The sequence below is a fragment of the Vipera ursinii genome (assembly GCF_947247035.1).
Source record: "Vipera ursinii genome assembly, chromosome: 3".
Taxonomy (NCBI): Eukaryota; Metazoa; Chordata; class Lepidosauria; order Squamata; family Viperidae; genus Vipera; species Vipera ursinii.
Genome location: NC_139516.1, coordinates 44,244,477 through 44,388,655, shown reverse-complemented (window position 1 = coordinate 44,388,655; position 144,179 = coordinate 44,244,477). Strand labels below are relative to the sequence as shown.

Genomic DNA, 144,179 nt, shown 5'->3' with positions numbered 1-144,179 from the left:
GACAAGGCAGCAATATGGAATGGACAGCATCTGTCTCTTTTTCACAGTTTAAACTGACCTTTAATGAAACATAGAATTACACTCTGCTAAAAGACTTCTAATCCTGTCAACACAGATCTAATTCTTTTTCAAAAGAGCACTGAATCTGTACGCAATAACGAGGTCAAGTGAAAGTGTCTCTCAGACATTACATGGAAGGTCCCTCTGAGGAATCTGTTATCTTCTCCAACTCATGCTAAAATTACCTCAAAGGGCAATGCTCAGCATCTAGAGGAGTAGGGGGTAGGCCTCTAGCAGTGCAAAGTGGCCAATAGGAATTGAACTGATCCCCTGCCCATACCACATTATTAACCATATGGTTGAATAAGTGTCTTAAAAAGTATCTCCTGCAAAAAAAATGTGTTGAAAAGAGGGAGACCATGTTTTAAAACTTGAATAGCTGAAGATAACATCAAACTACTAGAAATGAGACAGAGGGAAACTAATGAAGATGTGGCATGGACAAAATGGAATATCTAGGTATGTTAGTGCTGAGGTTAGGGGGCTTGCCCTGAGGTACAGGGCTCTCAGATGGGTCAGTAATTACTGTACACACTTTCGCAAAAGTGGCGTAACTGTACATTGATGATTTTACTTGGTGTTTATATTTGCCCAAGATGTGGGATGGTACATTTTTGTGTTGTCTGTGGAACTTTATTATATCTTGAAAGACAATTGTCCTTATTTCCTGCGGGATAGCAGTGCCATTTTGACCATTCTACAGGTTATTTCAATTAGCAGACATTTTATAATAATCCTGTTCTCCAGCTGTTCTGGGTTTTATTGGTTGAACACTAGGGATAGAAATAATAAAATAATTTAAAATGTATAAACTATACTTTTTCTACTGTCTAAGATGAATAGAACACCAAATATAGCCTCTCTTATCACTGTTCTATAATTCTTTGGCTCTCATCCCATTTAAGATCTATTCATCCCCACTTCCATTTAAATGCTCTCCCTAGGAAATTATTTATTAAATTATCTCAGATTTTTAGGCTCACACCAATACATACTTTATCTTTTTAAACATTTCTGTTCGGTTTGTATGGCCCTGGGTTATGTTTTTTTATAAAAACATTGGTGAGAACATAGCAAAATGTTTTTCAGTGGTGTCTCATGGTCAGCGTCTCTAGGTTTCTGATGTAATTGTCAACCATATTGTTTTTTTAAAAAATGTTAATTCTACTCAAGTTTTTCAGAACAGTTGCAGTCTTTTTACAGTTGTATTTACAGCCAACAAAAAATATGGATTTTTTTAAAAAAATATAACACATTTGAACAAGATGCACCCAGTATATAACTTGTTGAAATGTAGCAATTGGTGAGAAGATCAGCCAGAGGTGTTAATCTCTTCTGATAGAATTAAATATGTGTGAGTTCAAAAAAGTGTCTTGTCTAAGGAAGCATTATAATCCCAGAACAAGTATCTGCATCATTTTTAACTTTAACACTATGAGATTTATATACTGCTCTTCATCCTGTGATTACAGGATGGGTTTACAATAAAGAAAAGAAATCTGAGTAAAAAAATTAGAAGAGTCCAATAAAACAGCAGACACAAGGCATCAGAAGGAACCAAGGCCACAATAAATTTATCAGAGAGTGTCAAATTGTACAGGATGCTATTTAGTGAATTTCAGTGCCATGTTTTATATTTCCTAGGAATTGGAAAGTTACAAGTGTAGCATTGTTAGCATTCAGAAAAACTCAAGGATATTTTGGTTGTCATGTGCTGAAAATATGTTAATCACAGTATATAAAATACTGGTGGTTTAAAATGAAAATAGAATACCTTTCTTTTTTTTTAAATTCCATTTATATCCCGCCCTTCTCCGAAGACTCAGGGCGGCTTACAAGCTTAGCAGTAGCCTTCATTCTATGTATATGCCTGCTTATTAGGGCTTTCACACACACCCCAAGCGGCATTATTACAAAGTCAGCTTAATTGCCCCCAACAATCTGGGTCCTCATTTTACCTACCTCGGAAGGATGGAAGGCTGAGTCAACCTTGAGCCTGGTGGGAGGTGAACCTGCACTAATTGCAGGCCGCTGGTGTTACTTAAGGAGGCATTAGCCCACTGCTCCACCAAGGCTCTCTCATGCAGATATATATGCAAAAAGATGAAAAATGGAATGCTATTGTCCCTGGAAAGAACAAAAACTGTTTTAAAATCTCTTTTGAGCTAGGATCCTCAAAGTTTGCAGCATTATGATGTCCCAAAATGACAGGTGAATTTGTAGAACCCCCTTCATAAAAAATTCAAAGTAAAAATAAATAAATGCTATAACTGACAAAGGACTAGACCAGGGATAGGCAACCTTGGCTCTTTTATGACTCATGGACTCCAACTCCCAGAATTCCTGAGCCAGCTGGCTCAGGAATTCTGGGGGTTGGAGTCCATGAGTCATAAAAGAGCCAAGGTTGCCTATCCCTGGACTAGACCAATGGGTTTCAGTACTATATCTGTCAACAATCAACCAGGCTTTGCTTCCTGCTTTATGTCAGTTTCTGCTTCTCTCAAAATCTACAGAACTGCTTTAAAAATATGCTTCAATTCTTTTGACCTCATGGGAAACAATTTTTAAAATGCTGTCCTTCAACAGCAATATTATTTAGCAGATCCCTTAGAGCAAGAATGCATTCCAAGTGATGGTCAGAAAGATAATTTAATACACTTATTTTTATACATTCATTCATAGTAGAAATAATCAGGATAAGACACGGTCAAAGAATGTTTCAGAGATAAGATATACAAAATCCAAGTAATAAGCAACCCACCATAACTAAGCAATAGTAAAGGTCAGTTTTCCAGAAAAATCAGTTACATAATCCACTGCTAAGAATATATAAGGCAAGCTTGTTGCTGATACTGTTCTAGAACTTGACTCATCATGGCTACAGTAGATGTTTTTATACAGGAAGTCTTTTAGTATTCACCTACATACAGGTGATGCTAATTGCCCTCAAATAGAATCTAGAACTACTCAGGAGGAATTCCCAACTTCCATGCAGCTCTTCCTTGAAGTCTAGTGATCCTCTGTCTCCCTTGTCTCTTTGAATCTCAGTCTGTACAACTAGCTCTTTTGTGGACTTGGGTATATGAAATTTCATCAGAGTTGTAATTAATCCAAGGCCAAGAGCTAAGAGATGGTAGGACTCAGTTCTGCCATGATTGCTATACTGGGCCCTGACTTTAAAATGAATAACCCACTTTTCTTCCTCTTGTTACTCTTTTCAGATAATGATTGTGATTGGACAAGGAAGTCATGATATAACAAGGAACTCAGAATTGAGTTCCCAATTAAAAACAAATTATTTGGATTGTTAGTTTTTATTTTAACTCAGCTAGCTTGTGTCTTGTGAATCTGAAATGGAGTTTAAATTGAAATGTACTCCCTTTCCAGCTATGAATAGGGAGACAAGAGGCAAGAGCATTAATTCACTTCCATTGTGTGTGTTTTTTTCTTTTTATCCCTATAGGTGGCAAAATGGAGGCAGAAGCAGGCAAACCTGCTAACACTCTCCATATGCAATGGTTTGACCCCAGTTGGGCCATCATTTTGATTTTCCCCCCAACCTGGAAACACAGAGTGATTAGATGGAAGAGAAAATAAGACGTAAACCTAAATGTTGTTTTGTAGTTGATAAAGGAAATACAACTTTCCCCATTGTCTAATATGAATTACCAGGTACATAGCAACCCTGTATAATATCAATATCAGCAGACAGGTTAAATATATCATGAGAACATCAACAGTCTAAGCCAAGGCTCCTTCTCCCAATAATACAATTATTATAGCTATTGTAAAGTAAGGCCAACAAAGGCCACCTACTCAACTAAAATAAAAGACATTCTGCTTTTTACTTTAGTTCAGGGGTCTTCAAAGTTGGCCCTTTTATGACGTGTGGACTTCAACTCCCAGAATTCTTCAGCCAACTATAGCTGGCTGAGGAATTTTGGGAGTTGAAATCCACAAGTTATAAAAGGGCCAAGCTTGAAGACCCCTGCTTTGGTTGTACTGTGATTGGTTCCCTTAATTGATGGAATGCAACTGTTATTGTCTTGCTGGGATATTCCTGAAAGTCTAGATCACGTTACTTGCTCAATTCTTCCTTGAAAACCAGAGAACCTGTGATATGTATTTTAAGGAGCCCCTGGAAAAGAAAGGAGGCCTGAAGTTAATAATCTGAGGGTAAATTAGAGAGAATCAACACTATGTTGTTTTGTGACTTTAAAAATTTCTGCCACCTTTTGGTTTTGAAGACAAATGAAAAGCTATTGGCATTAGTTTCATTTTACATCCATTTACTACGTATTCTTCCTTTATTTTCCCATAATTGTTTTTCTTTTTTCCCCACTTTATGTTTCTTTTCCTTGTTTTTAAAATGCTCTTTAGATTCTGTTTGTTTTCTTCTCTCAGCCACAATTGCTACAGAGAAGGTCCAAAGAATAACTGGATTAGGGTTAGAAAGGGTTGGTATACCAGGATGTATATCTTTGTGAGGCATAAAAAAACATAGAGAAAGCTTGTATAGGTGCCTATTTCAATGGACCTTATCCTCTACAAATATATTTGTAAATTTGCTAGAATTGTAACCTTAATAATAAAAAAGGAAAAGTGGTAAATGGGAGAGAAAGCAGAAAGTGTGGGTGGATATAAAAGATATTATATTCCCAATAATTGTGTAAACGTGGGGATTCTAAATTACTATACTATTTTATATCTGGTCTTATAATAACATAACCATCAAAACACGTAATTGGCTATTTTATTAGAATGCCAAACTGTTGCATTTTTGAGGATATTTGAAAAACCTGGGAGTAGAATTTAATTACATTTGGTAAATACTTTTTATTGCAGCTCAAATGAAGATACTTTGAAGTTTTGTATGTGGACATTAGTTCCACTTCATTCTGCTTTATATACACACAATCTGCTTTTTAGTCTACATTCACATTTCTGTGAAATGGGATTCTTTTGGAGATATGTTTTCTGTCATGGTATGCAGCTTTCACCTTTGAAGATTACTCTGGCTCCACCTAGTGTACATGCTTGCAATTATGTCTGACTCACTCTTATTTGGCTTAACTGTAGCATTGTAGAGCATTTCCACATAGCATTGCTTCTATCCCTAAATTCCTCCAACTGCTCACTCCAGAACAGTAGAATACAATGAGCTAATCTATGCTGTCCCTCTAGGTCAGGGGTGTCAAACTGCCAGCTCACTGGCCAGATGTATCATGCTGAAACAGCGCCCACCCCAGCTCCGGCAACTGGGAAAAAGTCATGATACGCTGCAACATGTCACGTGACATTGCGAGTTTGACACCTCTGCTCTAGGTGTCCAGTAAGAACTTGAAAAAAATGTCAACCAGTTGGTGCTCCACTCAAGCCACTGCCTGACTTGAAGTAGCAAAAAACCTCTCCCTTTCCCTCAACCAATACATATTTTCAGTACACATTGTATGCATTTGGCTGGCCATTTACAAAAACAAAAATAAAGGCACAGTGGTCTTAGCAGTTAAGATGGCTGGGCTGTTGACCAGAAAGTTGGCAGTTTGAGACCCAAGTATCCTGTCATGGGGTGAGCTCTTGTTTTTACCCCTGCCAACCTAGCAGTTTGAAAGCAAGCAAATGCAAGTAGATAAATAGATACCACTTTGGTGGGAAGGTAACAGCACTCCATGCACCTTGGCATATAGTTATGCCAACCATATGACCATGGAAGCTTCTTTGGACATTGCTGGCTAGGAAATAGAGAAGAGTACCGCCCCCTAGAGTCAGACATGACATGACAGGGGAAATCTTTACCTTTATCTTACAAAAGCAAAACAGAAAGTTTGTGAAAGGATGATCTGCCTGGTTTCCCACCATCACTATTACTAATTTATGGGGAGGTCTGTTATCAATTTTGTCACAATGGATTTTTTAGGGTCTGTAACCAGTGACTAAGTGAGGAAAGAGATTATTAATTAGAAACATAAGCAGCCTGAAAAGATTAGTTAGTGATTGTGAAGATATTTCTATACCACCATCCTCATTGGGGCTGTATTGAAATAATCAAAATGCCTTCTAAGCAGACTTCTGGTTTGACGTCGTGGTGTAATGGATGCAGGAAGATGGGGGTCCATCTTCCATATTCGATTTTGCCCTGCTGGGGACCCTGAAAAGGGTTGAAAGTTGCCCTGGAGAGGCAACAAAGAAGGAGGGGACCCTCGTTAATCACAGAGAGGTGGCGGCCCTTTCATTTGATCTGAGGAAACCCTCCAAACCAGTGGAGGAAAGACTGGCTACATTTGTATACCCAGTCAGAAACTGCTGACAACCGAAGGAAATAAGGACTAATGAGCAACGTGGATGAAACTGAGTGAGACTCTATCCTCTCTTTATAACTTTAAGACTTTTCCTAGAAAAAAACACCCAAAGCAAAGAATCCTCCCCAATGAGAGAGGGAATGGGAATTTTTCCCTCAGGAAAAAAAAGCAGTGAACTAACGGCTTGGGGAAAAACGGAGAAAACTATAAGGTTAATTTGGAATCAATATTTATTTATTTTATTTATTTATTTGATTTATATACTGCCCTTCTCCCGAAGGACTCAGGGCGGTGTACAGGGCAATCAAAATAAGAATACAGGATACAAGATTTAAAATTAAATGATTGTGCCTGATGCAGTAAGTTAGTTAAAAACAATGTTAAAACCCCAAACCCATCAGACCAGGCCAGCTTGTTCGAATAGATAAGTTTTTAGATCACGCCAGAAGGAGCAAAGGTCGGGGGCCATCCGGAGTTTAGCCGGTAAGCGGTTCCAAAGGACTGGCGCGCCCACCGAGAATGCCCTCCCGCTGGGGGTCACCAGTTGACATTCTCTGACCGGTGGTACCCTGAGGAGGCCCTCTCTGTGGGAGCGCACTGGACGGAGGGAAGTTGATGCTGGTAGCAAGTTCTCCCTTAGGTAATACGGACCCATGCCATGTATAAATATATAAATATATATAAATATAAATATAGATATATAGCCTTGAAATTTCGGGACTAAAAGTGCTTTTGAGACTTTTTAGAAAAGAGACTTGAAAAGCTTGCAATATAAGTTTGAAGCTGTTAGGAGGCATTAACGACATCTAGTGGTGAACCACAGCACTACAATTTATTATGCTTAAAGGAAATTTGGCCTGAAGCCCAGACTCAGATAACATCTTGGGTGTCCTTGGAAACTTTCACTTTTGAAGGCTGCAGCTGGAGAAAGGAAAAAAAGACACCTCTTGTGCTGCTTATCTGTATGGCAGAGACGATAAACTATTTTGGAATTGGCCTGCTTGGATTATGAATATAAATACTAACTGACCTCTAGAGCTGTGTCATGGAACTATTCCCCTCTAGAAGAAAACATGCATGACTGATTGAGATGATTAAACACTTTGGATTATAAACTTTTGATTTATGAATAACTTTTAATTGTCTCTTTTCTCACTGGATAGAAAGAATATGTTTTTCATTGTACAGAAAAACCTGGACTTTGCTTATATTTGTTTAGGGGAGGCCTAAGGATGGACTGACAGGCTGGCTGGATAATTTGGAGTTCATATGACAACTGACTGAAACTTTTTAAATCTCAAAATAAATTGGACTATAAAGACCACATACAAAAACAAAATGGATGTTCTGCACATAGTCTTAAATGGTAAAAAAACATCTCTAACATTTGTCTCCAAAACCCCCAGCTTCACATACCAACAAGAAAATGTTGATGAATCTCAGAAAGAAATTCTTTTTATGTTGAATTCAATAGAAGAGACAATTGTCCTAGCTCATGATGAGACTAAAAATAATGCAAAGGAGATAAAAGGAACAACTTTTTAATCTAAACTTACAAATTCAGAAAATGACTACAAAGAAGGAACCAATAACCCAGAAAATAGAAGGAATATTAGAGGAATCAGATCCAAAGATGGAGGTCCTAATGGAAGAAATTAACATAGACAAAGGAAGAATTAGAAAATGCAGCGATAATACCAGGAATGCAAAAGATGTCTTACTTGTCAAGATCTCAGAACACATTTGAGGATAAGGAAGAAGAGCTGATTGAATGGAAGTTAAAGCTGTCAGGAGAACTGTGGAAAATTGGAGAAGGAGGGAAGATGTTCAATGAATATAAATGGGCTGGGGGTTCTTCCAAAAATACTTTAATCAAATTGCCTTTCTTACTTCAAACAATATACACAAAAATAGGGGAAGAACTACTTGAGGACTCAAATGCATTGACTTAGAAAGTTAGTTGGGAAAGAAAGAAAGCCAGAGTAAAACTGAAGAAAATAGAGGTTTTGACCCATTAGATGGGACTTTATATTATTAAATAGATATTTGAATATGGCTAAGAGAATAGATAATTGTTAGAAATAAAACTATTACTATAACTACTGTAGAAAGATAGGATATGCAACTAGAATACTATATTTTGGGTTTTTTGTTTTTTAAAAAAATATGTTTTATTAATTTTTTAACATAATCACCTTAATATTTGGTAAACAGTGTGTTGTCTGGGTTTACATTTAAGAAACATTCACTAACAGTTGATTTCTATAATCTGTAATCCACATAATAACTTTACTTGATTTTCTCTTTTTGTCATAATGTTCTCTTTTACCAACCTTAAGTTAATACAATTCTTGTTATTTTAGTGAATGACAATTAAGTATAAAAGTTTTCTAATATTTCTACAGATAATCACATCAATATAATATTTCTTTTCTATCTAGTCATTCTGGTTGTCTCATCATAGATCCTGTTTACAGTTCTTGTTTACATTTGTTTTTCCAACAATGTTCAAAACATTCTTACTGGTTAAGATTTTCTCAAAGTTAATTACATTTAAATATTTAAGTCTATTTTTTCTCATTTAAGCCAACCAAATACTTTTACCTTTCTTAAGGAATAAATAAGACTAAAAAAAGAAAAAAGAATAAAAATAAAAAGATAGCATTCTACTTAAAATTCCTATTTCCTATAAGCTAATACATATTTATTTCCCAAAATTTTTCATTCTTTTTACCATAATTAAAAATATATTTAATCTTTAAATATTCCATTTAATAAATCTAGTCCTCTAGTCTTTTAACTCTTATTCAAAACATATTTTAATCCATTGTAATTTTCTTAAAGACAATCACCTTTAAATATTTAAAACATTTCCTTCATATAAGCCAGGGGTGTCAAACTCAATTTCATTGAGGGCCGCATCAGCATTACGGTTGCCCTCAGGGGGCCGGGTGGGTGTGGCCTGGGTGGGTGTGACCTACTGGGTGGGCATGGCTAAAGTGCGTATGGCCTACTGGGTGGGCGTGGCCAGCTCTACATCGTTTGCATCAAGGGTGTCTATGGGGGCCTGGGCAGGAGTGGGAGAGATCTGAGGGTCTCTGGCAGAAGGATGGTCTCTGGGCCAGGGCCAAGGCAGTGGGGGCCGTTCCCTCACTGTTTCCAGGATGGCTTCACGGGCCGCATGAAACCACTTCGCGGGCCAGATCTGGCCCCCGGGCCTTGTGTTTGACATGTCTGATATAAGCCATTCCAACTCTTTTATATTACTCATATCAAGAAATAAAATAAAAAGAAAGAAGAAAAAATACTATGTTACTTGAGGGGCTCTTCCCTCTTAAAGTCAAATTCACATCCAAAATTTTTCTATTTCTTTAACCATATTCGATCAGGTGTTTCTTTTTTAAATATTCTCTCTGATAGGCTCCATTGTTTATTTTTTTTACTTTTCACTTTAGCCTTTTTCTTTTGCCCAGTATCTTTCTTAATATGTTCTGCTGAATCAAAGAATCTTTCCATATACTTGTAGGTGTTAGTGTAGATATAAAAGGTAAATCAAGTACAATATCTTTGTGAGAGGCATTTGCATTCATTTTTGTTGAAAATCTTTTTCTTTCTTTTTCTCTCTGCTTCGCTTATCATTTTTTCTCTATCCAGTTCTGTTTTTCCTGGCATCTTTGCAGTCCATTTTGTCCAATCTTTTTTCTTATCCTCAAATTTGTTTTGTGGTGTAAAAGTATAAGTTGTCTGTTCCAAATCCATTATTTCTTGTAAATTTTTTCCCACTTGGAGTAAATAATACTTCTTTGTTTTGTTAGGTTCCATCTTTAAGTCTCTATCCTCAAAGTTATATTCAGTTGTCTGTTTTATCTGTTCTTTCTCTGTTGTTGTTTCCTGGATTTGTTTTTTTTTTGTTGTTGTTGTAAAGTCAAATTGGAGATCAATTGGTTTATATTTTCAAAGTTATTTTGGATTTCTTTGTGGTTTGAAATCATTGTTATTTGAATTAGTTGCAACATATCATATGTCTCTTCTTGAAAAGTATTTATTTTTTCTTGATAGGTTCTTTCTATAAATCTCTGATTTTCCATGATGACCAAGAATCCAAATTTTCTTTTCTCTGCAAATAGCTTTGGGGTCAGAGTTAAACAGATACTTGTAATCCAGAAAGTTCAAAAAGGTTTTGTTTTTTGTTTTGTTCCCTGAAGTTTGTAAGTCTCACTTTGTCTGCAGCCCAGATTGTTTTCTTTTTTGTCAAAGCTGTTCTCTATTGTTAGAGCTTTGAAGGTCACAAGTAGAGTTTAGTTTTTTCCAGATTTTGCAAAGTCCTGCATGAAAGCCATAGCTGTCATAGTCTTCATCCACCACTAGATATCAGCACTGGTTTATTTTTCAAATTTTCAAAATGAACAAATTGCCTTTAAAATGAGAATCTTAACCATTCAGTAATTTCAAACTTATCCAAATTTAGGTTTTATTGTCATTTCATTTTAGTACGTTTTAGTCCTCCATAAAAGGTTTAATTTGCCACTTCCGTTAGTAAAAGGGTGGGGCAAAAATCCTCCTCCTTTACTTTCGGAGATTTTTTGTTTCTTGGGTGTTTTTTTTTCCTTCAGGAAAGTTGATAAGTAGGATAGAGAAAATTGATGTTCTTACTCAGATTCAAACGCACTGTTTACAATCAGATTAAAATAGTGCTTTTGACTTCAGCTGCTTGCAGCTTGGGCTAGACTCTGAAGTTAGGCTAACCTTTCTCCTGTTGGTTTCTGGAAGGCTTCTTCTGGACTGATCAAGTTGTCTGCCATCTCTCCGAGGTCCCCGGGCTTCCTTCCTTCTTTGCCGCCTCTTCAGGGCAGCTTCTGGCCCATTTAGGGTCCCCTAACAGGAAGAAACTCAGCCGAAGGGCATGGAGTCCTGAATCCCTCGACTGCTGCGCTACTGCGCAGGATCAGAAGTCTAGAATACTATATTTTGGTACCAGAAGGAAAATATGAAAATGCCAAGAGGGTCTGAAAAAGGGAAACTTTTGGTTACCCAAATATAATTTACTATGAGAAAACTATAAGCGATAAAGGTAAAGATAAAGGTTCCCCTGCACATGCGTGCTAGTCATTTCCGACTCTAGGGGCCGGTGCTCATATCCGTTTCAAAGCCAAAGAGCCAGCGCTTGTCCGAGGACGTCTCCGTGGTCATGTGGCCGGCATGACTAGACGCCAAAGGCGCACGGAACGCTGTTACCTTCCCACTGTAGTGGTCCCTATTTTTCTACTTGCATTTTTACGTGCTTTCAAACTGCTAGGTTGGCAGAAGCTGGGACTAGTAACAGGCGCTCACTCTGTTACGCGGCACTCGGGATTTGACCCGCCAAACTGCCGACCTTCTGATCGACAAGCTCAGCGTCCTAACCCACTGAGCCACCACGTCCCTTATAAGCGATAGAGATGGAATATTATATTATTAAATAGATGTTTGAATGTGGTTGAGAAAATAGATAAATGTTAGAAATAAAAGTATTATTATAACTAGAAGGATAGGATTTCTAACTAGAATATTATATTTTGTTATGAGATGGGAAATATTAAAATTCTAAAAGGGTTTGAATAAGGGAAGCTTTTAGTTACCCAAATATAATATATTATGAGAAAATTATAAGCGATAGAGATATTTTGAGCATTTATGGGAAATTATTTTTTTTTTAAAAAAAGCAGGAAAAACAGGATACTGATTGAACAAATGGATTTTAAGTGCAAATGCAATTGAGATATGTTTTGGCTAGAAAAGATACTGTTCTGTACCAGCCTGCTACCGGCCCTGCAGAAAAGGCAGGGACAACCCCTTTACAAGAAGGCAAGAGGCTGGAACTAAGCCTGCCAAATTTATTAACATAAAACAGAGCAAACAGAGCAAAGAGAGCAAACACGAACCATGAAACAGGAGCTATTCAAACGGTTATCTTCAGCAAACCAGCCCTCCCAGGGCGTGGCTTCTCTCTGCCTCCTTCCGAGGTGCCCCATTGCCTTCCTCTGTTTACTCCTGATTGACTGCCTCCTCCATTGGGCGTCCTTGAAGAGGGCCAGCTGTGGGTCATCTTCATCCACGCTGTCAGGCTCACACAGCTGGGTCTGCGTAGTGACCAGATGGGAGGGGCCTGGCTGAGGGCTCTGTGAAGCCTCTGGGCTGTTCTCTGGAGGCTGTCCAACACCCTCCTCCTCCTCCTCTGAATCATCCGACCCAACTGCTGAACCCACAGGCTGACCCTGAATCACAACAGATACTATAAACTGACATTATTGATATTATGTGTAATACTAGAAAAATGTGATGAAGATGTTTATATTTAATTGTATATGTATTAGCAGTAACAAGAATTGTATTTGCCCAGTGTGAAAAAATGCATACCATCGGAAGAAGAGAGGATCAAGGAAGCACTGGATGGTGTAGTATTGGAAATAGACTGAGAAAGTGAATATGTACCACTGAATTATCAATGGATAGACAACATGTTGTTTATTAAGTATTTATTATTGGAAAATTAATAAATTGTTTACAAAAAAAATCTAAGCAGTATGGTGCTTAATGTGTTGAGCACTTCCCTGCTAAAGAAAAGTTCGAAACTGTAGTTCTCCTCAGGCTCATCCCTGTTAAGTCAAGACAACATTCACCTTGACAGGGTAGTTGATCCTGGGGAAAATACTTCAAATATGGAATTCAAGAGCTTCATGGAGCTTCTCAGTTGCAAAATGAAAAAAAAAATGTTTTTAGTGATTTGGGTTATGCTGCAGCTCAACTGGAAATATATCCACAGCTGCCAAATCCAATCAACATTAAGGGGTCATAGAGAGCTGGATAGGCATTTGAATTATTACAGCTTCTTCACATGGAAGTGTCAAATATATGTCTTTTTACTTGGCAGCAATAGAGGTTGAAATGGGCACTTATACTTAGCTGCATATTATTTCTATTCCAGCATCCTGTGAACAGTTCCACTCTCGCCTCTACATCCCAGGTATTTTTTTTCCCCCTATTACAAAAAGGGTTACTGTAAAGAATCTGCATAGTAGAGTTTAGTCCCTCTTGTTGCATAGTTTTCAGGCTTTAAAGTTCTGCTGAAGCATTAGGAATAGTGAAGAATCTATTATATAGCATTTTCATGGATGGAAAAATAAGAGTTCAGTGTTGCATGTTTAGTTTTTTTAAGTAGAGAAATGGGTCATCTAGTTATAAGCAGGGATGGAGACTTGGAAAAAGGGATGTAGAGAAACGGGTCATCTAGTTATAAGCAGGGATGGAGACTTGGAAAAAGGGATGGAGACTTGGGAAAAGTCCTGGTAAGAGGCAATAGCAGATAGATGACTGGATTCTGTCATGGAGGAGTTGCAAGTATGGTGATTATGATGTAAGCATAATTATTTGAGAAGAGTAGTAAGAAAATTTGGAATACACAGTCAACCATTTATTGTGATAGGATTTAAAAATTCTGTGGAAAATTATTTCCTAACTATTGCAACTCTGCCAGGTTCTTACTGATCAAAATAAGTTTTGAAAATGTTTTTCTTGCAGGTGTAGTGATATATTCTTGTTTTTCAAATGGCATTGCATCTGCCAGGAATATTTTTCTACTGTACTCTTGCTATCTTAAAAAGAGGGAATTGCAATATTATGATTGCTACATGGATTCTGTTTAGTCCTTGTGAGTTTGATCTAGCTCCCGAAGTGGAGGATTTTTCCCCCCCCTAGCTATGCATCTTGGTGCCATGGAGCCAACTATAGAATTTATTTTACTTTACTCTATTTTCCCCATTTGAATTTCCCAGAGAAATGATACAGGTTGCAAAAGCCCCTTTTGTTTCACATGCTTTAGTTAGATCCCATATAAGCTATTCCCTGAATTTGGGCAGTGGCAGCAAGAACTTACAAGCCACTGCACCAAGACAGGAGGCAAAACTAAAATGAATAGACAGACCTTGAAGGCATCTGGAAGAGGAAGTTTGAGACTTCCACTTTCTTACCCCACAGGCTTAGTCACGCTGATATATATATATATCTGATAAGTCCATACAATTTCAAAATTCAGTACAAACAGCTTTGTTGTCCTTGCTTAAAGTCAGCTTTGCAAAGGTCCTATTCTTCATGAGGTATACAATTATAATTATTCTTTGCAAGCTGAGCTTTTAAAGAAAAAAAACCCCAGTCCTGCAGTTATAATGGGCTGCAACATTTCTGTAAAGGTAAAAAAGAGTGACTATTAATTGCTTTTCCCATCATTATTGAAATGAGCATTGGAAGCTAAAATAAACAAGATAGTAAATGTCATTAGGAAGTTGTCAATTCCTTGCTTTAAAAAAAAGCCCACATTTTTGGAGGACAATGCTTTATTATGTTCAGTGGGAATGAATTTTCTTTCTGCTGATAATAGCATTAGAGAGGGTACTATTTTCACTGGGAACACAGTAGAAATTTTCCGTCCGTTGTTTAAGATTGTAGAATCTTCATGATTGCTATTACAAAAACTAGGGGATTTCTCCATGCTGCATTTAATATCAAATATAACATGGCCATAAGGAAGCCAAACCCCAGAAAATTCCATTCTTCAGTCTTCCATTCCTTTTTTCAATTCCAGAACCCAATTTTTTATATGGAAATTGCTATTTCAGAATTGTAGGGTATAAAAAATATTTGGTGCTTATAGAATCTACACTTGTCAGTGAGATTCCACCCCCCTTCTCCCAGGATTCCTGATATATCTTCTACTAAATTAATTTGCATAGAGGAGAACTAGTGGCACACGTGAGGTGGTTTCATACAAAAGAACAAACCATTTAGTCTAAAACCTGTTTCTAGAATGAAATAGCAGCAGGAAGCTCACAAGCATGCTGTAAAAGTAAGAGCAGTTTTCCAATAATGTTCCATTGCCATTAGTATTTAGAGGTATAGGTCCTATTATTCTGGAGGGTAGATGCAGGCTTCATTATTAGTTGTCATTAATGCCTTTATTAATTGGTCTTGTTTTCTTTTAAAAGGCATTTAAGTTGGTGGGACCATCACTGTATCTTAGGTTAGAGAATTCCAAAGTTCAGTTATATACTAGTAGTGTGCAGTTCAAGTGCAGTTCTGGGATCTATCCAAAGCAATTTTGATTGACTGGATTCAAATATCTCATTAAGCTATGATTTACTTAATATTTCCTGACTAAAGCACAATTGGAATTCTACTAATATGAACCAAAGCTAAACAAATTATATTATGCCTTAGGCTGAACAGTGAATCCAGCCATGGTTTTCCCTGTAGAAGTTACATTTTGAAGTGAGTGGGACCTGATGCCTTCCCAGAATAGTTAGGATTATGTTACCTGGATTTCCCACTCAGTTGGATGTTGTCATCCCAACTTAGTTAGAGGGCATCAGATTGAGAAAGGCTGAGATAGAGTTATCAGCAAAAGCATATATGCTTCTGATTATCATATGGTGCATTTACTGAGGCCTAGGAACGAATTTAATTACAAGCATCCAATAACTTTTGAATAAGTTAAATTGTTTACTTGCCTCATTAATAATAAGGTGGGATGAGTCAAGAAGTGCACTGTTGAAACTGTTTGGGATTATCTGTATCCATCAAAACTGTATACATTTTAAAAGTATATACTGTACATTTTATTTTATTCTCAGTAGGTATTTTCTTGAGTGCCAAGAAACTCAGTTTAAGTTGGGAATAAAAGAAGCAGCTTATCTAGTCCTCAGGTACCAATAATGAACAATGCAGATCGAGTAGATGATACTGTATGCGAGAGAGCATGAATGGATAAAAGAGGTCAGACTTATTACAGCTTCTATAACTTATCTATGCAATAAAAGATTCTGTAGCAGCTGACTCATGTCTTCCACATCTGAATGATAGGATTTCGAATTAGGAGTCTGCAGAAGGGGAATATTTCCACCATCTGCATCCTGGCACCTGCTATTTTCATTTAAATAACATGCAAGCTATGTTATTTGGAGATAGTTCCCAAATTTTTATACATGTTCTCAGGACCACAAATAACTCATTTTTCACCTTTACCTTTTGAAGAAGATGAGCTTCTTTTCTATTACTGAAGCTTGGCAAAAAAAAAAGAAATCCTAACTTTAAATTAAAATGCATCATTATATATTTACATTTAAACATACGTCCTTATTTTAAAGCCACTGAATCTATATCCATTCTGACAAAAAATTTTATTTTTATTTTATTTTTATTTTAATTCCATTTATATCCCGCCCTTCTCCGAAGACTCTGGGCAGTAGTAGTAGTAGTAGTAGTAGTAGTAGTAGTAGTAGTAGTAGTAATTTGAACATTTTTCTTTGCTAAAAATTAATACTCTTCATCAAGAGCCACTAACTTTCTGCTGCATGGGACAGCTGAATTAAGTTGATTTGATGCTGCCTTTTTTTAATCCATGAAGAGTAAAACATACAGTGTCAGAGCTATTGCTAACATCTCTAATATGCAGGCAGTAAGAATAATCTATTGTGTTTCAGCCTCCCCAGTTACATTTGTTGGAAAACAGTTTGGAGCAGGACCATCTTAGCCTCTCAAATGTCATGATTAGTAACTATCTTGTTAATGCCACCTTTCAGCTTCTGGAATTTGTTTTTGCATCACGTTTCTTGTACCTTTTTACGCATTTGGAAGGAGTCTGCACTATTCCTTTAATCTCTGAGACACCATTATGATAACAAGATGTTTGGGGACAAGACCTTCCACAGTATAGTTATTCGCAGTTGATAGACCTCAATACAGGTAGTCCTCAACTTACGATCACAATTGAGCCCAATATTTCTGTTGATAAGTGAAATATTTGTTAAGTGAATTTGATCCATTTTACGACTTTTCTTGCCACAGTTGTTAAGTGAATCATTGCACTTATTAAGTTAGTGTCATGATTGTTAAGTGAATCTGGCTTCCCCATTGACTTTGCTTGTAAGAAAGCCGCAAAAGGTGATCACATGACCCTGGAACACTACAGTTGTCATAACTATGAGTCAGTTGTGCCAAGCAACTGCATTTTGATCACATGGCCATGGGGATGCTGCAATGGTTGTAAGTGTGAAAAATGGTCATTTTTTCAGTGCCATTGTAACTTTAAACAGTCACTAAATGAACTGTTGTAAGTCGAGGATTACCTATTCAAGAGAGCTAAACCAACTTGCCTTTTGCACTTTATTTCTTTTATTAGATTTTATATACTACTGACTTCTGAAATACCCCAGTGTGTTGCAACTTAAAGATAAAATCTTAAAGTGATGTTAAAAGTAAGGATATTAAAAATGAATGAAAATATGTTTGAAGGCGCACGTTTCAAGTCTTTAAAAAGAGAACAAAGTGGTGAGTTCCTCCACTGAGAAAGGAGTGATGGAGAGAAGATTCAGTCCCACAATAGGATTCTCCTCAGATTACCTCACAATGGGCAGGGTTGGATACAAAAGTGGGAAATGGCACTGCAACAGCTTCTTTGTTATACCAGTTGAGGTTGAATAAGAGAAGTGAAGTGTAAATACTTTAATTTGGTACACTAAATAATGTTGCATTCCTTGGTTGTTTTGAAATCCAAAGGTGGCCTTTATTTTGTCTCTAAACCGGCCTATCAGTTATATAGAATAGTTTTTTTTTAAAAAAATCATAATTGTTTAAAGTTTGCAACTTGGAATGTAAGAATAAAATGGGAAAGACACATCTGAAAGACTGAAAAGAAAGTAAAAACAGGTGTGTTGTGTGTTGGTGAAACTAGGAGAAAGAAAAAAGATGAATTAAGGTGGTCTGAACTTGAGTGGTGAATACATGTATGGGAATGGCTTAATTCTGAATAAAAAGGCTAAATTGTTATCATTTAGATTGTTTTGTGTGTGGGTAGAAGAATATGAATTAATAAATGGGTGACAGTCGCACGATATGCTCCAGGATATAGTAATAACAGTCTTGTAGATTCAGTCATCTACAAGATTTTCATTAAGATAATAGCAAAAAAGAATATTGAGAACATTAAATGATGCACAGCTAAAGGAGCAAGGAGGGTTCAGAAGTGGTTACAGCTCAATGGATCACATCCAGGTTGTTCAGCAAGTCATTGTGTCACTGCGTGTTTTTTTTAGTTTTGCCAGCTTTGCTCATTTCTAATTGTACATCTCTTTCTGCTCTGCACCTGTGTTATTATCTTATCATGTAACCATAGTGACTCCAGCTATGTCCAGCTATGTTTTGGTTTTAAACAGTTTTGTGCGCATGCCTAGAAAAAGTTTCTCACAGTTACTACCTTACTTTGTTCTTCTGCCTGATGAGAGAATGTAGTCAGTTTAGGTCTTTTGTTTTCTCATTAAAAGTTTTACTATAGAATATGCCTTGGATTTCTTTTCTTTGATATTGACCATGCAAATGACCCACGGTCCATCCTCCTCTGGTCGGACTGTTAATTGTTCTGCGACACATTGAAAAGCACAACAAGTACACCATGCGTCTTTGCATGGCTTTCATGACTATGAAAAGGCGTTTGACTTAGTATTCCAGCAAGCAATAATTAATGCATTGCTCAGCCAAGGTGTAGACACTGCTTATATAAACTTACTACAATCAATATATAAAAAATCAATGGCAAAAATTTGCCTTAATGATCTTAAAGTGGAAATCAACATAGAATGGAGGTGTATGACAAGACGATATAATATCATCTATCCTTTTCTCAGCCTGTCTTGAAGAAGTATTTTGCAAACTAGACTGGGCAAAAGATGCAATAAAAATCAATGTTGCCTATTTAAATCACTTAAGATTTGCAGATGATGTTGTTCTCTTCTGACAAGACCCAGAAGAGCTACAAAGATACATACAAGAGCTGCATAAAACAGGAGGAGAACCATTTGGCTTAAAAATAAAACTGAAAAAGAGCCAGGTTACGTTTAATAAATTCACCAAAGAAAGGAAAACATTTGTATCCAGAGAAGAACTCGTTGGAGTAGAACACTACATATACCTTGGCCATGGATCTCAATGGAAGGTGATAATTGATGACGTGTTAAATGTGGTTGGCAGGCATTCGGCAAGCTAAGCATAATTTTCAAGAACAACCTCCCTCTTTGCCTTAAGAGAAAAGTCTTTGATCAGTGGGTGCTACCTGCTCTAATGTATGCCGATGAAACGACACTAACCCCACAATAGATACAAAAGCTATGAGTGGCACAAAGAGCCATGGAAAGATACATGCTTGACATTACAAGACAAGATAGAAAGCCCTGCACATGGATTAGAAAACAAATGAAGGTATATGATATCATCAAGAGAGTAAAAGAATTGAAATGGAAATGGGCTGGTCACAGAGCAAGAAGAACTGAGAGCAGGTGGACCAAGGCAGTCATAGAATGGATTCCACTTGACAAATAGTGTCCACGAAAAAGACCTAAAGCAAGATGGATTGACAACATCAGCAAGTATTGCAGGCCCAATTGGCAAAAGAAAGCTCAGGACCATGTTGGTTGGAAACATGCGGAAGAGGCCTTCACCCTGCAGTGGATAGACAATGGCTAAAATGATGATAGTAACAACAAAGTAATCACAGATGCATTTTAGGAAAAATTGTACACTATTCTGAATGAAAGTAATTCCAGGACAAGATTATTCTATCATATGGCATGAATAGATGGCTGAGAGAATAAGGAAAAAGTGACTGGGCCATTCAAAGACTCAAGAATTTATGAGAATAGTGTTTATTTGGTGAGTATATTTTAGAAAAAGTTCCAATTCCAATCTATGGTTTAAAGATAAATGTAATTCATACATACATGTGGTAGCCCTCTCCCCAAATCCTTCTCTACTGCCTCATTGTTGTGGGAACTATTTCTGGGAGGTATGAGTGAAGAATGCAAGGAAATGTGCCAAGACTACTGCACCACCACCACCCACCCACAGAAATGCAATTCTTGAAATGCCCAGGACCAGCTATGGAAATGCTTTAAAACATATTTAGAATTCCTTCAGTCCCTGGGAGAAACATGACCTTTTATAGCCTCTTCTAGAACTGAAATAGTGTTTTAACAGAAAATCCAGCCAAAATCCAAATATGAATGCATACCTAGAAAGTATTACTCAATTGAACTTCTTTTCAACAAAACTGTAATAGTATCAAGCTATTACTACCATATTTATTATATTTATTTGAATCAATTGTGTATGTGAAATCTTTGGGGTAGGTTCACGTGGTATATTTTTTCATTCCAAAGCAGTTGGAAGTTTTTGCTCCTGGTGAATTGAAGTTCTATGAAAATTCTGAGAACTGCAGATAGCATCCAGAGTTAATCAGTGCTTCCTCTAGCCCAGCGGTCAGAACCTGAAACAGTGAAAGAGCCACTCGGAACTGGTTCCATCACAAAAGGAAAAACTGGGAGCGGCAAAAAATGTGTGCGCATGCACGTACATGCGCGCATGTGCAGAACAGGGTTTGACTGAAGAGTGGAGACAAGGTGAGATATGCACCTACCCTGCATATTCGAATTGATTGGTTGAACCTTTCTAGTCCCACTTTTTTTTTGGGGGGGACTGCACATGGCAGAGGACTGGGAGCCGCAGGAGACGGTTGAAAGAGCCGCATGCGGCTCCAGAGCCACGGGTTGCAGACCTGTGCTCTAGCCAATAAAAAGGAATGTACAAAAACCATCATTTAGTGTTCTTCTCCTGAACTTCAGCAGATAATGGGGTAACAAAAATCCTCTTTTCCTTCTGCCCACACAGAAAGGGGGGGAGTGTTAGTACCCCAGTATTTTCAAGACTTGGTATAAATATTTGCTTAGTCGTTTTGCAAAAAGTGTGAAGTGTCAGTATGGGGGAAAAACTGCTTAGCCTTCAACATAAATATGTGTTGATATAAATTTCAGTGAAAGCTGTGGTAATTATATGCAACCATGTAGCATCTGTATTTGTGGCAGGGGTCAGAGAATAACAGCTTGCTTGATTCCAGAGATGGGGAGGCTTGGTAAAGTAAGATTGATGTGTATAAGCAGGGAAATCAAGCTTGGCAGGTATCATAAACTGAATAGAGGGATAAAAATTAGATATACTAAGTAGGACTGCTTGTGAAATCTACCCAGAGAGATCTGAATTCAGGCTATGTGGATATGTGGTTCCTGTTACTGAGGAAATAGCTTGCCCCAAAACCTTTGGAACTCAAACCTTAAAAATTATAACACTGAATTCTGCAGTTTGACCAGCAGGGTTCTGAAATGGAATAATGGTTATCTTAGTTGTTCAAGAAGGACAGTGTTTTGGGAACACAGAAATGTAATGCTGAGGTTAGGGTGGCATAAATACTGCAGATGGAAGAGTCCTAATCAATCCCAAAATGAGGAAAAATAATAGAAGTCTGTCTCTATTCACAAGGGACGCGATGGCTCAGTGGGTTAGGATGCTGAGCTTGTCGATCAGAAGGTCGGCAGTTTGGCAGGTCGAATCCCGAGTGCCATGTAGCAGAGTGAGTGCCTGTTACTCGTCCCAGCTTCTGCCAACCTAGCAGTTCGAAAGCACGTAAAAAAATGCAAGTAGAAAAATAGGGACCACTACGGTGGGAAGGTAACAGCGTTCCGTGTGCCTTTGGCATCTAGTCATGCCGGCCACATGACCACGGAGACGTCCTTGGACAAGCACTGGCTCTTCGGCTTTGAAACGGAGATGAGCACCGGCCCCTAGAGTTGGAAACGACTAGCACACATGTGCGGGGGAAACTTTACCTTTACCTTTACTCTATTCACAGCATATATTGTTTTTTCTTCATTTTTCCTTTGCATTTTAAAGAAAATGAATCAGGTTTCTTTGCTTTCTTCTTTCAGGTTGAAAGCCAGTTGTTGAGTTGCTCAGCTCAGATTAGCAGGTCAGTGCAGCCGCTGTTGAATAAGATTTTTGCCATTAATTTTTCAGAAGAGAAACATTTCCACAGCTGCAGAGCTATCGTAAAATTCAAGATTTGAGGATCATAGAATCATAAGAATGTAAGGCTTGGAAGGAACTTGGAGATCAAGTACAGGTAGTCCTCGTTTAGTGACTGGGGATGAAAAAGTGTCTTTATAACTAATCCTCACTTTTACAGCCTTTGCAGGTCTATAAAACAAAGGAAAGCTGAAGGAAGATTATAAGCACAGTCATGGTTTATTTAGCAACCATTTCATTTAATAACGCAGTTGTTGGTCCCACTTGTGGTTGCTAAATGAAGTTCAACATCCGGTGCAGGAATTCATCACTACTTCATCTGTAATAAGTGGTCATCCAGTCTGTTTCAGTAACTCCTGTGAAGTACGTAGCAATGGGTATTTTTTTTTTAAATTTGCTTTTAAAATAATGACAAAAAAAGAAAAAGAACAAAACACCAAAAATTAATATGATAGAAATACATACATTGTTCAAGGGAAAAAACACATAGAATTTTTTAAAAGAAGTGAAAAAGTACACAGAGGAAAAAAAACAACTAGAATATAACATTTTGACAGTAAAGAAAACAGTTACAATTCTATATATACTTATCTGTTGCAAATATTGTTCACATATGTATATATTTGTAATACACTTCTAAATATCACATTATTTTAACCTATTGCATTTTATATAAATGAATCCCATATTTTATTCTACTTGTCCATACAAGGTCTACATTTATAGGCAATCCACTTGTAGGTGACAAGTACAATCAGATCTTTAATCTATTAAGTGAAATATTTCCTTACCATACATTTATCTTTTCAATGCTGCATTATCAGTCTTTGGGCCATAACAAGAGCATAGAAAATTCATTTACCTTGTTAAATTCCATGCACTAGGTATGTAGTTCAAGAGAATATTATCTTCTGTAAATTTTAAGTTTTGTCACACAATTATGTTTATATAATCCACTACTTTCTCCAAAAAGTTAGGGTAGAATAGAACATTGTAACTATATATGTTTTAAATAAGCATTATCCTTTTAACTACATAGCAATTTTGAATAGTTACCTTTGTGGGGTATCCTACTATCCAGTTGAAATCTATTTCCTTTAAATTATAACCCATTCTTTCTTGTCCAATGCTTATTTATTTTAGCAGAATTACATACAGTAGCTGCTCATCTCATAAAATGTGACTCTGGGCGGCATACAGACATAGTGACAATAAAAACTAAAACACTCAAATGTAAATAAAAAAGACATAAAAACCCAAGATTGGAGAAAACAGCAGGCTCATCATGGGATCCCAAGATTGATGGTAAAACCATGTTTTAAGGCTTTCTAAGAGGGAAGCAAGGATGGGAGCAACCTCACTTCAAGTGGAATGATGTTCTAGAGAGGGCAGGAGCCACAGCAGAAAAGTCACGCCATCTGGGTGCAGCCAGATGGAACTCCTTAATATTTGAGGTGATCTGTAAATCGTATTTTCTAACTGTTCATTTGTATCATTTAGACATATATTGGACAAGCATGGAGCCCTATTGTAAGTCAAACTATACTTTCCTCCAGTTTGATGTAGGAATATTAATATATACTCTTTGGCATAGGTATTCAGCCAGCTTTGTATTTTTCTAATAGTTGCATAGTCCAGGCCACATTTTGCTATTGTCTGTACTTAGAATTGCAGTGAAAGTTTGTCAAATGTTTGTTGAAATCAAGGTACACTACATATGCTACATTTCCCATGGCTGACTAATGTGGTCATTCTATCAAAAAAGATCAGGTCAGTTCGGTTTCCAATTAACCATTTAATAAGTAATATTCTGCTTAATAGTGGTACCAATTCAGCAAGAAACATTACCAATAAACTTCAGTATGTGTGTTGTGAATGAATCCCTGATGTCTGTAGTCACTTTCTCTGGGATGTGAATTATCCAGAAGCAATGTATTTTTGAGAAACAATTGCTTCTTTATCATACATACAACCTTAAAGAGTAAGCCTGTAAAACCCGACCACTGCATGAAATAGGATACCGCTTCTGTTTGCTGGTATCTTCCAGATGTGTTGGGACTACAACACCCCAGCAGAGTCCTGCACTGTGGGAAGTTATGGGGTTGTAGTTCCAACACATCTGAGATCACCAGTATGAGGAAGGCTGAGTTACTTGATGTAATTGAACAAACCACTTGTTCTCTTTAAGGTTGTATGTGTCTTCCTGAATAATGTGGAAAGAAAAATTTCAGCTGTCATTATTTGTTTTGCTATGTTGGTTGTCATCTGTCACCCTCAATCCACCCCCACTTCCACCCCCACCCTGTTTTAATGGAAAAAATGAGATTAAGTTAGTCTTTGTACATTACTGTCAAAATAACTTGTTTTTCCTTCTCTGTCACCAACTTTCTCTTTTTAATGTTTCACTTAGTTATTTTTAAAATGTGGGAACTGTTCATTTTGGTTCCCATGAGTCTTTTTAAAGGCAGATGAAGAATCTAAATCCATCTTGTATTGTGATGGGAGAAATCTGTAGGTTTTGTAGTTCTTTTTTAATCTTACGTACACTGTTTCCATAGAAACACCATAAATAGAATAAACTTTAAATTGTAATGTCCAAAGCAACAATTCAATGGAAAAATCTCCCCGTCTTTCAGAAATAATTTTCTAAGATAACAATCCCTAGGATATGGATGAGGAATTATATCTTGTTCAAAACAACATGGGATTTTGTTTTTCACATATCTTAGCCTCAGATATTTTGTCAAAGGCCAATTAATATTAAATTCTGGAATTCTAAAACCTATATTCTGAATCTAATGGAAAAAGGGCTGTGCTCAGTGAATCTTTCACTGCTAACTTAGGAGATAATGTTTAGAGATTGAAATATCAGTTTGTTTGCAATGACATGAGGCTGGTTCACAAAATAAATTATTATTCAGTAATACTTGTAGTCATGATAGGGTTGAGCATACTATAACAGAGAATCATCCTTAATCCATATTGGACATGTGGTGTTGTTGCCACATATTACTAATTTGATGCAGGAAGGGCTATTTATCCCACTTATGTTTCACTTTGTAGGGTAGGATAGAATTGGAAGCAGTCTGACCTATTTGTCATCTCAAGCTTTGTGGATTACTGTTCCAATCCAGAAATGTATGCACATAGGCTATATGTTCACAACCCTATGTCAAGATCTCTCCACTTCATTGCAGAATAGGTTATTAACTTGAAAAACTCAAAAAGTAGAATAACTTTAGAAAGACGCAAGGAGGTTTGAAAAGTTTCAGAACTTTAATAAGAAACCAATAGCTAGGCTTTTAATGCAATTTTATAGCGTTCCATTAACCTCTGTTGATTAATGTCTTATGCCGTAATAATAATAATAATAATAAAGTTGGAAGGGACCTTGGAGGTCATCTAGTCCAACCCGCTGCTCAGGCAGGAAACCCTATACTATTTCAGACAAATGGCTGTCCAGTCTCTTCTTAAAAACTTCCAATGTTGGAGCATTCACAGCTTCTGGAGGTAGGTTGTTCCACTGGTTAATTGTTCTAGCTGTCAGGAAGTTTCTCCTTAGTTCTAGGTTGTTTCTCTCCTTGACTAGTTTCCATCCGTTGCTTCTTGTCCTGCCTTCAGGTGCTTTGGAGAATAGCTTGACTCCCTCTTCTTTGTGGCAGCCCCTGAGATATTGGAACCCCTCGTCCTTCTCTTCATTAAACTAGACATACCCAATTCCATCAACCGTTCCTGATATGTTTTAGCCTCCAGTCCCCTAATCATCTTTGTTGTTCTTCTCTGTACTCTTTCTACATGATCACTGTTTTTGTATATGACTCTTGACCCATCATTAGCTTTTTCTTGCTTCCTATTCCATCAGTGAAGGTTCTGTACAAGTAGAAAACATTGATAGAAGAAATAAGTAGTGATTTGTCTTTCACAATTTGCATCTTTCAAGCTATTTTGAGAATGCTTATTGCTTATTTTTATCATAAAATAATAACATCACCATCATTGGTATTAATAAAATCACCCTCAGTCAATGGCAAAAGGCAGCCTTGCTTGGAACAGCTTATATCTATAATTTCGTCCTTCGTTTATGAATACTGTAGGAACTTTTTTTCCCTTTTGGTCTTTTTATTTATACGATGTATCTCTATTAGGCTTACCTTCAAATATCTGTAACATTAGCTGGCCTTGTGGTTTGGCAAAAGCAACAGAACCTGCAGAGTACGTTGCTCTTCCTTGGAGTAACTTCTCCCTTAGGCTTTTCAAACAGTGGCTTTGGCAATAGCTGGTGCCAATGGAGAGCAGTAAAGAAACAGAAGTAGAGTTAATATATGTAACAGACTGATCAAGCTTTTGGGACCACTTTCTAATTAAATCATATTAAGAATGGCAAAAAGAAATATTTCATTTGGAAATATTGTTAAGATTTAAAATGCAAAACAAAAGTGATCACAATACTGTTGCCATACAAGTTACACTTTAGCTTGTGGATTCTGTGAGCTGCTTTGATATTCAAAATATCCAACCATGGATATTCCTTACAGTGCCATGTTTCAAGTGACACATAACCATGATGAATGACTTTCATGATTTAGTAAGTTTGCCATCACATAAGAGTAACTCATATCTTTAGAAGGAATAATATACAAATCTGAAAGAACAAATGACAATATCAATATGTAAATCTAGTGGAAGCAGGATTTGGAGAACAGTAGTGAATGGTGAAGGTATAAACTAGATTCCACTATATTTTCTTTTCTTCTTCTTACATCTAACTCCTTTGGTTCATTATTTCTTTTCTATGCTTTACATAACTTTGCTTATTCCAAAGCAAAATAGCATGGTGAATAGGTAGTAAGTTATATTATGACAGTTTGTCTCTATGTTGCTAAAGGTTACTCAATTAATTGCAGTTCTTCTTATCACATGATTTTTATGTTTTCTTGCACTTTACCCTTAAGCATTCATCTTTGTCTTCCTCAGAGTTTTGCTACTATCAGCCTTATAAGAAAGTGTGTGGTCCTAACATGACAATTATTAGAATAGCTATAGTACAGTCCAAGTCTTACAAGTCCAAAAGTGGTTCCTTTCTTTTTCCTTCTCTCTAATATGATGTGTGTGTGTGGGGGGGAATTCTCTGAGAATTTTTGTAAAACACTTTCTTGATATGGGCTCAAGCCACTTTATTTGACTGTTGCCTTGGTAATGGATCTTTCCTATCTCCATCAAGGCCTGCTTTTTTATTCTCTACTCCTTCAGGATAAGTCTTTGACTATTGCTGATGTCATCCCTTCAAGATGAACCAGACAGACTACACAGAAAAATACAACTGAACTTTATTCAGATAACTTATTCTTGCAAGATATCTGAGGGAGTCAGATGAGGAGCTAATCTTTTAGAATGCTGTTGCACCTCTGTAGATTTAATGCATATTTTTTCATTCACTTGATGTTTTCCTACTGGCCTCTGGATTCTTCTCCATGGTTATTTCCCTAGCGCTCCATAGCAACTGACATTGGCTACCTTTTGGACGGGGAACAGTGTATCATATATTGTAGATAAGGCAACACAGGAATTTACTAATGTGGTGAGGAAGCATAGTGTCCAGGCTTCTTGATTATAATGTGCACTTCATATGGATGAAATCTGGACTTCAAAAGACTGACACCAGTCAGTGACAATAGACAATTACAAAATTGTGATTCGCTGTGGCATGGGCAAGATGGGATTTTTTTCATACTTATTATATTTCATCTGTTTTTTTACAACAAATTTTGTTTAGCTCCTTCTGCAACTATCTTTCCAATATTTTGTCTTCTTTCCTTGAACAGAAGATACAACAGCTGTCTGAAGGTTCTATGTTTGGTCATGGACTTAAACATCTTTTCCATAGTCGTAGACGATCCCGAGAACGGGAGCATCATAATTCCCAGGAGTCATCCCAGCAACACCATGGCATGTCTGATCATGATTCCCCTGATGAAAAAGAACGCTCTCCTGAGATGCATCGTGTCTCTTATGCTGTGTCACTCAATGATCTCCCAGCTCGACCCACCGCTTTCAACAGGGTGCTACAGCAGATTCGCTCTCGTCCTTCCATCAAGAGAGGAACCAGTTTGCACAGTGGCAGTCGCCGAACCAAGAGTGGCTCTGTAGAACCACAAAAAAGCAGTCCACATCTTGTGCGGAGGGCCCCCCAGGATAGCAACCTGACAGCAATCCTGCATCAACATCAAGGCCGGCCAAGATCTTCATCTACTACAGACACTGCTACCCTTATGGCTGAAAGTGGGAATGTTTACCTTCTGACCGAGGAGTCAGAATGCCTCAGTGACAAGGTAAGATGAAAGGGTCATGGCTTTGGTAAAGCTTAGAAAAAATGGGAGACACCATTTTTACATTGCTCAGTTCTACAACTGGATTTGTCATTGGTAAGAAAATTGGGTCCTAGAATCCAATTTTACAGGACAAGTAACTGATGTTAAGAGTGTGTATAGCATAGATATGTGTATACAGATATTTGGTACTAAAATTTGGCAGTTCACTTTAAAAAAAGAAAAGAAAAGAAATACATCATTTAGCAAAAATCATATATTCCTTCAATGGTTGAGAAAACATTGAAAATGTTTCTTGTTTCAGCTGAATTATGCAGGCCATGCTACAGGAGGTAGAGATTTTTTTCCCATCCTCATTGTGCAAATCAAAATTTAGGGTATGCTTAAACATTTTCCATCTAAAAATACTTTAAAGATTACCCTATTTACATGTTCAGGAAATATAGTCCTCTTTCTAAATTATATTAAGTTACCTTTACAGCCAACTTGTGTTATATTCATCATATCTTTCCCGATTGGGAAGGGTTACTTTGATGGCTATACCCAGGGAAAATGAGTGGAGCAAAAACAGTTGAAGTTAAAACCAAGGAAAACACAACAGAGTCTTGGTACACCTTAAGGACTAAATTATTCTATAAACTTTCAGGGATTATTGTTTATTTTGTCAAACGTTTGGAGAATTTTACTGGGAAAATAGTGTTAGACTCAGTCACTGATAGAGGAAAATTTGCTTTTTTATTTTCTGACTCTTCAAAAACATTATTTTCAGTCAATTATCAATTATGAGTGACCATGTTACACAGTGCTTTTTTAAATGGCATAATTCTTATAGCAGTATCTTTAGCACTGAATACTGAATAAATTCAATTCAATACTTGTAGATTAGCTAGTAATTCCAACTTCTGAGAGAGATTTCCCTCATGTTCTCTATACATGTAACTCAGCACAAGAGGCAATCATTACCTGTCACCTTACTCAGCAAATGAAATTCTCTAATAAGATAACCTAGCTTGCTCTAACTGTTCTCCTTGCAGATGAGTGCAGGTAAATCATTATTGTTGAGAACCATTTGGGAATATTCCATAAAGCAAAAGTCAGCAGTCACTGCAAGCTGTTATTAAGGCAGACTTTGGTAAGAAACTATAATTCTACTAAACTTCTAGGAAAGTAAGCTACTGATTCAAGAAATAACATTTAGGTGAAATAAGCATATCTGTCCTTAATTCATTATTAGGTTCTTAGGTATTTCAACCTTGTCAAACAAGGACTGCTTGGGAGTTCAGAAAGGATTTAGAAAAGGCTAGAGTGTGATTTGCAATCAAGTTGCTTTGTCTGGTTCACAGTGAATTACCCAGAAAAAGATAAGTCAGTATCACAGGGAAAATGTATTTAGATTGCTCACTGCAAACATTTCTGCTTGCCCAGGCCAGCTAGGGCAAAATATTTTGCTGTTTTTCAGCACAGGGAATCTTACAAGGGCATGTCCCTCCAGTGAAGATAATGTTAGGGGCAAACAAACAGATCCACATGCAAAGAGTTTAATTAGCTGTTTGATAGTTTGCACCTAGGTCAGACTAGATAAGCTTCAATGGCACTCAAGGGGTATCACACTTTGCCTCTTATGCCCATGTAGGAATTCCAGACTAATTCCCTATTTGATTCCCTTCACTCAGCTCAGCCAGTTTCTCTTTGACAGGAAAATATCTATTTTCATTCATCCATCCATTTTGCCTTCTACTTATGATTTTACAAAATCCAGTCATATTTTTTCATTTTTTAAAAAAGGCTTCTTGGTTTGCTACTGGTGAAAGACAGGCAATAAATAATGTGGCTAAGGACAAAATCTAGGCAACCTATTATCTCCAGTGAGTCTTTTTCAGTGTAGTACTATAGTTATTTTTTTCTTTTTTGGTTGAAATTTATCTCTTTTCATACTTACAAAATTCTGGATCTCAAATAAGGTAGAAGTTATTCTGTCTTAAACTTGCCAGAGAATATGTCAGAAATGAAACTAGGAAGTCCTGATGCCCAATTTGGGGATGTGTTGATTCTCTGTGGAAAGGGAGATGATGGTGATAGAACTGCAAAACTACAGAACTCCTAGAGTGAATTTGATATTGGAAAGCCCTACATGGCTTAGGCCCGGGGTACTTGCGAGACCACCTGCTGCCAATGTCAACCTCCCATCGCCCAGTTCGCTCCCACAGAGAGGGCCTCCTCAGGGTTCCGTCCGCCAGGCAGTGCCAGCTGGCGACCCCCAGGGGGAGAGCCTTCTCTGTGGGTGCGCCGACCCTCTGGAATGAACTGCCTCCGGAGCTGCGGATGGCCCCTGACCTTCGATCCTTCCGCCGTGACCTGAAGACATGGTTGTTCCAACAAGTGGGCCTGGACTGACTATGGTTTTTAATTTGGTTTTTATTGTGTTAAATTGTCCCGTATTTCTTATATTCATTATTTAATTCTTTTTTAATTTTTGTATTTTATGTCTCTTAATTTTTATTGTTGTGAGCCTCCCTGAGTCCTTAGGGAGAAGGGCGGTATATAAATTTAATCAATCAATCAATAAATCAATCAAATCAAAGACAAAAAGGACGTCATCTCATTTATTTCCTAAGGAGTGGGGATGTTGATAAACAAGCCGTGCAAATTTAGTTGATTATTTCAAAGATGGATAACCAAGTGCCTGGCAAGGAGGGAAAAGCACAATATATATTTTTAAGCAATTGAGCATTCTTGTGCCCAATGGTATTCCAGCAATCCCTTGTCGTAATTCATCAGCCAAACTCTATGCTGAAATCATAAGAAGAAAAGAACCAGTATGGCTTCTTTGGCATCTCCTTCTTGCTTAATCCAGCCTAATAATTGCTAAGTGAGGTGTGGAACAGAAATCAAGGAACCCATGAGGACATTTTTTTCAGTAAACCATTCAAAACCATCTTCCTTCCCCATGTTCTTTGTAGGGCTATATTTCCACTCATTCATAGAGGAGTTAGTACTCAGCACGTTACTTTTTCTGTCCTTTGCTTTAGTATGCAGGGGCTGTTCATTATGGAAGGTTTCCATGGAAGTCCACTTCCAAATCTGTTATTATGTCCAGTGAAGGAAAAAAAACCCACATAATTATAGGGACATACTATAAAGGTAAAGGTAAAGGTTCCCCCGCACATGCGTGCTAGTCGTTTCCAACTCTAGGGGCCGGTGCTCATCTCTGTTTCAAAGCCGAAGAGCCAGCGCTTGTCCGAGGACGTCTCCGTGGTCATGTGGCCAGCATGACTAGACGCCAAAGGCGCACGGAACGCTGTTACCTTCCCACCGTAGTGGTCCCTATTTTTCTACTTGCATTTTTACGTGCTTTCGAACTGCTAGGTTGGCAGAAGCTGGGACGAGTAACAGGCGCTCACTCTGTTACGCGGCACTCGGGATTCGACCCGCCAAACTGCCAACCTTCTGATTGACAAGCTCAGCGTGCTAACCCACTGAGCCACCGCGTCCCTTACGGACATACTATACTAGTTCAATAATAGATTAAAATTGATTTTTTTAAAAAAAGAGTAATAGTCATAGTGTACAATTTTTGTATAAATTATATCCATAACAGTGATGGCTTAATTATTAAGGTCTGAAAATTAAGCATAAACTAGCATTTCAGTTTGGTTGCCAGTTCTAGTGCATTGGAGAAGGCATTCGGTCTCTGTGTTCCGCACAGTAGATGCCACAACAGAGCTTTTCTCTCCTGAAAAGCAAGAAAGATTCTCAGGTGACATGCTCCTGTTCCATACTGATACCATTCAGCAGGACAGTAACCTCCAGGCGACCTGATTTATACATTCAGAAGAAAAGGAATCAGAGAAGAGACACAGATGGCTGACGACTGGCTCCAATTGTTCCTTAAGTAACTGAAATGAATTTATTTCTGCATGTCATGAAAGAATGAAATGTGATCGTTTGATCCTTCTGTTGACTGATGCAGTATTTGCATTCTCTTCTCTTATTTCACTCATCATTTGGTGTACGGGTAGTCCTTGTTTAATGACCAAAGTTACAAAGGCACTGAAAATTAGTGCAGGTTCGCATCCCACCAGGCTCAAGGTTGACTCAGCCTTCCATCCTTCCGAGGTAGGTAAAATGAGGACCCAGATTGTTGGGGGCAATTAAGCTGACTTTGTAATAATGCCGCTTGGGGTGTGTATGAAAGCCCTAATAAGCAGGCATATACATAGAATGAAGGCTACTGCTAAGCTTGTAAGCCACCCTGAGTCTTCGGAGAAGGGCGGGATATAAATGGAATTAAAATAAAATAAAATAAATAAATAAAATAAAATAGTGACCAGTTCTCACCGTTATGATCGTCGCAGCATCCACATAACCATGCAATCAAACTTCGGGTGCTTGGCAACTGGCATATATTTACAATGGTTGCAGCATTCCAGGTCTTGGGATTGTCATTTGCAACCTTCCTAGAGATCTTCTGACAAGAAAAGTTAATTGAGGAGGCCAAATTCATTTAAAGACTGCATGATTCCTTTAACAACTGCAGTGATTCACTTAACCATGGCAAAAAGGACATAAAATGGGGTATAACTCATTTAACAACTGCCTTGCTTAGCAATGAAAATTTTGTGGTTGTAAAGTGAAGGACTATCTATATCGCAGTAGACACTCAGCATATTTAAGATGCATGGGCCAACTCCCAGAATTCCCCAGGATGATAGCTGGGGTGGTATGCTAGTAGAAGAATTCTGAGAATTGTAGTCCACACATCTTAAAGTTCCTGAAATTGTAGGAACACTGCAATACAAACATCTAGTGATGTTTCTAATGATGGGTTGTTATCAACCAAGTTGGCAGGAGGTTTCAGTTCATAGTCATGTGACATTGTGCTTAACAACCCTCACTGATTCACTTAACAATTGTAGCCAGTACTGATGAATTGATGTCATAAGTCCACCACTATCACTTGACTTTTCAATTTTAAAATGAATTTAAAACCACTTGGTGATGGAGTCACTAGTCTGAATTGTGATTGGTAAATAAGGATTACATGTATAAACTTTTGATTGAAAATGATGTACTGTATCTGAATAAACCTAAACTCCCCCATGTGACAAGTCTAAGAAGCATTATTTTTCTAATCAATTGAAATTAACATTCTTACTTCTCCCAATTCATTTTGGTGCCTTGAGCAAGTCTTGTGAAACCACAGCTCACCACTTTAGGATTCAACTCAATATCCAACTCTCCTCCTCCAATGATCTGGAAATTTGGGCATAAACAAAGAAACAAAAAATCCTGAATCAATATTCCAAAACCTAGTTTAAACATTATTTGATTTCTGTTTAGTGTTGGGGCTTGTATTGTGAGCTTATGTTGGGTTCCATTATTTCTGCTAAGCTGATAATGATTTGCATGAAAGCATCTTCAAGAAGCCTTCACAGATATTAGAAAGTTGACAATCTTCATCTTGGTTTTTCTTTTTCATCTGATTTCCTTTAGGCAATGGAAATGCTGAATAAATAATGCAGAATCTGTATTGGACCAGATAAACTATATAAAGTGTGGAGATGATTTTCAACCTGTTTTGGTGGAGGTTTGCATTTGGTGGAGAGAGAGAGAGAGAGATGGCAATATTCGAGTACCACCTAGCAAGGTGTCAAAAACTTAATGACAAAAAAAAACTGTTCAAAGTTGCAATTGCACTGAAATGACTTATGACCATTTTTCACACATTACCATTGCAGCATGCCCAGGGTCATGTGATTTATATTGGAATGCTTGGCAACTAATTCATATTTATGATGGTCACAGTGTCCCAGGGTCATGTGATCCCCTTTTGCAACCTTTTGTCAAGCAAAGTCAATGGCAGGGCTGCTGATGGCCAAGTGCTAAGGTGGGACTTCCTTCCCTGCCTCCCTCTTTCTCATTCCCATCTCCTTTCTCATTCCCATCTCTCTCACACACACCATATTTTCCCTCTTCCATATATTCATCAAACAAGGAAAAGCCTCCAGAGACAAAAAAGACAAGGGAAGTAGCTTAAAAAGGTGCATTCTCCTTTAAGAATTAGCTACTGGCTAGAAAGGAAAGTTAAGGAAGAAAAAAAATATAGTAAGTATTGGCAGCCTCCTTAAATGGCTCTATTCATAAATAAAGGAATGCTACAGGCAAAATCCATTCAGGAGAAAAATACTTCAAAATCCCTTGCAGCAAAATTTACAGCTAACAATAGCAGAGCAATAGATGCTAACACATCAGCCATCAGCCAAATAGACATCAGCCATCAGCCAAATAGAAATTGCCAAACACTCCTTAAGAACACAAAGCCCACATTGCACAAATCCCAGAACTTCAAAGTCACAAAAGCACATAAGAATCCTTCCACTCTCCATCTCCCTCCCTCCCTGCCTCACCTCCAGCCAATGCTGCCTTTCTTCGTGGAGGGCGACCCCTCCCCCACTGCATTTCTTGTCTGTTGTTGCCAGCACAAGTAGATTGGTTCATGGCCAGCCTGCTTGATCTCCTCTCCTCCCACCCTCCTCCTTCCTTCCCTTCGGTGCAGCTAGAGCTGACTCCACCTCCTCCCAAAGCTGACTCTTTTTTTCTCCCTCTCCTGCCCAAACTGCCTCCTTTTATAGCCTCTCCTGTCTCTGCCCCTCTCCTCCTCCTTTCTTATCCGGGTGAGCCGGAAGTGAACCTGGGGCTTTTACCTTGCCCCAGCCACTCTGCGGCTCCGGAGGACTCTCTCACAGTAAGTCCTGCGCTGCGTTGGCTCGTTCCCTCCCCCACTATACTTGGCTGGGCAGGGCCATGTACCTACCACCTGCCATGTACCACATGCTAATGTACCACAGGTGGTACGCGTACCACCAATTGAAAAGCCCTGCCCTAGACAACTGAGAAGAGGCTGGAGTAGTCAAGATATATGATTCCAGTTTTTCTCTTCCCTTGAGAAGAATTCTGTACATCTGCTTCAGAGAACTGGCTTTGTCTTCCTGCTGGCACTTAGCCTTCAGGACCATTGGCCTGTTAGAGGCATTGTTTCCAGAACAGCTCATCTTTAGCTGTGCTGGAAAGGATACCAAAGCTTTTACACAAGAACAGTGAACTTGGTATGATGTACACTTTTGCTATAGTAATAGTGATTAAACAATAACAAGCTTAGTATGCTTGTTCATTTAAAAGCTCTATGACAGAGATGCAAGGTTATTACAATCCAGGAAGTGATCTGTTTATTATTTAATTCTGCTTTATCTTTATGAATACAATTATTAATGGTTATACTCTAATTGAACTGTGAAGATTAACCATTTTCATTCTGTCGGCTCCACTCATTGAACCCAGTCGTTGGATATTTTGTGATAGTACTGAGCTGCCTTGTTGGCAACAGTTAGAACCCTCCTAAAACCCTGCTAAATGTTTGTAAAGATGGAAATTAAACAAGTTTGAGATCCTTAGTCTCTGCTTTTAGTTAACTAGAATGTATAGTTTTTGTGTGCAGGGACCCAGTCTACCATCCCCTTTGTATGCAGGGAACTCATTAATAAACTTATTTGTTCGCTTTGTAACAGGTACAGGACATGGGGGAGCCAGGGGAACAAATATGCTAAAAGCTGGAGTGGGGCGAGTGCAGAGAAATTATCCTGCCATATATGATGGGCAACTCAAAATAGAGACACATCCACAAAACATGAGGAATCATTGTGCTTTGTTGGACCATGTTTTGATCTCCTGGAATTTATCTGTTTGGCAATTTCAGGAAGTTTGGAAAGATCCCTAGTACAATATGGCATATACCCGTTGTGGCGAACCTATGGCACGCGTGCCACAGGTGGCACGCAGAGCCCTCTCTGTGGGCACGCGTGCCGTCACCCCAGTCCTAGGCTTTCAGGTGCGTTTTATAAAATCTTTTCGCTTTAGGCCTCCGCCTCCATGTGCAAAAAAAAAAAGGTTCAATCAATTAATCAATTTCAACTTCTCGTGGGAAAAAAAGACCTCGCAAAGTTGGAATTGATCAAACTTTTTAGTCCCACCCAGTCAGCCGTTACCACTGCAGCCACGCCCACCCAGTGGGCCACGCCCACCCTATGGGCCATGCCCACCCGGCACCCGACGATACATAAGTGGGTTTTGGGTTGCAGTTTGGGCACTTGGTCTCTAAAAGGTTCGCCATCACATACCATATATTTCTGAAAGCGTTTTTCAGGTATAAATGCTGTTGTGATTGAGGCTTTGATCTGGTAAAAATATATCATGTTATTAAATAAATGCAAATAGGCTTAATGTGCAAGTAATACATGAACTGATTAATGTTTCTGTGGGCACATGGAATGTTATTGGAAAGTTTCTAGAATGATATACCACACATTTCCATGCAATTAGCTTGTGAGGTTTTGCCATTAGGGACTTTTGGAAAATTGGGTACTTGATTGTCTGGTTCCATGCTGTTCATCTTATTTATAAAACAACCATATCAAGCAGCAGGTTGGACTTGGTGGCCTGGTTGTTCCTTCCTACTCTATGGTTTTATGTTTGTTGGATAATTGGAAAAAGTTAGAAATGTTTATTGATGTGTATACATTTTAACAACACTGCTATGGAAGTCTCTCCTCCCGCACAAATATACATTGGTTTAAATTTTGCCTTGTAAACAACTAATCAATGTAAGTTATATATATGACAATCTGAAGCCTTTATTTTTTTCCTGAGGAACCCATTTATTCATATATATTGATAAGTGGCCAGTATTTCTTTCTAATGACCTTCAGGGAAGGAGACATGATTCAACTGAAGGATACCTGGAGATTCTAAGCACATAGTATAGGAACCATACTTTAGCGATGCATGACAAAAGACTCTACATGTACATGTGTAGATCCATCTCCAAGCAGAAATGGCTCCTGATGGACTCAGGATTTGGAAAATGTCTCCTTCTCACTATAGAAAGTAGTCTCTTTCTCCCATATTTGAAGTACAACATTTTAATACTTTTTAATGTGCAAGAAGCTGCTTAAAGCCCTACTGAACACTACAGAAGTCTACTTGGATTGTTATATCAGGTCTCTTGACCTTCTGCTTGTACATGCCTATGCAATTAGAGTTGTTATTCTGTAGTGCTGACTGTCCTGACACCAGGTGCCTGCCATTTCTTGCTGTATGTGGGTACTTCTACATTCAGCTCATCTGGATATTATACATTTAATGATAGGAAGAGTGAAAAGCATGTGGTGTTTATTTTTGAATGAACCTTTTATTGTATACATTGAGATTGGCTGAGCCTCTCTCCGTGTCCCCCCCAACTCACAGTGACCCACCATCTTGTTACACCATGTGAGCTAATTGCACAAAACACCGGCCTCGCAAGTCAATCATACCTAAAATTATAAAATTATTTCCCGCTCAAGAGCCTGACAGCCCATGGATAAAAGCTGTTCTTCAGCCTGTTGGTACAGCTGGCTGTACTCCTGAATCTCCTACCTGATGGTAGGAGAGTAAAGAGATATTGACCAGGGTGTGAGTCATCCGTCAGAATTTTCCTCACTCTTCCAAGGCAGCGAGCCCTGGCGATGTCATCCAGTGGTGTCAGGGGACAGCCCACAATGTCTTGTGCTGTGCTCACCACCCTCTGTAATACTTTCCTATCTATGGCTGTCAGGCCAGCATACCAAAACACTCCCGGTATTGTATAATGCCTTCAGTAGAAGAACTAAATTAATTTATTATATGACAGCTCTTCCTCAGCATGCACTTGAAATAGCTGTTAATATTCATAATTAAGTACTTACCACCTGTCTTATCAAACATAATTTGGATGCTGCATGCTGGAAAACTTTTTTTTAATCTCAATCCACACCAGAGTTCACTGCCAGTTGTATTAATATAGATCTCCCTCTACTGGTAGCAAAAATTAGTGTCTACTGGTAGCAAATATTAATACTAAATCATTTATGTACGGTACTTCAATTTCTGAAATATAGAATTGCCCCATCAGGGAACTGGGTAGCGGAAGGAAGGAAGGAAGGAAGGAAGGAAGGAAGGAAGGAAGGAAGGAAGGAAGGAAGGAAGGAAGGAAGACACGCAGATGATTGGTGTAAAATATTCAAATTCAATATTTAAATATTAGCTAAATTATATGACAAGTTTAAGATTTAAAAGCACCATTCACAGTTTAAGTAATTAAAAAAATATTATAGTATTTGCCCAGCTAGGTTAGGTGGCAGCATCTAGTTGGTCTTGGCTGATATTGAAAAAGCTAAGTTGAGTCAAAGTTAGCTATAGTTTGGATGAAAATTCCTAAAAGTTGTAAACTAGTCTGAAATTTTTTTTAAAAAATAGCCTGGTAAAGCAGCAGTGGTAAACTGCTTCCATATTGTTGCCAAGAAAGCAAAATGGATATGTTAGTAATTGAAGTTTATCTTGAGGGAAACTGTACTTAAAAATAATCTTTTCATCTAGACACAGTAAACATTTGACTTAATGGTCCTCAGCTGCAATGGAAAAAAATCTGTCCATTCGTTGTACATGTTTAGAAACCAATTAATCATGCATAAAATTCCATTTGCCATTTAATATGTTCAAAGATATGTAAAATATGAAAAATATCTGGGTATAAAATCCCATTTATTAGATATGCTTTTGTATCATCCCAGTTCCATAACTGAATACACACAGTGTATAAAAACCTAATATAAAGTAACAGGAGCCTGAAACAAACCTCCCTCCAACCATGCCCCTTAAAAAGCCTGTCTAAATAACATTATTTTGACAGTTATGCACAAGATCAGGTTCAAAATATGATAGGCAAAACATCAGTGCTACCACACTTGCCTTTGGATGCCTCGTGGAGATTTGAACCATAAGAAACTCCTGTTTCTATGAACTCACTAGGCAGGAAGAATCATTTTAAAGGAGATAGTTCCTCAAATGTCTTGGCAATGCACCCCATGGATTGGTTGTACATAATATCAGCCTTCTGAATTGGGCTCAAAAGCTTATAGCAGTGGTGGCGAACCTATGGCACGCATACCAGAGGGGGCACTTGGAGCCCTCTCTGTGGGCACGCGTGCCTCACTCTTTGGCTATGTTTTCACAGGGAAAAGCCATTTCTCAAGCCCCTTCTTAGCCAAAACAAGCCTCCCGAGTGAGCGCGCTGTTTTCAGCTTTGAATTATATCAAATCTGACACCAGAAACAGACTAACAGATGACCTGAGTGCTGCATGTGTTGCTCTCAAACTTACAAAGTATAAGCCAGAGTTAGACAAATTATCAGCATGCATACAACACATTAATTGTTCAAAAGCATGCCAAATGCAAACTTTTACCTTTCAGTAAAAAGTTGTTTGTATCATTGAAAAGCTTTGTTATTGTGTTTTTCTTTTAAGACAAAAGATGTTAATGTATGAGTTGTTTTTTCTAAACTAAAACCTCAGTATTCAGATTAAATTGCCGTGTTGGCACTTTGTGATAAATAAGTGGATTTTGGGTTGCAGTTTGGGCACTCGGTCTCTAAAAGGTTCGCCATCACGGGTTATAGGAACTAGTACAAGAAATAGTTGAAAAAGCAACACAGCTCTATCAGCACCTAGCTGCTGTTTTTGTGAATTGCAGCTTTCAAGTAATCTTCAAAAACAGCCCCATGTTCAGTGTGATGCCATAAATAAAATGTGAGATGACAACATGAGTCACTACAGTATTGCCAGTGCTTCATGGTCTAAAAAGAGCCCAAACTGACATAGGTTTATTTGGCCACAGCTTCTGCCTGCTGATCTAGCAGCAGTTGGAGATACAGAAGGGCTGCCAATTACAGAAGTGCTCTTTTAGGAGCAACTTGATCTGCCTAAAGCTATCATTGGAACTGAATTCTAGCCACAGTGTTTCCAAATAAACAGAAACTCTTATTTGCTAGGGTTTTATTTGAGCTTTTTGTAGCACATCTACTCCACACATCAGTTAAAAACTACAGCATTTCCAGTCCATTGTGAGGTGTTGCATCATTATTGTTAGCATGTTTATAATACCTTCTCCAGACCAATAGATGACCACTCCCAGTGGAGTTTTTTTTTAAAAAAAATAGATATTAAACAATGCAAGAGCATCGAGTCCTGTAGAAAAGCCAAGAATTTTACTGTTGCACCATCATAGCTACCAACTGGAATTAAGGATTTGGGTAGGAACAGAACCACTGTAAAGAGTACTTCCATTCCTGATCTTCAGAGGTGGTCAAGAAGGATATTACAAACAGTGGTACTGAATGCTGCTGAAAGTTTCTAAAGTAAATTCCCTTTACCAGCTAGCAACAGAGCATTTCCACCAGATCAGTGAGTTCTCTCTCAATTGCAGGTCCTGAATCCTGATTGGAAAGGATCTAAATAATCCTCTTCATCTATGATCCTCCATAGCTACCATCTTTTTTTCAAAATTTTCAATTGGAGATTGGGAGAAAGTTGTCTAACACAATTGTATCTAGAGATGGCCTCTTCAAGACAAGACATACTAGTGCTTTGTTCAAAACTAATAGCACCTCATCTTCTCTCAAAGATACATTTGTTACTTCTTAAATCTAGCCACACATAATAATAATAATAATAATAATAATAATAATAATAATAATAATAATAATAATAATGAGGAGGAGGAGGAGGAGGAGGAGGAGGAGGAAGGGACCTTGGAGGTCATCTAGTCCAACCCCCTGCTCAGGCAGGAAACCCTATACCATTTCAGGCAAATGGCTGTCCAGTCTCTTCTTAAAAACCTCCAGTGTTGGAGCATTCACCACCTCTGGAGGCAGGTTGTTCCACTGGTTAATTGTTCTAACTGTCAGGAAGTTTCTCCTTAGTTCTAAGTTGCTTCTCTCCTTGACTAGTTTCCATCCATTGCTTCTTGTCCTGCTTTCAGGTGCTTTGGAGAATAGCTTGACTCCCTCTTCCTTGTGGAAGCCCCTGAGATATTGGAACACTGCTATCATGTCACTGCTCTGAAAGGAGCCCGTTTGATCATGAAATCAGTTCAGACATGGCAGAACTCTGCAGAGAACATTACCTCAGACTCCATAGGGTTCAGAAGAATTCCAGATGACATGAAATTGAGCTCCCACCATTACTCTTGGCTCTGTCCAACTGTCATCAAGGTCTAAATGACTTTTATCTGGCAAATCTTTGGACTAGACTAGAGAGAACCCTACCAGGGCAATCTCATTCACTATTCTAATCTCTTTTTGTCAGAATAAACCAGATATGTGAGAAAATACCTTCTACATTGCTGGAAAACTCCCAAACACTTTAAAAAGTTTTAAAACTCAATTCTACTAATCAGGCACCTGAGTAGAACATCCTAGCATGTTCTTCATTCTTACAGAAATCCAGGAAGCCAGTCAAGTGCAATGTAACCCAAAAATGATCCAACCATAACAATTCAGCATTTTACATATCCTGTTTTAAAGACCTATGGCCAAAGGACTGATGACTGTTCATATCGTATGCCATATGCCCCCAAATAAGCACCAAGTCTAGCAGGAACCCACCCATCCACCCTGCTATCCATGAGCTATCACTGAGTTATTTCTTGCATTAAGAAGTCAAACAGCAAACAGCAGTCATCAGGAAAAAAGAAACATATGCAAGCTTCCAGTCTCCTTCATCATAACAGGATTAAGAAAGCAGAGAAAGGTTTTGCTGCCATAAATGCTCTTATACATATGAATCTCATTTCAAAGTAAAATACTAGCTGGAATTTTTATACTGTATTGTAATTTTGACGTTCCTTTGTGCTCTGATTCTTCTTCATTCCTTTATGGTAGACTTCTAGCTTTACCTTTGGAGTGGAATTTATAGACTTCTTTGGCACTGACTCTGTCTTAGGTAACTCAGCCTCTTTGTCTTCATCTGTTTTCAGTCAAAAGCTTGATCAGGATCCGACTAATGTGTTGTAGGCAATACCACTGTATTTTGCTGAATGCAAGCTTGTGCCTATTTATAACTTTCATTCAGAGACTTATCTAATTTACTGCTATTGCGGTTGACTGATTTATGACAATTATTTAAACTTATAACTGCTGCTTTTTGTCTGGTTCTAATCAAAAGCCTGAAGGAGGATAATCACACTGCGTGCTTTTTATTTTTCTGTCCAACTTTCTCCTCTCTACTTTCACCTCTCTGTAGTTTCAGCTGCCGCCAATCTAACTTCTGCCAACTTCTTTACCAGCAACTGGACTTTGACATTATGATGCTTTAATGCTTCTGTCATTATCTCAGAATCAGTTGGTCATTACTTTCACTCAACACCAGGTCTGGATCATTCTTCCTTCTTGTTTTCTCTTCTTTTCCTCCTGCACTGACCATCCTCTTGTATATCCCTTCTTCTCCCTAACTCTAAATAATCTCATTCCATTGAGCTCTTCTGCATATTCTTCTCCTCTCTTCCAGTCACAATCTTCCAGGATGAAAGCAAGTGAACTAACAGAGGTAGGAAAAGCACTGGGTTGTCATGTCATGCAAACTGGACCAGTGTTTATAAAGGTAGGACTGATTCATAAGGAATAGGAATTAATTGGAACTGATTGATTGTGGGTGGGGATTTCTGGGTTTTTATTTTGTTGTTGTATGCCACCCAGAGTCACCATGTGTTAGTCAGACAGCCATATATATCTACTTAATAATAAACAGGGAACATATAATGATGTAAAAAGAGTATTCTAGAGTTGGAAAAACATAAATAAAATTATTTGAATGTTTACATAATATTACATAATATTCCTGGCAAATAGATGGGGAAGAAATGGAGGTAGTGACAGATTTTATTTTCCTGGGTTCCAAGATCACTGCAGATGGGGACTGTAGCCAAGAAATTAAAAGACGCTTGCTCCTCAGGAGGAAAGCCATGGAAAAACTAGACAGCACACCAAAAAGCAGAGACGTCACCCTGTCAACAAAAGTGTGTATAGTCAAGGCTATGGTCTTCCCAGTTGCAATGTATGGCAGTGAAAGTTGGACCATAAGAAAGGCTGAATGCCAAAGAATTGAGGCCTTTGAACTATGGTGCTGGAGAAGACTCCTGCTAGTCCCTTGGACTGCAAGGCGATCAAACCGGTCAGTCCTAGAGGAGATCAACCCTGACTGCTCTTTAGAAGGCCAGATCCTAAAGCTAAAACTCAAATACTTTGGCCACCTAATGAGAAGGAAGGACTCACTGGAGAAGAGCCTAATGCTGGGAAAGATTGAGGGCAATAGAAGAAGGGGACGACAGAGAATGAGGTGGCTGGATGGAGTCACTGAAGCAGTAGGTGTGAGCTTAAATGGACTCCAGAAGATGGTAGAGGACAGGAAGGCCTGGAGGAACATTGTCCATAGGGTCGCGATGGGTCGGACACGACTTCACAACTAACAACAACAACAAGAAGATGTTGTTAAAGTATCCAAATGTTTTTTCTACCTAGGTCACTATTTATTATAGTTTATCTACTGTATCACATACATTACATCATGGGCCTTTCTTGGAAAATTTAACATAGCTTACATGCATTGTTTTGATTTGGGAGAAGCAAGATTTCTAAATCAAGATCTTCCTAATTTTTTATTGGCATCACTATAACATATGTGTGTGTGTGTGTGTGTGTGTGTGTGTGTGTGTGTGTAAAGGTAAAGGTTCCCCCACACATGTGTGCTAGTCGTTTCCAACTCTAGGGGCTGGAACACTGTTTCCTTCCCACCGTAGTGGTCCCTGTTTTTCTACTTGCATTTTTACATGTTTTCAAACTGCTAGGTTGGCAGAAGCTGGGATGAGTAACAGGCACTCACATTCTTTGGCATTAAATGGCAATGTGACTCTGAATAATACTTCCTTGCAAACCTGAATAGGAGGGTGAATTCATGTTCTACTTTTTGTTGTACAATGATATCTGCTTGGCTATTCTACCACTAGAATGCTGCATTCTTAGAACTTTCAACAGCTATTCTTATCCTTCACTTGTTACGTGGACATGCTTTTTTTCATAAAGAATCAGGTACACTGATGACATTATACAAATTATACTGTATACTGATGGCATTATACAAATACTTGTATGACCAATTACAGGAGGCTCTGTACACAGTTACTCATGCTTTGGTAACCTCCTACAGTATATGGATTACTGCTATGCACTCTGCATGGAGCTGCCTTTGAAAAACATCTGAAAGTTGCAATTAGTCCAGAATGCAGCAGCATGAGCAACTATGGGCATCTTTTGATTTGCTGATGTGATACCTTTGCTTCACATACTGCACTGGCTTTCAGTAGGTTTCTGGGTGCTTGTCACTTATTAAGTCCTGCAGACTTGAATGGAATGAGCCAGGCTATTTGAGAGACTGCCTCTTTCCATTTGCCTCTATCCACCCCATCAAGAAAGGCATATTGTCAAATCCTGTCAAATAAAAGAATGCCATTTCACAGGACTCAGGAAGCATGCCTTTTCTATCATGAAATCTGCCCTTTAGATCCTCTTGCCTCCTGAGGTCAAATTGGCCTGAACTCTGCTAGCTCAGTTCAGAAAGCACTTAAGACCTGGCTGTTGTTCCATAGGGTCAAATGGGGGTCAGGAGAGTGATGGAGCCTCATGGTTTGTTTTGTCCTGGAGGTATTACTCTTCTATTACTTTGTCATTCTTTTGTTTTGATTTTGGGTTTTTTTTTGGGGGGGGGGTATTGTTATTTACACTGTTGTTTCTAAACTTTGTTCTCCACCCGGAGTTGCTTCAATGAGGTTGGCACCCATATAAATTGAATAACTTAAATAATAAATTATGTTTTTATGTCTGGGCTTTTAAATTAGAAAATGTTTGTTACATCTTTTTACTAGAACAGCTGTTAAAGCAGCCTTTCTACAGTAATAATATTAAGAATCTATTCATACACAGGTCACATATTATGAGATTAAGACCCACAGCTTATTGACTGACGCTTTTCAGTATTTTTGCCTCATATATGGTTGCAGTTATATGTGTGTGTTGAAAATATATGAAGATTTTAACATCAATAGATTTTCAGTGAGAGAAGTTGTGCAGCATTTCTGTCTGATGCCAGCAGATGATGCTGCAGCCTGTAAGAAGAATTTGTACAGTTGTGAGGAATAAAGATTTCTCCATACTGAGATCAAACCAATACCAGATAATTGAACCATCTGTCTCATCCAGGGAGGATTTCAGTGCTCAAATCTCAGCGATGGAATTAGGAATGCTCCAAAGAGGGCCATTTCCATTATTTCACTAATCTCTTCTTTGATGACCTGCCAGACTTTCTTGGAAAAGAGTGACAGAGGGAATTACCAAGACAGAATCATCCATTTCACTGGACAGTCATAGGGGGAGGAGGAAGGGATGGAAATAATTGGAATTCACTCTCGGGCCTTAACCTTCACTGCCTGTCAGTCAGGCGACAGTATCTGGATTAATGCTGAATGAAGGCACTCTCCATGTGCATTTGGAAGAGCCTGCATGGCTGAAGCAGCATTTTTCCTTTCCACCCTTCACCTACACAAGACGGGACTGCGGCATGCTGTGGCCCCAGGCTGCACTGATCTGTAATGCTACAGGAGAGAGGGGCAGAAGGTCATCCACTGGGATTGAGCAGTCTACATGATTCCACGAGATGGTTCATGCCCAGGTGAGCATTCTTTCTGGATGTCCATTCGGTACTCCAGGATAAATTCCTGGAAATAGCTTGTTCTGGCTTTAAAATGTGGATGCTTGGAGGAGGAGCAGCAGGAAAGAGAAAGCAGTAGAGCAGAGGATTAAAAAGTGGAACAAAGAAATAACTGGTGTTTACTGATTCAAAATTTAATTGAAAATGCAGGATAAGAGGCTTGTAGAATCAAGAGGGGTAGACGTTTGCTATTTGTGTTGTTAATATCATTTTCATCATCATTATTATCATGTGTATTAGATTCCTCTACGAGCAGTGTTTGTTCTATAACGTACAGATATGGAGACAGAAGAAGAGCAGACAAGGCAGCAGATTAACTATGCTGTGATTTTCAGCCCACCGAGAGAGTGGGAAGAGGGATGTTTGGGTATACTGAGAATGTAGGATGATTTGCACCTGTGATGAAGCATGCTGGCTGTCCTTTCGTGTGGTGGAGGAGGCAGAGCAGCTGTCCTGATCTATTAACAGTATTTGCCTCATTGCAGCAGGAGAGCTATGGCTTCGTGTTCTAGATTGCTTCCTTTTTTTTTTTTTTGACTTTCCTTTGTTTCTATTCAAAGACAGCTCAAAAGATTCTCATCAGGCAAAGGTGGTCCAAAGTTTTAATACAATGTTTCTGGTTTTTTATAATCAATTGTGTTGCCCCAGAAAGCTCTTGAATTCATTGACCAGAGTTTTAAGGACTAAAAGTGCAAATGGTAACCATGACCAATGAAAGTCATATGGTGTTAAATTTAATTTAATAATTTAATTTAATAATTTAATTTAATAATTTAATTTGTATACCGCCCTTCTCCTGAAGGACTCAGGGCGGTGAACAGGGCAATAGATAAAATTATACAAAAATAATTAATAATTATACAAAAATTAAAAATTAATTAAACTACAATGCCCGTAATAAATTAATACATATTAAAAGTTAAAACTGATTATAAAACCCAGCCCCAACCCATCAGACCAGGCCAGCTTGTTCAAAAAGAAAGGTTTTGAGATCGCGCCGAAAGGAGCGAAGATCGGGGGCCGTCCGGAGCTCAACCGGCAAGCGGTTCCAAAGGTCTGGCGCGCCCACAGAGAACGCTCTCCCCCTGGGGGCCACCAATCGACATGCATAACCCAGCATTCTGTCTAAGACAGGAGCTACCTATAGAACCGAAGGTACAGAAGTTTACAATGATCATCCTGGTTGATTTTCTATAGCATTTTAAAAATCAACAGTTTATTATGTGGTTCAATTCCAGCAGCCATGTGTGTAATTCACTGATGTTGGTGGTTGACCTTTATAATCTTTGTAGCCAGTGCTGTTATAGTATTTCACAACTAAATTACAAAAATGTTTATCAAGGTACTATGTCTATTTTTCCTCTCTGAATTTGGATTTAAATCAGAGACATTTTGAGTTCCTCGGTAACCTCATTCACAGTCTTTGATCATCTGATATTATTCTCAGTAGTTCTTTTAATTCCTGTTTGATGGGTGTCTGTTAAAGTAGAAGTACTAGGACTACTTTCAGTTGGCATTCAACCAAAATATCACTTCAAAGAAAGAAAGAAGTTTTAATTAGCTTCCATCCACCCTCATCTCAGTTCTAGCCAATATTGACTTTCTATTTCTGTCAAGAAAATAAAAACTACCTTAGACTTCCTAAATGCTGTGTTGCACAGATGCATTGGATGCTTTGAATTCCATCCAGCATTGTTCATAGATGATGACAAATGGAAGCTACCGAGTTTGGAATATGAGACTACTGATCTGTCTAGGTCAGAATTGTGTATCACAGTTGATCTTGGTGGTCACAAATTTCAGACAAAAATCTCTCCCAGCTCTATTTGGAGATGTAAGGACTGAACTGGGAACTTTTGTTAGTTAACCATAATTCTGTCGCCCTCCCCCAAGTATTGGGAATAGTTATGTTATCTGTAGAGCCTGTCATAAGGAGGTGAACTTTGCCTAGCTCTGTGTCCACATCTTCCACAAAACCATCAATGAAACCATGAAGCTACTTAAATCTATTTCAGTGTACCTTTAAATGCAAGGTTAAGGACAATGAATTTTAGGGCAGAAGACTCTAAGGAACTTTATACTTAAAAAAAAGATAAGCCTAGTTTATATTTCATGCATCAGGATATGAAAAATGAAAAGTGTATTGCATATTTGTTTGTGCACTGATACTATATGTGAGGATAAAAGCTTGAACATTGAGGCTTTCAATAACTTTCATTAGTTTGTTAACTATTTTGCTATATCTCCTAAGAATACTACTTTACTGTAGTCTTTCTATTCTGTTCATAAATTCTAAAATTAGCTGAAATATATTGAGGTATTATGTTTCAATATATTTCACTCAATTATACTGGCAAAGTTTCTTTTTCTCCAAAATTGCTATTTTCAGATCATAATGGAACATCCTTGGAGGTTAAAATGGTCTATTATTACTTTGTCCTCACTTTGAGCTATGGTTACAAATGTGTCGTTCTTTTGCACAAAGTCTGGCCTGTTTATCTTATGTAGTATCTCACTTGTAAATGAGGGTATATATATTTTATTTATTTTAATCCCATTTATATCCCGCCCTTCTCCGAAGACTCAGGGCGGCTTACAATTTAAGCACAAACCAATGTGCTTAGCAATAGCCTTCATTCTATGTATATGCCTGCTTATTAGGGCTTTCGCTCCCCCCCCAAGCAGCATTATTACAAAGTCATCTTATTGCCCCCAACAATCTGGGTCCTCATTTTACCTACCTCGGAAGGATGGAAGGCTGAGTCAACCTTGAGCCTGGTGGGATGCGAACCTGCACTAATTGCAGGCAGCTGGTGTTACTTAAGGAGGCATTAGCCCACTGCTCCACCAAGTATCTACTTACCACACTAGAGGCAGAGATCTGCCAGTGTGGTAAGTAGATACTTATAAAAGCTTGGATAAATAATTTGATTTCTTTTTCTAAAAGGAGGTGAGTTCTATAGTGTAGATTAGTTATCTTAGCAAAGTTCTGATGAAATTGGGGTTTAAGAGTATAGATGCCATTGGTGGTTATTTTTTGCTTGTTGTAAGGGATGCTGATTCAATAGCTGAGTAATTCACTTAAGAGCCTATAATATGATATTTGGATTTGTGCAATATATAGACTGTAAGGTACACTTTACATCCAATCCTTTAGGAATGACATCATGTCATAGCAATCACCCCATAATTTCCTGTCAGCACAATAAACAGATCTGGGATAAGTTGTTACTTATCAAATGAGGACAATCCAAGCTCAACAACAAATGAGGTTTTTTTTCCCCCTAGAATGATTGTCCCAAAATAATAGTAATGAGGACAGGCTTCATGTTGCTTCAGTGATGATTGGGTAATGTTATGAGAAATTTATAAGAAATTTATAAGTCACTACTGAGGAATTGAATAGGTGGAACAGCTGGCATAGATGAAGTCATTGAGAAATAATATATTAGATTATTGGTCTACTCAGGGTAAGGATGTTAAACCTGAGGAAACAGCTAACTTTATTTCATTATGTGGTCAAGAAGCAAAAGTATAGAGAAATTGAAGCTTGTTACTTTGATAATTCTAACCAATCCTTCATATTCTATATGTGTCTGTTTCAGATTTCTTTAGAACTTTGGACTCTAAAACAGTCTTTTTATTATAATCTACCTCTTTTTGGTTGTCTCTAGTAACCAGCCTTCAAGGTCTCCTCTTACGTTTTTCTCTAATCCACAACACTTCCCCAAGGAATGATTTCTTATCCTTAAATTAAAAATCATATATTTTGAATACATTTTAAAATAAACGTATAATTATTTCAAAATCTTACTGTATTTCCAGTCAACCTGGCCCCATAGTAGTTTAGAACTTTCAAAAATCAGTGTTCTAATCAACTTTGCTGTTTATTTCCAAATCTAAAAAGTTTTCTTTAGCTTCTTAAATTTACTCTTCTTTTGCTGAGAGTTGAAGAAAAAATCTCTTGTTCTTCTAAAAGTTCTTGGTATCTAAAAAGCAATTTGCAAGCCATTTTTTCCAGTAAAAGTGATGAAGAGAGGGGAAGTGGGTGTGTGCCTTTGAAGGTTCCAAAGTGTGACTTGGACAAAGCTGATCATCCTAGCACCCAGACCCTTAAAATCTGCCAGAAACCCCTGTTTTATGGTCTCATTGTGGAGAGGGTCTTTAAAGAGCACTTTAAAGAGGATCAGGATCCCAAGTTGTCTCCTTAACCCTGACAGGAATTTGGGGAGCCAGTTCATTCACTGAAGTGTCTTCAGTCTTCCATTGTTTCCCTAGGTGTTCTATCTATCCATCTGTCTGTCTATCTGTCCATCCATCCATCCATCCATCCATCCAGTACACCCGAATAAGTGTATAACAAAACAATGAATTGTGATTTAACATTGAAAAATATTACTAGATCTAATCTAATGCATTTGTCATAAAAAAAACTCTCCTGAAAGCTCACTAGTAACATCATGCCTATATTCTTGATTAGTTCTTTATTTAGAAAACTCATTAAGATGAAACTTGCCTCTACCACAATTGGTGTATCTGTTTTTAAGATGGATTAGGATCATGATGCCTGTGAAGCAGCATTCTTCCCAGAGATGGGAAGATATTTCATCCATTGGTAGGATTCAGCCATTTCTCACCACTTCCGCAGAACCAGTGGCTAATTTTTAGTTGCCCCGGCCCAGACTGGACTTCTGGCATCCACAGAGAGAACCAGTTGTTCACATATTTGAATCCCACCGCTGATTTCATCCCTATTTAATGTAGGGATTGAGTCCTCCTAGGCTGCTATTTCAATTTTATAAATAGCAATGTAAATATATAAAACATTTAGTTGCATTTATCTAATTTAGACCTAAAATAGGTTTAGTTTATTTTTCTCTGCAGCTGGGTTTAACCTTGGTTCTCTTCCTGGTAAAATGTGATTCTAACAAAAATTGCGACAGCACCTGTGCTTTACTCTCTTCCTTTTTTCAATTTTCTTTAAAAGTTCTTTAGAAGGGCGGTATACAAATTTAATAAAAGTAAAGTAAAGTAAAGTAGATACTAAAGTCATAATCGATCCAGTTTCAAAGATCCAATCAACTTCAGAATAGTTTGAAGACTGTATTACCTGATGGCAATGGACCACATTTAAAACAGCACTTCAGTATGAACACCTTCAAAATTACCTTACGGCGTGGAAAAAGTAGATTGATTTTTCATCTCCAGCTTCTCTAAAGAATGTTCCATCAATTATAAAGTGATGGCTATCCATCCAGCTATGAAATGCAATCACATTGCCTCTAGGGTGAAAACATGGCATTTTGTTTTAGACAGCAGGGGGAAGCATGAGCAGGTTTAAGCCAACCAAGTCTATTTATGAAATCCTGTTTACCAAGTCTATTTATGAAGCCCTTTTTACCATTTATGCAGTCTATTTACCAAATCATTTTATGAAGAAAAATAGAAATAGAAATCCATTTTTGCTTCTTTCCCCCCTTTTTTGTATTTGCTTTCTTTTCCTTTTCCTTTGTAAAATTTAATGATAAAAATGATGTATTTGTTTATTGGGTAACCTAATCTTAAAGATAACCATCTTGAGTTCATAAGTGTTTTTGGACTTCCATTACAAACAGTTCTGAAAATAGAAGTCTGAGAGTTATGATCATTTTATACAGTGTTCTACAAGTGCCTCATCTGACTGACCTTGACTGGTCTTAAAAAATAAGCAGGGTTGAGTCTGGTTAATACCAGGATGAGAGTCCTCAGGGAATATAAAGAACACAAGGTAGAAGTTGAGGCATGTCCAGCAAGAAGGCAGAGGAAAATCACATCCATACATACAGGAAAGTGCATGGATATCTCTATAGAGTTGCAACAGGTTGAACTAGAATTGATAGAGACTTGACCTTTTTATAGCTGAAAAAGACTCCTAATGGATTTTTTTTAAAAGATCAGCAATGTCATCTAGGCTTGCAGTCCAAAAGACATAAGAAAAAGGAAACAGATTGGAAAAAAGGAAGAAGAACAAAAAGCAAGGATATAGTAGTTATTTGTTATAATTTTATTATCATAACCAGCTAGAAAAGAGGAGCCAAAAATCTGTGCTTCCAGTAAGGTTTTTATTCTATCTGTTCTCTTATCTGGCCTTTCTAAAGTACTTGAAAATTAAAATCTTCTGTGGAATTCTGTGGGCTTCTTTATGACTTACATTACCAAATTGCCTTCTGTAATGTATTATCATGTTCCTTTGCTAGACTAGATCTCAGTTCTTTCCTCTTGATTGCACTATAAAGAATACTGACTTGAAATAGAGGTCATTTTAATAGTACTTACTTGATACTGAAAAATGTTAAGAAACAAAAGTAGTATTTTCGTTCCGTGACTTTGTTCCATATCCATCTGGAAGATTTCATAGAACTGGGTTTCTGAAAAACTGACAGAGTCCTGGTTCTATAACCTTTGCCCTACTAAATTGAAAAGAAATAGAACCATAGCCTGTGTCCTAATTTCTTGAAGATATAATATGATAGCCCACAATATGCTCATGTGCTGAAATAGAAACTCGTCCCATAGGTTTTCAGTGACTGGGTAGTTCTCATCCTTGAAAATCCTGGGATGCCTCAAATGAACCGTCAGCTGCAGACAAGAAGTGGTTGCTTGAGAACCACTGACAATGCTTGTCATTTCTGACAAGGCATTTTCTCATTGGTAGGGATTTGGGTGCAACTGTGGCTCGTTCCTTCATGCCAGCTGACTTCTAGCTGTATTAGGTTTCAAGGTTCTGCCTCTTCATACCCTTTTAAAGATTGGGTTACTAAGAACTTGTCAGAGTTGACAACTGTCCAGGAATGAAAAATGGCTCAGAGAGCTGAAACATTTGGACTCTTTTGAGAGGCACTATTCACAAACCATGCAGGAATCAGAGCAAGCGAATTAAATTAGGAGAGTATTTTCAGACAAGAAGAAGAATGGTGGAGGCAAAAGACATTCCTTGGGAGACATTTTGAAGAGCAAAAATACCCTGGCCTAGCACTCCATGATATTGGACTAAGGACAGTGGAGAATTTCACAGCATTTCCAAGTGTATCCTTTATATTATACAGCACTATAGCTTGAAAATAGAAACCTTCTGTTCTTTTCCAAAACAACGGAATTTAAGGAGTTCTAGATTGGAATTGTGCTAGATTGTGGTTTTGTGTGCAGATCTTATCTATATATGATTTTTATTAGTACATTTGCTGTTTGTTTCTGGTTTTCAAATATCTATACATTAAGGACACATATATGAAAATCACAAAAATATTTTTGTATATCTTCAACAGTTCTCATTGAATTTTTCTATGCCTCAAACTTCTCAACCATTAAATAGAATAAACTTTGTATTTTAAAAAAAGCTAAGTTTAAGGACGCCTTTGCTTCTACCTACCAGATTAGAACAGGTTAGTTAATTTCATACAGTGTAAACTTACTTCTGAGTGGTGACTCAAGAATAGCAATGTTGTCTAGGGATTAAAATAAAACACTGTATTTCTAGCCAATTGTATGCTGTATTATTTCAGGTCTATTGTTTTTGACGATGGCTGTAGTTCCCCAGAATGAAACCTTTGTTTGCAGAGTTCACAGAGTTCAGAATTCAGGGGATGAAATCATGGTAATATGAGCTCTCTTGCTACTTTTCTTAGTGCTAAAATGAGACAAGATCTTTGATCCCATAAGCAAACGAGAAACCGGCAGTGTTTCATGATACTAGTTTCTTTCTCTGTAAAAGGAAGTAGTTCATTTTAAACTTATGGACAATGCAAACCGTGTATTTGTGTTTTATAATAATATTAATTATAGCAATATTTTTTCTATATATAACTTTACTGCAATCATTGCACGATCAGTAAAAAGATATACAGTATCTTTCTTGTCTACGAATAAGCCTTTAAATGAATGTCACAGTTTTCCTCCCCAGATTATCGGTTCCAAGTCATTTTGGAATAATCAAGAAAAGAATGTTTATATTTTATAATAAAAATAGCAAAGGTTTTCAGAGAATACAGTAGCTCAGTTGCTAGCAGTAGCATAAGGCTGAAATCACTGCAGATGACAGCCCCTGAAAAAAATTCTGGGAAACAAAGAGATAGCTTTTGTTCAGGTATGCTAGTGGCTACCTTGGGTGTGAGAATCAGAGATCAAGGTTATTTTAAAATATAAATACAGAATTTGCCACATCAAATATAGCCAAAATTATCTAAATAGTTTCTTCATAATTTGATAACAGCTATAATCAAGGATATTTTTCCCTATCATAATCCTCATTAGGAGAAAATAACCTGGCTGTGATTAAAAAATCATCATCATCATTATTATTACATTAATAATCATTTACAAAGTAGAATGAAAAATGCAATATATTCAGGGGAAAATACGGAACTAGAATATCCTTAAATTTTATAAGCAAAATAATCTTTTTCCATCTACTCCTTAGAGGAATCAAATGTAAGTGAGGGGAGAACCAGGGATAAATAATAAATTAAAAACTGGATACTTAATTCTTAGTGATTAATTGTGCTGTACACAAGAAAATAACCACAATGACATGTTTATGATTCATTTCTCCAGTTTAGGAGTTTGCTTAAATTAGTATATGGCAAAAACCTGAGATTTTAGTTGTAAATGTCCTTCATCTGTCTTTAGCAGGTGTACTTGTGATCATATTTATCTAATGGCTTCTTAATAAATATCAAAAAGTGCTTTACCAAAAAGTGAAAGAAATACAACAGGGAGAAATTAATTAATAAAAATATTTATCCGCTAACCTTCCTTTTATTATCTTACGATTAAGATGAATAGAAGCAGATTTAGTTAAACCCCTTTTGCATGTAAGTTGATAAAATTCTCTTTATTTTTTCTTCCAGAGTCTGGAAGTACCACAAATGATTTATAATAGTATTCATGGAGAGGTGAGCAAATAACAGTGTGAACTAGTAAAAGGATGGCAAAGCTTGTTAAAATAAAACAGCTGAATTTCTGTTTGGGGGCTGTTGTTGCTATTGTTATTATTATTATTAGTCTCTAAGTCAGTTTTAGACTTTTGATGATTGCCTGGACTACCGTATTTTCCGGTGTATAAGACGACTTTTTAACCCATGAAAATCTTCTCAAAAGTTGGGGGGTCGTCTTATACGCCCAGTCGTCTTATACACTGGAAAATAGTACATAAATCAATCGAGCGCCCCTGTTCTTGCAAAGCAACTTCAAGCCTCCTTAGTCCAGTCCCCCCTCCAACGTGACTCTCCCTTCCCACCCCCAAGAGCCTCTAAGCCCCTTCCCCTTCCCCTCCCCCTTGCAAACGCCAGACTCCGGGAGCTCTTGCGTTTATTCCAAAGGGTGGATGGAAGGAAAAGCCCCTTTCGGCTCTGGTGTGGCTGCAAGTCGACGAGCCCAGGAAGGCACGCCCTCCCCTCTCACTGTGGAGGAAGCAGGGCAGGCTGGCATCGGGCGGGAGCCGGCAGGGCAGTCCTGTGCACGCACGTGCTCCCCAGCTGCTAAGGAGTCCTCGAGGAGCCGTGGCAGGCGCTTCATGCCCTTCCCTCTCGAGGCGGCACCGGTGGAGCTGTCCAGTGTCCGGCGGGAGCCGACAGGGCAGTCCTGCGCATGCGCGCGCTCCCCGGCTGCTAAGGAGTGCTTGGGGAGCCATGGCAGGCGCCTCATGCCCTTCCCTCTCGAGGCGGCACCGGCGGAGCCATCCAGTGTTGGGCGGGAACCGGCATGGCTTTGCACCATCTCCATCAGACGGGTCTGAATTGGGCTTGTGTCGGACACTTGGCAACTGGCATGTAAGTATTTTCCGGCGTATAAGACGAAAAATCTTGAAAATCTTCTCAAAAGTTGGGGGTCGTCTTATACACCCAGTCGTCTTATACGCCGGAAAATACGGTAGTCCCTGCAGTTTCTTGGCAAGATTTTTCAGAAGTGATTTGCCATTGCCTGCTTCCAAAGGCTGAGAGAGAATGACTGGCACAAAGTTACCCACCTGACTTTGTACTCACTGCAGGACTAAAATTCTCAATCTCCCAGTTCCTAGCTTGATTCTTAACTGCTACACCAAACTGGTTCTCTATATCTCCTGTATGGGATATAAGAAACAAGATAATCTTGTAAAGAATAGTTATAATAAGGTGACATAAACTGGAATAACTTTGCTTTAATCCATATCAAATATGGTAAAGAAGGTGGCAGAGAGATCCAAATTTGAAGGGATGTATGGGGACATACAAAACACCTGTCCTCAAATCAAGGGCATTTTTTTGAGTGCAGAAAGTACAGTAAAGGTACAACTTTTCTTAGAATTTCCAACATGTGCTACATCTGTGTCCACATATACTCCAACTCATATCACCTTCAGATTTTGATCTTTGCACAATCCTACTGTGTTTTTAAATTCCAGTTATCTGAGAGGGGACAGGTGAAAATGTTTGGACTAATTTATTAGGATATTTTAAATATGAAAATTATAAGATAAACTTTCCCTGGAACTGAACTGAACTTTAAATGGAGAGTCCCGTATTGTTTTCTTAACAACAATTACAGATATAAATCGCCATTTCTTTTTTCCAGGACTTTGGAAGGGGGAGGGGTAGCAGGGGGATAATTTCCCCTATTCTACAGTTTAGTCTCTCATTTAAGGACTGGCCACACCTAACTTGGTTTAAGTTTTTGAAATTCAGTCCAAGTGGTGAACTGCTTGTCCTTTGTGTGTTATTCAATTTCAACTAAATGTGATGACATCTGTTTCTTTTATGCCCTTCCTACATTAAGTGCCATTAATTTTAGCCTTAAGATAATGTATTTTCTTTTTTCTGACATAACAGGAGAAACCCAAGGAAAATACAGGAAGTCCTCAACTTAACAGCCATTCATTTAATGATCATTTGAATTTACAACGGCACTGAAAAAAGTGAATTATGACCATTTTTCACACTTACACCCATTGCAGCATCCCCATCATTTGAATTAAAATTTGAACACATGGCAACTGTCATGTTTTTATGATGGTTGCTGTGTCCCAGGGTCATGTGATCACCTTTTGCAACCTTCTCACGAACAAGGTCAACGGGGAAGCCAGATTTGGTAACAACTGTGTTATTCATTTAAAAGCTGCAGTGATTCACTTAAGAACTACAGCAAGAATGGTCATAAAATGGGGCAAAACTCATTTAACAACTGTCTTGCTTAGCAACAGGAATTTTGGGCTCAATTGTGGTCGTAAGTCGAGGACTACCTATAATAAAAGTCAAGGCTGAAGCAAACAATTAGATTTTGTTGACATGTTGAACAATTACCTTTGTCGAATGAAGGGGAATATACATGTCTCAGGATAATGTGGCAGGTCCCGGTGACCAACCGAGATTGGATCCTTCAGTTAACTTTGTGGTTATTTGAAGAATTCTGTTTTGGAATTTAATAAGATTCAAAGAAAAATCAGAAGCCAATAGTGTATTGCTTTGGAATTTTTGCTCTTATTATAGAGGCATCTCTTTACTGTGATGAATAGTGGGTTTTTTTTTAAGTTCTTTACCCTGAAAGCGTATTTGAAATGACTACACTAGGGCTATTATTCTAAACACATCTTTATTTTCAGTAGTAATATTTCATCTTAGAATTGCAGCAGGGTGACATGGTTGCAGTGTTGAAAACAGTTGTAAATAGGAGTAAATAAAGATAATTTCTCCATGTATTCTATTGCTCTATGGTTCCATAAAAATTGACAATCTCTGTTTAGTCTGATTGGTCACAGCAAGGCAAGGTTGAAGTAGTCTAAGCTTCTCTGATCCCACAATTCAAATATGTGACAGTTCCATTGCTGATAATGGGAACTGGAAAGGCTCCGCTGTGCAGAGTGAAACTTGGTTTCTGATATGAAATAATAATTTCATGAACTCCCAGTTGTGTGTTGTGGCGCCAAACCACAGGAAGCTGTCTAGCATTGCCTTCAATTAACTGAGATGATAAGAAGTGGAGGCAGATAAAAAGGAATGTAGACAGATAAACATTTCAAGCTATTGCATTTATCGTGTAATCTAACTTTCTTCAAAGTGAGCGGTGGTGATTTGCCAGCAGGTCCAAGCATGCATTATCATCTATATGGGACTGGACTATACACAAACAGTGATGGTGAAGCTTCTGGAATTTCCTATCATGAAGAACAAAATAGCTTCCCCTAAACCCCAACAAAAGAGCAATACATCCTGATGATTGTTGAGTGATCTGAGTTTAAAAACTAGCAGGAACCAGTGATTAGTAGTTTAAACAAAAAAGTCTATGGTGATGAATGACACGCTAAAATTTGCTTATCCACTTGGCCTTGCCCAGCAAATCAATGTTTTTAATACTAAATTTCTATTATATTTGCACATATAAAACAAACTAACACAAAACCAAGTGTGAATTGATTGTAGTTTAAAATTAGAATGATGGTGGCTTTCTTCCACCTACCCTTATCAATAATATTTTGCACTATAATAATTTTGACATGTTCAGTTAGGAGGAAGTGTATTGCATAACAGCATGAAAAGGAAGTTTCTATTTCAGTAAGAGAAATGAAGAACTAAGAAAGTAATTAAAATACTGTTTACAAGCTTTCTTTTTTCTTTTTCTTGGAAAACTTTTGAGTTGAACGTCTGCTTTCTGTATTGGAACCTTACATTTTGAGGATACATCATCAAGAGAATCATTCTCAAAATAAGCATGAATTAGAGAAGATTAAAAGGAAATATTTATTAATCCATATATATTGAAAGGCATGCCTGCTCCCTTTTTTGGAGGTACTGCTTATTGATCGAAAGGTTGGTTCTTAATAAAAAGTGTATTTGGGTGTCAGGATGCGCACATCTCCCTACCTGAATAGCCTCCAAGACATTGATCTATATTCTAGATATTGCTCAAAATTATAATTTTGCATCTCATTGGGGGAAGCTAGCATTTTCATAATGATAATAGGTAGCAATTTGAATGCTGAGAATGTACTTCTCTGAGGCTATTGACAATGGAATTTATTTTTTAAAAAAATTAATGTATTCTCAGAATATATTGTATGGTCATACAATGTACCGGTATGTTAACCAAAAACAGTTATTACACATATGATAGTCAGAGTTTGTTTCTTCAACTTGATTGTAGCGTGCAAAAAGCATTTCAGTTTGTATATGATCATGTCTCTTTGGTTATCCCTGGTATACAAAGAAACTTTGAAAGCTAATTCTAGGAGCCTATGTTCATATAAATCTTTGACTGAGACTATTATTACCTGCATGGATTCTTAGTAAGTTATTTGAAAAGTTCTTCAGACTATACTTTTATTAGGATGATTGTTGAGTTCAATGTTACTTCAGATAAACAATTTGATTATCAGTAATGCAAGAACCAGATCATCCACTACAGACAAAAGTTTAAATATTTTAAAGCCAGAATATTTTGTTCAAATAATTGCATTTAACAGAGATCCCCATGCTACTGTATCTTTGTAGTGATTACCATAAATAAATAAATGGATTAATTTATTTTATGAATTCTTCTCTTGAAAGACGATCCAAATTCAGACCTAAGTTGTGATGATGTTTGTCCTCTGAATGCACTTGAGAGAAAAGAGACAGGGCGTAGACTAAATAGAAGGAACAAGGGGCCCCTGTGCCTCCTGAGATTGTATGTTCTTTTTGGCTTTGAGTTCATGCTGCTCTCCTCCGTATTAGCCAGAGCTTATTGTATTGGCTGCTGATTCAGAGCCTGAGCTTCTAGAGAGAGGCTCACCTCACATGCCTTCCTTTTATTTATGAAATGCTTTGCATACTCCCAGCAAAATGTAGCTTTTTAGTCCTTAACTCAGTTTATGTCAGGAGGCTGGTCTCATACCCCATGCAGTTTGTTGACAGAAAATTTGGTACTTGATGAGGAGTTTCCCTCTGCAACAATTACGCCACCAGTTTATAAGTAAAGCTTCTCCTCATGCCACATTCCTCTGATTCCTGTGCTGAGAAAAAGATACTGCTGCTCCACTCTTTCCTTGGAGTCTTTGTAAGTACAACCTTCTTCCTTCTGCCTAGGTAAGGCAAAGTATTTCTTGGGCATGAACTCTTCCAAAGGAGAAGCATAATTTGAGTCATCTCTAAATAGAAGGGGGAAGCAGGTGAGAAAATAAGACTTGGTAAGGTTATGTGGTCCCATGATGAGTGAGGAGCCATGTTTGGGAAACAGCACCATGAGGGACCATAATAAAATTCATCAAAGTTATGGTCTTGGATGCAAGGATGTCATTTTCTATGTTTTGGCAAAGAAGCAAACTTGTTGTGCCCCTGCATGACCTTATTTTCCTTATCTTATTAAAAAATGTGGACTTCTTTCCCAAAGTTTATTAACGCATACTTTGCCAGCCTTATTCAATGCATGGAAGTTCCTGTCTTTTGTGTGATTATACATTCTGTAACATTTGGTTACTGACTTATTAAATGGCCCCAAAGGCTATCTGCTTAATTTCCTCCCTCTCTTCCTTCCTTCCTTCCTTCCTTCCTTCCTTCCTTCCTTCCTTCCTTCCTTCCTTCCTTCCTCCCTCCCTCCCTCCCTCCCTCCCTCTCTCCCTCCCTCCCTCTCTCCCTCTCCCTCCCTCGTCATATTGTAGATTGAGGCATAGTATAACAAGTATATATTCTGTATATTAATGTAGTGACAATGAGTATATGCTTTGAAAGATCCAAGAATGACTGTTAACATGTACTGTACATAGTGTATATTCTTGCGGCTGTTATGAACTGGTAGTGTTCTTAATATTCATTATTCTTCTGAATTGGATCATAGACAACAATACAGCAAAACAGGAGGCATAAGCCCCCAGCCCTACCTCTCAAGAAAACCCCTTCCACAACTTGTTTCTGATTTAGGGTGAAAAATAATTTTTGGTTATATGTTGAATAGTTGGTGTTTGGAAACCCTAGTTGATTTAGGCAGATCTGCATTTGTCCCAGCATGAAGATGCTCTAGCTGCTATTTGGAGATGGTAGAAATGGATTATAACAACACCAGTCCATCTTTGATCTGCACTCTCTATTCAGGTTTCTGATTTTGCTTCAAAAGTCTTATTTTCTATTCTTGAATCACTGTGGTCCATGTTTTATGCATCATTCTCTCTTTTGCAAATACCTCTGTTCTGGGTTCTTGTGCTTCTCATTCCCTTGCCAGTCTCTACTGTTTACCTTCAACCAACCACTTTGTGGTTGCTGGTTCAAAGCTGTCATGAAAGGCTGGACTTTAGTTTTGTGATTGTTTACAGGCTCAGTAGAGGAAAGGGGAATGGCTGGCATTCCCTCTCCCTCTCTTTTAATTGCTGAAATTTGAGAAGAATCCTATTTAGTTTGTCCTTTGGCCCAAGTGACAAGAGGCCTAAAAGAGTTGAATTTTTAATCACAGAAGGGAAAGCGGTTGAGGCTTTCTTTCTTGGGATGGATGGGAAGAGAAAACACACAGGGGAGTCCACCAAATAAGACCCATGGTGTAATCGGGGTCCAGCAGAACACAACCAGTCGGTCCGAGTCTGACCGAACACAGTTAAGATCCTTTTCTAGATCTTATCTTGTGGCAATGGATGTGGCAAAGCGTGCTTACTTCACCACCCTCATTGCGTCCGCAGATAACCGCCCGGCCGCCCTGTTTAGGGTGGCCCGCTCCCTTTTAAATCAAGGGATGGGAGAGGACCCCTTACGAGAATGGGCCGAGGAATTTAGTAAATATCTGGTGGACAAAATTGCTCAGATTCAGGCTGGTCTGGAGTCTGACTGGGCAGTATCTGACGAGAGGAAAACGATGAGTTTGGCCGAGAACATTTGGGAAGAGTTTGATCCTGTGACTCCGGATGAAGTGGACAGGATCATGGGGAAATTAAGTGCCGCCACATGTTTGTTGGACCCGTGTCCCTCCTGGCTGGTCTATGCCTCTCGGGAGGTTACATGAGGCTGGATCCTAGCAGTTATCAATGCCTCACTGAGTGAAGGGTACTTCCCTGCTGCCTTGAAAGAGGCGGTGGTAAAGCCCCTTCTTAAGAAACCTGCATTGGATCCAGCTATTTTAAATAACTTTCATCCTGTCTCCAGCCTTCGCTTTCTTGCGAAGGTTGTTGAGAGCATGGTGGCACGGCAGCTCCCTTTGGTCCTGGAGGAAACTGAATATCTGGATCCGTACCAATCGAGTTTCAGGCTCGGGTATAGCACGGAGACGGCATTGGTCGCGCTGGTGAATGATCTCTGGCAGGCCCGAGATAGGGGTTATTCCTCTGTCCTGGTCCTATTAGATCTCTCAGCAGCTTTTGATACCATCGACCACGGTATCTTGCTGCGACGCCTTGAGGGGTTGGGAGTGGGAGGCACCGTTTTGCGGTGGTTCTTCTCCTACCTCTCGGGCCATTCGCAGACGGTGTTGGCAGGGGGGCAGAGGTCAACCCCTAGGCCCCTTAGTTGTGGGGTGCCTCAGGGATCGGTACTCTCACCTCTCCTGTTCAACATCTATATGAAGCCGCTGGGAGAGATCATCCGTGGCTTCAGGGTGAGGTATCATCAATATGCTGATGATACCCAGCTTTTCATCTCCACCCCGAACCAACCCAGTGATGTCCTCGATGTGATGTCCTGTTGCCTGGAAGCGGTACAGATTTGGATGGGAAAGAACAGGCTTCGGCTCAACCCGGCCAAGACTGAGTGGCTTTACGTACCAGCATCTCGTTTAGTCCAAGAGGTTCCATCTTTGGTTATAGGAGGAGAGATGTTACCTCCCGTTCATAGAGCACGCAATCTAGGCGTCCTCCTGGATTCACAACTCAGTTTTGAAGATCATATTGGAGTCGTGGCTAGGGGGGCATTTGCCCAGATTCGCCTGGTACGCCAGTTGCGCCCCTTTCTGGACCGAGATGCCCTACGCACAGTCACCCACGCACTCGTTACCTCCCGTATAGATTACTGCAATGCTCTCTACATGGGGCTGCCCTTGAAGACCACCCAGAGGCTTCAGCTGGTGCAGAGTGCAGCTGCACGGGTAGTGATGGGAGCACCCCGATAGTCCCATATTACACCCCTCCTGCGTGAGCTGCATTGGTTACCGGTTGCCCTCCGGGTGAGATTTAAGGTGCTGGTACTTACCTTTAAAGCCCTACATAGCTTAGGCCCGGGATACTTGCAGGACCATGTGCTGCCGCGAATGATTTCCCATCGCCCAGTACGTTCACACAGAGAAGGCCTCCTCAGGATACCGTCGGCTAGATAATGTCGGCTGGCGATCCCCAGGGGAAGGGCCTTCTCTGTGGGAGCGCCAGCCCTATGGAACCAACTTCCCCCTGAGCTTCGGATGGCCCCAGATCTCCAGTCCTTTCGCCGCGGCCTCAAAACACTCCTTTTCCACCTGGCTGACCTGGACTGACAGGGATTTTAATTATGTTTTTAATTTTTAACTCTAATTTTTAATTTATTTTACCATATTTTCCGGCGTATAAGATGACCCGGCGTATAAGACGACCCCCTACTTTTCGTGTTAAATTATAGGGTTTGGGCTAATAACTCAATATTTCACTTCCTGGCACACAATCTGCATATTAACAACTCGTTTAGCGTTAGTACCCTTTTTTTATAAGTGCCACGATGTTGCTAAAATAAAAGAGGTAAACTTTGTGACCCTCCCAGCCCGTGCATAAAACAGAAATGAAAAGGCTTAAGCCTTTCCATTCCCAAATACCAAGGTTTCCCCCGTGTTTTGCGCGATTAAACAAACGGCATTTGCGTATTAATGTTTCTCCACAGAGCACAAAATTCGCCTGAATTAAGGAAAGTGGGGAGCTAAAGAATCTGGGGCTACAGGGAATACCTCTGGCACAACAGGCAACCCTGGGAAACACAAGGACTGTAGCGGCACCCTCAGTACGCACAATCCGATCCAGAAAGCGCCCGGAGCCTCCTCCATTACTTCTAACAGAACATCTCCACGTCCTGCCCGCCTTGCCTTTTAAACCCCGCCCCCTTTTCCCCTGTAACGTTTCCCTGCTCTGCCTGCTCTGTGATTTGCCCAGCTTTGCTCCTTCCCCGCCAAATGGGCGCCTCGCCTTCTTTCCTCTGAGCTCTCTCGCTTGGTGCGCTGCTGCTCTCAGTTCAGCACTCCGTGACTGGGCAAGCGATTCTTCTGGTTGGCGCGGGTCAGGTGGTGCTTCGGCGGGAGCAAAGGTGCTCCCTTCCTACTGTTGAGCGGCACACCTCTGGGGACCGCCTGCCCATCCTCTCGTCGGGGACCTGACAGCCAGCATTGGAAGCACCATTGGCCAGTCCTAGAGAGAGCAATGGCGGCGGCTGCAACAGCCGCCCCATGATCTGACGAGAGTTTGCCCTCCATCACCCGTTCGCTGTTGGCCGCTTAACCACGGGTCACCATCGCCTACCTCCATTCACCCAGCGATCCCACTATCCAGCAGAAAAGATCAGAGAGGTGAATAGTATTTTCCGGCATATAAGACGACTCGGCGTATAAGATGACGCGCCCAACTTTTGAGAAGATTTTCATGGGTTAAAAAGTCGTCTTATACGCTGGAAAATACGGTAATTTTAATTTTAATTTATTGTACAGGTGCCTTTAATTTTAATTTTTATTTTAACTTCTGTATTTATTGTATGTTATTGTTGTTAGCCGCCCTGAGTCCTTCGGGAGATAGGGCGGCATATAAGTCCCAATAATAAATAAATAAATAAATAAATAAATAAATAAATAAATAAATAAATAAATAAATAAATAAATAAATAATGACCAAAGTGAAGGAAGAAATTAAAATCCAGAAAGAGATTTCTTAATGAAGCTTTACTTGCAGCTGATTTACATATAGGAGTCAAGTATCTGAGAGCTTCCATTAGTATCTGGTATTTTTCCTTCGAGGGGAAAAAAGATGTTAGGGAAAATATTAAACTATCCTTTATAGTTTATTTTAAGAAAAAGTATACATAATCTTGATTTGCTTAGAGTCATGCCTTGCATATTAAATGTTAAAGTGTGATTTATTCATACATTTAAATGTGTTCTGATTTGGCCATCCATTTTCAATTAAAAGAATCTAATTATAATAAGCAGAGTTCTTAGAATTCAATGGAATTCAATACAACTGGGAGGGGGACTTCATTCCTTTGTATGTTCCTTGAGCACTAAGAGAGATAACATTCTTGTTTGTAGCCAATAGAAATAAACAGACTGCTGTCCAGTTGTCTGGCAAATTAGCAGAAGGACATGTCTGTTTCTGCAAAAGTGAACAAGACAGCACCCATGCAAGGAAACCACTGGCTGCTTCCTTCTGTTGTGAAAAAGTGCCGCTAAGGTGTCAGAGTTCATAGGAAGTTCAATAATCTTGTATATAAATGCCTGCCTTGTGATCAGAGATCATTTGGGGAGGAGCAAAAGTTTCAATATCTGAATATCATTCTTGGCTATTTTACACATGGTGCTATAAGAAAACATTTTATCTTCTATTTTCCCCCCCTCTTCTTTGAAGAAAAGACAGGACTTGGAATGGAAATAGGGAATAGTGGTTCTTTTTTAAAAATTTTTTTCCTTTTCCTTCTCCAGGGATTTCAAAACTTTGTCTCTCTGTACCTCTAAATACATATCATGAGCAAAGCATTCAGAAGGGGCACTTTGCAAAGTACATTGGCATGAGTGCAGAAACATTCTTCAGAAAGTTCACTTTAGACGATTTGAAGGCTTTCCCCAGTTGTCCCTGTTTGTCTCAATGAATCTCTATATATATGTGCATAAAATGTTTCTGATGGAACTAGTGAAGGAGGTATGGATGCAGACAGCACGGGAAAATCTTTGAAGTCTTGTGGAGGGCTGAGGGTTGAAATAATAGTTATATTTTATACCACCTTAGGAATGTTTTTAAATTGCAGTAACAGTTTAATTTATAGCCCTTTTTTCATTGCCTCTTGTTTTCCTTCTATTTACAAAAAAAAAATACTAACAGGAGAAAGGAGGTAGAATAATTGCATAATGACTTGTGGTTTGATGGTGATACTATATACTTCATTTGGGAGTGCTCTGAGCCTGACTTTGATTGGGGGAAATCAGAAAAGAAACTAAGAAACCAAAGAGAAAGGTTATGCAGATGATGCGTATTTATCTTTCCTAAGTTGAAAAATGCATATATTTAAAGAGTAGAACTGATTTGAAGCCCTCGGTAGCATTAAGCATTAGCAACAGCATTAGCGGCTGATGCAGTTACAGCTATGGACTAAATGCAGAAGCCTACAGAGAGTGAGCATCCTTAATCCCAAGCAGCCATTTTTCTGTTGCCTTAAAGTCATTCTGTCCTGTACTTTTTGTTCTCTGATTATAGATATCTTATTTCTTTGTTTGATTTATATATTGCCAAAATCATACATTTCATGCATAGTCTGATATCAGTTTGATTTATCATTGAACTCTGATAATACAATCCATTAATTTGGATGCATGGAATTTCAACTCTGAATTTCTTTTGAAGTTGAAAAGTTAGGGCTGTCTCTTCAGACAGAGTACTAAAGTACTCTCTAAAAATGATTATTATGTAGTAAAATTGTTTTATACACACAGGGTTCTCATTTCTTTTCTCCCCTGCAGTTTCAGGCAGGAAATAGATGCTGCCTGAAGGAATACTGCTCTGAAGGAATATGTCAGTATGACATTAAATATAACTAGGTTTCCAAAAGATCAATAAGAATTCTCTCTGAAATTGTCAAGGGCAACACTGTCCTGATCTAGGTAAGAAATAAGCTGCCTTGCAGAGCAGATGCTGCTTTGAGGCATTTATTTATATCCCAGCTTTAAACATGTTTATAAATAACTCGAGACAAAGAACATACCGTACTTAATAACAGAATAACAGAGCAAAATGACAGAGTTGGAAGGGACTTTGGAGGTCTTCTAGTCCAACCCCCTGCTCAAACAGGAATACTATTTCAGAATGGTTGCCCAATCTCTTCTGAAAAACCTCCATTGTTGGAGCACCCACAGCATCTGGGAGGCAGGTTGTTCCACTGATTAATTGTTCTCATTGTCAGGAAATTTGTCCTTCTAGGTTGGTTCTCTCTTTGATTAGCTTCTATCCACTGCTTCTTGTCCTGCCTTCAGGTGCTTCAGAGAACAGAATGATATTCCTTCCTCCTATTTTACCTATAGCAACAACCCTATGAAGGTTCCCCCTTCCAAACCTGCTGTCTCCCGTGTGATAGATGCTGTCATGGAAAGGGAGGAGCTGAAATGCAAGAGGGTACCAGATTGCTTAGAGACAGAATCATCTGAAGATTCAGCCATGTGTTTCTGCAAGTTGGCATCTTTTACTTCTGAGCTTCCTGCCTTGTGGCAATGGAACTCTGTGGCTCTATCATTTTTATTGGGCGGGGGGTTGCAATTTCATAAAAACACTTCCATTTTTGAGTTTAATGCTGCAATTGTCCTAATGTCAGTATTACTCATTCCATTTTATTTTAATCACACTATTTTGGTGTGAGTCTGCATTGCAGTGGCAATGGTTGCAGTAGAAGTTTTACATTTGTGTTTCATTCTTTCAGACTATGAGTGGTTCATCTTTTTCTTCCCACATGATCAAAGGAGCCCAGTGGCTTTCTATTAAAAATAATAGAGAATTTCCTTGAACAATTATCCAGCCTTCTTCTCATGCACAATAATGAAAATTTTGCTAATCTTCTCACAAGTTTATTATATAGGCATTTCAAGTTTATTAGAGCTATGGCATGACTTCATTGCTTTTGACACCAACACAGATCTTTTATTGCAGAGCACAGTTCTTGGGGGGGGGGCGGGAGAGTTTGCTGCAAATTTGACTCAAAATCAAGAACTGGGTTTGCAAGAAATACATTCAATGTAAATGAGTTTAGGAAATGATCCTAAAGCAGAGGTCCCCAACCTTTTGGGCACCAGGGACTGGTTCCATGGAAAAAGGTTTTTCCATGGACCGGAGAGTGCTTGGTTTTGTGTGCTGCCTGCATCCCATGGATAGGGCTTTGCTTGTTTGTGTGGACTGGTTGCTGGCATGCTGCAGCCCAGTACCGGTCCATGGACTGGGGGCTAGGGACCCCTGTCCTAAAGGGTTGAAGGCTCAGCATGATCTACAGCTACCAGAGATTATCACTTTCCATTCTGCTGGAAATTACCATCTGTTGAAAAATGATAAGTTTGTTTTTACTTCTTTCTAACCCATCACAGGGTCTCTCGACCTATAATGGGCTGTTGAGAGGGCTTCATCTTATTACACAATTTCAACTGCACACATTACTTGGAATGTGCTGATCCTCTAACTGATACAGTCAGTGTAACAGATAGGACAAGACTGATGGGGGGGGGGAGGATCATGTTTTAAGAGTCAAAATATATCAGTCATCCCTGAAAGGAATGCATTTGGATTCCTGGTTTCAGATGGGCTTGATTTCATAAAATGTTTGTTTTAATGAACTGTTTAACAAAACACTTAAAGTTTTGTATTAATGAGCTACAAGCTGAGTATTATATTCCAGAATTCATTTGAATTTGTATGGTTATCTGCTAGTCTCTGGCTGGTCTGCTTTCTATTTCTATTTTGAATTTTAATAATACATTATCCTTTTAATTTCTCCCTAGTAGCTGCCTTGGAAGTGTGTAGATGATGCATAAAAACTGGACCAACAATTTTAATAAACAAATAAAATAGTCAGATGGTTGTCACCATTTTTTTCCATGGAATTAGTATAAACTTTTAGTGACTATCTAGACAAATCCCTGCAGTTTTCTTGGCAAGATTTTTCAGAAGTGGTTTGCCATCGTTTCCTTCCTAGGGCTGTAAGACAGTGTTTGGCTCAAGTCATCCAAATGATTTTGTGCTGAATGTGGGATTAGAATTCATGATTTTCCAGTTTCTAGGCTGATGCTAGACACCAAACTGGCTCTCATAATCTTTAATTATCATCTGTCGACATGTTTTTTTTTTATTTAGAAGTAAATAGGACTAATATTCCTTAGGTAAAAATGTTAACCATTGCAAGGTTACGTAGCTATGGAAACCTATGCTACTGGAATTAATTTTAGCTATATGTGTATAATGAAACAATACTATTTCGGCACTGAGAAATCATGCTGCAGTACAAACACAACTCATTACAAAGTTGCTCTTTTATCTCACTATCCCTGTGCTGATTTGCGGGTCACATTTTTACAAGTATGTGCATGGTCCTTATCTTTATAGGATCTCTATGAAGCTAATTTATAAATGTTCTATGGAGAAAAAGTCAAGGTGGACCAGACAATTTCCCAGCATACATTGTTCCCTGTTTTTACCCATACATTCCCACCTTTTTAGAATGCATTTACGCAAATATTTTGTTTTTGATTGAACATGGAAAATCAAATAAGCTACATGTTTAGACTGGATTTGCCATTTTTATCCACCTATTGAATCCTTTCCAATGACCTGGAATAGGGAGATTTTTTTTTGACAACAATAATAAAGTATCTGTTAGGTATCATGGGAAAACTGTTAATTGATTGTATGGACAAGTTTGTGCAGAGGCATTTCTAAAAGCCCCTAGAATTGTTAATAATATTTCTTTCCCACTGTCAGTTAGGAGTAATGAGGATTCTTATCACCTTATAGGATCAAGGTAGTTAAACCTTGCAATTTTTATCACTTTTGGATTAAATTAATATTTGCAATATAACAAAATTAATCTCTCATCCAAACTGAAGTGTTCTGCAGCTTCAAAACTTGTGATGTTTAAAAATAGAGGCACTACCCTAATTCATATGTGCATACAACATAGATGCAATTGCTGATCCACTCATCCTTCTCTAAAAAATTGCCATCGGTCGCGATACTGAATGGGGATGACAAGAGTTGTAGTCCAATATAGCTGGAAGACTCAGATTGGGGAAAATGGAATTACCCATTCTTCTCTTGTGCAGGTTTTTCCCCCCAATTTTGCTCTTCAAAAGTTTAAGTTTAAGTTTAAGTTTATTATATTTGTATACTGCCCTTCTCCCGAAGGACTCAGGGCGGTGAACAGGGCACATATAAAATACATGGTACAAAAGTTAAAAGAGAATTAAATAGAAGCCCGAGCTAAAACAATAAATAATAGTATAAAAAAAACCCGCAAGAAAAACCCCAACACATCCCCCATCAGGCCAGGCCGGCTTGTTCAAATAAATAGGTCTTCAGATCGCGTCGGAAGGAGCGAAGGTCAGGCACCGTCCGGAGCTCAACCGGCAGCTGATTCCATAAGTCCGGGGCACCCACAGAGAAGGCCCTCCCCCTGGGCGCCACCAGACGACATTCTCTGATCGGTGGCACCCTGAGGAGGTCCTCTCTGTGGGAACGCACAGGGCGGAGGGAAGTTGACGCCGGCAGCAGGTGATCCCCGAGGTACTCCGGGGCCTTGAAAACCATTACCAAAACCTTGAATCTCACTCGGAAGACAACTGGTAGCCAATGCAGCTCGCGGAGCAGAGGTGTAACATTATATTATAGTTATATTATATTATATAACTATATATATTATAACTATAATATATAAGTTATATTATAATGTGATTCTTCCTTTGAACAGCTTTTTCTCTCCAAAGTCTCCTCATAAAATGTACTTTTCCATGTTCCCCATGCCCTCCTGGGAAAGAAAAAAAATTCAAAAGAAACCTTGAATGCTTTGTCTCCCTGCTTTATCAGAGAATGAAGGCATGCTGGGGATCTCTCAGTTGTTACCTAGCAACCCTATCCATGATACACCAATATCCTTTCCTTGTGCTTCCCTCCCCCTTAAAATTGCTGTAAGCTTCTCCCTTTCAGTTTCACTGTTTTCATTTTTCAGATCCTGTCAGAACTGACAGAACTATAGTTGTCCATAATTCTTTCCCTTCCCTCCAAGTATTGCTGCCATCTGTTATTCTGCCCACTATTACCTGTCCGGCAGAACCTATATTTGCTCCAAAATTGATACGATGTAGATGAATTATTTGGATTTACTCAGTGAAAAAAAATTACCTCAGTTAATGTTTTTTTTTTTTTCAACCAAATGACTTACCAATTAATTGCAAATCTTTTTGTTTCAGGTAACTCCGCATCAAGCAAGATGATTAAAAGTATAGACTGGGGGGGGGGGGGAAACCTGGGAAGGAAATATGACAGATAGTTGAGCCATGCCTGTATCGGGTCTCATTTCTGACAGAGTGCCATGGTCCATGGAAATAAATAGAAAAGCCTTTGCTGCCATCTTCCCTTGTGCTCTTTCCAATCAGCACTGAAGGCTGTGACTTCTCAGAGTTTCAGTGTTAGGATTCTAAGACACAATCTCTGTACAGAGTGAAGTTGATGAACAGGAAGCCACAGTTCCTAGGGTGGAGAGGACTATTATGCCAACATGGATTGGGTGCCTTCAAAGCCTATTGAAAGAATGGGTATTGACTCAGAAAGGAAGGAGGAAAAATCCTAGAATTTAAATCCTGAAGTAAACCACACAGTCTATGTATCTGTATAAAGCTTTGATGTGTATATAGCTATACAGTATATTGCAGGGAACAAATACAGAATATGGTGTTTATATGGCTTAATTCTTAACTACAATAAAGTAGTTAATTTAACCAGTAGTGTCTGGAACCTGCTGCTGAGTAAGCCAATTCCTGATTAATAGGCGCTTGGATGATCAAGACTGACTCTGAGAAAAGCTTGAGGATCTTTGCTAGTTTTGCTTTGCTTTGCTTGTGCAATTAAATGTCTCTTCTCCCCTCCAATCCTTAAACATTTTTCTCAGTTCAAGGCATTGACCTTTCTTAGTTGGGGTTTCTCAGGCAGTTTAACATATTTCTTCTATCAGCATGCTTGTTGTTCCCATCTTTAAGTATACTTTCCTTCCTTCAGACATGATTTGTAAGCAAGAAAGCTAGTGAAAGAAAAATTCATTCATCAATAGTTTCCATCTTCTAAAATTTCACTTCTACTTTTATTTCCACTTTTAGAAAACACAAGACTCTAGAGAAAGTAGTAGGGGACTAGAGAGAAGATTCTGGTCTTGAATAGGCCAAGAATAATTTTACGTACTTAACTGGCAGAAGAAGCAAACTTTTGAAGATTTGTTGTAATGGCTGGGGTGGTTAATGCTAAAAAAAGAATTATTTTGAATACTTAGCTGACCAGTTTTATACGCCATGACTGATTTTTAGAAATGTGCTATGAGAATACAGTAGCCAGTGGAGTTATTCTTAGCCTGGTATAAAACCTTGTGCCCAGTCCCACTTAGTAATCATCCATATAGTGTGCTGTTGTGTGAAATTTTCTTTGTGCAAGGTTGTTGGAGACTAACTAGTGCCTTTATCTCTCTTTGAGGGCAGAATCAGATGTAGCATGGGGAATGTATGGTTAACGTCTTTAAGCTTTCTTGAGTTATGTAAATGGTTTACCTGTACATTGTAGAGGATTGGACTAGAAGATACTTGTGGTCCCCTCCAACTCCACAGCTGCATGCTTTTCTTCACACACATGCTTTACAAAAGTTAAAGCAAATTCTGATATTGTTTAGAATAGTAACATTAGGAAAGAGAATGATAAATCATTGCTTCTATATGCAGACTCTTTTCTCCCCTTTGTACGTAAGAAACCGTATGAAGCCTCACAGCAGGAAGAAGGTAAGTATCTTCATCAGATCTTCAAGGCCAATATCAGCTTTAGGGTGAGCCAGATAATAAAATGACCAGTGAGACACATTAATTCATCTTTTTAGATTCAGCCTCTGATTAAAATTGGAGTCCTACAAACCTATGATTGTTATAAAGTGATAATTGACAGGGGAAATAAAACATTCTAATGATGGAAATAGAAGAAAATAATAGAATAGGGAGGACCAGAGATCTTTTCAAGAAAATTGGAGAGATGAAAGGAATGTTTCATGCAAAAATGGGCATGATAAAGGACCAAAATGGCAGGGACCTAACAGAGGCAGAAGAGATTAAGAAGAGGTGGCAAAATTACACAGAAGAACTATACAAGAATGAGCTTAACGTCCCTGATAATCACAATGAGGTGATCACTGACCTCGAGCCAGACATCCTAGAATGTGAAGTGAAGTGGGCCTTAGAAAAGCTGAGCAACAACAAAGCTAGTGGAGGTGACAGTATTCCAGCTGAGCTATTCAAAATCTTAAAAGACGATGCAGTAAAAGTGCTACACTCAATTTGCCAGCACATTTGGAAAACTCAACAGTGGCCACAGGATTGGAAAAGATCAGTTTACATTCCAATTCCAAAGAAAGGCAGTGCCAAAGAATGTTCAAACTATCGCACCATTGCACTCATTTCTCATGCTAGTAAAGTTATGCTTAAAATTCTACATACTAGACTCCAGCAGTATGTGGATCGAGAACTACCAGAAGTACAGGCAGGATTTCGAAGAGGCAGATGAACTAGAGATCAAATTGCTGACATACGCTGGATCATGGAGAAAGCTAGAGAGTTCCAGAAAAACATCTACTTCTGCTTCATTGACTATGCTGAAGCCTTTGATTGTGTGGATCATAACAAACTCTGGCAAGTCCTTAAAGAGATGGGCATACCAGACCATCTTATTTGTCTCTTGAGAAATCTATATGTGGGCCAAGAAGCAACAGTGAGAACTGGACACGGAACCACTGATTGGTTCAAAATTGGGAAAGGAGTCTGGCAAGGCTGTATACTGTCGCCTTGCCTATTTAACTTATATGCAGAGCACATCATGAGAAAGGCAGGGCTAGATGAATCAAAAGTTGGAATTAAGATTGCCGGAAGAAACATCAACAACCTAAGATATGCAGATGATACCACTCTAATGGCAGAAAGTGAAGAAGAACTAAAGAGCCTCTTGTTGCGGGTGAAGAAGGAGAGTGCAAAACTTGGGTTGAAACTAAACATTAAGAAAACCAAGATCATGGCATCTGGCCCTCTCAATTCCTGGCAAATAGATGGGGAAGAAATGGAGGTAGTGACAGATTTTATTTTCCTGGGCTCCAAGATCACTGCAGATGGGGACTGTAGCCAAGAAATTAAAAGACGCTTGCTCCTTGGGAGGAAAGCCATGGCAAATCTAGACAGCACACTAAAAAGCAGAGACATCACCCTGTCAACAAAAGTGCATATAGTCAAGGCTATGGTCTTCCCAGTTGCAATGTATGGCAGTGAAAGCTGGACCATAAGAAAGGCTGAGCGCCAAAGAATTGAAGCCTTTGAACTATGGTGCTGGAGAAGACTCCTGCGAGTTCCTTGGACTGCAAGGCGATCAAACCAGTCAGTCCTAGAGGAGATCAACCCTGACTGCTCTTTAGAAGGCCAGATCCTGAAGCTAAAACTCAAATACGTTGGCCACCTAATGAGAAGGAAGGACTCACTGGAGAAGAGCCTAATGCTGGGAAAGATTGAGGGCAAGAGAAGAAAGGGATGACAGAGAATGAGGTGGCTGGATGGAGTCACTGAAGCAGTAGGCGTGAGCCTAGATGGACTCCAGAAGATGGTAGAGGACAGGAAGGCCTGGAGGAACATTGTCCATAGGGTCGCGATGGGTCGGACACGACTTCGCAACTAACAACAACAACAATGATGGATTTCCTATTTTGATGATTATTTTAATTCTGGGACAAGGCTAAGTTGGTTTATAAATCTCTGGACGGTTGTTCAAATCTTGACAGCTCAACCCTTTCAAAATTGTTTAACCAATACATTTGTATCTTCATCCCATGCTTTCATTAAGGATTACTTCTCTGAATTTATCAGAAAGCAGTAGATTGAATCTTATTTCTTTCACAGTTCCCATGTGGTCTGCAGGCTATCTTGTTAAAAAAGGAGAACCAAATGATCTTGTCTCTGCATATTCTGCAAACTCTATTTACACAGTTATTAAAACCAAGTTGGACAGTCTCTGTAATGAATTGATTTCATTCACATTTGTAACTTTTATCTTTACCAAACCAAAACAGTCAGTTTCAAAAAGCTCATTTCCTTGCAAGTTCAATGCCCGTAAATTGATAAGAGCACAGGAGAAACTTTTCGCTCTGTTCTTCATCCTGGAAAACCTCAGAGCGACACAGGGAAGCTAAGAATAGGCCAGCAGCAAAGTTTGTAAAGTCTGCATTTTTTTGTTTTGTTTTTTGAAAGTGCTGATATAAGATTGAGGCAAGTTTGTGGTTGTTCTGTATGCTGATGTACTGTATGTGGGTGGTGTTTTTCCCCCTGCATGCCTCTGTAACCCAGCAAATCCTATCAGTAGACGTGTGAAGCACAGATGAGAAAAACCTGGACAAGTATATAGTAGCTTTTGGAGCTGTTGTTTCCTGGTAGTTTCTCATTATCAGGGATTTTCTCTTGCTCATCAGTGAGGCTTTGCTATGAGAAAGAAGAGAGTGCTGGAACCAGATAAGCTCTGTAAGGTATGGCGTAAAGGTTGTATGGCTTGTGCATTCCAACCAGTTGTTCCTAGAGAAGAGTTATCATAAATAGGCATTTCTGGACTATCAACAAAATTTGGTTTTCCTATTATCCAAAATCTAGTATTTTTGATATTAAATGGAACCTCGCCACTTAACAAGTGCTAAAGATACAGCATAAGTTCAAGTTTACCTTGCGTGAATATTGAAAGAAAAAAAGCCTGTTATAACTATAAAGTAGTGGTGACTACGCAGTAGCAGACAAAAATATATATAGGAAGTATACGTATAAGTATTATTTTTATTAACTGAAACAGTAATTTGAAGGTTACGGTAAAAGCCAGGAAAGACAGTGGGGCTGGGGTCACCAATAGGCCCTTGGAGCTGTATCTTAGACCAACTAAGCCAGCTAATTGCTTTCTGAGAACCAATATCAAAGGAGCAAAAAATTTTCCAAACTGCAGTGGTTTGTGTAATGTGAACTTAGACCAGGATCTTAAGATAAAGTGTTTCGGTATATAAAAAACAGCAGCACATGCTTAATGGGTACTGATGTTCAAAACTGGAGCGGAGGGGTTATCTCTCACCAAAAAAACCACCTTTTTTTGGAAATGTTTGATACTTCTGTTCTAGACATATTGAAATACGAACAATATTTTGCTCTTGGATGATGTTTTTTTAATCTGTCATAATTTGTGCCCTGAGATCTGACAGCACCTGTATGCTTGTTTAAACAGATAGATGTATAATTGCATGGTTAAGAAAAACAAGGTCAGTCTCCTTCATTGTAATCTTTAGGAAGTGTCCTTCAGCTCCTTACTGTTGAGGCTTGTTTTGATTTGATTTTAACAAACATCTCAGTTGCCATGTTTGTAGAAGGTGAAGTGATAATGCTCTTTCATTTCTTATGCTGACAACCTATATACTATTAAAACTCTTGTTCTCATGACTTTAACTGGGTGAAATGGTGTATCCTAGGAAAACCATTTTTGAACCAAGGTACCTCAAATGAGCTAACTTATGGAATGCACCCAAAATCCGGGACCCATGACTCTTGAGGGAATGAAATTTGGTGAATTGTGGTTGTTTCAGTGTTACTGGCTGCTGCTGCACTGCTGCTGCGATCACGTGATCTTCATTTTCAAATTTTGGTGACAGTTTCCCAGGCAGTCTTGCAATCCCTTGATCCTTCCCCCACCCAAGGGAAGGGAAGGAGAGATTTCTGTTGCTATGATGAATTTCACAAGGAAATTCAATGAGGAAGCTGGCAGGAAATCACTTCTGCGCCCCTTACTTTTTTTTGCCCTTGGCCATTCTGTTTCTCTGTTTAGATAAGGAAATACTTCTGAAACAATGACCAATGGGGAACAGATTATATAGTTATTTATAACAGTTACAGATCTGTCATATGCGCATATGGATGTATGAAATTTATTACATAACTTGTGACATAGAAATTAAGTAGTTATTGAAGTTACATTTCCACTGGGCCAATTTTCTAATCAAGCGCAAGTAGTATTCATCAGTTACAGATTCCTTGAACCTCAGGTTCAAAAAACTTTGTAAAGTGAGGATCAAAAGCTAGTCTGTGCACAAAAGTCCAGTTCTACTAATAATGAATTAGAAGTATTTTGCGTCAACAAGAGTGGCTAATGCAGATCTTTATATGCTCCCTACAACTTATACTTTCATTATTTTTAAAAGGTTTTATTGATGGATTCTTAAGGAAGGGTCAGACCACAGCTTCCTTGAAGGATGTCAGGAACACCCCCTCCTCAGTTCCAGCAGGAAAAAAACTGCTCTAGGATAACAGGCTGAGTCCATGCTCTGGGCATACCCAGCATGCATAGTTTGTCTGTACATAGTTTGGTACAATGTTTGACCTTATTTGTAGGTTTATGATGTTCCTTAGCTGTGAGCAGTACAAACAATTTCAATTTTAGAGGGCCATAAGTCCAGAGTCCTGAGTTCTAATCTATTGGTCTATAAACAAAAATAGGTCAAGATCTTGGGGCAAACGTCATTAATATTTCCAGTGAAATTGTTGATCCTAATGAGAATCATTAGGGCATTCAGGTTTTGGAGTCAGAGGCCATGGGCACATTTGCCTTTTGCGGGAAATTTGCTATAGCTTTTTGTCTAGCAGTAAAAACTAAAGAGAATGGAAGGTGATAATCTGAAACTAAAAACACAGCATGTCTTTTAAACCTGAATCTTCCACAAAGTAACTTGCTAGGATTTGCTATGCTAATTGACTCTGTCAGATTACCATAATAGGAAATATTCTATGTTTCCTAGTTCCAAGTTTAAAAGAAAAAACAAATGAAATCTAGCATTTAAAATTGCTCTTATCTGATGGGACTTGTAGTTATTTCAATTTTAAGAATTCAAAATAGATCAAGAACTTTGATCTAAAACTTTAGCAAGAACTTTTGATAGCAAGAACTTTTATATACATTTATTAATTGGGTGATTAAAAAGCCATTTTTAAGATTAGATTATTTGATCGTATATACTTTAACAGATATTGTTCCTTTTTAAACTAATTGAACTTTCTCCCAGCTGGTTCCCTCAAGAAGTGTTTAAGTTTATCATTCTCTGCATTTCCAGGTGACTAGGAAATTCTGGATATTGCAGTTTTAATACATTGGGAGGGCACTATTGGGGGAAAGTATTGCCATTATTTTCTGTGGCTCCTTACTATTTCTTGCACTATTCTATCCAATCATTTTGATGTTTGTTCCAGAGAAAGAGAAATATTTCTCAAAACTTTTCTCACGTTTTTCTTGTTCTTTCCTCTCTTCCTGCCTCCTACAACAGTTGGACAAGGGAGATGTGAGCCAACTCAGCCTGCCTTCCAATACAAGCCACAGTGATGCAGAAAGCAATATCTGTCTTGATGTTCCAGATGGCAACCCTGACCCACAGAGGACAAAAGCTGCCATTGACCATCTGCACCAGAAGATTCTTAAGATCACTGAGCAAATAAAGATTGAGCAGGAAGCTCGAGATGACAATGTGGCTGAATATCTGAAGCTTGCTAATAACGCTGATAAACAGCAAGCCTCTCGTATCAAGCAGGTCTTTGAGAAGAAGAACCAGAAGTCAGCCCAGACCATTGCCCAGCTGCATAAGAAGCTTGAGCATTACCACAAAAAATTAAAGGAGATTGAACAAAATGGGCCAACGCGTCAGCCCAAAGATGTCTTCCGGGACATGCATCAGGGCCTCAAGGATGTAGGAGCCAATGTTCGATCCAGTATTAGTGGTTTTGGTGGCGGTGTGGTAGTGGGGGTCAAGGGTGGGTTATCAGGCCTTACTCAAGCAACACACACAGCTGTGGTTTCCAAGCCCCGTGAGTTTGCAAGTTTAATACGCAACAAGTTTGGCAGTGCAGATAACATTGCCCACTTAAAGGACACTCTGGATGATGGACACCCAGAAGAGGCCTCACGGACTCTGAGTGGCAGTGCAACCCTCGTATCCAGTCCCAAATATGGAAGTGATGATGAGTGCTCCAGTGCCACATCTGGCTCAGCCGCTGGTAGCAATTCTGGGGCTGGTCCTGGGGCCTTGGGCAGTCCTAAATCTAACACCTTGGACAGTCATCATTATAACTTTGACACCATTGTAGAAGAACTGAGAGATATTAAGGACATTCAATCCCATCTCGAGGACTCCATGGAAGAACTCAAGGCTCAGCTGCAACGAGACTATACATACATGACTCAGTGCTTGCAGGAAGAACGATACAGGTAAGGTTTGTTAAATGTCTTCCTGTTCCTCACCAAGGGACAAATACTCCTCACTAATTTAAAAAATGCCCTTTTGTTCATTTATGGTGACAGAATCACAGCAATGGAGAATAATAAGATGTTGGTTCCTGAACGTGGTACAGCAATTTAGCTGTAGATCTCACTTTACAGACAGTATAGATTATGTATGCATTTAATAAGTAAAATAAGTAAAATAAGCAACAATCTACATGTCAAAGAAATTAGGGTAAATTTTACAGCAGGAATTATAACTTGCGGCCAGTAATAGCTTAGGGTTTTATCTTCCACCTTATAGAAGAGAATTGGGGAGCTTTTTTAGCCAAGAACTGAACTTGCCTTTGGCCGATATATTCAGACCAAAATATGGAGGAGTCAGAACAAAGAACTATCAAGGGACAGGGACTAAACCTAAATTTATTTCACTTAAAACTCATTTAAGATGCAAATAATGCAGCCATTCCCCACATGTTCTGCCTCATTTTCCCTCTTGTTGTATTAAAATTATAATTTGTATCAACTTTTAGAAACTTTCTAAGTCTGTGAACAAAACTTGGCTTGGGATGGGAGGTAGAGTTTTGACCTGTTGGGCAAACCTGTTATAGAGAGACGTATTTTTAAAATTCCTCTTAATTGCCAGTCTGTACTTTTCTAGTATTAAGGACACTTAGATCAGATTACTAGGCTTGGAAGTGAGTCAACAGAACTCGTATATTTATATTAAAGTAGTTTACAGAGTAAGTTTTACAAACATTTCAGCCACAAATGTCCACAGCAGATCACAGAAAACTTTTCATTGCCTAACATAGATGATACAGTAGCCTACTCATTTAAATAAATATATACCTTAGGCAGAAAATCCCAGAAACTCTATTCCACCTCTAGCCTCATAACGAGGATAAGCAGTCATAAATAATTGTTTATTATGTTGTTGGATCATTCTGTCTAATAGTAGGGCCAGCCTTGGAACAGAACCAGGAATAATATAAAAGTATTATTTGAACAAACTTGAAAAGTGAGGCTTACTTCTAACTCAACATGCATATGTTTGCACCATTAGCCTAAAAAAAAATCTTTTGGTTGAGAAACCCAAACAGGTACATAATATACCAAATTTGACTTCTTCTATCCTGGCAAGAGAGAATGTTGTTATGTACATATATGCAGGACTGATAAAGATGAATTTACATCCTATGTATTGCAAACCATTATATGTTAATTGCTAAAGTAAGTCTTTGAGAAATTATTTCCTATTTGCTCAGAAAATAGATTAGTTGCAAATGAGAAAACTGGTTTAAATCAGTGATTTAAATAAATCCATCCTGCCTAGCTTCTGGTAGCTTTGAAGAGTCTTTTGGAATTTCCTATACAAATTATCTTCAAGAGGAAAGACACCCTATTAATTTATTTATTTTTCTATTTATAATACATGAAAGGAAATCCATTCCTGGCTCAGTACTCAGTGTTGGCTTTTTATCTTCCATGGATGGGGAAGTCCAGAATCAAGAAGGCTTTTGTTCTGGGCTCTAAGGGTTTTGTCCACGAAGAAAGGATTATGTATTCAGACTTTGTTGTGGGAAGGAACCAATGAATCTAAATGGTTGAATGCAGTTGCAGAGCTTGAGTTTTTCATGGGTCAATTGGAGTTGGGGAGGGAAAGTTAAGCATTGGTCTTTTATAGTCACCATTCTGGCCCTCCACTATAAACATGACAGGTCTACCTATGAATTATAATTGGTAGATTAATGTAAACATAATGCATTTTGTCAGCTGATATATAATGTCCATATATAGGTACTGTAATAATGGACATGTTATCTGCATGCAGTCAGGAACTGTACAAAGTTTATGTGATGCTGAGACAGTCAGATAATTGTTCTCATTGCTTATTATTATCGGTTATCAGTTACATTCTGGGCTTTTTCCCTTTAAGCTCTGTTGAAAGCAAACTGGAAAATTTCCCAAAATATTCTGAAAATCAGTTATCAGTAACAGCAGGGATGGAAATAAAAGTCTTTGTTCCCGCAAGCAGACTTCAGAAGAGACATTCCTTTCTCCCCCGCTTCATTTGTTTTCCACTCACTTAACATCTGTCTTATCTGAGGAACTAGGAAAGACTTAACATTTCATAGGGGGAAAAACCCTAGCAAATGTTAAAACATTAGAACTATATGGATTTTTATAAATTTACTCATACTGCCTTTCCATTCATTTATCCTATTTATATATTCCTAGAATAATTTAGATAATAAAATATAAGTATCAAAACAGCCTCAACGTCATAAATACAACATAAGCCAATAATCAGAATTACAATGTGTCTGAAACCTTAAGAAAATAAAATGGTCTTTACTTAGTACTGAAAAGAAGATATAACAGGTTTTCGAGAGAGGAGAGTCAGAGTCAGAGATTAGGGGCCATGCATGAGATCTCCCCTAATTTTATTTTCAGAATAAAACTCTGTGCAGTAGGTTTGTGAGAGAGAGTGGTTCAAAGTCACCCAAATGAGCTGTAAGGATGAGTGGGGAGTTAACCTTGTGTATTGGGCCAACTTAAGCCAGTCTCATATGTATTATAGTATACTAGAGCCTTGCCTTGGGAAGTGTCTTTCAGTTTTAGTGTTATTACTAAGAAAACAATTCTTTTTTCCCCCTTTTTTCTCTTTTTTGTATAGCAGCCACATATCTCACCTTGTCATGTGCAGGAGACCCTTTATTGAAGAATTTATGAAGTTTGTAATTTATTTTTTTATTTCCAAATAAGCATGCATAGGATGAGATGTTAAGATGTATAGTTTTAAATTGTTACCACCATCGTACCATAGTAGCAGTCCTTGAGTGAAGCAGTTGTAACATAATTAGCCAACAAGCAAGTAGTCAAATAGTTTCCTATTCCCACTTTCTATATTTTGGAGAAAAGGAACTCGAAAATATGAATTAGGAAGCCCATGTTTATAAGTGTTGTACATAATGCTATATAACAATTATAATACTAAACAATTATATAACAATTATAGTACTAAATAATTATTATAAATAATTATAACAACTATAGCTCATCAGATATACAGAGATGAGGTATGTTTTTCTTTGTGATGTTAATTTACTCTTGAGTTACCTAACTTAAGCATCTCATTTTCATTTCCTGAAAAGAAATGTGATGCCTACAGTTATTGAGATTTGCTACTTTGAGGGTGAAGGGCTGGCTATAGGATTAGGCCAAGAAAATGTAAAGTAGAAAAAGCATTACTTGAAAAGAAGTAGAAAGGCAATTATATTAGTCTTGCTACTTGAAAACCATATTTTCTCGACTTATGGTTTTGGGATCTACTTTAAAACGAGTTCTATCACACTGATAATGTCAGTATAGTCAAAGTCTACCAAATCTACATTATTAAGTAGAGGCTGTAAACGAATACCTCTCCTCATCTATGTATTTCAGTGCATAATGAGAAATACTATCATTATTTTTAAGGCCCTTAATGACTTGGAGTTCTTATCTAATAAATCATCTTTTTGTGATCAAAAGTGCCTACTTAACCCAGACAATCAGGGAATGCCACTTGGAATCCCTACTTAAACTGGAGGTGTGTTGGAAAAGAGCCCAAATAATGGGTTCCCTTCCTATGGAACAGGTTACCTCATGTAGGGTCATATGGCTTTAAAGACTTGTCCCTTTCCAGAGAGCCTTTCATTATTGATTCTGGAGCAATCAATGCAGATTTTATTATAGTTACCTCTTGTTTATATGTCATATTAGAATATCTTATATGGCCAAGTGTGATTAGACACAAGGAATTAGTATCTGGTGCAGAAGCTCTTGGTGCACATGCAAGCAACAGAGTAATAACAATCATAATAATGATACCAGTAAGAGGAGATAGTAGAGAAGATGAGAAGGGGTATTTATTTATTTAGCGTATGGCTGGTCACACACAATATTAAAAACATTTCATATTTACAAGTTAAAACAGTTAAAACAATTAAAAAGAAGCAGTAATAAAACCTAAGAGGAAACTAGAAATAACATTTCAGAGTTTGATGTTGAGTTTGGAAATCCAGTCAGTAGCTACTGTTGTTACGCAGATGAAGTCCTTAAAATCTCCTGGGTGTTTTTCTATTAATGCATTCCCTCACTATATGTTGGATAGTCTGTCGGGAAGCCCCGCAATCACATTGTGCTGAAGATGTCTTCCCCCATTTATACAAAGAATCGGCACACACCCCATGAGTTGTTCTAATTCTGTTGTATCTCGGGGTACGTGTCGGGGTAAATTGAACCCTGGAGGTATATGATTAGGATTAATATGCTCAAAAATATCTTGGGAGGTATAGCTGTTCCATGCTTCCATCCACTTTTGTGTGGTGGTGTGATGTTCAGCCAACAGCTTAAGTGCTGTAAGGAGTGGTGGATTTCTTGACTTTAGTCGACCTCTTAAAAGAACAGAGGTATAAACATGAATGGGTAGAGAGGCGTTTAGCAGGATCTTACTATACTCCCGAATAAGAGCTTCTTGTCGTCGTAAGTGCAGGGGGAGTATATGGCTAAGAAGGGGTAATTATACTTAGACATGAGACAGTACTGTGTGAATTAGGTGTTCAGCAGAGTGATGGTACATGGGAAAAAACAGCCCTTGTGTCTAGTTGCTTTGGCATACAATGCCCTATAGCAGTATCCTGAGGAGAGGAATTGAAATGGTTTATGTCCAGAATGTGAGAGGTCACACGTGCAAACACATGCATATATGTATTTTAAAGTATGTGCATTGCACTGGTTTTCCATGATTCGTTCATAGCCATGTTTCTATCAACTCCTGAGCAATTACTGGAAATTTTACAGCAAGGTCTTGTGCATAACTGTTAGAAGGCAAATCTCCTTGAAATAAGGAAGGTTTACTTTCAACTTAGCAAAATTCAGATGTTAATCTCAAAATGTTGCAGGCACACCTAAAGCTTTCCTCTTCTTTACGCTAGCCTTGGTTGAGTGTTTTCTCTTATCTTCATTATTCAGATATGAACGCTTGGAAGAGCAGCTTAATGACCTGACTGAGCTTCATCAGAATGAGATGACCAATCTGAAGCAGGAGCTGGCCAGCATGGAGGAAAAGGTGGCTTACCAGTCCTATGAAAGGGCCAGGGACATTCAGGTACAGACTTACATGGGATGCTTACGTGATTGGTCCAACAACCAGTTCTACACACATACACACAGAGAGGTATAATTCTGTATGAATTAACTGCACATGTCCTCTGACCATTTCAAAAGTTTATAGTAACTATACAAATCTCAGGTGGCATGCTACATCGGCAGCACTTGCAACCAAGTCTTTGGACTGAAACTGTAAGAAATACCCACAAAGAGTTTTCTGAATATGGCTGTCTGGAGATGAAAAAGATAAATGGCGTGAAAAAAACAACAACCATCTTTATCCTAGAAGAAAATGAATTAGACAAAATCTTCTCAAACTTGCCAACTTTGAGATGTGTGGATCTCAAACGTCCAGAATTCCACAGTCAGCATGCCAAGTTTGAGAAATGTTGAATTAGACCCATATCTAAAGAACAAACTTTTTGTAGGATTTAACTTCATTTTATTACTCTACAATAAATTATCTTCTTTTGCCAGGTTGTGGAAAGGTCATAGTTAGAGGAAAAGCAGACAATCCCAGTTGAATTCCTGAAGCCCGAGAAAAAGTCCTGGGTGAAATCTTCAGGAATCATGGCATGTAATATCAAGTTGATAATACTGATGAGCCATTATCTAACAGTATAAGGCCTCTTCCTTCCACTTCCTCTACATCTTCTCAAGTTCTTTATAAGTTAGGAGAAAAAACATTGCTGTGAAAATTTTAAAAAGATGGAGTGAAAGAGCAATTAGGAGCTTATTTCATTATCCCATGGTAGAAACTAAAGCAAAAGTGTTAGTATAGCAGGTTGAAGATAATTTCAATAGATGTGTCAACAGAGGAAAATATTTGTTGGGTTGAAATTAGGGATCCTTGGAGTTCTCCAAGCTTGATTATTTTCTTGCAGACATTTCAATTCCCAAGCAAGGTAACATCATCAGTCCAGTGAGATGGATATAGAGTTGATATTCCATTCCTCTTTTCTCTGTATTGTGCTTCATTGCACAATTGGCTGCTGTTCTCTTTCTGTGTAAATAATATATAATCTGATGTATAAAAATGTTTCCCTTCTTTCTTTATAAATTACATAAAATTGCAAGCAATTGAGGATTGTATTCCTAATATGTGTTGTTCTGCCCCCATGTGGCAATTCAAGGAACATCTCAGACTGATCAAAATACTTCAAGCAAATAAATAAGTAAAAAGAACAGACATATTTAAGGAGATAGTGCACATTTCATGGACGAAAGCCTCTATTTTTTTCCCTTACATGTTTTTTTAAAAAAGATTCATCAGAATTTTTAAGGAAGTGCATCTTCTTTAAAATGCTTCAAAAGAATTGCATCTTCTTCTTTTCATTGCTGTGAGATATTACCATCCTATTCCTTTGATTCAGCAGCAGTTTTTTCATGCATGCACGGGCATGTTCAGAGAATCAGGGAAAGGCTACACAAACCTTTGAGAGATGGATTTTGTTATGTATTGGGCTTGTGGTGTTACACCACGTGCGTTGCTGAAGGAGCTAATGGCTCTCCAGCAACCCAGACAGACCGTCTCTGGTCCTGCAATTGGTCAGCCCCAGGCGGCAAGCGTAGGTTCAAACCTATTGGCTGCCACCTAGGGGCTAGACTATATATTGTGGCTGGTTGCGGCCCAAGCCCCAACCCAAGCAGCAAGAATAAAAGAATGAGTTTTCCTGTACTCAGCTTTGTGTCATCATTCCTGCTCACCAGAGCCCACGTCTTAACAGATTTACCTTATCATTTCAAACCGTGATTTTAGAGGGCCTCTCTGAATGCTGTACATAACCATGTCAAGTATCTTCCACAAGTTACTCTAATCTTTTTCCCATCCTCTCATCTATACTAATCAAACATTTGAAAAAGAAATCTCATTGTTTGGACAACTGAGACAATTGCTTCCATCTGATATGTGATACTGATAAGAGAAGGAGTCATGGGAAGGCAGTGGGACATGCTCTGAGTGTCTCCGAGTGATACTGTTATATGTATTGTGGAACCCTGCACAGGGATAACAACAACAACAACTTTATTGTCACTTTGAATGTACACCAATCGGCATACATCAAAATGAAATTCCGTTGCATACAGCTCTCAAAGGGTCACCACCTCCGATATACACTCCTTGTTTGTGCCAGCTCAAGTTTCAGAACATTCATTTTAGTCTCTAGGGAGTGAACAATGGCTAACAGGACAGATGGAAATGGAACTCCATGTAAATTAGCCCTCAAATTAGCTTGTATTCCTACAGGACAACCTCTCCTCCTTTCCTTTTTCTGATCCTGTCTCTTCCACCTTTTCCTTAAAGAGGCCTTGCTCCTTTTTGCCCCTGGAGCACTCTGCTGCTGCCATCAACTCCTCCAAATGCCTCTCTCTCTTCCTCTGGGCCTGCCAACAGCCTCATCCAGTTCCTTTGCTCCATAAGCTTTGGGACCTCTCCTCCTCTGCCTCCTTTGGAAACAGCCCTGATTTGCAATGGAATCCGTCGCTGGGCCAGCAGTCAGATCTTGCTGCTTAGTCCCACCATGTTGCTCAAACACATTAAAACCTTCCCGATCATGTGGCCTATATCTCTTATATCCCTCCCAAAACTTTTCATCTTCGAGAGCCAATGCAGCCGCAGCCGATCCAGGCACCGCCATCTTAGAAATGCCAACATCAACTACAATGCCATATTGTGTACAGCAGTGACATTCACTATAAGGAAAGCCAACACACTCTCTTCACTAGACCATCTAAAAATATGTATTAATTACATGCATTTCTTACACTTGCGTGAGGCTTGTGGTAGTTTCCTGTCCATATCCTATCCACCTATCCACTGGTGATGCAGCTCATTTTCAAGTTACATTTTAGTACTATCTTCAAATGTGGAAATTCCTAATGTGACTAATTCTGTGGGTCACATCAGAATGTCGTAATAGAAAGTATCACAATATTATAGTTGTTCAATTCACACGGTGCCAGAACATTGTGAAATTTGTTGGCTTTCCTTGAAGGAAATGCACCATATCAATAGAAAGTTAATTTATGCTAGACTAGGCAATAAATCCACTTATCTTAGTACTGACTCTTCTGTCTTATAGTGCCTTTCCATAGGCCCAATTATGAATTTACCAGCTAATGGGTTACTATAACTCAGGGGTATCAAACTGCTGGCCCACAGGCTGGACGCATCATCTGGAAGCCACGCCCACCCCATTGCCGGCAATGGCAAAACCATCCCGATACGTTGCACGACGTCACGTGACGTCGTGACTTTGACATGTCTGCTATAACTGGATACAATGAACTGAATATAATGATAATTTTACTACAGCTAGGTAAAATAAGCATGCGAAACGTATTGCTACGTTGTTGCTTAATCTCTCAACTACATTAACTTTGATACCTTGTTTTTCCCCCCACAGGAAGCTGTGGAGTCCTGCCTGACTCGGGTCACCAAGCTAGAGCTGCAGCAGCAACAACAGCAAGTGGTGCAACTAGAAGGAGTGGAAAACGCCAATGCCCGTGCTCTACTGGGAAAATTCATCAATGTCATCTTGGCCTTAATGGCTGTGCTGCTGGTGTTTGTCTCCACCATTGCTAGTTTCATCACTCCATTGGTGAAGACCCGCACGCGTCTCCTGAGCACTACCTTACTAGTGCTTTTTGTCTTCCTCCTCTGGAAGCACTGGGACTCCATCACTTATCTTCTGGAACATGTGCTGCTGCCTAGCTGATTTTCTTGGCAGTCAGTTGCTGCGGCTAGAAGGAGTTTGTTTTCTTGTAGAGAGGAAGTAAAACTGAGGCAACTTCCAGTTGGTTTTATGTCCATTTGGAGTGTGCAATTCTCACTTGCTTCCTCTCCAGAGCCTTCTGTTGTTGTACCCAACATTGTCTCAGCTGTAGGGAGAGTAATTACAGTGGGGCTTATGAAAGGCTTACTATGCCACACCTCTCTTCTGGAATGCTTTTGCAAGGCAGTATGGGAGGACAAATAACCCCCATAAAGAGCTCAATATTTCAGATTTTATCCATTCCTTAAATCAGATAAAGGGATAGTGATGATGAGGGCAGTAATTCATGTACAATCAAAATGGTCTTCTCTAAAAAGCAGTGGTGTAGTTATTGATTTTCTTCTGCGTTGGAGAGAAACGATGGAACATTTATCGATGTAGTCATACATGAAAACAAAGACAAAGATTCAACACTGAACTTCTTTTTCTTTTTATAACTCATGAACCTGAAACAATCCAAGAATTGTACATACAACACAAGATAATTCAGGTCACAACATGGAGCTTACTTTCCTTTCCCATAGGACAACTGAATTCCAGATATTTAACTGGACTGCTTCATGTCATGGATTGGTTGTCCTTGTGGGTTGGTTTATGAACTAATGACAACAGGATCTGAGGAGAAAGCATGGAGCTTTCTGATGCAAACTCAACTGTTTTGGTTGGCTTTGTTTTCATTTGTTTTCCTTTTCTTTGATATTTCTATGGACTTTAAAAATACTTATAACCTTTACAAGTGTGTGTGTGTGTGTGTGTGTGTGTGTGTGTGTGTGTGTGTAAGTGTGCATGTGTTAATTTATTGATTTCAGAGATTTTTTTAAAAAATCAAGCATTAGTAAGCAGTCACCTGCCTTCACTTGATGGAGGGCTTTAACATGCTCCAATAGCAATAAACCCTCAATCTGCACAAAATGAATGAGCCACCACTTGAATTCGACAACGTTCATTAAATAGGAACAGTAGATAATTTGTCCAACTGTCACTGGAGACTTTGGAGAAATCATATTCTTTGATAGACATTTTCTCACAAAAGGGTAAGCATCTGATACACATCATCTGGTCCTGAAATAGTTCTCCAATACTTATTTAAAGATAGCAATTGTTGCAACTCATTTGATGCCATTTTGTTTTCTACTGAAACTATCAGATCCTGGTTTATTGTAAGCTGAAAGCTTAAATTGTACTGATTTAACTAGGGAGTTTATGCCAGATGATATTTTAGCATCTGCTCTTATTCTGCTCTCATTTGCTCTTTTGGGCAATAGAGAGACTTAATTGTATGTTAGGGTTAAAAGGTTGGAATCTAAAGTATGTAACAGAATGAGATGGGAGAGTCTTGAGAGAGTGGACACTTCAGACTCATGGCATAGCTATCCTCATTCTCTTTTACCACTTTATTCTGTCGCATGTGTAGACATTGTTTGAAAACCTTGTTTATTTTGCACTTACAAGAACTTTGAACAGCCCTTGTAGATAGGAAAATGAAAGCTAGTGTTGCCATCTGTGTAGGTATGCTCATCTACAAATGAACAAGGTAGAAGGGGAGTTGTTTTCTGTATAACACAGGGAAATTATGAAAGTGTAATTTTTGCAATAGCTGCTTCCATTCTTCACGATCAAGACCATAAATAAGGGTTCATCTGTTTGACTTCATTCTCCTTAGGACTACTAAAGGCTGAATAACTTCACCCTAGCAGAACAATGATTTTATTCTCTCTTCACTGGTCTTCTTTCCTATAACCATACTGCACATTTGCTCTTTAGTATGCAAAATATTCCTGGATTATTTTTGGTAAAATATCTACCGGGAATAATTCTAGACAAAATAACAATCATCCTGGTTCTGCTCTGAGCACCTGCGTTTTACTCACTGCTAGCACTTAGAAATGGGAAAGTCATTCTACTTAAAGCAGCTGAGACCAAAAGGGGCCCACGTGTTTGAACAGCATCATGGAATTTTGGCCCGAGGCTGATTCTTTTCCCTGTAGAGACCTAAGTGTTGATTTTTTCCTAAGTACTTTTTTTTCTAAAGACAAAACACCCTCAAATGTAAGCATCAGTCTGCCCTGGAGATGTGAAGAACCCAACCTTCATTTAGGCATCTACTTGATTTGTATATTTTATTGAAGAAGTCTGGAAATCAGTACATATGTTGTCATCAGTTACAGACGGATCTGGTTTTATACTGTAATTTGAATGGGTAACATATTAAATGACGTTAGGATGAATGCTGAATGAGGTAGAAAGGAGATGTTGGTGACAAGAAAAGTGCTATCCTGGACGATAAAATAAAACAAATGTTGGCCACTATCAGTGGTGAAAGTGTAATTGTGCAGGATTGGACCTTTCATCAGTGGTTCTTATTTTGCACTGTTCCTGACTTCTCCCTGTCAGTAAATGACGGTGTGAATCGGAAAGCGAAGTTGCTTTATTAAAGGACGTTCGTGGTGCTGTTTCTAGGTGCTGTTCCTTGCTTTCAACAGCAATAGGAGAGTATAATATTTGGATTTTTTGTCTCTTACTTCTACTCTCCATTCCATTTTCCTCCCCTTCTCTAGTGGTCTATTGGCCTGTCTATGCCATGTATATACACATTAGATGGTATACATATGTTGATTGGAATGTTTGAAATAGCCAGTTTAAGTATAAATTGATGGTAGAAAAGCTAGTGATCATTCCAAGCTTGGAGGGGAAAAAAAGCAAACAATCGATTGCCATAGTTCTTTGTGGCCTTAGATTGCATAGTTCGTGTACCAACCCAGATTCAGCTGACTCAGAGTACTGTTTCCCCCCTACCCTTTCACTCCCTAGATGTGGCACTGGCCACATACTGAGCCTAAATTTCTGCCTCTTTAGGATAGATCTGAGTATGCTGTGAAAATGATTCAGAAGAACTACTTTGGGCCTCAGGCAAGCATACTTCTTTTCTGTTCATTAAAACAGACCCCCTTTGCAGGCTTCTGCAGAAGCCTGAAGAAAAAAGGCAGCTCTTTAGTCACCCCATTAATGGGATGAATTCACTCCTTGAAGCTGCTTTGAGGAATAGGAGGAACTGCTGTCCTCTCCAGAGATATGCTCTCCCTCTGAATATCTTTGAAGCATACTTTACCCTAGTTTAGGATTCTTATCACACGCAACAGTTATACCATTATATATTTAAATATATGTATGGAGGATTCTCATGATATTCTATGTTAAAATCTAAACCTCACCCTCAGGCATAGTCCTTTTCTGAAAATGTTTGACTGTATTTATTATGTATGCTTGAATCTTTCCCACCCACCCCTCTCGCCCCATACTATAATATATTTCTTTTTCAGTAGGAGCCCCAGGCAAGCCCTGCAGGATTGGATTAATTTACTGTGCTTTTTCATTTACTTTTTTTTTCCAAATAAAATGAGATTCAAAACTTTGGCATAAGAAAAGTGCTTTATTAAGCCTGTTAGTGCCATTATTTACAAGGAAAGAAATACATAGCAATTTACTGAATGGTGTGTGGGCAAAAGGTTAGCCACAATCTTTTAGACAAGCAGTCTTCAAACTTGCCAACTTTAAGACTTGTGGCTGAGGAATTTGGGGAGCTGAAGTCCACAACTTTTAAAGTTGCCAGGTTTGAACGCTCCTGTTCTAGAACAGAATTTCTTAAACCTGGAAATTTTGAGATGTGTGGATTTCAACTCCTGGAAATTCCCAGCTGGTATGTTTAACTTTTCCCAGGCTGAGGATAGCTGGGCATAACATATCAACTATTAGATATTTTGCTGGTTCCCAAGTGCCCTGTTGAGGCAACCCAACATTAACTTCAGCCTGAAACTCCATGTCCTTTTTTTTGGATGAGCAGTTGTTTGGTATTCTGGAAGATAAGATTCTTACCTGGCAGACGATCTTTGTTTCTGCAGAAAAAGCATGTTTACTGATAAATATTCAGAAGCACAAGAATGGCCAAACCAAAATTCTAGTGGGTCCCAGAAGAGCAGATCTTCAGTCTTAGCAAAAGATTCGGCAGAGTTAGCTAATCCAGGAGTTGGTATTTATAACAGATTAATTTGCTTAAAGAAAGTTCTCCCCTACCAAGAGAAGGTGGAACTGCTGTGGTAAAATGGGGTTCAGACCTGCTTGCCGAGAGATGAATGGAATAAAGAATCTGTGGAAGAAGGAATGCATAGAAGATGATGGACTGCAATTATCAGGACAAGAGCTGATAGGTAGAAATTGTAATGAAGCAGATTTTGGATAAACATCAGGAGAGAATGCTGTGTAGTGAGAGCTGTTCAACTGTAGAATGGCTGCCTTAGAAGTGGCAGGTGCTTCTTTGTTGATGGTCTTTCAGCAATGGTTGAACAGCAATGGATCGGGAGCACTATAGCTGTATTGCAGATCCTCTATTAGGCAGGGAATTAAATTATCTCCAGTGCCACCTCCAACTCAACAAATCTATTATTTAAGAAGAGCTACTGCTGAGGGTTCCATGAAGGCTTACATTTTAAAAAAAATGGGATGTCCCAGTTTAAGAGAGTCTCATTTCTAATCACTCCGTTTCTGAGTATATATCTGCACTCATTCACCTTTGGTATTCACCCGCCTACGACTTGACTCTGAATATTTGTTAGAGACTCTCTTTGCATCTTCTACCAATTAATATTGAATACTAATTCTCTTCCTGCTCCATGTATACTTTGAATTCTTTATTTAAGATTTTTATATATAGAATTCTGTTATGTAGGGAGTGAATCCTTTTTATCATTCCTACCTAGTGATGATTCTTTACTCACTATTAGATTAAATATGATGGCATAGGCGAATGGAAGAAGGTCAGCCTCCTGTAAGAAGTCTCAAATGCTGGATTTAGTGCAAGCAATCTGCTACCAGAAGCATTCTGTCTATTTATAAAGCCTCAGAAAGTGATAGGTCCTGCTAATCTCAGGCTGGGGATCACTCACTGCATTTGAATCTAGCTGAGACACTCTATCAGAGTGAAATTCAAACCCAAAGAGCAAAACAATTTGCACATTAATGATTCAAAGAGAATTAGAGCTTTGCTATTGAAAGTACTTAATATCACTATCTTTGTAAGAGCCTTCAGAATGGACAATAAACATTCCCTTTGTTTCCTAGGGATCAATCCAACATTTTCAGTCAATTAATTTACAAAGACAAAAGACCCAAAGGCAACTTGAAGCAGAAAGAGTAGGAAATGCACCTTACAATTATGAGAGATAACGTCTTCAGTATAGTGGACCATTATACTGTAGAACAAAATAGAATTGGGGCCCATATATTTTGCAGATCCATGGTTCCAGCTTAAAAGTAAGGTAGATACACAAGAGCAGTGCCAATCTCCCACCTAGAATTAAAAGAACAATAGAGGTTGAGTTACAGTGATTGCTATCACACATCGGTCTTCATTAAAGGGGTTCTCGGCACTTCTATTCCTTGGAAAAATCCTCTTTCCTCACATGGGTATTGACTGGAATTTCATGAAGGAATTTCATGGATTTGTAGCCCATGGTAATTTTTAGATGGCTATATATATAAGAACAAAGGACAAAAATCACTAAAATATGAAAGGAGAGGTGACTGCACAGACTAAAAGTATCTCAACTGCCATCAATACTATCATTAGTTCCTAGCACTGATAACTAGATTGGTCAAGGTTTAACTTATTAAGGCAATAGCAAACAGCTAAAAATATTGAGTCAGGTAGTGGCCTTGTATTGTTTTTGGAATTCCCCATGTGCATTGGCTGCAAAAGGATTATTTTATACATCAAAATCAGTACTTTTTATATTTTTATTTTTTATTTTTAATTCCATTTATATCCCGCCCTTCTCCGAAGACTCAGGACGGCTTACAAGCTTAGCAGTAGCCTTCATTCTATGTATATGCCTGCTTATTAGGGCTTTCACACACACCCCCAAGCGGCATTATTACAAAGTCAGCTTAATTGCCCCCAACAATCTGGGTCCTCATTTTACCTACCTCGGAAGGATGGAAGGCTGAGTCAACCTTGAGCCTGGTGGGATGCGAACCTGCACTGATTGCAGGCAGCTGGTGTTACTTAAGGAGGCATTAGCCTACTGCGCCACCAAGGCTCCTCTTGAAGTTTTGTCCTGGACCCAAAATGGGAGAAAGTCAGATTAAGCCAGGATTATCTGGATTATGATTCACATTGTCATCAGGCAGAAGGATTTACTGTTCTGCTTAAGCTTTCACATCCAATCCACTTTCAAGGACAACTTGGTGTACACATATTGCGAGGACAATCACAAACCTGAATAATAAAGACAAATGTGCAATCGTCAAAATATTTGTGTGTGTATTTATATATTTATTGCTGGGCAGATTCTTCAGTCAACATCCACTCTAAACAGTTTATATATCTAATATCCATAAATAAGATTAGAACATAGTAACAAATCATTACTAAGTAACTTTCAATTATGCACCAAAGAATATTAAAATCCTGTCAAACAAATACTTTACTGTAAAAAGAAGTAATGCCATTCTCCTGCATATCCCCACAAAGCTGGTTGAAAAGTCAGGTTTTGGTTGACTGATTGATCGATCTAGTCAGTGTTGACACTTAGCAATCACATTGATTGATCCTTTCCTTGTTGATCTGTCCCCAACCTGTTCCTTAGGTCTTTCAACAGTGCACACATCACCACTGCAACCAGGTCCATCCATTCTGCTGCTTGTCATCACTTCTCTTTTCCTCCACCTATCCCAGCATCAGATAAATCCAGGAAGCTAGATCTTCACATGTGTTTGATGTAGGACAATTTGAGCCTGGTCATTTGTGCCTATAGTGAGAACTCTGGGTTGATTTGGAGAATTGCCCATTTATTTGTTTTCTTAGCTGTCCGCAATATTTTCCAGAGTATTCTCCAACACCAAAGTGCCAATACTCTTCCTATCCTGGCTTTTTCAATGCCCCAGGTTTCTCTCCCATAGAATGTCATAGGAAATACCATGGCTTGCACTATTCTGATCTTTGTAGGTATAGACCCACCACAGCAACTTTTCCAAGGCCTTCATGCTGTGTTATCAAATCTTAAGACTGTGGTGTGTTTCTTAATTGCTTGTTCCTTTGCTGTTGAAGGTTGGTCCTAAAATGCAGAACTTATCACTTCAATATCTTAATTCTCAGTTCTAAGGTTGCTTGTTGTATGTTGTCATTAGTTTGGTTTTCTTTATATATAATTTTAGTCTCAACGTTTTCACTTTACTCCTTGACTTTTATTACTAAAGCTTGCAGATCCTTTGCATTGTAAGCTTCCTGGTGTCACTGAGAGTGAGTTGGCAGCCATAAAAATTTTTATAAATAAATTTTGAACCATCAAATTAGTGTCATCAGCAAAGCATAAGTTATTGATGTTTTCTCCTCCAATTTTAAAACCACATTTACCTATTTCTATTCTAACTTATTTTAATATGTATTCAGGATATAGGTTGAATAAATAAGGGAATAATAAACAGTCTTTTTGCATTCCTTTGCCAACCTGGGTCCAGTCTGTTTTGCCATGTTCTGCCCATAATGCGGCTTCCTGATTTGTATAAGCATTTCTCATAAAGACAATGAGATGTTCTGGTATTCCACATCTTCAAGTGAATACAGTCAAAAGCCTTTCTAATAATCAATAAAGCCTATAGTGATTTCTTTTTTGCATTCTTTAGCTTTCAGGGTTATCCAGCATGCTTTGCAAACCATGCCTTGTGTTTCTTTGCCTTTCAAAAGCCAACCTGAACATCTGGCATCTCTTTTTCCATGCAGGGCTCTAATCTGCATTGGATGATCCTAAGTATTATTTTGCTAGCATGTAAAATTAAGGACACTGTATAATAGTTTGCACACAGTTAAATCTCCTTTTTGAGTAAAAAAAGGTAAAGGTAAAGGTTCCCCCACACATGCATGCTAGTCGTTTCCAACTCTAGGGGCCGGTGCTCATCTCCGTTTCAAAGCCGAAGAGCCAGTGCTTGTCGGAGGACGTCTCCGTGGCCAGCATGACTAGACGCCAAAGGCACATGGAACGCTGTTACCTTCCCACCGTAGTGGTCCCTATTTTTCTACTTGCATTTTTACATGCTTTCGAACTGCTAGGTTGGCAGAAGCTGGGATGAGTAACAGGCGCTCACTCTGTTATGCGGCACTCGGGATTTGACCCACCAAACTGCCGACCTTCTGATCAACAAGCTCAGTGTCCTAACTGACTCAGCCACTGCGTCCCTTTTTGAGTACAGTATTGGAATTCAGTTGACCACTGTGTTGTTCTCCAAATTGGCTGATGTAGTTCAGTTAGAACCTTTACTGATTCTTGTATGGATATTTCATCAGTTCCTGTAGCCTTCTGACTTGATGCCTGGAATGCTGATATAACTTCATCTTCTGGTACTAGAGGTTCTTGTAAATAGGGAATATCTTCTATGGCAGGGGTGTCAATCTGCCGGCCCATAGGCTGGATGCGTCTTGGTGAAACTGTGCCCACCCCATTGCCGGCAATGGGAAAAAAGTTGCGATATGTCGCGACACGTCACATGACATTGCGAGTTTGACACCCCTGTTCTATGGTATCTTGAACATCCAGATGTTAATGTCTGTCCTACATCCCAGTAGAATTGGGGCCACCTGGATCTGAAGAGGAATGCAGTTCCAAAGAGCTAACCTCCATGGTCCTTTTCCCAGAACAGTCCCAGAGAGACTCCACTTTTCCTGAACTTATTTGATGGTCAAATAAAAAAGGAATTGGTGGTCCAAATTTACATAAAACAGCAAATAAGGCTACATAACCAGCAAATAAAGCTACTTATGTTTTATGAATGAACTTGCCAATTATAACTAAAAGGTTTCACTCAAAAAGTTTCAAATGCATTTTGGGAAGTACTGGAATCTTAACCTGAATGATGATAGGTATCCGAATTTAGTACTTTGATACACCACTGCAGATGCAGCTTTAACCTAGTTCCATGGCCAATTATAGCTGCCAAGATTTCTGTAAAGCAACCTGAGTCAAAAGTGACTGAAAGAGTTTTTAAATTGGTTATATTTAATTGAGGTAACCTATTTTCTGTGTTAATACAATATACTGAACCATAAATTAAAAATGAGCTGAGTTTGTAATCAGGATGAGCCATAAAAAAACTACTTTAGATCTTAATTAAACTTAGAATAATAGGAAAATGTATCTGTTAAATGTTCTGTGTGAACACAGCTATGTGTTGTTAAACTTTTTCCAAGTCAGAAAGGAACTGCTCACCTTCTCTCATAACCACCAAGTTTCTCCCAGATGACTGGATGCACACTACATACAGTATTTGCCTTTTTTTGAATATTATGATTTATACATGTGCATATGTATATAATAGGTTATGAATGGCAGTGGTTCTATTTTCACAGATGTGTCTAGAAGTAAATGATTTCATGCGTTTTCAAATTTGTTACGCTGATGGAAGAACATTATTGCAGTCAATATGTCTAATAATTATATTAGATAATTATACACACACTGAAACACACAGTCTAATATAAACTAATATAAAGTACAAATAGGGATGAGGTGGCTCAGTGGGTTAGGACGCTGAGCTTGTCGATCAGAAGGTCGGCAGTTTGGTGGGTCGAATCCCGAGTGCTGCGTAACAGAGTGAGCGCCTGTTACTTGTCCCAGCTTCTGCCAACCTAGCAGTTCGAAAGCACGTAAAAAATGCAAGTAGAAAAATAGGGACCACTACGGTGGGAAGCTAACAGCGTTCCGTGCACCTTTGGCGTCTAGTCATGCCGGCCACATGACCATGGAATTGTCCTCGGACAAGCGCTGGCTCTTCGGCTTTGAAACGGAGATGAGCACTGGCCCCTAGAGTTGGAAACGACTAGCATGCATGTGCGGGGGAACCTTTACCTTTACCTAAAGTACAAAAAGAAAAAAGAAAAGAAAAATCTAAAAATACAAGAAAGTAAAAGAGAAAAAGAAAAATAGGAAAAGAAAAAAAGGGAGTAGCTTCCAATTTTCTTTACAGCATTTATAAATGCAACTATAAATTTAACTCTTATTTTATGGATACAATATACCTCTCTTCTTTCCACAATCTATCCTCTCTAGTCATCAATACCATAAGTCACAAGTTAATTTTTCTGTTTTATGCAAAAAGTCCAAAAGGAGTTTCTAGTCTGCAATAAACATACCAGTAGATATCGTCTTTTCTCTTATCAAAGAAGTGAAACCTGAATATTTGCACTTTTCTTGATAGCAGAACTAAAATATATCCAGTGTTTTATTTTTTTTAAGAGATTTCAGATTGCAGGCCAGCATGGACATCAAGAAGTCTACTGCTAAGCTTGTAAGCCGCCCTGAGTCTTCGGAGAAGGGCGGGATATAAATGGAATTAAAAAAAAAAAGTCTCACAGGACTTCTAAACTATCTCAGGTTCTCTTCCATCAGCACCAGAAATGAAACATGAATGGATGTCAGTAAAACTTCCTTATTTGTATCTCTTGCCCCTCCAGAATTGTAACCTGAGACTAATTTCATCAGTTGCTATTTCCCAGCCAGTTGGAACTAGTTATATGTGGCTCCTGGTTTTGCCAAGTCAACCTGCTACCTTAAATTCATGCTGATGTTAATTTCTTCTAAAGAATGTGAGAAGTTGAATGTTATATCTAGTTCTGATTCCCTACAATGGCTAAAATATAAGCAGAGTCATTCATCACTTAAAAGTTAAAATTCATTTGTAATTCACTGCAGCATCCAAAACATTTGTTTAGTAGGCTACAGCCAATGTTACACGAATAACTTTCTGCTGTTCTACCCTTCTCATACACCTTCTACCTGTTCTAGATGGTTTTCCAGTTTTCTGGAGCAGAATTTAGAAACACTGGGGATGGGGAATTTAATTTCATGGATCTTAGTGGCAGAAAGTAAAATATCCCAAGAGGTCTCTTTGGGTTCTTTAGCCACCAAAAACTCATTAAAACTATTGTTAGGGGTAGAGAATATTTTTGTCTTTTGTCTTTCTAATAAGTGTAAGTAAGAGAACCACTGACAACTAAAGGTTTGTTCCTCTGCCATCAGTTCTTCACGTGGCTTTAGATATCTAGGGACATTTCTAGGGCCTCCTCAGGGTGCCCCCGGTCAGAGAATGTCGGCTGGCGGCCCCCAGGGGGAGGCCTTCTCTGTGGGCGCTCTGGCTTTATGGAACCAGCTGCCGGTCGAGCTCCGGACGGCACCGGACCTTCGCTCCTTCCTACGCGGTCTGAAGACCCACTTATTCGAACAAGCTGGCCTGGCCTGATGGGGGGATTTTAGGGTTTTTAATGGGTTTTTATACTGTATTGTTTTACTGGGCGATTATTTAATTCTCTTTTTAATTTTTGTATTTGCTATTTATATGTGCCCTGTTCACCGCCGAGTCCCTCGGGAGAAGGGCGGTATATAAATTTAATAAATAATAATAATAATAATAATAATAATAATAATAATAATAATAATAATAATAAAGGAACTGAATCAAAGACAGAAGGGGAAAAAGGAGGATCCGGCTTTAAATTACTTATGTTTCCTGCCGCTTTGGAGTAGGTTTCAAAACAGAATTCCTGTTGAGGGTATGCAAAACATTTAGGAGAGGTCTTCACAAACCACATTAGTTCAGACAAACGATCCTTCCTGAAAGCATTGACGTTTCCGTTTCCATTCTCTGGAGGAGTTAGCTTAGATGCTTCCTTCAGGTGGTTCCAATGGAAGAGGCTGGGCATACACACCTGCATGTACAGACAGCCAGGCAAACCCTTCAAACCAGCTGTGCCAGCCCTGCCAGAGGACCTGTCTGCTCCAACACTTGGAGAAAGAGAGATTTGTTTGCACAGGCATGTTTTACAAACGGCTCATTTCAAATGCTTTGCATAGCCCCCATAGCAATGCCATTGTCATACTAGTTTTCCTCCATAATACACCAGGCATTCTGAGTGAGCCAGGTGGTGCAATTGAAGAAGAAAATCCAAATGTCAATGGGTCCGGAATACCTTAGGGAGCACCTGCGGCCGGCGTCAACTTCCCTCCACCCAGTACGCTCCCACAGAGAGGGCCTCCTCAGGGTGCCACCGGTCAAAGAATGTCGACTGGTGGCCCCCAGAGGGAGGGTGTTTTCTGTGGGCGCGCCGGATTTATGGAACCATCTTCCGGTTGAGCTCCGGATAGCGCCCGACCTCCGCTCCTTCCGGCGCGATCTAAAGACTTACCTCTTCGAACAAGCTGGCCTGGCCTGATGGGATGGGGTTGGGTTTTATTAATGTGTTTTAACCTATTTTTAATGTGTTTTAACTTATTGTAAGAGTTGTGGGCATTTTGTTTAATCTCTTTTAATTTTTGTATTTTGTCTTTCAACATGTACTGCCCTGTTCACCGCCCTGAGTCCCTCGGGAGAAGGGCGGTATACAAATAAAATAAATAAATAAATAAATAAATAATTTGACAGCAGCAGCAAACTCAGGAAGTTGGGTGAGGAGCAAACATGGTTACCCTTGTAAAGGAGAGGAAATGATGTAGTTCCTGGCATACTGCAAATACACCCACTGTGAATGAGGAAAATACTAGCTTCCACTACCAGCTCTGGGGAAAAGATCCAGGCCTCAAACTCCAGAGTAGTTTCTGATCATAAAGATCTACTACAGAGAGCATTTTAAAGCAGTTCATTGGAAATAGTGTGTTCATCATTGGAAAGGAATCTTCTGGCACCTTAAAGGTAAACAAAATAGCTTTAAAATAATTATTTTTTAAAAAATAAAATCAAAAAGTTTTGTGGATCACTATGAATTGCACCAATGGTATAGATCTTGTTCCAATAGATCACTTTCCCTTACTCTGATGTCTGCTGCATAGGTTAACTCTGCAGACTTGAAACTGTATGAGGGCAGGAAGGTGCTGGTAGCCTCATGGATATAAAGAAGGAAAAGGATCATAATAAGTTGGAATATGATTGTAGATCCCATTTTTTAGTAAGAGAGTCCAGAGTCTGGATGATAGTTTCAGCAAAGTAATTTACCTCATGAAACCATGTAATACTGTGCATTTCAAAGAAAAAAATTAGGCAGGAGCAATTTACCTCACTGAAATTGGCTTCTGTGCACATGGAAAAATTGTTATTAGCAAGTGAAGTGAAGCAGCACAACAGTTCTTCACAACTGCTCTGGAGAGGCACTACTGTATGATTGAAATTTCCAAAAAAGTGCAGTGTTCACATTCATTCATTAGGGGGCGCCATGATTCCAATTTTCAACAAAGCAGCAACTTAGAAAAGTAGATCAAAATCTTTAAAAAAAAGGAGGAAACATTATTTTTTTTGTTTGAAACATAATAGGACATTATAGCTTTAATTTAAAGAAAACTTTACAATTTATTGTTTCACTTTCTCAATACTCAACGATACCTGGAGTCACTGGGTTTTTCATCTCAGCATTCATATGATGAGCATATGGAAATACTGTATACCGTATTTCTTCTCTTCCACCTCCCTTTTTAGGCTTGACCAAATTAACTTCCAGAAAACCCTTAGCAGAAAGCAATTAACCCAACAAATAATGGGAAATCCAGTTACAGAACTGCTAATGATTTGTATCATTCATTCTTAAGCAGACTGTTATTCCATTTTTACAAAAGTAAATACAAGTATTCTCCAAGCCTTTGGCAATGAGGGAAAAGAAAGGCTTATGCATGCATTCCCTAACTCAAGTGTGTTAGACTACAGGTCCCATCATCCAGAGCCAGCATGGCAATATTGACAAAAAAGAGTCAAAAAGAGGATTTTCATATGCCTTAACATTTGTGATTCAATAGAGGACATTTTATTAGGCTCTCTGGCTCAGTTTGGTGCAACATATTTTATCCATGATTAACTGAACCATGATTTTACCAATTGATTTTTTTTGTACAACCCCTGAACCATATACTTATCACACAGGCTAGGTTATGCAACCCATTAGGTTAAAATATGGCTACTTGTTACATCAGTATGTCCTGTAAAGATAATTGTCCCATATATAAAACTGCTTTCTCTACTCAGCTATACACACAGACCCCTTTTCTTGCACTGCAGGCATCCTTTCAATGGGCAAACTGAAAAGCTGAGGATAAGAATTATTTGCTTGATGCATGCTGTGTGTTTAAGCCTTTTGCATGGCTTGTCTATTATAATGCAGCTTTTGGTTTTAAATTATAGATAGAATACTGCATTTTATTTCTGCTTTTGTTGCATGTCATCACATCATGGGAAAGTAAAGGAATGAATGAATGAAATATCAAAATTCCATGTCTTCTTTTGTGTTAGGTTTTTCCCTTCAGTCCAACATGCATAAACACATGCACAGTCCTGGGCCAAGGTGATCCTGTTGCTTTATAACTGATCAGGGAATCAACAAACAGTGAGGTGGCCTTCCTATATAGAGCTACGGCTATTGGGGTTGCTAGCCAGGCAAATGTTGTTCCTCCAACCTGGATTTTCAGACTTAGTTAAACAGTTCATCCCTCCAAAATCTGGTTTTGGTCCCTGGCTACTCTTGGAATGATTAAAGAAGGAGAGCTAATATACAAACTCTTGGAATGGATCTTCAATGCCACTACATTCGGGGATTACATTACAGGGGGGAAAAGACTTGCCATTTCTAACTCCACAATTTGATGATATATTAAAATAATCTTTTATAATTTATAATCCTGTTAGACAGCATCAGTCAGTGGTCAAAATGTTTTTCTAAGAGCTGGCCAGAAACTAGGCCCTCCTCTTTCCTAAGGCTGTAAGTAGACAGAATATTGCTGTTACTCCAGATGATTAAATGCTTGTTCCCATGAGTTCAAATTTATGTTTCAGATAAATTATCTCAATGTCACCTTACTGCTTTGCACAATGAAAATTAAAATTATAGGATATGCTATACTCCCACAGGTACATATTACTAATATTAGCACCAGTAGCATATTAAAAGTATTCATATCAAGTTGAAAGATGTGATAGACAAATTGCAGCAATAGTTGTACCAGCTTTGTTTTAAAACATCACTTAAATATTTGTATTTGGGAGTAATGCAGATTTTGAGGAGAAAGTTCTATTCTCACCTAAGTATCCTAAATTTTATTTTATGGGTATGAGGCTATCTCTAGTGGAAATTTAACTGCTGTTCAACATAAGAAATTGCATGTGGAAGGGCATTTTTAACTGACCTTTTTATTTAATATGGTCATCTGTTTCTACAGAGCTATTATAAAATCAATGAAATAATTCCAGAAAATATCTGCTTTCTATAAGACAAACATTTTAAATTTATTCCCAGAATTTGAAGCTTCTCACCAGCTTCCAGTTTCCATACATTCCCCTTATTTTAATTCCGCACAATTTCTCACAACTTGCATGACTATATTTTATTATGTAATGAAGGGACTCCTGCAAGCATCCTTTGGTATCTGTACATTCCTTGAAGATATTAGCTTCAAGCAAAAAAAAAAATCTGTTGTGGAAAACAAAATGGTGAAAATAATAGGCTTTGTGCAATGCTAAAACACTGGAAGGGACGCGGTGGCTCAGTGGGTTAGGACGCTCAGCTTGTCAATCAGAAGGTCGGCAGTTTGGTGGGTCGAATCCCGAGTGCCGTGTAACAGAGTGAGTGCCTGTTACTCGTCCCAGCTTCTGCCAACCTAGCAGTTCGAAAGCACGTAAAAAATGCAAGTAGAAAAATAGGGACCACTACTGTGGGAAGGTAACAGCGTTTCGTGCACCTTTGGCATCTAGTCATGCCGGCCACATGACCACGGAATACATCCTCGGACAAGCGCTGGCTCTTCGGCTTTGAAACGGAGATGAGCACTGGCCCCTAGAGTTGGAAACGACTAGCATGCACGTGCGGGGGAACCTTTACCTTTACCAAAACACTGGTAAATACAGTGGTCCTACTCTTCCTCTCCCCATGGCTGTTCAGATTTTAGAAATATCACATGCAAAAAGCTCCAGGTTTTATCCTGACATTTTCAGGAAGGGTTGGGATTTTTTTCTCTCTGAAACCCTGGTTGGAGACCTGGTAACTGACAATATTACACAGGGATAGGTAATACTAGACATCTTAGATGTTGACAAACCACAATTCCCAGCACCTTTCACCATGGACTATATTTCCTAAAGATGCTGAGAAATGTGGTTCACCAACATCTGGAATACTATGGGCTGAATATGAACTAATTATCTCTTTCAATAAAGCAGCTTCCAGTGAATTTTATGTCTACTTGGATCCCATGAATTAGAAATACTTGGGGAACTGGATGTCTTGGGATATAATGGAATCTCTAGCCCCAGTGTTCTTTTAGCACAGGTTGGGCGAGTATCAAGCCTCTTTAATCTTAAAAGCAGCCTAATCATGATGATGATTTGGAAAAAAACAATGGTGCCCTTATTTTATGCAAACATACTGGCATTCTGGATAAATTACAATTAAAGCAGAATTTGAATGTGCAATTCAGAACAGAATAGGTTCAGCTTGTCTACTCGACTCTAGGAAAAGAAAATCTGTTCCAAATTTATTCTACACAGCTTTAATGTCTGAGCTTCATTTGAGTGTGATGTACCCTCTTAGTGGATTACTCTTAGTGGATTCCCCTTCATGGATTACTGCCTTGTCGTGGCGAAGGGGCTTGCGTAATTCAATGAAACTATGAGCTATGCCATGCAGGGCCACCCAAGACGGACAGGTCATAGCCGAGAGTTTTGCAAATAGCTGAAGAAAGGAGGGAAGCTTTGTAAATAGCTGAAGAAAGGAGGGAAGCGAAAGGCAAGGGAGAAAAAGAAAGATACACCCAATTGAATGCAGAATTCCAAAGAATAGCTAGAAGAGATAAGAATGCCTTCTTAAATGAACAGTGCAAAGAAATAGAAAAAAACAATAGAATAGGGAGGACCAGAGATCTTTTCAAGAAAATTGGAGAGATGAAGGGAACGTTTAAGGCAAAAATGGGCATGATAAAGGACCAAAATGGCAGGGACCTAACAGAGGCAGAAGAGATTAAGAAGAGGTGGCAAAATTACACAGAAGAACTATACAAGAATGAGCTTAACATCCCAGATAATCACAATGAGGTGGTCACTGACCTCGAGCCAGACATCCTAGAATGTGAAGTGAAGTGGGCCTTAGAAAAGCTGAGCAACAACAAAGCTAGTGGAGGTGACAGTATTCCAGCTGAGCTATTCAAAATCTTAAAAGACGATGCAGTAAAAGTGCTACACTCAATTTGCCAGCACATTTGGAAAACTCAACAGTGGCCACAGGATTGGAAAAGATCAGTTTACATTCCAATTCCAAAGAAAGGCAGTGCCAAAGAATGTTCAAACTATCGCACCATTGCACTCATTTCTCATGCTAGTAAAGTCATGCTTAAAATCCTACAAGCTAGACTTCAGCAGTATGTGGATCGAGAATTACCAGAAGTACAGGCAGGATTTCGAAGAGGCAGAGGAACTAGAGATCAAATTGCCAACATACGCTGGATCATGGAGAAAGCTAGGGAGTTCCAGAAAAACATCTACTTCTGCTTCATTGACTATGCTAAAGCCTTTGATTGTGTGGATCATAACAAACTGTGGCAAGTTCTTAAAGAGATGGGAGTACCAGACCATCTTATTTGTCTCTTGAGAAACCTATATGCGGGTCAAGAAGCAACAGTGAGAACTGGACATGGAACCACTGATTGGTTCAAAATTGGGAAAGGAGTCCGGCAAGGCTGTATACTGTCGCCCTGCCTATTTAACTTATATGCAGACCACATCATGAGAAAGGCAGGGCTAGATGAATCAAAAGTTGGAATTAAGATTGCCGGAAGAAATATCAACAACCTAAGATACGCAGATGATACCACTCTAATGGCAGAAAGTGAAGAAGAACTAAAGAGCCTCTTGTTGCGGGTGAAGAAGGAGAGTGCAAAACTTGGGTTGAAACTCAACATTAAGAAAACCAAGATCATGGCATCCGGCCCTCTCAATTCCTGGCAAATAGATGGGGAAGAAATGGAGGTAGTGACAGATTTTATTTTCCTGGGCTCCAAGATCACTGCAGATGGGGACTGTAGCCAAGAAATTAAAAGACGCTTGCTCCTCGGAAGGAAAGCCATGGCAAATCTAGACAGCACACTAAAAAGCAGATACATCACCCTGCCAACAAAAGTGCGTATAGTCAAGGCTATGGTCTTCCCAGTTGCAATGTATGGCAGTGAAAGTTGGACCATAAGAAAGGCTGAGCGCCAAAGAATTGAGGCCTTTGAACTATGGTGCTGGAGAAGACTCCTGCGAGTCCCTTGGACTGCAAGGCGATCAAACCGGTCAGTCCTAGAGGAGATCAACCCTGACTGCTCTTTAGAAGGCCAGATCCTGAAGCTAAAACTCAAATACTTTGGCCACCTAATGAGGAGGAAGGACTCACTGGAGAAGAGCCTAATGCTGGGAAAGATCGAGGGCAATAGAAGAAGGGGACGACAGAGAATGAGGTGGCTGGATGGAGTCACTGAAGCAGTAGGCGTGAGCTTAAATGGACTCCAGAAGATGGTAGAGGACAGGAAGGCCTGGAAGAATGTTGTCCATAGGGTCGCGATGGGTCGGACACGACTTCGCAGCTAACAACAACAACAACAACACCCTCTTAGTCTTATCACAGTTTTAGGTACTACTACAACAAGAGGTTTCTTGTCTAGCAGAAGAAATATCTCTCTATAGACTGGAATCCCTGGGGTTTCTCCTATGCATGCTTAGCTGGAATAAGCTCTACAGATGTGCCATCCCTTTCTCTGCCAAAGTAGAGAAGATCTCTGTCCATTAAAAATGGGTCGAAAAGAGCTGTATTATTATATCCTAACTTCCCCTTTTTAAGGGAACTATTTTAGGGTTTTTAACATATTAAATAAACACTAATTCTCTAGGAAAATAAACATATTTTCCAATATTATTTTGTCTCTTTTTTTCTACTACTTCCTGAAAATTTATGACATGGGAAGGACAAAATGTTGCTTCACACCCAGCTTTCTTCTAGATAGATCAGTACTGAATGTTTTGTTCTTAGTGGCATTACACAAAGGACTTTGGCTTGCATTTTTTTTGCAGAGCTCCTCAGGAATCCAGAGGTTGCCTTTTGGTTTAAAAGCAACACAAAATGTTGGCACATATTTCCTCTGTATTTGCTCACTGAATAAGCAAATATATCAAGATTCAGTCTCCAAGCCTAATTAGAAAAAGGCACAGTGGCAAGCTGATAACTGTTTGCCTTGCTTAGCCACAGAACATCAATGAATTTTCCTTGTGCAAGATTACTTGTGCCTTTGCTAACAAGAGTCACCTGAGTTAGTTCCCCATATTTTGTTGCAATGCCTTATGTACCAACTTTGCATTATGAAATAAAGAAAATGTAGTTTTCCTTTCAAAAGACTCTATAGAAATTACTAGTTTTGCTCATAAGCAACTCTTGTTATAGCGATACCAATTTAATAATTATAGACAATTTGGCAGTTCCAGTTAACTCTGGATTTTTAAATCTTTGATTTTTTTTTTAGCTTTGGATTATTTGTATTATTTATTTACTTATTAAACAAATTTACATGGCTGCCCATTCCACTCACTGTGACTGGGGCAGCTTATAAAATTAAAAGTTCAATTACATTATCCCATAGACTCCCTACTCCCACCCCCATGGTGGCAATCAATTGTTCCTATTGTTTTTATTCATGTTTGTATGTCCTTGCATTCATAATTTCCAATAAGATAGTTTGATGATATATCAACACATCAGGAGCATAGCTAAAGAAAAGCCCTTTTGTTTGAAGGGCTGTACAAAAAAAATAGGACCCTGAAAGATTTCCATCTACAATTACTTCTGGGATAGTAATAGTGATGTTGTTAACACCATTTTGGATAATATTAGATTGCCCAAATTGGTCTTCCATGTTGTAACGTATGGCCATATAAAAGCTAAACCATCAGAAAAACTGAGTGAATTAAAATGGATGCCTGTGCCGTTGGGGATAATTATTGAGAATACCCAAAACCTGGGCCACAAGAAGAACAAATCATTAACTATTAAATAAAATAAAACTAGACTGCTTACTGGAAACACTAATAATGATGCTGGATACATAATGTGAAGGCAAGAGCCTAACACTTGGATCAATTGAAGCCAATTGAAAAGCAAAGCAAAAGATGAGGTGAGTTTCAAAGAATTCAGAGAACTGATTAGTGACACATCTTTGGCAGAATGTTTATCTACCAAGACACCCCCCCCCCAAATCAGAAGAAGCTTTATGATTGAACAAAATCAAGAGTTTGATAAACAATATCCAACCCTATAAATGTTACATATCTTTATATGTAAGATTCAAGATGCTGGTAATGACCTACAAAGCCCTTCATGGTATGGGTCCGGAATACCTCAGGGAGCACCTGCGGCCGGCATCAACTTCCCTCCGCCCAGTGCATTCCCACAGAGAGGGCCTCCTCAGGGTGCCACCGGTCAAAGAATGTCGACTGGTAGCCCCCAGGGGGAGGGCCTTCTCTGTGGGCGCACCGGATTTATGGAACCATCTTCCGGTTGAGCTCCGGATGGCGCCCGACCTTCGCTCCTTCCGGCGCGATCTAAAGACCTACCTGTTCGAACAAGCCGGCCTGGCCCGATGGGTGATGGGTTTGGGTTTTATTGCTTTTTATGTATTTTAACTTATTGTTATAGTTTTGGGGCATCTTGTTTAATCTCTTTTAATTTTTGTATTCTTGTCTTTTAACATGTATTGCCCTGTTCACCGCCCTGAGTCCTTCTGGAGAAGGGCGGTATACAAATAAAATTATTATTATTATTATTATTATTATTATTATTATTATTATTATTATTATTATTATTATTATTATTATTATTATTGTTGTTGTTGTTGTTAGGGGTGCTCCAGGTCCCTTTTGTTTGTCATGCAGTGGGACCCAGGAGATCTCCATAGTAGCCCCCGTCCTGTGGAAGACCCTTCCCCCATGAATCCATTGTGAAGCAGTACTCTTTATTGTCCCCTCCAGAAGGAAATATTAATCCAGACAACAGTCCAGTGGACGCCACTAGTATATTTCTTGAGAGCCCTCACCTTCTTCTTTGGCTTTCTTCTTATGTTCCCCCCACCCCACCACTAGGATGGTCCTGCTGTGCTGAGAATGTGGCTTCTCCACTTCAATTCCCACGAACCTCCTGAGAACCGTGGGAGCAATTCCTTCACCCTGTGCAAACTTGCCCTGGGCAGGTGAGAAGCATAAACCTGCTGCCCGGCCTTCCCTGACGGATTTGCATTCTTAACCAATTGATAATAACCAATTATTATCGCCGTCTGCTGCCGCCGCCGCCTCGGGTGGGTAGCCAAATCTGTCCCCTCCAAGGCCTTTCCAGCCATCTTGGAGCCTTGAGGGCAAATGCCCAACCGCGACAGGAGGGGCGGGGAGAAGGCTCCCCCTGCCCGAGACTCGGCGGCTGCCCCACGGATTCCTTCCTCTCATCCGTGAGCGGCGCGGCGAGGGAGTCTCTCGACGCTCCCCAGAGCCTGGCCCCTGCCCTTTGACTCAGCCTGCTTTCAACAGAGACCCGGGCACCCAGCTGCAGCTTACATAAAGGGCAATTAGCGGCCAAGAGCTGAGTGGCATTAAGGAATTTCGCCTCGAATTGACGTAAGAGCCTCGTGCCACCCAGACAAAAGGGGAGGGGGGCGTACCGGGTCCGCGCCACCCCGCTGAGCCAGCTTTCAGCCCCAGGCCGCGCAAAGCGCTAAGGACGCCCGAGGGGCCCTTCGCAGCAGCCGCCATTGTTCTCGGGCGGAGAGGAGCGGAAATATCGACTCGGCGTCTGCGGCTTCCAACGCCCCCCCGTCCCCACACCGCTCCTCCCCGCGCGCCCCATTGTTGGTAGAGGCAGATGCCGTCTGTCTCCTGGGCTCCATCTGCTCGCTTCTCCGGTGGGAGACGGTAACGGGGGAGCGGGCAGATGCCCAGCGCGACAAAGGCGTCCCAACTTCTGTCACGGTCCGTTTTGTTTTTTTTTCAAAAGAAGGACTTCCTATCACGCTTCTGCAGGCGCGACTCCCGCTGTTATTTTAGGCGGTTATATCAGCCACAGGACTAGGGAAGAGGTCGCTTTATAGTCAATTGTCTGTGTAATTTTATATCTCCTTTCTTCCATAGTGGGTTGTACTTCAAAAAGGGCCAGGTAAAAAGAGCCAGATTTTTTTTTAAAAAAAAAGATCCCATCTCACATTAAATTTAAAATTGCTCATGGTTTTATTTTATTTATTTATTTATTTGATTTATATACCGCCCTTCTCCCGAAGGACTCAGGGCGGTGTACAGGGCAATAAAAATAAGGATACAGGATACAAGATTTAAAGTTAAATGATTGTGCCCAATGTAGTAAGTTAGTTAAAAATAATGTTAAAACTCCAAACCCATCAAACCAGGCCGGCTTGTTCGAATAGATAAGTTTTTAGATCACGCCGGAAGGAGCATAGGTTCATAGGATGACTCTTCAGCCACATGTTTAATATTCCAATGTTCATCTTGTGTCACCTCAAACAATTTGTTAATGACCGTGAAGTGAAGGTCTCTTGGAGTTGCACTTGGAATCTGTGGTGCTGCCTTGTAAACTTTCTAGACCAGCCATCATTCTCAACTATGCAACCAAAGCTTAAGCTCAACTACCCAGCAAAGTCTGTTTTTCCAAGCCGGTATCTTTCAGAAATAGACTCATTGTTCCAGAGGTGATGAAAATTATAGCGCAATACCTGTGATCCTTACGGAAAGCATACAGCTGCCACATGATCAGGAGAAGGATATGTTTGATTTGAGGTATTCCTGATAAGAAATTTCATATGTGCCCCTTTTTGTGCAGTTTAAATTACATTTTGCTCTTGAAATCTTGGAGGCAATTCAAGGGGCTGGTGATCTTCTATATATAAAACCATTCATGGCACAGAGACTGTTAGCTGCAGGACCATCTGTCTTCAGTTGTCTGCCCATTTCATATACTGCAACAGGGCTGGCATCAGTCAAACAATGGTACCTTATTCGATTTGTAACATGTGCTTGGTCTGTTGAAGTGCCTACCCCATGGAAAAGCCTCTCCCCCCAAAAAAAATGTAGTTGACCCCACCTCTGTCGGCCTTTAAGAAGGTTCTGAAGACCTGGTTCTTCCCCAGGTCCTGGTCCAGGAAATTGTATGAGGCAGCTATACACATGAGTTGTGTGTCTGGCTCTTCCCATCCTTATGTTTTATGGCAGGCAGTTCTCGTTTAGTAACCTGGTTCGAACCCACAATTTGGTCATTAAACAAAATGCCCACTAGATGAAACCATAACTGTGCTTATGATCTCACTCCAGCTTTCCTTTTCTTTATAGACTTGTGAAGATCGTAAATGGGAGGATTGGACATAAAGTTACATTTACATCATCACCATAAGTGCAAACAGTCATTAAAAAGTACCTAAATAAGGTCTATCTACATATTTTATTATAGCCTTTGTGCTGAATGTTTTTAACCCTTGTTGATCTCCCAGAGTTTGAAGAAGAAGCAACCCTATGCATTGATTAGGTAAAGCCAAAATTGAAAGCAGTCCATATATGAAATTCTTCCAAAAATATTTTCTGAAGTGAATAGTCTTCTGTAAAATTGAATGGGAATGGCAGACAATCTTAAAATATGCATTTGGTTTGCTCATGAAAGACTGAGGAAGTTGTTTAATGTGTATGAAGACTACATTCCTGCTTGATGATTGTAACAATACCATTATTGTTCCTCTGCACAAAGATAAAAGTAACAGGAGTGCATGTAAAAAGTAAGGGGGATTATGGGTTTGGTAGATATGTGAAGGTATTTGGCAGAACTATGATTGAAAGGCTATGACAATGCATAAAATATGGGAAGTGCCATGTAATTTTAAGCTGGGTGTAGAGAAACCAGGCATTTGCTGTTCAGGAAGTCTGTGAAAAACATATGTGAAAAACAAAGATTATTGCATATTTGTTGATTTAGAGAATGCATAGGATTAAGTGAATTATAGAATATTTGCACATATGAATTCAGTAAGAGGAGTATATGAGAACCAGTTTAGTCTAGTGATTAAGGTGCCAAGCTAGAAAGTGGGAGACTATGAGTTCAAGTCCTGCCTTATCCATGAAAGACAGCTGGCTAACTTTGGGCAGTCTCTCTCTGTCTCAGTCCAACCTGCATCACAGGGATGTTGTTGTGAAGAAAATAGGAGGAGGAGAGTGTGTTGGATATGTTCACTGCTTTGAATTATTTATAAAAATAATAAAGGCAGGATACAAATAGAAATTTAAAAATGATAGAAGTAAAGCATGAATGAGATGAAGCCTTTACATAATGACTCAATACTGAGCAGAGTTAGGATAACACAAGGATACCTGATGCCTCCCTTGATTGTTTAATATAATATGTTTATGGATAAATGTATAACTAAAACAGGTAGTAGTCTTTATTTAACGTCGATGACTGTGCAAAATTACCGTGGTGCTGAATAAGGGATCCTTATGACAGATCCTCATAGTTGTGGCTATCAGTGTCAGTCATCAGTGGCAAGGGAGACTTTTGTTTTCAAGTCTTATTAGTTGGCTGCTGTGGGGCTAGTTAGTAATAATATTGTCATGACCAGATGGCTCATTATATGAGCCTGTAAATTACAAGACAATATTAGCTAAATATCCTATTATAAAGTTGGGGAGTTTTCTTCTCCTAGGTGGCTGAGTTGCTCCCATAATTTCAGCAAGACAAAATTGAGATGTGTAGTGAAGCAGGATTGCACTTTCAAAAGTTCACAACGTAAGGTGCCTAACTCACTGCAGAAAAACAAAAATTCTGGCACCAGGGACCGGTTTCGGAAGAAAAATTGGCTTCCATGTACTGGTGGTGTTGATTTTGCATGCAACCTAGATTGCACGTATGTGCAGATGAAATTGTGCTCGCTTGTCTGCTGCTTGCACAGCCTAATCCTAACAGGCCATGGACCGGTTCCAGTCTGCAGCCTAGGGGGCTGGGGAACCCTGGACTAGATTACCTCTATGGTTACTTCCAATGGTGTATTTTTATGAAAAATTTCAACTTATGCTAATGAGATAGATAGATAGATAGATAGATAGATAGATAGATAGATAGATAGATAGATAGATGATAGATAGATAGATAGATAGGCAGGCAGGCAAATAGAGACTTTAAGAAGACTTTTCCACCATGTTTTCTAATTTTATTGAACTGACTCCAAAAATTATAGCTACTCCCTAGCTAGGAAGGAGTGTTCTGAATCTTAGCCTGGTTATGTACATCTAATATCCAACCTATAATGCTTGACTATAGGCTGCGGCAACTTAGTAAATAAAATGAAAATAGCTTGGGGACATAATTGGAAGCAAAGTTTGATAATTTTGAACTTTGTGGATAATAAATTATGCATTTTAATTCTGAAAGAAAGTATTTTTTATTTGAAACTTTGGTTCCCAACTTTATTTGCATATTTTGGTATGTTCCTTAGTTTATTCTTAGTTTACGCTCTACTTCTTTGGCTGCTTTTATCTGGCAATATTATTTGTGTTTTTTATTAGCATCTATATTCAGGAACAAACTTAATACTTGTGGAATACAGTAGTTGGTTTCATATTGCCTGTTAAGCCATAGTTTTATTTTGAAGCAATTGGTTGTATAAACCACAGTTGTCAATACTGCAGTAATGCATTTACTGTGTTAAGTTAGAACTAAACTACACTGAGAGTCAGTTTGGTGTAATGGTTAAGTATCACGCTACAAACCAGAAGACCATGACTTCTAGTCCAACTTTAGGCACAAAGCTAGGTTGGTGACCTTGGCCCAATCACTTTCTTTCAGCCCTGGGTAGTAGGTAATGGAAAACCATTTCAGAACACTTTGCCAAGAAAACTGCAAGGACTTATCCAAGCAGTCTCTGAGAATCAGACACAACTGAACTGGGGGAAAAAATCTTTATTATGGCTTGGTGCATTGTATGAACTTCTGTATTTGTGGGAGTGAATCAATAGAAATGAACAATGAATGAATGAATGAATGAATGAATGAATATGAACCAAGCATTTCTCTTGTGTTCAGAATCCTTCACTGAGGCTTTTTCTGATTATTACCACCATCATACTTCAAATGGGGCTAAGACTGAATGTTAGGGGATTCCCACAGGGCTGAAATATGTGGGATGTGGGAGGTCCCTGTCTGGAATTCCCCTTTGTCTTTCAACTTTAAAAACAGCTAGAGGGGCTCTGACTATAACAAGATCAGAAACCCTCACAAGAGAGGTTAAGTTTTTTAATGTTTACAAATTTGGATCCCATCACTAAAGCTTCTGTTAGATTTAAGGAACCTGCATCTTTTTTTTTCTTCCTCTAATTGTTTTGGTGATAGTTCACAAAAAGTGAATCCAGTGTAATTTTTTTAAAGACTCTCTTAAAAACCTTGAAGACAAGGTTGAAAAACAGTTCAGCCCTGAACCACAAATATTCTCTTCTATCAGTACAAAAAACTTTGTCAGTAAGTAGAGGCTTTTATTTGGAACAGGTTATAGTTGAAATTCAGACATGATTGTGCAGATAACCAGTGCCAACAATTCTCTTACCTTTTTTCTTCACTCTACCAGCAACTTTGTTTGGGATTAATGAATAAAAAGAATGCTGGATTTGGGAATTCCACTAATATTTTGCATTCTATGACTATTTTTAGGGGGAAATTGGACTGACCTATATGACAAATATCCAGCCTGTCTCCAGGTCAAAGAGTCCCCAAGAAATATGCTCCTGTGGAAAAAAGGTCAATGCAGCACTATATTCAATTGCCAGAGCAACTTAACAACTCCTGCGAGATGACAAGACACATCATTTTTTTTTGTATGGCAGCATCACTGCTCATGGTGTTTTACATGGGGGAAAACCCTTTAATTTATTGATATATATTTTTTAATCCCATTTATATCCTGCCCTTCTCCGAAGACTCCGGGCGGCTTACAATCTAAGCACAAATCAATGTGCTTAGCAATAGCCTTCATTCTATGTATATGCCTGCTTATTAGGGCTTTCGGGGCCCCCAAGCAGCATTATTACAAAGTCAGCTTATTGCCCCCAACAATATGGGTCCTCATTTTAGTCACTCTCTTCTCCAGACCAGCCTTTCCCACACAGATCCTACCCAAATATGTTTGACTAACATTGCTTGAACTTTTAATTAGCATGACCAACAGTGGTTTAAGTAATGGAAAAGTAGGCAATTAACTAATTTAAGAATTACTTTGTAGATGTTCATGTCCAATTATACTAGTCTTCTCCCATCCAGTATTCCTTTTCTATGTAGTTATGCTGGGATAATGGAACAGCAGCAACTTAGGGAGGGTTGTTCTATGGGATGGGATGGGATGGGATGGGATGCGGAAGGAAGGAAAAGCACATCTAATTTAAGATGGTTTTGTAAGTAAGATCCAACAGGCAAAGTTCCTTAACTTTACTAATATTGCTTGAAGATGGCAGAATACTTCAGTTCCATGAATCAGTTAGAGATGTGTCAAAGCTTAGTTAGATCACAGCTAGAAACTGATTTATTCTTTTGATCAGAGTCTTCATGCCTATTGAACAGAAAAGTTACCTGCTGCAGTTCTTATGCAAAATGTTCATTAGCCTTTGTTTTTCTGTCACACATTCAAGGCTCCCACGTTCTTTTTCTCTAGACTCAGGATATTACTAGGCTTTATACAATAATAGTTCAGCAAGGGATAGCATTGGACTAACCTTGTTTGAGCTTTTAAGCTATGAAGGGTTAATCAGAAATAATGTTTTCCTATTCTCTTTTAAGCTATTTAAACATAAATAGAGCTATTTTATATAAATGTTCTATTTGATGTATACCTACCTCATTCTTTATGCTCAAACCTAGCAGCTTGATGATCCGTTAGTTGCTCCTATTGTTACTTGCATTTTTGATCTAAGAATAAGCAGTGCATAAATATAGGCGATCTCTCTTAACATAAAAATACTGAGTTGCTAGGCCATTGAGCATTAAAAAAAGGAAGGATCAAACTCTTTGGTGGTAGATGCAGTGGCTGACATTCAGTTTTATGAAGTAAGCTGGACAATCCCACTGTGGAATCAAAATGCAGGATTCAAAGCAAATAATCAAGGCTCATGGCAGTGTTTATTAGACAGTACCTACGACCAAAAGAATAGCGAACTACAAAGAGATGCACTGATATTTACACATTCCATAAAGGAGGAGAAAATGAGGCAGGCATACATGTACATAAGTAATAATATAAGCATGCATATTCATAGGTAATAATGTAATAGATCTCAGGTTACTTCCCGCTCTTCTGTTATCTACACAGAACAATGGTCTTAGTGAGAAGAAACATTGACATCTTGAGATTCAGGGGTTGCCATGGGAATGTTCTGATTAAAAACTGTAGTAGGCTACATTCCATATGTTTCCATTTCTCTTAAACAACTCCATTCATCTGAAAATTTATCACACAAAATAAGATGTAGGCACTGTACTGGGAGTATTTTGAGAAATATATGATTAGGAGATTAACCGACCTTTAGGATAATAATTATAGGAATGTAAATGAGATGAAAAATGTTCTCCATTGCTATTGGCATCCTAGTGATACTAACTCAAATCTTCCTGTAATTGCTCACTCCTTCTGTAATGTTTTCCCTTGTGATAAATAAGATTGCCCAGTGCTAATTCAGGATCTTACAACAATTACTGCTGCACTATATTTTTATGAAGGTTAATTTTTGTTACAAAAGTAATAAAAAAGCCAACTAATTTGACAAGTGAGCAGTATTTCACGTCAATTGTTATTTTCCTCCTATGGCTTACTTTTGATGGAAACACTTTGTTTTCTCTCTCCTCTATCATATGGATAGTTTTCCAAATTCACAATGATGTCTAGTGTTCTTATGAGATCATTTTGAAAATCAGTTCTATTTTTAGTGCACAGAAAATGTTTCTTTTGTCTTTTATTACACATTACAGTACAAACATGTGCTTTGCTGTTTTGGGTTGTTGCTGCCATTCCATTGTTGTAACAAGTTCTGAAAACCTTGTCAGATCACATTATGTGGTCAATAAAACTCAATACTAGAAACAGCATGGCATTATGGGCCTACAAGATAGCGCTATAGATAATGGTAGAACTTCAAGAGCAGCTAGGACCCTAACCCAGAACTTCAGTCTCTTGACAGACAGGACTATAGAGGAAGCTGGGATTAAATCAGGACAAAGAATCCAAGAGCAAGCCAATAATCACAATCAATGATTATTCATTCATTAATTCATACATACATACATACATACATACATACATACATACATACATACATATTCCATCAGCACAGTATATCCTCTTATATTCCTTCCTATTCAGGAAGATCTAAGCGTGTGGCTGGGTCAAACAAGAGCACAAATATATTTTCATTACAGGTTGGTAACTGGTCTCAGACTGGCCTGAGGGAAGCATAATTCTGCTTCAGAAGCTAATTGGACTGTAGTCTAACCTTTATTACCCGGAGGTAATGAAAACAGTCTCCACTGTGTTGGAAGGTAGCAGGCTACTTTAAGGAATGCAAGGCAATTAGATGATACATAGCTGTCTCCTTTAGTTACCTCCCAGCACCTGCTACCTGACGTGGCTGTACATAAAGATCTTTTTTAAAAAAAAAATGGGCAGGGGAAATCCAGAGGTTCACGTTTCTGTGCAGGGCAGCTTTAGCCAGAAATAGATGCAAGATTAATGGGCTCTGTGTTGAATTGTTAGGAATAGCAATCATTTTCTTTGCCTCCAAAAGGTAAGCGTAAGCTAACACCAAATGAATGTTATGCTCATAATAAATAGTAATTTCAGTTCACTAATTCCATCTTGGGACAGTCACTGAACTGCAGATCTCCTGACTGATGTGTCTTCTCTAATTTAGGAAGCGTTCTCCCCCCTCCACCCCCCCCCCCGAGTCTGTATTTTAGAACACATTATCAGATGAAGAGTTTGGAAGAACTTGAAAATGTTCATGCTCTTTTATAACATTTGGTTGGATCTTTATAACAATATTATCTAGCTCTGGGAAGGCCGAGCCTTCCTGCTTTTCTTAAGTTTTCATTGTTGAGTATGCTCAGGTTACTTCAGTAAAAATTTCCCCAATATTATTTCACTGAGGAAAGAGGACAAGTGGTCACAATAACCATAATAATCCAGTCCTCATGCTCTGCATTCCCAGTATGTGAAAGTTGGAATATTTTTTTTTAAAAAAAAATCCTGTCTGTTTGCCCATACCTCATGTTCACACCTGCAAAGTCAGCAAAGGGAGAAAGAAAAACCACACAAAAGGAGAAAGCATCAGCATTCCAACAGGCCTTGGGAGGCCGCTACAATTCACTAGCTTTTAATACAAGAGCTTGCATTCCTTCCCGAGGTCAGCAGCGGAGGCTTTGTCTGCTTGTGGTGGGATTGGTGAGAACAGAATGAAAGACCTTTCCACAGCAGAGCTAGGTTGGGGTGAGGAAGAAGAGGGTCATGCTCACACAAGGAAGTCTGATGCAGGTTATTCAGAAAGTGTCCCTGGCTACAGTTGTAGAAATTTATCTCCAGCCTCAGAGATCATTCAAATATATATTAGCAACTACAGCACTGCTTTTCATCACCTTTAGATAATACAATGCTATGTCATGCTGAGTTTTATGCATACTGTATTCTTTAGGAATACAGAGGATTTCCCAGATTGATTCTAAATGTTCTAATCCCACTGATATAAATTATAAATATTGTAAAAATGAAACATTTTAATGTTTTCACTGCTGAATCTCTCAACATGATCACATAGTTACTCTATCCTACCAGAAGTGATTTTATATTTACCTTTAATTTGCATCATATTTGTGCAGGACTTGTGGGACTGTTTGCTTCATTTTTTTTTTCTTTTGTTCAATCTGACTCAGTATCTAATTCTCAGAGACTGCCGGGTCAAGGTTTTTCAGACATGGGTGTTTCTGTGTGTGTTATATTTTTTAGTGTTTTTGTAAATAACTCGAGATGAACATATCTAATACTCCTTTTTCCTTCATTTCCTCCACAACATTAACCCTCTGTGGCGAGTAAGGCTGAGTGAGTGAGTGAGTGAGTGGCCTAACATCACTCAGTTGGCTTTCATGCCTAAAGGGGACTAGAACTCACAGTCTCCTGGTTTCTAGCCTGGTGCTTTAACCATTAAACTGAAATTGTTCATATTGATCTATAAAGAACCAGAGAATAGAATATTTTGCTTTGTGACTTATTCAATGGACTTTTTAAACCTTTCATCAATAGCTCAGCAAATACAAAAGTCATATCCAAAGTTGAATCTAGACAACAGATAAGAGACAAGTGTTGGTAAATAAAAATAAGTAAAAATCCTGATTTGGGCCATTTTTGCACTTGAGTTTTAGTGGAGAAGAGTCTTTCACCCAATCATATTTCTGTTGATATAACAGTAATGAAGCAATATAGCTTCACAGCAATGCCTGGATGATACTATAAGATGTTTTTAATTACTTGGGGGAAATTATAGAAAGGTGTTACAGTCGAGTAAATAATATAATTGTCTGGCCAGATGAACATATTGGAACTTATTGGAAAAGAAACACCAAGAAAAATAATCAACAGATCATAGGTATATATTTGCAATTGCTTCTCTCTTTTTTAATTTGATTCTCTCCTTTAAATCTGTACCCTAAACAGAAATAATTTGAGATTATCTTATTTCAGATAAGTTTCTCCAAACATATACTGCAAATTAGGTGAATGGATGATTGATCCTGCTTTACAGATTTCTACTTTCTGCTCCATTTAGATATTTGTAAATTAAGGATGTTACAAAGCTATCCTGTCTCCAGTACTTCAGCTATCTCTGGAATTTCTACTGCTTGTGAAATGGAATTTACAGGAAAAATAACATTAGCATTTAAGTTATTACATGCAGCATTTATTTTATTTAAAGTTATCTGCTTTTTAGCTAGAAACACCAGAAAGGCCTTTTTAGATCAATTGAAACAAAACATTTCTTGCCCTCAAGCTTAGTCTTGTCAAAAACAACTGAAAGGTTGGAGAGATGAGGTAGAAAAAAAAGAATATTGCACTTCCAAATCATGATTCATATTAAAAAGATTCCTGTACCATGTTGTATAAAAGAAATTGACCAAAGTTAGTGTTTTTCAGATGGACATGACCCAATTGCCTTACTTGCCAAATTAGTGTCCCTTTAACCAGTGCTTTTTTTGTAAAAGAAAAAGGTGCCGGAACTCACACATATCATACAACCCACCTTGCCTACCCTACAAGGTTCCATCCAAAAAAGGTGCCGGAACTCCGTTCTGAGTGTTCTATGACAAAAAAAGCCCTGCCTTTAACATATTGGTTAGAATTGTGGGGATTAAATTTAACATAACTATGATAGATGGAAGAAGTGTTGGAGAGAGACTGGCCAAGATGGGGAGGAGTCAAATGGGAATTAGTCTAGAATTCCTACATGGGCACAAGAGGTGAAGTCTGACTCCCCCTTTGAATGCCATTGAATCTTATCTAGTCTGACCCAGATACAAATAGTCAGAGAAGAATCCTGTGTATAGAGTTAAGCAATAAAACAGCTAATTGAACTCTTCTTGTCGGGATCTCACCTGACAAGAAGGCTGGTTTAGAAGTAATAAACAAGAAAAGATGAAGAGGAAAGGAGGAAGATCATTGCAATTTTATATAAATTTTGAGAGGAGATGTTATGCTGTTAAGATACTTAGATTTATCTGGGGTTTTTCCATTAGTACAAGGGACATACCTAACAGGCCAATTTCTTTCTTCCTCTGTATCATCCTTCCTTCCTACAGATAAACTTCCTAGAATATTTGGCAAAACTTGAGATCAATTTTGAAGTCTGTAAAGAGGTAAGAAACAGCAACTCTCATCAATGGAATGGATGTCATCAAACATAAAGCTAATGCTTCCACTTTCTGCTGGCTCAGGCTTGGATGTCCATTTCTTTCCCTACTGGCTTTTATTTTTCAGCATTGGAAACACCTTTGCCCTTTCTGATTCTCTCATTGTTGAGAACATGAAACTTTTATTGGATTATATCCAGAGTTAAAGGATCCATCTTTTGTGAATCAGGGTTCAGGGTAAAGAGAATAAAGAGTTCTTCAAGTTGACTTGACTTCTGATGACTTCATGAACAGTTGTACTGAAGTGGTTTGGGTTGGCTTTCTTCTACAAGATTTTTTAAATTTTCTGTCTTAGTTACCCAGGAGGTTTTCTATTCAAATACCAGTCAGCATTTGTACATCCCTGTACCCAATTCTAAGTGAAACAGCAGAAGGCAGCAAAAGAAAAGCTTACTGGCTTTAAACAAAGACGGCTGGTGAAACACTCCTCTGATTTAGCTGCAATATGATTCAAAATGCAGGTACCGTAGTACTCAACTTAGGACCACAGTTGAGCCCAAAATTTCTGCTGCTAAGTGAGACATTTGTTAAGTGAGTTTTGCCCTATTTTACAACTTTTCTTGCCACAGTTATTATTAAGTGAATCACTGCAGTTGTTAAGTCAGTAACACGGCTGTTAATTGAATCTGTCTTTCCCATAGACTTTGCTGGTCAGAAATGGTGATCACATGACTCCGGGACTGTAGCAGTCATAAGTATGAGTCAGTTACCAGTTGAATTTTGATCACATGACCCTGGGGTTGCTGCAACAGTCATAAGTATGAAAAATGGTCATAAGTCACTTTTTTCAGTGCCGTTATAATTTTGAATTGTCACTAAATGAACTGTTGTAAGTCGAGGACCACCTTTATAGTTTTAGGTGAGACTATCACTGTACAATCACCCTACTTTATTCATGGTATTCTCTAAAAATTTATCCTCTATTTTAACCCTCTCGTTTTTTTCCAAGCATTCCTTGTGTCTTTCCAGAAAATAAAATCTATTTATTTATTTTATTTTTATTTTATTTTATTGGATTTATATACCGCCCTTTCCCGAAGGACTCAGGGCGGTTTACAAGGTACTTAAAACAGTGATACAAAAATTAAAAACAATTAAAAACAATTAAATTTAATCCCTGAGAATAAAACCCCAATTAAAAACTAAAAACTCTCATCCTGGGCTGGGGAGCTCGAAGAGCCAGGTCTTCAGTTCCCGGCAAAATGAACGAAGGTCGGGGGCAGCCCTAAGTTCCACGGGCAGCTGGTTCCAGAGGGCAGGTGCACCCACAGAGAAGGCCCTCCCCCTGGGTGTTACCCGCCGGCAATCTTTAACCAGCGGCACCCTGAGAAGGCCCTCCCTGTGAGAGCACACTGGACGAAGGTGTTGTGATTCAGGGTCAGCCTGTGGGTTCGGCAGTTGGGTCAGACGAATCAGAGGAGGAGGGGGGTGTTGAAGACCTTGCTGAGGGGGTTGAAGATCTTGCTGATGATAGCCCTCAGGCAGGCCCCTCCCACTTGGTCACCATGGAGACCCAGCTGTGTGAGCCTGACAGTGTGGATGAAGATGACCCACAGCTGGCCCTCTTCAAGGACGCCCGACGCAGGAGGCAGTCAAGTAGGAGTAAACAGAGGAAGGCTGTGGGGCTTCTCGGAAGGAGGCAGAGAGAGGCCATGCCCTGAACTCTTTATAAAGGACTTGTGTGGGGAGGGCTGGTTTGCTGAAAGCAACCGCTCAGATAGTGTTTCAAAGCTCCGGTATCTTGGTTCATGTCTTGTTTGTTTTTGTAATAAATTTGGCAGACGTATTCCAGCCTCTTGCCGTCTGTAAAGGGGTTGCCTTTTCTGCAAGGCCGGTAGCAGGCTGGTACAGAACAGTAGGGAACTTGATGCCGGCAGCAGATGTTCCCTCAGATATCCCGGACCCAAGCCATTAAGGGCTTTATAGGTCATCACCAGCACCTTGAATCTCACCCGGAGGGCAACCGGAAGCCAATGCAGCTCGCGGAGTAGAGGTGTTACATGGGAGTGTTGGGAAACCCCCATCACAACTCGCGCGGCCGCATTTTGCACCAGCTGAAGCCTCCGAGTGGTCCTCAAGGGCAGCCCCATGTAGAGAGCATTGCAGTAGTTTAAACGGGAGGTCACGAGCGCATGAGTGATTGTGCGTAGAACATCTCGGTCCAGGTAGGGTCGCAACTGGCGCACCAGGCAAACCTGGGCAAAAGCCCCCTTGGTCACGGCTCCTATGTGATCTTCAAAATTGAGCCATGAATCCAGGAGGACACCCAAGTTGCGAGCCCTATCAATGGGGGATAACACCTCACCCCCATCGTTAAAGATGGAATAGTCTGGTTAACCCGAGATGCCGATATGCACAGCCACTCAGTCTTGGCAGGGTTGAGACGAAGCCTGTTTCTCCCCATCCAGACCCGGACTGCCTCCAGGCACCGGGACATCACAGCAAGGGCATCACTGGGTTGGTTCGGGGTGGAGAAAAAAAGTTGGGTATCATCAGCATACTGATGATACCCCACCCCGAAACCACGAATGATCTCACCCAGCTGCTTCATGTAGATGTTGAACAGGAGGGGAGAGAGAACCGACCCCTGAGGAACTCCACAAACAAGAGGCCTCGGGGTGGATCTCTGCCCTCCCGTCAACACCGACTGCGAGCGGCCCAGGAGATAGGAGGAGAACCACCGTAAAACAGTGCCTCCCACTCCCAACCCCCTGAGACGCCACAGTAGGATACCATGGTCGATGGCATCAAAAGCCACTAAGAGATCTAATAGGACTAGGACAGAGGAACAACCCGTGTCCTGAGCCCGCCAGAGATCATTCACCAGTGCGACCAATGCCGTCTCCGTGCTGTGCCCGGGCCTGAAGCCCGATTGGTATGGGTCCAGATAATCAGTTTCCTCCAGGAACAGAGGAAGCTGATGCGCCACCACACTCTCAACAACCTTTGCCAAAAAGCGAAGGTTGGAGACCAGACGATAGTTATTTAAAATAGCCGGGTCCAGGGCAGGCTTCTTGAGGAGGGGTCTCACCATTGCCTCCTTGAGGGCGGCGCAGAAGATACCCTCCTTCAAGGAAGCAGTTATTACTGCCTGGAACCAGCCTTGTGTCTCCTCCCGGGCCACATAAACCAGCCAGGAGGGGCACAGGTCCAACAAACAGGTGGTGGAGCTCAGCTTCCTCATCATCCTGTCCACATCATCAGGGGAAACAGGATCGAACTCAGTCCAGATAGCATGCTCAAGACTGTCCAATTCCTCCACGTCATACTCAGCCCAGTCAGAGTCCAAACCGGCCCGGATCTGAGCAATTTTGTCCATCAGATGATGACTAAATTCCTCGGCCCGCCCCTGCAAGGGCTCCTCTCTCACCTCCTGATTAAGGAGGGAGCGAGTCACCCTAAACAGGGTGGCCGGGCGATTATCTGCGGACGCGATGAGGGCAGCGAAGTAATTAGCCCTCGCCATCCTCATCGCAGCAAGATAAGACCTTATGAAGGTTCTTAGCTGCAATCGGTCAGATTCGGAACGGCTGGACCTCCAACCGCTCTCTAGACCCTGTCTCCGACGCTTCATCTCCCAGAGCTCCTCAGAAAACCATGGAGCCCAATGGGATCTGCGCCGGGTCAGAGGTTGCAAGGGTACAACACAGTTGAGTGCCTCAGTGGCCGCCTTTTCCCAGGCATCAATCAAGGCATCAACTGGGCTGTGAGTGAGGGTGATGGGTATAGACCCAAGCGCCATCTGGAACCGTTCAGGGTCCATTAGGCGCCTGGGGTGGAACCATCTGGTCAGTTCTGCAGCCCAGCGGCAGGGGGTGGCATAACGGTAGACCAGCCATAGGAGATGATGGTCGGACCATGACAGGGGAACAACGGCCGGTGAACCCCTTCCCAAATCATCCAACCACTGTCCAGACAGGAACACCAGGTCGAGAGTGTGGCCCCCCACATGAGTCGGGCCTTGAATTACCTGGGTCAGGTCCATGGCCGTCATGGAAGCCATGAGCTCCCGGGTTAACTCCGACGACCCTCCAAGGGAAGGCAGGTTGAAGTCACCCAGCACTATAAGCCTGGGGAACTCCACCGCCAACCCTGAGAGGGTGTTGAGCAGCTCGGGCAGAGCTGTTGCCACACAGCTGGGCGCCAGGTATGTGAGCAACAAGCCCATCTGAGCCCAAGAGCCACATCTCAGGACAAGGGACTCACTCCCGCCAATCTGGACAATGGTGGTCTCCCGCGGACATAAGGTCTCCCTAATAACCACCACCACCCCACCACCCCTACCCTGAGCCTGTGGCCGGTGTAGCACTTGGAAACCTGGGGGGCATAATTCGGTCAGAGGGACCCTTCCCTCCGTGCCCAACCAGGTTTCCGTAATGCATGCCAGATCCGCATGTTCCTCCTCGATCAGGTCACGAACGAGGGAGCCTTATTAACAATGGATCTGGCATTAAGATAAACCAGCCTGAGCTCAGGGGCCTGATCACCCTCACCCCCGGGCAAAAGGGTGCTAACCGGAGGGTCGGATCGCGTCACCACTCGAAGACAGCGAGGGCGCGATCCCAGATGTCGATTTTCTCTATTAAAGAGAAAAAAGTAGAATATTTTTCACGTCTGTTGGTCCATAGGATTTTAATGTGCAATGCATTTTGTTAATATTTATTTATTTATTTATTTATTTTTGGGACTTATATGCCGCCCTGTCTCCCGAAGGACTCAGGGCGGCTAACAACAATAAAAGACAATAATACAAATGTTAAAAAAAATTAAATTAAAGCCCCAATGATAAAATATTAAAAACATTTACCAAAATTTGCTATAATTGATCCAGGTTTTAGCAAACAATGGTGATGGTAATGACAGATGTCAAACCTCTTCAAGGGGTTTGAATATATGGCTATGTTCTTTGAATCTAACAATTCTCTGGTCATGGCACTCAGAAAAGATTATCAGCAGCCAAGGAAGGAGAGATTTGATTTCAAAGGGTTCTACCCTTCTCTATTAGAAATAGTTGGTATGAGATAATGTGCCACATATTTATCTGGGACAGGTAGTAATGATTATAGGAGAGTTTTCAGTGAATTTGCTGGGAGGAAGTGCTGTGTCCTATAATTTGGCAGTAAAGTCATTCATTAAAGTTAGAAGGATAAATCTCTACTTCTGCCAGCTTTCAGAAATATTTCTGCTAACCTCTCTCTTCATTGATGCATTTCCTTCTGCCATCATTAGCAGCAAGTATCTACTTTTGAAAATGGAAAACAGTATCTTTTCCTGTGGTTATCGGAATGAGATGTGCAGCTGTAGAGACAAAATCAGAACTGAAATAAAGAAAAGAAATAAAGCCAGTTCTGTAGGCCTACCCATCCAAGTCCTGGGTGTTATGTATAAATGGCAGTCCCACCTAAAATATATTTCCACATTTAAAATGAACAGATAATGGGACACTTTTCATCTATGGCAGGGATCAGCAACCTGAAACAGTGAAAGAGCCACTCAGAACCGGTTCCCTCACAAAAGGAAAAACTGGGAGCCACAAAAAATGTGTGCACATGCGCATACATGCGCGCATGCGCAGAACAGGGTTTGACTGAAGAGTGGAGCCAAGGCGAGATATGCACCTACCCTGCATATTTGAATTGATTGGTTGAACTTTTTTAGTCCCACTTTTTTTTTTTTGGACTGCACATGTCAGAGGACTGGGAGCCGCAGGAGACGGCTGAAAGAGCCGCATGCAGCTCCGGAGCCGCGGGTTGCAGACCTGTGATCTATGGCAATAAAACTAGACATTTAAAATGTAATCCCAATAATTATTTCAGGGTTTTATCTCTATAATTCTCAGCTACTGGGATATTGATAATAGTTTAATAATCAAGAAAACACAGGTCAGGGAAAGAGAGAAAAAGGATAATACGTGGGCGTGCAGGAGGCTAAATCACTATTCTGCCCTGAGCTTTCTGTCAGTTATTTCATAAAACCCACCATTTAATACGTTTTAGACCAGATGCAAAAATAAAATAAAATTCCTGAGTGGCTGTCTTAACCTTCTGTGTACTTTAACCTACCTGCCTTTTTTTATTCAGGATACTTCCTGATCAAGAAAGTTTGCATTACATCACTAAAGTAGGAAGATTAAAAAAAAACATCTTGATCTTGGTACCTGTGACACATGCAAAAATCACTGGTAATACCAGTGAAATGTTTTGCATAGTTCCCAACTTGCCCACTAGATGTCAAAGTGGTAAAAGGGAAATTGAGCAAACTTTCCTTAGAAAGGATGACTCAGTGCATACATGCATTGGTTCCTTGTTGCATGAATCAGGGCTGAATTCAACGGAAGGAGGGAAGACACAGCTTATTCCATTTAAGCTAAAGAGCCACAGAATCTTAGCAGAGTTGCAAGTGGTTTGTGCCTCTCATCTAAGATTACGTGGTGGCTGTTTATGCCTTTACTTGGTAGGCTCTGCAGAAACACAAACATGAGAGGGCCAGGATATCAGATAAGGGAGAGTCCTTCCCTTTCATCAGCAAATAACTTTCCAACCCACAATCTGGAGAGTAATCTCTAATCACTCCTTTTTAACCAATAGTTTGAATAACTAAAGTATTTACTACCTTTAAAAAATCCTGGCTTTGCTTCAGCAAGAGTTCAAGATCATACATTACTAACTACCTGTTTTTGAATTACTTCTTTAACTTGGCTCTTGCATCAATGTTTTTAATGTTTAAATTCACATAATACATTGAATCATAGAGCCAATTTGGGGTAGTGGCTAAGGCAACAAGCTAGAAACCAGGATATTGTGAGTTCTAGTCATGCCCCCAAGCACAAAGTCTTGGTGACCTTGGGCCAGTCACTCTCAGCCCTATGAAGGAGGCAATGGCAAACCATTTTTGAAATCATGTCAAGAAGACTGAAGGTACTAAGTCCAGGCTGTTGCCAGGAGTCTTTCTGGTATGAAATTGATGTCTTCTAGATGAGTTGAATTACAATTCCCATCGTTTCTGGCTAAGGCACGCTGTATCATTTTAACTTTCAAATTCCTCTTAATTTATATTATTAAATGAATAACTCAAAGACACACAGACAAAAAAAATAAAAAAGGTTGGGTTTACACATCATACTAAAGCAGAAAAAGATAAAAACCCTAGTTCAAAGTGTTATATGAATATAGCTACTGGTTAGCCACATGACCTCTCAGTCACATACCAGATTTGCTTAACTTCAATAAGCAATTATATTATAAACTTTTATTTCTTTTGAACGGGAATACTGGTGTTTTCAAGGTCACAAATTCATTCTGAAGGACTGTCTCTCTTCCCTCCTTTAATTCAGTGGGAATATTTGTTTAATAATATAAATTAAGTTAAAAAGTTTAAAAGATACAGCGTGCCTTAGCCAAAAACAATGGGAGTGGTAATTCAACTCATCTAGAAGACATCAATTTCATACCAGAAAGCTGGTACAACTCAACACCCCAGATTCAGTCACCACCACCTTGCCAGAAGGTTGCAGTCATGGTGAAAACCTCTGCTTAAGGCCTTGTGTGCTCCCACACAGACTGCTGGGCTAGTAAATTAATGGTCTGACTCAGAATAAAGTGACTGGTGTTGCCAATGCAGTCTAGGCAAATGTGGAGTCTCGACATGCCCTGCTAAGAGACAAAGTCAAGATAAGGAGCATCCTCCTTCCTGCCACAGCAAGTTGAAGGCTGGGCTGCCTGGCAAACCAGCTCCAGCCAAGCAGGTGGTGGCCCTGCTTGTTTAGTCATGTATCTAGAGGACTCTGCTAATTGCAAACCTGGGAACATTTCAGCAGCAGGCCCTAGGCAGATTTTAAAACACCGAGTCAAGAAAGACCTGCTCTGAAATCTATTTCTGCAATTTCTGTTTGACATATCCCAGGGATGTTTGGTGGGATTGGGAGGGGGGTAAGGTTTTTTTAAAAAAAAAAAGTCAAAAGGGCAGCCACACCTTATAATACAGGGGTGTCAAACTCAATTTCATTGAGGGCCGCATCAGAATTGCGGTTGCCCTCAGGGGGCCGGGTGGGTATGGCCTGGGTGGGTGTGGCCTACTGGGTGGGCATGGCTAAAGTGCATATGGCCTACTGGGTGGGCATGGCCAGCTCTACATCGTTCGCATCAAGGGTGCCTATGGGGGCCTGGGCAGGAGTGGGACAGATCTGAGGGTCTCTGGTCCAGGGCCAAGGCAATGGGGGGCCGCTCCCTCACTGTTTCCAGGATGGCTTCGCGGGCCACATGGAAACACTTTGCGGGCCGGATCCGGTCCCCGGGCCTTGTGTTTGACATGTCTGTTATAATAGAAGCCCCACCCGTTTAATCTGTGCAACAAAAAAAGAGGTGGGTCTTTATTCATGTGATCCCAGTAGCTAGCTTGACTTTCTTTTACCAGCTTTCTGTGTTGGATTAGTCACATTCCCAAAGCTATAATTGTCAAACTATCACTATCTTAAAAATCCTGGAGGAGACTCCCACCCCAAAATAGCTGAAATATTTTGCCTATTTTTTTTTAATTTAGGGGAAAGGAGGTCAGCTAGATCTGAGGACTTTGATGGAGAGCCAAGAAGCTTTAATGGAGATGAAGTAGTGAGCTTCTGCTAATTCTGTTTAACCCAGGGGTAGGCAACCTTGGCTCTTTTATGACTCGTGGATTTCAACTCCCAGAATTCCTGAGCCAGCAGGTGGCTCAGTGGGTTAGGACGCTGAGCTTGTCGATCAGAAGGTCGGCAGTTTGGTGGATCGAATCCCGAGTGCCGCATAACAGAGTGAGTGCCTGTTACTCGTCCCAGCTTCTGCCAACCTAGCAGTTCGAAAGCACATAAAAATGCAAGTAGAAAAATAGGGACCACTCCGGTGTGAAGGTAACAGCGTTCCGTGTGCCTTTGGCGTCTAGTCATGCCGGCCACATGACCACGGAGACGTCCTCGGACAAGCGCTGGCTCTTCGGCTTTGAAATGGAGATGAGCACCGGCCCCTAGAGTTGGAAACGACTAGCATGCATGTGCGGGGGAACCTTTACCTTTACCTTTAGGTATGCTGGCTCAGGAATTCTGGGAGTTGAAATCCACGAGTCATAAAAGAGCCAAGGTTGCCTACCCCTGGTTTAACCAATCAGATACTAAACCAGCCTGATGGTTTCACTTTCCAGAAATGGTTAAACAGGAGGAGAGAAGCACCACCAACATTGGAAATCCTAAATGTGAAATACAGAGGAGTGTGTTCGTCCAGAAGGGTAAAACATCCCAAATGCCCACAGAATCTTCTCAGAGCCCCTCAGTGACGAGGAATGGGGATGCTCCCCCTTTCCCCTGATTTCAGCAACTGACTCGGGCAGGTGAAAAGGGGGAGGTCCGCAGCAGCTGCTTTCTCCCCCCTGAGCTTCTTTAAAATACAGCTTATGGAGGTGGGGGGGCTTTTCTCCCTTTCTTACTTATAAGCCTCCATTCCAAAGCTGGTCGCACGAAAACCTCTTTCAGGCGTCCCAGAACCAGACTGCAAAAATCCGGACGGCCGCATGGGAGCAGCAAAGCGTCCTTAAGTCTTTCGGCTGTGCTTTCTCCAGCCGCTGCCGAAGTGACGCCGGAGTCAGGAGGGGCAGCAACAGCGGCCTTCTTGCCACCCCGCGGCTCGCATATCTGCGCTCGGGTCAGAGCGCCTGAGCAGCAAACAAACAAACAAACAAACAAAACGATCGCAAAACCTAGCGGCAAAAAGGTATAGAAAACTTGGACATTTTGCCAGCAGCCCTGATTTTTGCAGCCTGGAAATTGGGTGGCCATAAACTGTTGTGATCAGGTTGGTCGAAGTCATGAAACAAGGAGTGGCTGGCAAGGAGAACCCTGGGTCAGGCCCCGAAGCAGCAGTCTCCCGCCTACTCTGTGTACAGTAGTTAGCTACTAAATCAGCTTGTCCCCCACTATCTCTCTGTAATTGTGTGTGAATGCGCACCCCAGGCTATGAGAAATTGCAGGCTAGTTGTAACCTGATATCTGCAAATGACAGATGTATTCAGTCTGCATTCTCCTCCTTAAAATGGCTTCAAGCTCTTTTTTAATATTTGGCCTTTTCTCTTTTCTCTTATTCTAAAGACACCTGTTTCTGAATAGTCCGTTTGGTGGGGTTGCCAACTAGTGGTTTGCTCTTTATTGTTATGAATCAGTATAGATACTTTCATTTTTAAGAATTACTTGGAGTGATCAAGAAGCAGCAAACAGGCTCATCTTATTAAAGGTGTCTTTGGAAGCAGTTTGAGTGCAGAAGACAAGACTGCTGGGAAGAGAAGTGGGTAGTTTCCTAAACAAGATAAGAAATAAGGCATGAACTAGAAGGAATAGCACTCTGCTTATATTTTAGTTTTGCTCAATATTTGGCCTTTTCTCTTTTCTTGGGCACTTCTTTCCTTCCACTAAGGCAGTGCTTAAATCAGTATCAGCATTATGAGGCCATTGCAGACAATTTTTGTTCCCACTCCCAACAACAACAACGAGAAATCCCTAAGCAGGGGTGGCTGAGATACTGCAACTAGTTCAAATCACCTAATTAACTTCCAGTTGCTGAGGGTGGCCTGAACTTGGATTTCCCTATTCCTTATGCAACACTTTAACCCAGGGGTCTTCAAACTTGGCCCTTTTATGACTTGTGGACTTCAACTCCCAGAATTCCTCAGCCAGGCACAGGTCATAAAAGGGCCAAGTTTGAAGGCCCCTGCTTTAACCCCTGCATTATGCTGGTTCAATATAATGCTGGAGATCCATGGTGGGCTGTCCATGACAGACTGATTTACTTCCATTAAAATAAAAGCATGCATCCATCTCTTCTCTCTCTCTCTTCTTATTTGAGGTCAGAATCATTTTGTGTGTTATGTGTTTGCAATGGGCACACCAATAGCTCTTAATGCTGGCTCTCCAGTGAATTCAGCTCACTGATACTACTATTAACAACAGGGGCAGGGAAGGGGACAGGAAGGTAAGATTACGGTAGCCATGTTTGCTGTACATGAGGAAGAAGCACACAAAAAGGAAAGCAGGCTAGGGCTATTTCTCCAAGATCACTGTTATGCTGAAGCCTCAGGATATGTAAAATAAACAAAGGCCTCTCCTGTGGCCTTCACTCAGTCATATGCACATGGAGGATGTTGCATTAGATGTTGCCCTCTTGGTAACTGATAATCAGATCTGGACTGGGAACTCTTTTCATTAAGCTTGCCAGTTCACATCACTGGATCCCAATGTGTACACCTGTGGCTATTTTAAATATTTAAAAAATACTATTGTAGGGTCCTCGATGCTCTCTGAGCTTGATTATTTTCTTGCAGATGTTTCATTACCAAACTAGGTAACATTTGTCAGTGCTAGCTAGCATCATCAGAAACAATTTTGAAAGATATTTTGGAGGTGAGATTCCTTTTTTTTTTTGACATTGCGTTTTTTGAAACTAGTGGAAAAGCTTTCCTCCTTATTAGTGAGGAAAGGCGAATGAACTGGCATTTGTTATTTTCCCCTAGAGCATCTGTAACTGTTTCTATGTACTTTTGTTGTAGAGTAAAATTGACAAAGAAAAGATTAACAGTACAGAGATGGACAGTGGATAGTTTTCTAAGCTCATTGGAAGTTTTCAAATCAGAACACATCCAAACAAACCCCTGTGATATCAGCTGTAGACCTGGACAGAAGGATATACTGTTATCACTGAACTCAGCCACACATGAGCCATGGCTACACAATAGCCATGCAGAGCAGGTGAAACATGGGGTTGGAAAGTTTGTGGTTCAACATGTTATGAAAACCCAGCAACTGAAGACAGTCATATTAAACTTTATTGTGGTTCATTTGTTTGGACATATTGGACAAATGTGAACAATGAGATTGTGTTTTGTTTTCCCTGGGTAACAACTTAGCTTTTGCATGAACTCAAACATTTATAACACAATACCACAGCAGATAAAATCATATCATGTTCAACTGTTTTATTTTCTTTATGTTTAAATCTCAGCATATAGTGGTTCATTCTAGATTAGGAGTTTTGGGATTGAGATGGGAAGACCTAATCCTTTTACTACACTTTTTGTGTGGTAGCCATCCACATTTAACTCATCTTTCTTTCTTTCTTTCTTTCTTTCTTTCTTTCTTTCTTTCTTTCTTTCTTTCTTTCTTTCTTTCCTTAAGAAGGAAGTGAAAGAATGGCAGGTGAATGAAGACCAGGCATCGCAATCTGTTTATTTGTTTTTTGTTTGTTACATTTGAAAATGCAGGCAACAGTAGTTCAACTGGATAACAAACAGTATGAAATAAACTGCTATAATAAAAGTAACAGCATTATGCAAATAAAAACAACCCTTACCTTCAATATTCAGCAGAATAAAATTATTTCCTTAAATGCCTTAAATGTGTAAGAAAATTAGAAAATATTCACATGGTGATAGAAAATCCATATTGGAGATAGACAGAGTTTAAAGAACAGCTAACTCAAGTATGTTGCCTGCAACATATTGCAAATAACAAGCCACTATAGGTTAAAAGATAAGGGTTAAAAGAATCTTATCCTAATAATAGACTGATATGTGACACAAATGAACCAGGAATCTTCAGGATATAACCCACTGTATGCCATAGAAATATCCCTGCAAGTTCAGGTTCCATCTAGTTCTGAAGTCAAATGCAGTCTCTTCATAACATACTGCAATAATACCAGAATAAGGAAGTACTTTGCTAGGAATGGTTCTTTCCCAACAAGATAAGGTTATCAATTGTTTCTCCTTGGGATCAAAAGAGAGACAGATTAAAGTTCATGGCTATGCTTATTGGGCAGGTACAAATAATATACTGGCACGAAAGAGTAAACGGAATCAAGACTGGTTATCAAGAATACCAGGGAGTTAAGAGTATTCAGATGCTGTGCTGCAGCTAAGAAATCCATCCTTTGAAGGCAGTGTTTTCAAACTTGACAACTTTGAGGTGTGGGGATTTCAACTCCCAGAATTCCCCAGCCACAGTTCTGAGAATTCTGGGAGCTGAGGTCCACACCTTTTAAAGTTACCAAGTTTCAAAAACATGGTTTTAGAGGAAATAATAAGAACAATATGAAGTCTGTTGTGGCACAGATGAAGGTAATTCGTATGCTTCCTTTTCACCTTTGAGGGAAAAATGGGGTATTTCTCTCCTCTCCCCATTCACATGGACACATTACCATTATACACCACTGTGTTCCTCTTACAAACACGTATTCTTTTGTTATTATTAATACTGTTTGCATCTTTCCTTTTCCAAAAATCTGAGTAGACAAAGGTGATGAGGCATTCTTATCCCATTTCCTCTTAATTCTCTGACTTCCTGCACTGGCAATTTCCTAATTTTAAGGAGGTTTGCTCCTTTTTATCAGCAATTTTAACTAGGTTTCTGTGAAGATAGAGGAACCAATGAGGTTTTGTCCTTGCTCTTTGTGAATAAATGAATAAATTGATTTCAGTTTGCTGGTAAAAGTAGGAAATCAACAATCTGGTCCTTATCAGATAGCTGATCAAAATCGACTAATCACAAAAGGCACCCTAAAGAGATAATTTCTATAAATATGAAGCAGAAATTGATATGAGCTACTGAATATATAGTGTATATGAATGTAAAATTCCTTGCTATTAGAAACTCATAAAAATGTTTCAATTCGAAGTTTGGGTTGGTAAAGCTTATTTTTCCCCATGCCACTTGTAATCATTTTGCTGTTTTATTATATTTTTCCTAAACTTCTTTTACTATAACCACTTTGTGTTTTTATGATATGTTTTTATGATGTGCAGTTTGGCTGATGGTGGCTATGTTACATGCTCCTTCTTTTATAAGGCGCTTTCCTTGCTTTCTGCATATTAAAGTCAGAAATCAGTATAAAGTGAGTGTGTTGGAAGAACTCCAATTAAGATAAAAAGCACAAGGGGTGTGTGCAAGTTTTGCTCAAATCACAAAGCAGCAGGATTTTGATCAGCTATCTGATAAGGACCAGATTGTTGATTCAGGAGATCCAGGCAGTTCAAATGGGTGTAAAGATTTATTGCATGCTTAAGTTCTGTACGAGCATCTGAACTACTAATGGTTAAAGCAATTTGGCAGTAAATAAGGAATTCACAGTGGGCTGGATTTAGATCACTTGGGGCCAGTGCTTTTTTTGTAAAAGAAAAAGGTGCCGGAACCCGCCTTGCCTACCCTACAAGGTTCCATCAAAAAAAGGTGCCGGAACTCCGTTCTGAGTGTTCTATGATAAAAAAAGCCCTGCTTGGGGCACAAAGGGACATTTAATCCTTCCATTGGGCTTAGCCTGGTCATCTCCTACAGTAATGGCTTCAAGCTAAAAGAATTTGCTCTTCTGCTCTGTTTTGTCTTGTCTGAAGGTCTCCATCAGTTCCTCTGTTAGTTAGCAAAAGTCAGATGTCTGCAGAGGAGGGCAAAAAAGTCAAGGTAGTGACCCTGACTGCTTATTCAAAGCCCTACCCCTCTTTTAAATGTGTTACGACAATGATAGAGCTTTGATCATTCAGTCACAGCCAACATTTTGACTTTTTTGATCTCCCCTGTAGACATCCTGGGTATGAGTGTTGGAGGAGGTTTCTGTGCCTGTGTGCAGAAATCTCTGCTGGCAATTGGAAGTGCCGGGGAGATAATCACAACAGCCTCTGCTTGGCCACTTCCCCATTTTGTTTCACTTTCAACCACTTAAAGGCGGTTGTGTTACTTGCCAAGCCCCTTTGAGGATGTGCTTCATTTGGGGTCTGGAAGCTTTGCAAAAATATTGTATCTAAGCCTGCTTTTGGTTTCTTTGAAACAAGGCACAGGAATATAATAGCAAGATTCAGATAGATAGATCGTGAATATATGTTTCTTTAGATACAGAAGAATGTGGGCATGTTACTCAGACTACACTCCCCCCCGCCAGGATATTGATATTTTAGGAAAGTGTGTAAAACTCATGATGAAGATGTCATGAGTTTAGATAAATGGTGACACGTACAGAAATCCTTCAATAGTATTATTTTTTACTTACTGTAAAAGGACTTTTAGAACAATTAGAACTTTTAATAGTGTATTATCTGTTCTTTTTAGAATTATGTTATTTATTTATCTATTACATTTAGGATTCTAAATAGCATAGATGGCTTTCTTGCCTGCTTTCCCTCTGCTCATCCCAAAATGTGTTAGTTAGGCTGGGCAGTACTAAAGTAACTGACTAAAGGTCATCCAGTGAATTTCATAATTAAATGGGATTTAAATATAGGTCTCCTCATCTTCAAGGAATGGACAGTAAAAGTTTTTGGAATTATACTAAGTACTAAGTCAAAGTAGAGAAGGGAACTAGGGGATTAGCCATATTGGATTTAATTCTCACAAACAGATGAAATGATAGAAAATGTCAAAGCCACAGGAACCTTGGGGGGAAGTGATCATGCAATATTGGAATTCAACATTCTGGAAGCACAAGCAATAGAACACAGCCAAACTAGAATCTTTAAAAGAGCTAATTTCAATAAACTTAGAGAGACCTTGGGAAGAATTCCATGGATGAGAATCCTAAAGGGGAAAACAACTCAAGAAGCTTGGGAAATTTTGAAAAGTGAGATAATAAAGGCCCAGTCTAGTACAATACCAACAAAGAAGAAAAATAACAGCTCTCAAAAGAAACCAGCATGGCTGCATAAAGAACTCTCTGATAAATTGAAAGATAAAAAGGACAAGTATAAGAATTGGAAAGAGGGGCACATAACTAAGTCAGAATATCAGCAAATAACCCGTGCCTGCAAAGATCAAGTGAGGAAAGCTAAGGCTCAAAATGAACTAAGGCTTGCGACCAAAGTCAAAAATAACAAAAAATGCTTCTTTCAACTTATAAAAAACAAGAAAAAAGTTAAGGAAATGATTGGTCCATTAGTGGGGGAAAGTGGCAAGAAGGTGACAAGCAATAGGGAGAAAGCAGAACTATTTAACTCATTTTTTGCATCTGTCTTTACACAAAGGGAAAAAACAGCCCAACCTACCAAAACCAGTGCCATAAAAAACAGAATAGAAACTCAAGTTAAGATAGGCAAGAAAATGGTAAGTGGACACTTGTCCAGCCTAGACGAGTTCAAATCACCAGGACCAGATGGATTACACCCCAAAGTTCTCGAGGAACTGGCAGACGTGATCTCAGAACCACTGAACTATATTTTTCAAAGATCCTGGAGCACTGGGGAACTACCAGAGGACTGGAAGAGAGCTGATGTAGTTCCCATCTTCAAAAAAGGGAAAAAATAGATCCAGGAAACTACAGACCTATCAGCCTGACCTCAATACCTGGGAAGATTCTGGAAAAGATAATCAAACAACAAATCAGCGAACACCTTGATGCAAACAAAGTCATCACTAAAAGTCAACATGGGTTTGTCAAAAACAGATCATGCCAGACAAATCTTACTACATTCTTTGACCAAGTGACAAAATTAGTGGACCAGAGGAATGCTGTAGATATAATTTACTTGGACTTCAGTAAGGCATTTGATAAAGTAGATCACAACCTACTACTTGATAAGATAGAAAAATGTGGGTTAAATAGCATCACCACCAGATGGATTCGTAGCTGGCTGACAGGCCGTACTCAGCGTGTGGTCCTCAATGGAACTACATCTACATGGAAGGAAGTGTGTAGTGGGGTGCCCGAGGGCTCTGTTCTGGGCCCAGTGCTCTTCAACATCTTCATCAACGATTTGGATGAAGGGATAGATGGGGAACTCATCAAATTTACAGATGACACCAAGCTGGCAGTAATAGCCAATACTCCAGAAGATAGGCTTAAAATACAGGAGGATCTGGACAGACTTGAACACTGGGCGCTATCTAACAAAATGAAATTCAATGGTGAAAAAAGTAAGGTTCTACATTTAGACAGGAAAAATCAAATGGACAGGTATAGTATAGGTGGTGCCTTGCTCAATAGTAGTAACTGTGAGAGGGATCTTGGAGTCCTAGTAGACAATCACTTCAATATGAGCCAGCAGTGTGCTGCAGCTGCCAAAAAAGCCAACACAGTGCTAGGCTGCATTAACAGAGGGATAGAATCAAGATCAAGTGAAGTACTAATACCACTTTACAATGCTTTGGTAAGGCCAGACCTGGAATACTCCATCCAGTTTTGGTCACCACGATGTAAAAAAGATGTCAAGACTCTAGAAAGGGTACAGAGAAGAGCAACAAAGATGATTGGGGGACTGGAGACCAAAACATATAGGGAACGGTTGCTGGAATTGGGTATGTGTAGTTTAACAAAGAGAAGGGTGAGGGGTGACATGATAGCAATGTTCCAATATCTCAGGGGCTGCCACAAAGAAAAGGGAGTCAAGCTATTCTCCAAAGCACCTGAAAGCAGGACAAGAAGCAACGGATGGAAACTAGTCAAGGAGAGAAGCAACCTAGAACTAAGGAGAAACTTCCTGACAGTTAGAGCAATTAATCAGTGGAACAACCTGCCTCCAGAAGTGGTGAATGCTCCAACACTTCCAAAACTGCAGAGCATTGCAGGCCAAAACAACTAGACACAGGGACAGATTTTTCCCTTGGGCTATCACTCTGCTGAGCACCTAATTCTCACAGTTCTGTCTAACGTCTATGTGTATTTACCATATAGTATGGATGTAGTATTATTATTTATCCTTCTTATAATCTTTCTTACTTTCCCCCCTCTTATTGGTATCATTATTATAATTAATATTACTCTGTTGCTTTGCATGTACACTGAGAGCTTTTAAATCCGAGAGAAATTCCTTGTGCGTATAATCACACTTGGTATTTAATTTAATTCAGTTCAGTTCATTATGGCTTAATATGATATGTAAATCTATAGTGAGTGGTGTAAGATTCTAGCTTTAAACTCTGATCCGTTTGAGCTGCATCCAGTGCTCTAACCATTATGCTATAATACCAAGGCGGTTACGTAACGTCCTGAGATGAATGTGAGCACTTTCTGTGGCTTTTTCAAACAAACGTTTATCCTGTCACAAATTTACAACATCAGCACAATCCTCAGAGCCAAAAGGAAATATGTAATTTAATCCTCAGCAGTTTACCATCAAGAGTGTAACATCAAGTGTTATGCAGGCTTCACATAACCAGTTCTGCACACATGTGCATGACTCCAGAAAAAAGGTATGGTTTTTTTTCCATAAAGATGTGTGTTTGAAGTAGTTGGGAATAATGATATTGGTACAATGTTCTGCTGTTAAAAAGCTACCACATTCTCAAACTAGCTTCTGAGTTTTCCCATTCCCTAACAATGTCAACAGCTCCCATAACATGTATCCCTAATACCTTATATATACTTAGCTGGTGAGAAAGCAATGTCTAGTTATTGAAATTTGATCTTGGCTTTATAGTGATGAGGAAATACTTTTGAATATTTTAATTAGGAAGAGTTAAATAAAATAAATGATTGCATATGGTTGGTACTTATTTCTGTACTAGTTTTTGTGGCTTCCATTCATACAGAGGCCTTCATGCACTCCATATGAAGCAGACTTGGCTTTGCTTCTTCATTTTTCCCAAGACAGAGCTGTAATTGCTCCCGTTTGAGCTGGCAAATCTGAAGGTGACTAAAACACCACAAAAGAGGAACAAATACATGCTTGCACATGTCCATTATGACACATCCAATTAGTCATTGCCTCAGCAAAGTAGCTGATAAGATTGAGCAGTAAATATGGAGAAAATGGGGTACAACAAGTCAACAGGGATGCATTGTGATAATAATAAAAACCACAAACTGACTTCATGGAGTTACATCCTTAAGCAGCAAAAGTCCAGCAAATAATATGAATATGTTGTAGAAGCATGTAGTCCATTGCTGGTTGTAAATCTTTATTGTGCATTTTTAATGTTTATGGGGTTAAAACAAATTAAAAAGAAGTCTTCAATCTGCCCATTCAGAACTAATAGAAATGAGAGATATAACTGTGGAACGATAAAATAGTGCTGCTTTAATTTTTAGTCCAGACTTTTTTTTATAATACCTTTTCTCTTTCTCTCCCTCCTCTTGCAGTTGATCAATAACACTGAGCATCTATTTGCTCCACTCACTTTAAATGCATGTTTTAATCTATCATCAATCTCTCTTTTCTCACTCTTTGCATCTCTGAAAATCAGCAACAAACCAAACACAGTAGATGTTCTTTAAAAGAAATTATAGCAACACTATTTATATCTCATAGGTTTGCTTATAACTCACTGATGGGTCATAGGAAACAAGTCAGCAAAGGCGGCTGCACGCAAACATGAAAGATGAACTAGGAAGTACTAAAATTCCATCATTAAGCAATGGGGGGATACAGGTGACCAGGTGACCAGTCTGGAGATTAGGGAATGACAATGACCAGTCTGGAGATTAGGGGATGATAGTAGATAATGACTCAGACAGCTGCACGCAATATTTGCTTTTTAAGACATTCAAGCTATGTTGTCTCATCTCACTCTCTTTCTAAACCTTTTCTTTTCCGTTTAGTTAGCCAACATTTTTGCAGGGTGATTCTCCTGTTTAATCAAGATCAACTATGCTGGTATAACACTGATTTTAAAACTGGAATGAGTAAGGACATTATCAGACTCTGTGTTGGTGACTTTTTAGAAATGATTTGTAAAATTAAAAAAAATATTGTTGTAAGCATAAAGATGAAAGATGGTAGCCTCTATTCAGTCAAAACAACTGATGAGAAAATTCTGGATTTAGAAATGTAACGGACAATTTAAAAGATTTTTGCTTAACCATTGTAGAGACTAAGAAGTGTTATGAAGGATGACAGTTTGTATTGCTAGACCTCTGCATGATTGTTCAGTCCACATTCAGATTAAAGAATCGTAAGAAGGGGAAACAAAAAAGGGGGTTTTCCAGGGTATATTGCATGACAAGTCTGGTAGGTTAATGTACTCATAGATCTCTCATATAGAAAAAGTCAGCTCAGGAGAGTGAGTCACTGCCCCTATGCAAAAGCTCTTCTTGTAAATAAAACATCAGTAATGCCACTTTGTAGCTAATATAATTTATCCTCAAACTCTTTTTGAATGGGCAAAAAATTACTTTTGCAATTAGTACATGAATTTTACTTGGACTGAGGTGGATGGAAATACTTTCGCCAAGCAATTGTACAAAGCTATGGTGTATATGAACCAATAGTTAAGACAAGGCATGTTACCTTTTACCTGTAGAGAGCACCTGCCAGTCTGAAGCTACAGGGAATGCGCACCCAAGGAAGCAGCATAACTGACATAATAACAGCTGGTTTGCCTCTGTGACAAATATTTGTAGATCCTGAACAATCTGCATACCTAAGATGGGATATGCTGAAAAAGTTAGCTTCCTACAATCCCAACATGTGTAAAATCTAAACAATTTAAATTATTTAATTTGGGTCAGATTAAAGTCCTGTCAATAACCCACGGCCAATGTATTCCTCACAACTGGTACAGGGATGTACTGCCACTGATACTGGAAGATTTACATTGTTAAATATGTTTACAATGGGTGGCTATTGCCAAATGTTTGGCAATCTGCTGCAGCCTAACAAGTTTCAGTTAATCTTTTTTAGATTAGCAAACTCCAGAGTGAGCTACATGCTGCGTGAAGAAATATGGTCTTGAATAACCATTCAATATAATTTGATGATTCCAAGCCATATAATTATCAGGGAGAGAGAAATAACTTTTATTCCCTGACTTTAGTTCATTAGACCAGTGTTTCCCAACCTTAGGAACTTGAAGATGCGTGGACTTCAACTCCCAGAATTCCCCAGCCAGCATAGCTGGCTGGGGAATTCTGGGAGTTGAAGTCCACGCATCTTCAAGTTCCTAAGGTTGGGAAACGCTGCATTAGACAGATCTGCCCTCATCAATGTGCAAGCACTGGATGGAACTGACCTTCTTTTCTATCACAAAATATATGAATTGAAAGAAATCGTAGAGCAAGCAAATCAGGAGTGGAGTAGTCAAATTCCACTTTGTGACCTCATATTTCTCTTCTATTCTCTTCGCGATACTATTTAGCTCCTATTCATATTTTCTGTTATTATGTACCTTACATTCCTATTTTTGGACTGAATGTTAATAATTCTATGTACACAACAAAGATGGTGTTACATTTCTTCTGGTAACTTCTTGGATTCTTTGTAGCTTTCTTAGAAAAAATTTGGAAGTGGTTTGCCATTGTGTGCTTCTTAGGGATGAGAGCAAGTGACTGGCCCAAAATCACCCAACTGACGTTGTGCCTAAGGTAGGACTAGAACTCAAATCTCCTGGTTTCTAGCCTAGTGTCTTAATTTTATTATTTAACTTTAATATTTTCAAAGAGCTCTGTGGGTTTATTTGCTTCACAACATTTCTTTCTTCCATTTAATAGTGCCTGTCTTCCATTGTTTTCTTCCATTCTTAAGAGACTGTCTAGACAAATTCCTACAGATTTCTTGGCAAGGTTTTTCAAAAGTGCTTTTTTAAAGATTTTTTTTAATCCCACCTTTATTATTTTTATGAATAACTCAAGACAGCAGACATATCTAATATACCTTCCTGCTCCTATTTTTTCTACAACAACAATCCTGTGAGGCAGGTTGGAATGAAAAAGTGACAGCTGGCTTTCATGCCTAAGGCAGAACTAGAACTGACAGTCTCTGGTTTCTAGCCTGGAGCCTTAACCACTACCCCAAAATGACTCTTCGTACTCATTATGATTCTGGGAAGAATAACATCTATATGAGAAAACTAAGCTACTCTTCTAATGCTAATTATTCTGCTCTATTATTTTTGTTATTGACTGATTGAAGGAAAAATAGTAAAAATCTGTTAAATGGAAGAAAAATATGATATGATATTCTTATCTTACATAAGATGAAAATAGGAAAATATTCATGAACAGAACTAGTGAGGATCAACACAAGTTGTTGTTAAGATTTTCATCCCACCTTTTTATATATAACTCAAGGCCATGAACATCCCTAATACTTTTTTCCCGCATAACAACAACCCCGTGAAGTGGGTTATGTGGAGAGAGATTGGCCCGGAGTCATCCAGCTGACTTTCATGCCAAAGGGAGCCTTAGGATTCACAGTCTTCTGGTTTCTAGGCCAGCACCTTAACCACTACATCAAGCTGGCTCAAATAAAGTTTGCTTTATTGTGTAATTATTTGTATATTTTAGAATTATTTGTATATTTTAGAACCTGGAATGCAGGAAGCAAAATGGTCTTGCTAAATTGCTTTTAATATTACATTCTCCTGAGAAGATCAAAGTCTCTTTATATCACTTCCCAGAACTGAAGTGACAAGTTATCAGAAGCAAAAAGAAAAAGAAAAAAAAAGGAAAAGGAAAGAATTTTCTCATTATCCAAACTACAAAGAAAGGTCATATTGACACTATAAAGGAGAAATATTGAAAACACTTCGACAAAAAGTTCCCTTGCAGCAGAATTTCACACTCTTGTTCCTTTTATTTTATCTCATTTTATTTATACATTTTACCTGTGGTCTAGGGCTAGGCCAAAAATCAATATCATTTCAAATTTGCACTTCATTGGTGTTACATGGTGGGCAGTGAATTCTTTGCTATCAAACAACTTTTGGAAAATATAGGGAGGAATTCTTTCTGCTAATTTATATTTTTAACAAGATGATTCATATCAATCACGTAATCTTTGAAGATAAAG

General features: G+C 39.2%; 1 protein-coding gene across 7 annotated transcripts; it reads left to right on the top strand.

Moving 5' to 3' along the window:
- Window positions 1-28,126: 28,126 nt before the first annotated feature.
- TMCC2 (transmembrane and coiled-coil domain family 2) lies at window positions 28,127-91,912 on the top strand. Of its 7 annotated transcripts, none has more exons than XM_083359213.1 (7): window positions 53,114-53,350; window positions 53,637-53,706; window positions 55,171-55,215; window positions 78,541-79,475; window positions 82,168-82,224; window positions 84,504-84,639; window positions 88,049-91,912. In XM_083359213.1, the coding sequence occupies exons 3-7, from the start codon at window positions 55,189-55,191 to the stop codon at window positions 88,358-88,360; spliced, it is 1,467 nt and encodes a 488-aa protein (XP_083215339.1). In that variant the 5' UTR covers window positions 53,114-53,350; window positions 53,637-53,706; window positions 55,171-55,188; the 3' UTR covers window positions 88,361-91,912. The 7 variants fall into 7 exon arrangements, with proteins under 7 accessions (XP_083215335.1, XP_083215338.1, XP_083215340.1 ...); XM_083359210.1 differs by having other exon boundaries at window positions 53,637-53,918; XM_083359212.1 differs by lacking the exons at window positions 53,114-53,350; window positions 53,637-53,706 and adding an exon at window positions 46,047-46,246.
- The last annotated feature ends 52,267 nt before the right edge of the window (window positions 91,913-144,179 follow it).

Bases quoted from the DNA above. Each gene is read 5' to 3' on its own strand.
- TMCC2 (XM_083359209.1), top strand. From the start codon at position 28,142: ATGTTTGGTCATGGACTTAAACATCTTTTCCATAGTCGTAGACGATCC. The intron at 79,476-84,503 runs GTAAGGTTTGTT...TTCATTATTCAG, and splicing joins TTGCAGGAAGAACGATACAG to ATATGAACGCTTGGAAGAGC. The intron at 84,640-88,048 runs GTACAGACTTAC...TTCCCCCCACAG, and splicing joins AAAGGGCCAGGGACATTCAG to GAAGCTGTGGAGTCCTGCCT.